The sequence below is a fragment of the Doryrhamphus excisus genome, chromosome 6 (genome assembly GCF_030265055.1).
Source record: "Doryrhamphus excisus isolate RoL2022-K1 chromosome 6, RoL_Dexc_1.0, whole genome shotgun sequence".
In the NCBI taxonomy this organism is placed as follows: Eukaryota; Metazoa; Chordata; class Actinopteri; order Syngnathiformes; family Syngnathidae; genus Doryrhamphus; species Doryrhamphus excisus.
The window spans coordinates 23,312,281-23,456,459 of NC_080471.1; the positions used below are offsets into that span (position 1 = coordinate 23,312,281).

General features: G+C 39.2%; 3 protein-coding genes across 6 annotated transcripts; 1 reads left to right on the forward strand and 2 right to left on the reverse strand.

Moving 5' to 3' along the window:
- Window positions 1–51,638: 51,638 nt before the first annotated feature.
- LOC131130758 (insulin-like growth factor II) lies at window positions 51,639–62,106 on the reverse strand. The gene is made up of 4 exons (XM_058074654.1): window positions 61,849–62,106; window positions 61,011–61,161; window positions 59,630–59,811; window positions 51,639–54,946 (listed from the first exon to the last, which is right to left on the reverse strand). The coding sequence occupies exons 1-4, from the start codon at window positions 61,936–61,938 to the stop codon at window positions 54,707–54,709; spliced, it is 663 nt and encodes a 220-aa protein (XP_057930637.1). The 5' UTR covers window positions 61,939–62,106; the 3' UTR covers window positions 51,639–54,706.
- Window positions 62,107–64,067: 1,961 nt separating this feature from the next.
- Window positions 64,068–82,461, reverse strand: LOC131130756 (tyrosine 3-monooxygenase-like). 2 transcript variants are annotated; one of them, XM_058074650.1, is made up of 13 exons: window positions 82,252–82,461; window positions 81,651–81,866; window positions 80,456–80,630; window positions 78,369–78,457; window positions 76,632–76,699; window positions 76,511–76,561; window positions 74,842–74,936; window positions 74,632–74,767; window positions 72,530–72,599; window positions 71,718–71,774; window positions 71,539–71,634; window positions 71,327–71,460; window positions 64,068–66,624 (listed from the first exon to the last, which is right to left on the reverse strand). In XM_058074650.1, exons 1-13 carry the CDS (start codon window positions 82,333–82,335, stop codon window positions 66,465–66,467), a joined length of 1,431 nt encoding a protein of 476 aa, XP_057930633.1. In that variant the 5' UTR covers window positions 82,336–82,461; the 3' UTR covers window positions 64,068–66,464. The 2 variants fall into 2 exon arrangements, with proteins under 2 accessions (XP_057930633.1, XP_057930632.1); XM_058074649.1 differs by having other exon boundaries at window positions 74,842–74,987; window positions 82,252–82,459.
- Window positions 82,462–100,787: 18,326 nt separating this feature from the next.
- On the forward strand, window positions 100,788–114,009 carry LOC131130757 (nucleosome assembly protein 1-like 4). 3 transcript variants are annotated; one of them, XM_058074653.1, is made up of 15 exons: window positions 100,788–100,885; window positions 101,698–101,731; window positions 101,876–101,948; window positions 103,157–103,301; window positions 104,352–104,438; window positions 104,583–104,717; window positions 104,805–104,876; window positions 104,955–105,094; window positions 106,392–106,537; window positions 107,597–107,616; window positions 107,721–107,840; window positions 107,912–107,941; window positions 108,395–108,460; window positions 112,349–112,383; window positions 112,740–114,009. In XM_058074653.1, the coding sequence occupies exons 2-14, from the start codon at window positions 101,716–101,718 to the stop codon at window positions 112,352–112,354; spliced, it is 1,056 nt and encodes a 351-aa protein (XP_057930636.1). In that variant the 5' UTR covers window positions 100,788–100,885; window positions 101,698–101,715; the 3' UTR covers window positions 112,355–112,383; window positions 112,740–114,009. The 3 variants fall into 3 exon arrangements, with proteins under 3 accessions (XP_057930636.1, XP_057930634.1, XP_057930635.1); XM_058074651.1 differs by lacking the exon at window positions 112,349–112,383; XM_058074652.1 differs by lacking the exons at window positions 100,788–100,885; window positions 112,349–112,383 and adding an exon at window positions 100,953–101,395.
- Window positions 114,010–144,179: the final 30,170 nt, after the last annotated feature.

The window sequence follows — 144,179 nt, forward strand, 5'->3', positions numbered from 1 at the left end:
AAATAATTTGCAGCAGTTGAACCGCTGCGTAACATTTTATGGGTTCCCTTCTCTGGTCTAATAAATCTGGCAACAACTGTAACAGCGGTAACATTAACAGCTCGGTGTAACCTACACATGACCTCTGTGGCAGCCAAGAAGGAGGCATGTGTGACCAACTCCTGGGTGTGTTTGTGCCATTTGTTCCGCGCCATGTCGGCATAACAGGCTTTGTGGTCTCTCTCAAGTCAGCAAAAAAGATTCTGAAAATATTTTGAGGAAAACTGGATCTGGGTTGAATTCATTTTATCCATTTCACCAGCGCGACGGCGGAGCTCGCTGTGAATCATTATGCTGACCTATTACAGAAGCGTTCCAAACTGCAGATGCTTGATGTGGCCTGAAGGCAGTCGAGCCAGACCACGGCTTCCTACTCAGCATCCACCGCTCGCCACCGACCGTCTTTCATGTAACTTCTCATTAGCAGAGAAACTGGGGAAAATGAGTCTCATGGTTTTACAGTTCTTAGGTCGTAAACTGGTGTTTGGGATGGGACCTTTAAATACATGATCTATAATATGACTGATATCCTAATATGGACGCTAGGCACATTAAATATATTATATGTATTATTATATATGGTAATGTAATGGTTTTATTTAATTTGAACATGCATCAGATTCCAATTGAGTGCATCCCATAATCAGTTCCCAGTTCCACATGTCCAAAAGGAGTAGGAAGAAGCAAAGCTTATTAAATCCTACCCCTACAATCAGTAACTGTTACATTTGTTCACTTCCTGCTTTCATAATATAGTTTAAGTTTTTTTTTTTTTTTAAATGTTGAAATATTTTAATTTTAATTTTAATTTTAATTTTAATTTTAATTTTAATTTTAATTTTAATTTTAATTTTAATTTTAATTTTAATTTTATTTTTATTTTTATTTTTATTTTATTTTTAATTTTTTGTCACGTACCAAAGTACGAGGTGATATGAGCATCCAATGACATAATGGGTACTTCAGTACGAGGTGAATTTTATTTTATTTTATTTTATTTTATTTTATTTTATTTTATTTTATTTTATTTTATTTTATTTTATTTTATTTTATTTTATTTTATTTTATTTTATTTTATTTTATTTTATTTTATTTTATTTTATTTTATTTTATTTTATTTTATTGTCACATACCAAACTAGGTGGTGATATGAGCATCCAATGACATAATGGGTACCATAGTAAGTATCATTATAGTGATATACATCGCACATCATTTTATTTTCGATTCATCGAGTAATCGGAAAAACATGTTTTGCTTAGTGAAATAGCAATAATAAATACACAACAGAAAATAAAACATTTCGTAAAACGTATGGATGTCAATGGTAAACATGCAGACTGAGCTCTTATACAATACGCTTCTGCCACCTTGTGGGAGTTTTTTTCCCCTTCAAACTGCACCAAATATGCTCTTCTTCTATTGTGTAGTTACATCATCACCTCTTTGTGCCTCTCCTGCAAAACAAAAAACAAAAAAAAAACGTAAAAGATGTCTAAATACATCTTTGGGAGCGAATTTGTTCAATTATGTTGATGGCCGTTCAAGGAAATAAGACAAATATTAAAAGTAATGTTAAAATCTTATTCCGTGAGTGGATGGAGACACTCACATTCTCCAAACCTGCTGACTAAAAACCCGACAAGGGAGTGCAAGAGGTGCATTGGTTTATTTTCTGCTGTGTAAAAAAAACGTATGAAAAGATAACTGTAAAATGTTTATAAAATTTTAAGTTCGTGAAAAATTGTCGTAAATAAAACATTCAACAGCATTCACATAGCATTCATGTCGTTGATAACAATCGTGATGATTTGACTTCACATGATTTTATAACTAATTTAATTTGGCACCCATTAAAATTCAATATTTGTGTTTTTTTTTATCATCCTTAATTCATAATCCATCCATAATCATTGATTTGACATTTAATTGTCATAAATTGATATGAAAGTACATTTTGTCTTAATTGCAGCTGCGACTCCATCAGTCTCCATCTCCATGAAGACAACAGCATCCACCACAAAATGAGGATTTGAGAGAAAGGGAGCTGTGACAACTGCAGATGGCAGCAAACCACAAAGTGACACAAGCATATTCCCCGGCATCAACGGGAATGTTGTGGTTAATTAATTTCTAATCTTTCGCTCGTGCGTATAAATGAGTCTCACGGAGAACTACTGCTTGTTCTACCACTGCTGCTTATACCACCGCCATGGGACTCTGGGTTACGGTGACCCAGACACAGTCCTCCCAAGGGAGCCAAAGGAGAAGACACAGTCTGCATGGAAATCCTTTTGTTGGCTTGTTGAAACATCCTCTTCAGAATTCCACTGGTGCTTGGAAATTCTGTCACGTTTCATCGCGTGATTAAAATAAAAGTCCGACATAGTTTTGAGAAGAACTTAGTGTGTTTTTTTTTTTGATTGAACGCTCATCATCATTGCCTAAGTGACTTTGAGAATGTGAGGGACTCGCACCGGCGACAACATTTATGTCAGTCGAGCTATTTCAGGCCATTTCCTGTATGACATCATGCTATGATGATACTTTCCCTGAGCAAATATTCTCCAGTATTATTGAAAGAGGGGCTGAATGTAATTGTAATTGTAATACACTCTGTCAAAGAATGAGGGCATCGAAGGTCTGCAAATACCAAAAAACAAAAAGTGAACTTTTTTTTTGCAAATGGCTCTTCTGTGTTTATAACTCAGTGAATTGTTTTTCATTGTTGTTGTTAATTGTTATTCATTCACTCATTCATTTTCTACCGCTTTTCCTCACGAGGGTCGCGGGGGTCCTGGAGCCTATCCCAGCTGTCTTCGGCCGAGAGGCGGGGTACACCCTGGACTGGTCGCCAGCCAACCACAGGGCACATATAGACAAACAACCATTCACACTCACATTCATACCTATGGACAATTTGGAGTCGCTAATTAACCTAGCATGTTTTTGGAATGTGGGAGGAAACCGGAGTACCCGGAGAAAACCCACGCATGCACGGGGAGAACATGCAAACTCCACACAGAGATGGCCGAGGGTGGAATTGAACCCGGGTCTCCTAGCTGTGAGGTCTGCGCGCTAACCACTCAATGATAAAGATTACCAATGAATTTAAAAACAAAAAAGTCAAGAAATGACTGCTTCAACAGAGGTACGATAGACTACTCTAATACACCACAAGGATGCAGAACACCATGTGCGTTCATACGCTCTGGTGAGGGAACGCTACTGTCATTTTCTTGTGTTATTACCAGCCATTCATTCATTCATTTTCTACCGCTTATCCTCACGAGGGTCGCAGGGGGTGCTGGAGCCTATCCCAGCTGTCTTTGGGCGAGAGGCGGGGTACACCCTGGACTGGTCGCCAGCCAACCACAGGGCACATATAGACAAACAACCATTCACACTCACATTCATTCCGATGGACAATTTGGAGTCGCTAATTAACCTAGCATGTTTTTGGAATGTGGGAGGAAACCGGAGTACCCGGAGAACATGCAAACTCCACACAGAGATGTCCGAGGGTGGAATTAAACTCAGGTCTCCTAGCTGTGAGGTCTGTGCGCTAACCACTCAATGATAAAGATTACCAAGGAATTTACTAATAAAAAAAGTCAAGAAATGACTGCTTCAACAGAGCTACGATAGACTACTCTAATACACCACAAGGATGCAGAACACCATGTGTGTTCATACGCTTTGGTGAGGGAACGCTACTGCCATTTTCTTGTGTTATTACCAGCCATTCATTCATTCATTTTCTACGGCTTATCCTCACGAGGGTCGCAGGGGGGTGCTGGAGCCTATCCCAGCTGTCTTTGGGCCAGAGGCGAGGTACACCCTGGACTGGTCGCCAGCCAACCACAGGGCACATATAGACAAACAACCATTCACACTCACATTCATACCTATGGACAATTTGGAGTCGCTAATTAACCTAGCATGTTTTTGGAATGTGGGAGGAAACCGGAGTACCCGGAGAACATGCAAACTCCACACAGAGATGTCCGAGGGTGGAATTGAACCCGGGTCTCCTAGCTGTGAGGTCTGCGCGCTAACCACTCAATGATAAAGATTACCAATGAATTTACTAACAAAAAAGTCAAGAAATGACTGCTTCAACAGAGCTACGATAGACCACTCTAATACACCACAAGGATGCAGAACACCATGTGTGTTCATACGCTTTGGTGAGGGAACGCTACTGACATTTTCTTGTGCTATTACCAGCCATTCATTCAGTCAGTCATTTTCTACCGCTTATCCTCACGAGGGTCGCAGGGGGTGCTGGAGCCTATCCCAGCTGTCTTCGGGCGAGAGGCGTTGTACACCCTGGACTGGTGGCCAGCCAATCACAGGGCACATACTATAGACAAACAACCATTCACACTCACATTCATACCTATGGACAATTTGGAGTCGCTAATTAACCTAGCATGTTTTTGGAATGTGTGAGGAAACCGGAGTACCCGGAGAACATGCAAACTCCACACAGAGATGTCCGAGGGTGGAATTGAACTCAGGTCTCCTCGCTGTGAGGTCTGCGCGCTAACCACTCAATGATAAAGATTACCAATGAATTTACTGACAAAAAAGTCAAGAAATGACTGCTTCAACAGAGCTACGATATACCACTCTAATACACCACAAGGATGCAGAACACCATGTGTGTTCATACGCTCTGGTGAGGGAACGCTACTGACATTTTCTTGTGCTATTACCAGCCATTCATTCAGTCATTGTCTACCGCTTATCCTCACGAGGGTAGCAGGGCGTGCTGGAGCCTATCCCAGCTGTCTTTGGGCGAGAGGCGGGGTACACCGTGGACTGGTGGCCAGCCAATCACAGGGCACATATAGACAAACAACCATTCACACTCACATTCATACCTATGGACAATTTGGAGTCGCTAATTAACCTAGCATGTTTTTGGAATGTGGGAGGAAACCGGAGTACCCGGAGAATATGCAAACTCCACACAGAGGGTGGAATCGAACTCGGGTGTCATAGCTGTGTGGCCAGTGCGCTAACCACTCAACCACCGTGCAGCCTGCAAAATAATCTTCTATCGTTTTACTTGCTTTTATTCAACTCCATTCTTCTGTAATGTGTCTTTGAGTATTTTGAAAAGCGCTATACAAATAAAATGTATTATTATTATTATTATTATTATTATTATTATTATTCATTGATCACCTCGAACCTCGCTCTATGATGCCGAGCCGCCACTACATCGTGGATACGACTATACTCCAGGTGAAGAAAATGTCTCCTACCATTTGTTTCTGTAAAATCACTTCTTTTTTTAAAGATTCCGCACTCAAAATAACAACAGTATGTATGCCTTACTCGTTTACCGCGATCCCTACCGCTACCGCTGATTAGTGGTTCAAATCACCATACTTAACATAATCACTCTGTTTTACTGGAAAAACAAAAAAACCTCGCATCGCTCTCTTAACATAACAAAATAGCAAACATGGAGGCCTGGAAGCACCGCATTTTTTTTACTACTTTTTGGCAACTCAACTACAATACCTGTTTTTTTTTTTGGATTGAGAAAACAATAGCACAAAAAAACATGGATACATTTAGACCAGACTCAATCTGCCGTCATTTTACCCCAATCAATCCAAACCTTGAATCGTTTTATCCATCCAAAGATCTTTTATTTTGAGTGCACTCACTTTGTTATTGTTTTGACTACATTTTGTTCTCGTAACTCCTCTGGACAATTAGCTATATTATTAGTTATTAGCTATATTAGCTATATTAGCTATTAGCTACTAGCTATTAGCTATTAGCTATTAGCTATTAGCTATTAGCTATTAGCTATTAGCTATTAGCTATTCGCTATTCGCTATTAGCTATTAGCTATTACCAATGGGATCTTACCATTGGCTGGACAGTGTTCATTGTGTTCTATGTTGTTACCGCTTATGTTGCCCTGTCATTAACAGAGTTAGCATTTAGCTATTAGCTATTAGCTATTCACTTTTCGCTTTTTGCTATTTGCTATTTGCTATTTGCTATTTGCTATTTGCTATTCGCTATTAACTATTAGCCATTAGCTATTAGCTATTAGCATTAGCTATGAGCTATTACCACTGGGATCTTACCATTGGCAGGCCAGTGTTCATTGTGTTCTATGTTGTTTCCGCTTGTGTTGCCCTGTCACCCTTAGAGTTAGCGTTTAGCTATTAGCTATTAGCTATGAGCTATTCACTATTTGCTAGTTGCTATTCGCTATTCGCTATTTGCTATTTGCTATTTGCTATTTGCTATTCGCTATTAGCTATTAACTATTAGCCATTAGCTATTAGCTATTAGCCATTAGCGATTAGCTATTACCAATGGGCGCTTACCATTGGCTGGACAGTGTTCATTGAGTTCTATGTTGTCACCGCTTATGTTGCCCTGTCACTAACAGAGTTAGCGTTTAGCTATTAACTATGAGCTATTCACTATTCGCTAGTTGCTAGTTGCTATTCGCTATTCGCTATTAGCCATTAGCTATTAGCCATTAGCGATTAGCTATTACCAATGGGCGCTTACCATTGGCTGGACAGTGTTCATTGTGTTCTATGTTGTCACCGCTTATGTTGCCCTGTCACTAACAGAGTTAGCGTTTAGCTATTAGCTATTCGCTATTCGCTATTCGCTATTCGCTTTTCACTATTTGCTATTTGCTATTAGCAATTAGCTATTACCAATGGGATTTTACCATTGGCAGGACAGTGTTCATTGTGTTCTATGTTGTTACCACTTATGTTGCCCTGTCACTAACAGAGTTAGCGTTTAGCTATTAACTATGAGCTATTCACTATTCGCTAGTTGCTAGTTGCTATTCGCTATTCGCTATTAGCCATTAGCTATTAGCCATTAGCGATTAGCTATTACCAATGGGCGCTTACCATTGGCTGGACAGTGTTCATTGTGTTCTATGTTGTCACCGCTTATGTTGCCCTGTCACTAACAGAGTTAGCGTTTAGCTATTAGCTATTCGCTATTCGCTATTCGCTATTCGCTTTTCACTATTTGCTATTTGCTATTAGCAATTAGCTATTACCAATGGGATTTTACCATTGGCAGGACAGTGTTCATTGTGTTCTATGTTGTTACCGCTTGTGTTGCCCTGTCACTAACAGAGTTAGCGTTTAGCTATTAACTATGAGCTATTCACTATTCGCTAGTTGCTAGTTGCTAGTTGCTATTCGCTATTCGCTATTCGCTATTAGCTATTAGCTATTAGCTAATAGCTATTAGCCATTAGCTATTTGCTATTACCAATGGGATCTTCCCATTGGCTGGACAGTGTTCATTGTGTTCTATGTTGTTACCGCTTATATTGCCCTATCACTAACAGAGTTAGCGCAGTATAGAATAAATGATGTGTCTATTTTATTTACAGTTCAGGTTGTTTTTTGTTTTCCGCGGTGCATAGATTTACCGTGTGCGATTGCGCACCTCGGAGGGAACCCTGGCGTTGAGGGAATTGAGGGAAAGACTCAGCCCTTCATGAGGCTAATCGATGTTCAGCAGCAATCTCCGCCTCTCCTGCTTCCTCCTCCATCTTGGACGTGAATGCAATAAGTGCCTGTGCTGATTTCCACATCATGTTAAAATATTTATTTCCCAGACCATCCTTGCATCTAAAGTCCAAAATGTAGCAAATCAAACATGCTTATCTGTTCAAGGGCAGCCTTTGTGTTAAGCAAAGTTTTTTGCTCCCTCCCTGGAAGTAAAGTTCATATGAAAACGAGCGTTTGCAAAGGAAATGTGTGCGCAAAGCTCTCAGCGTGTGCAAACATACCGATGTGCCACGTACATGTGTGCACGTGTTGCATGCATGTACAGTATGGCGAGGATTGAAAAATTGGCGGTCATAACTTTATTGAACGATCATTTGTGGTCAAGTGGGATTTTTTTTAAAAAAGGGGGCGGGTCTGAATCTCAATAAGAATGTTGCTGTTGATTTTATCAATGAACTTACTTTCATTTTATGAATGAAGGCTTCTGAAGTGGTCCCCTGTGGGAGGGACCACTGTGGCTGAAAAGTGGGGAGGGCCTGGATTATGACACAAATTGGCACCCAACCCCTGGGAGCTGATGTTCTAGAATTAAGTGATGTAAAAAATATATATAGTATATATGTGTGTTTGTTTTTATAGAAAAAGGCTCTTATGACCAAATTACTTTATAAAAGTATTGATTTATAGGTACTGATTACTTTCCCAAAAAATTAATTTAATATGTAACAGAATGACTGCCTCATACATTTAATTATTAACCAATGAAAGTAATTATTACCTGATTTTAAAAAACAACAATTAGCATTTAGCTGTTTCATGAGATTAGAGTCGAGTTCGAATATGGACATAAACAAACATTTTGCTCAAAACAGTTATATTTTGGAGCAGCCTTTTATTGTGGCCAGCCTGATGTAAACTGATGAAATAATAATGCATTCTAATCAGTATTGGCTGGACAGTGTTCATTGTGTTCTATGTCGTTACCGCTTATGTTGCCCTATCACTAACAGAGTTAGCGTTTAGCTATTAGCTATTAGCCATGAGCTATTTGCTATTTGCTATTTGCTATTTGCTATTAGCTATTAACTATTAACTATTAGCTATAAACAAACACTTTGCTCAAAACAGTTATATTTTGGTGCAGCCTTTTATTGTGGCCAGTCTGAGGTAAACTGATGAAATAATCATGCATTCTAATCAGTATCTTGACATCCCACACCTGTGAAGTGGATGAATGCTCACCATTGGCTGGACAGTGTTCATTGTGTTCTATGTCGTTACCGCTTATATTGCCCTGTCACTAACAGAGTTAGCATTTAGCTATTAGCTATTAGCCATGAGCTATGAGCTATTCACTGTTTGCTATTTGCTATTCGCTATTAGTTATTAACTATTAGCTATAAACAAACACTTTGCTCAAAACAGTTAGATTTTGGAGCAGCCTTTTATTGTGGCCAGTCTGAGGTAAACTGATGAAATAATCATGCATTCTAATCAGTATCTTGACATCCCACACCTGTGAAGTGGATGAATGATCATCATTGGCTGGACAGTGTTCATTGTGTTCTATGTTGTTACCGCTTATGTTGCCCTGTCACTAACAGAGTTAGCGTTTAGCTATTAGCTATTAGCTATTAGCTATTAGCTATTAGCCATGAGCTATGAGCTATTCACTGTTCGCTATTCGCTATTAGTTATTAACTATTAGCTATAAACAAAACTTTGCTCAAAACAGTTTTTGGAGCAGCCTTTTATTGTGGCCAGCCTGAGGTAAACTGATTAAATAATCATGCATTCAAATCAGTATCCTGTCATCCCACACCTGTGAAGTGGATGAATACTTTCAGTCCTTCAGTCATGAGGGATGCCACTGCAGCATCTCCACATAACCATCTGCCGTTTGACGCCCCTGCACAACCAGAAGCAGCATTGTTCCATTGAAGGAAAAACCACCCCAAAAAATGATGGTGACCCCTCTACTGTGCCGTGTGCAAAACATTTCAGGTGGGATCTTCTTGTCATGCCAACACCATCAGGACCGTCAAGGTCATTTTTTTCCCCCAGAGAATAAACCTTTCAATGTACCATGTTTGGTGCTCTATTGTGTTTATCACTATTTGGTTAAAACGAGGCACAAGAATAATTGGGCTGGGTTCAGGAAATGCTTTAAAGGTTTACTAGAAAGCCACCACTTCCTCATTAGAAGCTTTGTCACCATGGTTCCGGCAGAAATGGGAAATTTCTATTTCCGGACCTGGCTTGGAAAAAACTGGAAACCTCCCCCAAGCATGCTCTCTCTCACCAACTATCCATGACCGTAACTGAGTTAGCCTTTCACTCCTTTCATGATGATGTTTGCTGATACCGAATAATATTTCAAGGAAATGTTGGACCTCCATCTACATGGACTTTCTCTCGGCATGCACGTGCAGTGCAAAGTTAGTCGAATTTTCACATGCCAAGGTACAAGCGGTGCTCTGGTTAGAATTTAAAGCGGTGGACGGGGGGGGGGGGGACCAATGGTCATGTCACAAATCCCAAGCACACACACACAGAGAGAACACAGTCGATCAATCAACCTTTCTCTTCTGTGAATTGATAGATTGCTGCAGAAGCAAGGAGGTTTCATAATGCCGGCTGGCCAAGTGTCAATGATCTCTGCTTGGGCTGCACGAGGGGAGGTCTTATCAGCGCAGCCAACAGATCTTATCGCCGCTCTGGTGAATGAGTGACCAGGCCGAGCTAACTGGACATTGCGATACTGGAAGGGTCAATGCTGAGTGCTTATATAGCCCATGTGACAAGGACCTTTACCAAGGACCTTGAAATCCGGATGAATCTGAAGGATAAGATGTCGTGAATATTAGACCGTACCATAAACCTTACACACATACAACTTATTACATCAATAGGGACCTATGTTTTGGACATCGTTATTTACTTATTTCACATTAAAGGTCATGCATGCGTTTATCTAGCCATTCATTGTACATTGTTGGGTTTTGTTGTCATTGTTAAGTCATGGAGGGAATTGAAAGGTTTATAGTCTTGTTGACTGTAGGGCTAGTGCAAGATTTGTTGCTAGCAATTCTATTACTATGGTAATGGTAATGGTAATGGTAATGGTTTTATTTCATTTGAACATGCATCAGATTACAATTGAGTGCATCCCATAATCAGTTCCCAGTTCCACATGTCCAAAAGGAGTAGGAAGAAGCAAAGCTTATTAAATCCTACCCCTCCATCTGGTACTTTTATAATCAGTAACTGTTACATTTGTTCACTTCCTGCTTTCCTAATATATGTATTTTTTTAATTTAATTTAATTTAATTTAATTTAATTTAATTTTATTTTATTTTATTTAATTTTATTTTATTTTATTTTATTTTATTTTATTTTATTTTATTTTATTTTATTTTATTTTATTTTATTTTATTTTATTTTATTTTATTTTATTTTATTTTATTTTATTTTATTTTCATTCATTCATTCATGGATGAGTAGTTTTACTTTATTTTAGTTTTATTAGAGGAGAACAATTTTGCTTTACATGTGTCTCAAACAAATTTACACGTCTCAAAATATTAAAACGATAAACTTTATAAAGATTTGGGTGTCGGATAAACATTATAGTATCAATATCAGCAATTTTCAATACTCTCACTGACTTGTTTCACCACGGTATTAACCCTTTAAACATGAACTAGAAGTATTAATAAATTAGTTACCGCCTTAAGCGCGTTATTTTTGACAGCCCCACTTTAAACATCTTCAATGGATGAGTAGTTTTACTTTATTTTAGTTTTATTGGAGAGAAAAAATTTGCTTTACATGTGTCTCAAACAAATATACACGTCTCAAAATATTAAAACGATAAACTTTATAAAGAATTAGGTGTCGGATAAACGTTATAGTATCAATATAAGCAATTTTTGATACGCTCACTCACTTGCTTCACCACAGTATTAACCCTTTAAACATGAACTAGAAATATTAATGAATTAGTTACCACCTTAAGTGCGTTATTTTTGACAGCCCCACTTTAAACATCTTCAATGGATGAGTACTTTTACTTTATTTTAGTTTTATTAGAGGAGAACAATTTTGCTTTACACGTGTCTCAAACAAATATACACGTCTCAAAATATTAAAACGATAAACGTTATAAAGATTTAGGTGTCATATAAACGTTATAGTATCAATATCAGCAATTTTTAATACGCTCACTCACTTGCTTCACCACGGTATTAACCCTTTGAACATGAACTAGAAGTATTAATAAATTAGTTACCGCCTTAAGCGCGTTATTTTTGACAGCCCCACTTTAAACATCTTCAATGGATGAGTAGTTTTACTTTATTTTAGTTTTATTGGAGGAGAACAATTTTGCTTTACATGTGTCTCAAATAAACAAACGTTATAGTATCAATATCAGCAATTTTTAATACGCTCACTGACTTGTTTCACCAAGATATTAACCCTTTAAACATGAACTAGAAGTACTACATATTGTGTTTACGGGCTTGCTTTACCACTGCATAAACATGATGGATTCACCAAGGACAAACTTTCGTCACTCTATTTCCCAAAATCATCGTCCACTTAGTTTTTGACGGGTGTGCTTGTGTTAGATGTGGACTTTGAGTGAACAGGACATTATTAGGGTTGAAGGTCAGGAGCTCTCAGCAGGTTCTCCCTGGGTTTTATGGTTATTGGCTGGGGCTGAGTAAGACACATACGCACATCCGCAACGAGTCACAGGCGCCCCGGTTCGCACCACCGCTGCGAAGATGTGAAGCATTTGTCTAATTAACAGATTGAGTCCAAACTCTTAGTGGCAAGCTGTGTGTAGCACTGTTATGGGAAGGTTAGCTCCTATTAGCATGACTCACATGCACACGCATGCACTCAAATGCACACCAGGAAACTGTCTGCAGAGAATTTATTTACAGCCGCCTCATTTAGCTTTCAGGAGGCAGGATGTTGCATGGAGTCGATCACTTCCTGTTGTCGTATTTACTGAAGACATCTCCTCGTGTATTTGTGAGTGGATTATATTTGAGGTGAGTGCTCTCCTCTTCCCAGCACACTTACTGCGTTAACATCACAAGAGAGAGTGGGATGATTTAAAAACACCGGTATGGCATTCCCAGAATGATAAGAAAGTTAGCTCATATTCATTTTTCAATGTATATATGAATCGTAGACTTGGCGGTTTTTAAAATAATGTCCACCAGCAGAACTGGACCAACTAATGCAGTACATTCATTCATTCATTCATTTTCTAGTGGTTATCCTCACGAGGGTCGCATGAGGTGCTGGAGCCTATCCCAGCTGTCTTCCCGGCAAGAGGCGGGGTACACCCTGGACTAGTCGCCACATAAAGACAAACAACCATTCACACTCACATTCATACCTATGGACAATTTGGATTCGCCAATTAACCTAGCATGTTTTTGGAATGTGACAAAACCGGAGTACGGAAGTATGGCAACTCCACATAGAGATGCCCGAGGGGGGTACACCCTGGACTGGTGGCCAGCCAATCACAGGGCACATATAGACAAACAACCATTCACACTCACATTCATACCTATGGACAATTTGGAGTCGCCAATTAACCTAGCATGTTTTTGGAATGTGGGAGGAAACCGGAGTACGGAAGTATGGAAACTCCACATAGAGATGCCCGAGGGGGGGAATCAAACCCGAGTCTCCTAGCCGAGTTGTAGTGGTAAATGGTCGTCCACCATCCAGGCGCTGCACAGACCATTCATTCATTGTCTACGAGGGTCGCGGGGGTGCTGGAGCCTATCCCAGTTATCTTCGGTTGAGAGTTCTCCTCCCCACCCCCCCATTCCCAGTTACATGGGGGGATATCTAAATTCAATCCTCCCAGTGATTATTTCCAAGAATAAAAATGAGCCAAATGAGCCAGTTTTTTGAACGACTCTTTGAAAGGAACCACTCACCTCAAAGACCCAAAAATCCCATCTCTAATATTCATTCATTCATTCATTTTCTACTGCGGGGTGGGGGGGTGCTGGAGCCTATCCCAGCTGTCTTCGGGGCGAGAGGCGGGGTACACCCTGGACTGGTGGCTAATCAACCAATCACAGGGCACATATAGACAAACAACCATTCACACTCACATTCATACCTATGGACAATTTGGAGTGGCTAATTAACCTAGCATGTTTTTGGAATGTGGGAGGAAACCGGAGTACCCGGAGAAAACCCACGCATGCACGGGGAGAACATGCAAACTCCTCACAGCGATGGCCGAGGGTGGAATCGAACTCGGGTCTCCTCGCTGTGAGCCCTGCGTGCTAACCACTAGGTTAACACTTGCAGCATAATACAGAACATACGTATTTCTTTAATTGATGGTTTCAGTAGTAGTACCTTATTAGTACATGTGTGTTGTCATGTAATTGCAGCTGTACATTGAATATACATGTATGTTGTCATATACAGTCAAATATTGCAGAAGAACACAAAATAAGTCAATGTTTTCTGAACTGTAATAAGGCCTTTTGAGGGAAATATTATTTTTTTTTGCACTGTACATGTGTTTTAACCAAGTTGCTAAGAAAATGTCAGTCTTTTCTATGTTCTTTTCTATGTTGTTGCCTCTTCAGGACCATGGACAGAGACACAGACCAATGCAGTGGGTTAGTGGATGTTCCCTGCTGCAGCTCGGGCACTGCCAGGAATGTCATTATGTGTGATTGCATCACCATGAAAGGAAAACTGCACTTTTTTTTTTTTTACCATTAATCACAATTCTTAAGTAAGACCCAGAAACAAGTATTTCCCTTTTTTGTGTGTTTTAAAGCGGTAAAAAAAAAAAAAAAGCTAGCACAAGGCAGCTAACAATGCACTTAATGGGATTCACCGATTTGAACACTCCTGTCTTGTTTTTGTGTCGGTACTTTCTGGTCATTTCTGGTCTACTAACACTTTGTCAGTATAGTTTGTGTTTGACTTATTACAGCAGCTTTTTTTGTTGCTAGCAGCAGAATTAGCTCTGCCTTCCTGGTGTTTGCTTGTATTGCTTGTATTATTTTAGTATTGTTGCACTTGCTAGTGTTTTTATTAAACTATTTTTATATTTCACTTTTTATCTTTTACTTAGATAAATAGAAAATCAAATTTTTTTCAGTGTGTCAGTGTGAACAGCACGATTTCTAATTTTTCAGATATGACTCAGGCTTTATTCGTACATATATGGACGCAAATCTGATATGTATGCGATGCAACTGCAGTATGAAAAGTCTAACCTATACATCATCAAAAGATGTGCAATGCCGTGTTTAGGCCTAAACCGAGCCTTGGTAAAGTTACTAACCAATGGAGGCAAAAACTGTTTTTGTTATCCGAAAATGTATTTTAAAATAGATATCTATTATGCTTTTTCCACTTTTTTGACTTATGAATGGAGTCAGAATATTGTATTCCTGTGTTAAACCATGCCAAGGTTTCAGATAATGACGTTTTTGTATTTGGAAGTGAGCCTTGAAAGAAGTTTTGGGATGGCTCAAAACGTTTGGTTTCAAAAGGCGTGGTAAAACTGTCCCTTTGTGATGTCACAGAGGGGTGGACGTCCTTATATGGCAGAAAGCACAAATCAAAGGAAATACAGCTGGAATGGGTGCAGATTCTGGACAATCTAAAATGTTTTCTGTTCCCTTTAAGAAACTACTAACTCCTGTTGTACAAAAACTTAAATTGCAATAAATGCATCGAGTACATAAATGTGTGTGATGTTGTGTTTTTGATTATTCATGTCACTTTGCGGAGGCTTTGCGTTCATATTGACAAATCGAATAAATTTTTGTAATACAAGTGCCAATGTAAAAAATCGAATGTTAACAAAAAAATTGTAAATTGGGCATCATACCTTGTGTGAGCGTAGCACTTTTTAATACTTTTTTATTTTTTAAGTGCACTTTTATTACTACACACAATTAAACTGAATAATTTTATCTTCCTAGTTTTACTTTCATGTGTGCTAATATTGCTTTTTTAAAAGTTTTTGTTTTATATTTATTTTCAGTTGCAAAGTTCATTTGATTTTGTCTTCTAAAAGCAAATATGAATAAAATGAATCGTTATTAAGACCGAAGTTTATCCTCATGTCCTCATTCGTAACCCCCCAGAATTAATAGATTATATACGTAAATCATCATTAAAAATATGTTCATGTCTTAAGAGTATTTTTTTAATGATTCCATTTGTCGAACAGCAAAAGTAAAAACTGCTCAATGTCAGCCTCTCACATGACAAACGACTGGATGACACGGGCTATTTTTAACCCTAGAGACTGCATTGACTTTTTGGCCTACGAGGAAGTGAAAACACTTTCAAATGTCAACTCATTAGTTACTCAATAGCTCGACTTGCCGAAGGAAATTCTGCAAGATCTTAGCTTTGCTGAGCTTGCCCGTAAAAAGTGCAGTTGCACAGGAAAAAAAAGAGGATATCCTCAAATTGCAGGAAAGAAAACATCTCATGTGCAGTCATAACCTTCAGTCCTTGGGCAAAAAAAAGTATAATTTATTGGAGTATGACATTCATTTTGACCATGTTTGTATTTAAGTATGATTTGAGTTGAACAAGCCCATAGTTGTAATGGCCAGGTGCCTTAACCCTTCGATGCACGAGTGACTGGACCCTACACTCTTCCATAAGTGGGTCAAAAATGACCCATACTAGAATCAATGCCTTTTTATGACAATTTTGCCATTTTGAATGATTGAATTGAGTGATTTCATGATTGTTAGAAACATCTTCATTTTTCACTTTTTTACATCTTTGAAAAAGAAAATGACCCCATACAACAATAGAAAATGGGAGGATCCATTGTGAGTTTCCACTTGTCTCAGTTCAGACAAACTACCCGTTTCTGGCTGTGATCATTGCACACGGGTACATTGCATTTCCCACACCTATGGCTGACTTTGTGATCTTTGTTATTTGGCCAGATCTGACACCCGTTTCTCTTTACTACACAACTGCTGGACAATGTTTTCCCCAAAGTCTTCTCAACTGCTCCCCGTGGTTGTCTCCCAGTGTAAACTATACCATCTATTGCATAGGGCAGGGGTGGGCAAACTTTTTGACTCGCGGGCCGCATTGATTTAACAAAATTGACGGGGGGGGGGGGGGTGCTAGACTCTATAGTATTTTACACGTAACAGTCCATTTTTACAAGTAAAAGTATCATACAATCTGCTATATGTGCACTTTGAGATAATTTATTTGATGTAAAGTGCGTTATAAATTACATTTATTATTATTATTAGGTTAGGGCGCAGACCTCACAGCGAGGCGACCAGGGTTCAATTCACCCTCGGCCATCTCTGTGTGGAGTTTGCATGTTCTCCCCGTGCATGCGTGGGTTTTCTCCGGGTACTCCGGTCATTTTCAACGGATCATTTTTGACCCACTTATGGAAGGTTGGGTTTGTAACACAAAAACAAAAATGTCTTAAAATGTATAAAAGGTAAAAAAAAAAAAAATGGAAAAAAAATGAAATTAAATTTAAAAAAAGTTAAAAATGTGAATGGCATGATATAAAAAACATGTTTTTGAGGAATACCTGGAATATGAAATTATACAAAATTTTAATTACAAAGATAATTAAAAAATAAAATAAAATAAAATAAAATAAAATAAAATAAAAATGTGAATGGCATGATATCAAAAATGTGTTATTTGAGGAATACCTGGAATATGAAATGCAAAAAAATTTAATAATAATAATAATAATAATAGTATTTTTTTAATAATTACAGATATTTCAAGAAAACAACCTGACCGGGTCATTTTTGACCCACTTATGCATTTAAGTGTTAATATTAGTCCATATAATACATCCAATGTATGTTAGCATGATGTGCTGATATGAGGTTAATTTGTCGGTGACCTTTGAACCAGACGGGTTGGTAGCAGGTGTACGAATCCCGTCAGTATTGAATGGACAAAAAAAATTCCATAAAGGATGCGTTTATTCGTTTCCCGCACACATACGTACAGTACATATCAGGTGGGATGAATAAAACAGGTATACGTAGTATCGTGGAATTAGTTCCACAGGTGAGTCTTACAGGTGATAACTTTTGCACCTGGAAAAAAAACAAGACTCATCTCATGCACTTTCTCTCTTCTTCTACGTCCAGGCACAGCGCAGCTCTGTGTTCATCACCGCGTCGTCAGCGCCAGAGCCGCTGCTCATTACAGGCCAACATCTGCACCCAATAAAGGGCCACGCTGTGCATGAATAACCGCAGTGTTGCAGACATGAGCGAAATGTCAGTGAAAGTCTTTATTACCGGCGGCCCGAGCACGTGCACGTGAGTGTGCACGTACGTATGTCAGGGAGCGTGCTCGTATCTGCCAGGCATCTCTCTCTCTCTATTCGCCGCCGTAGTGCAAAAAGCTCGGGGTAACCTAGCTTAACCTCTGACCCCGCTTTTCCCCCTGCGTGACCCTGCCCCTTGGCCCCGCCTGAACCCCCTTTTACCCCCTCCTTCTGCCCCTTGGGCTTCTGGCAGAGATGGATGAGAAGGAGGCCGACAAGAGATCACACACATTCTGCACCCCTCCTCAATGAAAACAAAGCATTTGGCATTTAAGGACGACGGGGAGAGCCGGGGCTTTAATCTGACAGCCTGACAGGCTACAGACAGACCTGGGGAAGAGCGGAACAACACGGGGGTACCACACACGGTGGTGAAAGAGGAAAGAGAGGGGGGGGGGGGGGTTATTAACCACTGATAGAGACGTTCCCTTACATTCCTTCTGTTGTCCAAGTGAGTTGTAAATATTTGTCAACGGTACACAACATGACTTTACTTTTTCTTACCGTTTCTGTAGAATGGGGCACATATGTGTGTGTGTGTGTGGGGGGGGGGGGGGGGGGGTATCTAAGCATCCCGCGCTTCTTTATGCAATGTTTGGTTTCCCAAACAGCACCTCCGGCTGTTTGTTTGCCCTCAAGTACAGAAGTAAAACATGGCCTTTCACTTTTACAACATGATATTGTGGGAATAATGGTACGGATCTGGAGGAGGATGTACAAGTGTGACCCGTCGGTCAGTATAGCTAAACAAAGCGGGAATGGAGAGGGGGGGGACGCGACCTGATAAGCCCGGGTCCAGGTCTCCACCAGCCGCTGTTTACTCTGCCAACATACCACGCACTCGTGGTCACTTCCCTGCGAGCCCATGTCAGGGATGCCCCGGGAAGGTATTTTACCGATTACCAATATCAGGACCGGAATAATGTCAAATAGTTCATTCATTCATTCATTTTCTACCGCTTTTCCTCACAAGGGTCGCGGGGGGTGCTGGAGCCTATCCCAGCTGTCTTCGGGCGTAAGGCGGGGTACACCCTAGACTGGTGGCCAGCCAATCCCAGGGCACATATAGACAAACAACCATTCACACTCACATTCATACCTATGGACAATTTGGAGTGGCTAATTAACCTAGCATGTTTTTGGAATGTGGGAGGAAACCGGAGTACCCGGAGAAAACCCACGCATGCACGGGGAGAACATGCTAACTCCACACAGAGATGCCCGAGGGTGGGACCGAACCCTGGTCTCCTAGCTGTGAGGTGTCAAATAGTTTATTTTTAAAATAAGTCTTAGGCTTGAAGTGCAATATATGAAGTTCTAAGTGAAGTATTTCTATAATGCCTCATATTGACTCACTAGCAAAATCTCATATTGTATCGACTGGTCATATATTTCATCTCATTTCATATTATCTGCAAAGTATTTGTATATAACTATGGGTAAAATTTAACATTTGTTAATACAGTAAACCTCGGATATATCGGACTCGGATATATCGGAAATTCACTCACAACGGACAGATAAAAAAGAACCGATTTTTCTGTAATGCATTTCCGATAAAAATTCATTGCATATATCGGATTTTTTAGAACGGATTTCGCCCATTTCGGACAAAATCTCCAGTCCCGTTCCAATGCATTTCCATGAAATTTCCCTCGCATATATCGGATGGCCGCATCGTGGCGCTCCGATTCGCCGAATCGTGACAGGCCGCTATACGACGTCATTTGCAGCGTTGCCTGCGCGTCCAGGTACATTGGAAACATAGTCAAGGAAGTGCCTTTTTATAACGGATAAAATCCCATTTACGCATATACCGGATATAAATCCGATATATGCGTAAAACGGACATTTTCCGGTATACGCATATAACGGATTTCGCTTATATCGGACAAAACCAGTGGGAAAAATTGAATCCGATATATCCGAGGTTTACTGTATTTTTAAATGTTTTTAATGTCTAACTTTTTATTTTTTATTATTATTATTTTTTTTTAAATATCTGACTGCTGTGCCCCGCCCCGCTTTTACCCATGTTTTAACTGTGTATTAACCAATGAATGTTGTATTTTGGTGTGTCTTGTATTCTTTTTACTTGCTTTATTCAACTTCACTCTTCTGTAAAGTGTCTTTGAGTATTTTGGAGAGCGCTAAAAAAATTAAAATGTATTATTATTATTATTATTATTTTACCAATTATCAATATCAGTACCGGAATAATGTAAAATAGTTTATTTTTAAAATAAGTCTTAGGCTCTAAATGCAATATATTAAGTTCTAAGTGACGTATTTCTATATACAGCTGTGAAACAAATAAGTCGCTCCAGAGTATAAGTGGCAGGACCAGCCAAACCATGAAACAAGTATGACTTCCAGTCCCAGCTATCTTTGAGGGAGAGGCGGATTCACGCATTCATACCTACGGACAATTTAGAGTCGCCAATTAACCTAACATGCATGTTTTTGGAATGTCCCCCCCTGGGGAGGGTCCCACCCGGGGGGACCCCACCCCACTATTTAACCTGCTTTTGGAGTTTGGTGTGTCTGTGAAAAGTGTTTTTGTGTTGGACAAAACGATGTGTTTGCTAGTTGGAAATACACTCCTGATCCAAAACCAGTTGAAAAATTGCAAGAATGTACATTTTGCACTGTTGGGTCTTCAAAGTAGATTCAAAGTAGATCTTCCAAATGCAAAAAGAAGAAATGGGAGTGAGAGGGAAAAAAATTGGAGAAAGCAGTTTATTGCAAAGAACCATTTGACTGACATCAACTTTTAAACCAAGGTTTAAAACCATGGCTTAAAAAAAACGTAAAAAATTGTGTCGTATATATCACTATATTGACGGTTACTATGGTACCCATTATGTCATTATATGGTCATATCACCTAGTACTTTGGTATGTGTAAAAAAAAAAAAATTAAATAATAAATAATAAATAATAAATAATAAATAATAAATAATAAATAATAAATAATAAATAATAAATAATAAATAATAAATAATAAATAATAAAGACAATTTAATAAAATTAAAAAATTTAAAGATTTTTAAAAAAAATTAAAATTTAAAAATTTTAAAAAATTTCAAAAAATTTAAAAATTTTAAAAAATTTCAAAAAATTTAAACATTTTAAAAATGTTAAAAATTTTAAAAATTTTAAAATAAATTAAAAAAAATTAAAATTAGATGAGAAAGTCAGGAAGCGAACAAATGTAACAGTTACTGATTGTAAAAGTACCAGATGGGGGGGGGGGGGGGGTAGGATTTAATAATCTTTGCTTCTTCCTACTCCTTTTCGACATACACTCGATTGTAACCTGATGCATATTCAAATTAAAATTAAACCATTATCGTTACCATAAATAGGAGTTAAAAATGACATGCTAACCACTTGACAACCGTGCAACCAAGTAAAGCTTGGTGCTACAGTGTCCAACCTCAATAGCGATGTGGCGAGTCCTTGCCGGATTCAAACGTAGATAAATTCCAAAAAAGTGCTGTTTCTTACTGTTCTTATATATATATATATATATACATATATGGTATTGGAATTAAGCACTGATGTGAATGTGTTTTTTTAGAAAAGAGAGTCTGGAACGGATCTCATGAAGCAGCAAGTTAATAACAAGTTAATAACAATGTATCGACTAATTGCGAAGAAGAGGAGACAAAAAAAAAAACAAAACACCAAAGGTGAATCCAGCAGCAGCTGAATGCCGGGTTTGATTGCTGGGATCTGGAAATGTGATGTAATTAAGAGAGAATGGTTGTGGTTGCTGTTGCGGGGAGAGCTTTACTGGCCCCGGGCTGGCCGAGGAGAGGACACACACACACACACACACACACACACATCACACACACATCACTGTGCAGACACTCAAACACAGGGCTGTAAAACCAAACAAGCTCATGTGTCTCCACACATGAGTTTGTTTGGTTTCACCTAATAAATTAGTCCGAGCTGCTACGAAATAACACCCAAAACTTCCATATCAGATCATTTTTTTATATATCTTCATAATTATTTTAAATAGTCTCTTGCAAGAACCTCCAACATCTTTCCTGGGTTGGTTCCAATCCCACACATGAAGAAGATATATCACTTAAAAGGTATTTCCTTATTCATATTTTCTTCTGTCATTGTTTTTTTAATTTTTTTTTTTTTTTTTGGAGGGGGGGGGGGGGTGGAGATCCTTTATCGTGCCTGATAAAGCATTATCTAGTGGCTTAAGATGTTGACAGGAAACAAATTCCCAGGGACGACAAAAGCCTGGAATGCACTACAAGGAGGTTGTCTCCCACACTAACCACCAAAGACGCCCCCCCCCCCCCACCCTCGTCCTCCTCCTCCTTCCCAGCCCCTTTACTCCCCCCATCCCCTTTCCCTCTGAAGGATGTTTTTGTAGGGTAATAGATGCAAAGGTGCTATTGATAAGAAAGAAAGAAACATCAAACCGGTTGAATCAAACGCTTTGAGAGCGCCGCCACAAGGGAGGATTTATCCTTCTTTCTCCCCCATTTCTATTCTCACATTTTCTGTTTTTCTTCTCTATAACCCCTCCTCCATCAGCGTCTGCTTTATCCCTGCTTGTGTGTGTGTGTGTGTGTGAGTGTGTGCAAAATTGTATATGTGTGTGTGTGTGCATTCAGATGCCCATAAACTTTTGGAAAATGAGCGTAAAGCCTGAAATGCAAATGACATGTTATTATTATTATTATTATTTTTCTTTGTTATTATTTGACAATAGCACATTTGACATCCTTGCGTCCCTTGAATGGATGTTTGGGGGTCAAGGTTAATGTGAGGTTTAGGTCCGTTCAACTTTGGTTAATGTTAAGAAATGTTTTGTTCTCAATCAGAAATCCAATCCACACTCTTTATTGCTCTCTGGTTCTACCATATCTTACTTATTGTGTGGAAATATGGGCTAATAACTATAAAAGCAATCTTCACTGGCTAAATGTACTGCAAAAAAAGGTCAGTAAGGATAATTCATAATGGCGCCTACAGAGAACATACTAAGTCCTTATTTCTAAAATCACAAATACTTCAACTTGCTGATATAGTTCATCTTAAAAACAGCTAAAATAATGCATAAGGCTAAAAATAAGCTAAAAAAATGTCATCCAATACTTAAATATGATCTCGGGGAAGAAGTACATTTGAAACACTTCTATGCTAGGACTATGTTAAAAAGCCATAGCATTTCAGTATGTGAAAATTAAAATTAAAATAAAATTAAAATTAAAATTAAAATTAAAATTAAAATTAAAATTAAAATTAAAATTAAAATTAAAATTAAAATTAAAATTAAAATTAAAATTAAAATTAAAATTAAAATTAAAATTAAAATTGAATTTGAAATTGAATTTAAAATTAAAATTAAAATTAAAATTAAAATTAAAATTAAAATTAAAATTAAAATTAAAATTAAAATTAAAATTGAATTTGAATTTGAATTTGAAATTAAAATTAAAATTAAAATTAAAATTAAAATTAAAATTAAAATTAAAATTAAAATTAAAATTAAAATTAAAATTAAAATTAAAATTAAAATTAAAATTAAAATTAAAATTAAAATTTGAAATTGAATTTGAATTTGAATTAAAATTAAAATTAAAATTTTTAAACTTGAAAAAAAACTTAAACTATATTATGAAAGCAGGAAGTGAACAAATGTAACAGTTACTGATTGTAAAAGTCCCAGATGGAGGGGTAGGATTTAATAAGCTTTGCTTCTTCCTACTCCTTTTGGACATGTGGAACTGGGAACTGATTATGGGATGCACTCAATTGTAATCTGATGCATGTTCAAATGAAATAAAACCATTACCATTACCAAGAAAATCAAATATGGTTGTGGTCGGAGGAGGTTTTATTCCTGGTATTTCTGTATCCATCTTGTGTCTGTTTGTTTGTTTTTTAATAATATAATGTCTGACTTTAATGCTCGTTTAGTAACATCGCAGGATATGTTTAATGTCTCTGCACGTGCTAATGAATCAGAGAGAAGGTGATGGGAAATTCAAAGCAGCCAAAAATCTTTAAGCCATTCCACCTGGACTTTATAGGGCCTACGTCGGACAGACTTTGGCCTCTTTGCCGCAGACTGATGTCATAGGTCAAATTCCTATGCAGAAGTAGGCCAGGGACTTGTATGATAGCAGATTGCTGACTAATCATAGACAGCAAGCCAGGGAGGAGACAATGCTCAAGCTCAAAGGAGCTTTGTATTGACATGCAGTACCCTGATACCGCCGGGGCCTCGGACTTGCTTGTTCCAAACCCGGGATGACTTTTTTTTTTTTTTTTACCAAGAATTAAGTATTTTTACACTGATGCCTACGTCCTTTATCTCGCCCTTGTAGTAACGACTGTTGGCTGACTAAAGTCCAACGCGAGCAAGAGTGCCGCCAGTATAGATTGTCTTTTCAAGAGCGGAGATGCCTTTCCAATGTGAGAGGGGGAGAAGAGAAAACAACAACAAAAGGAAGGGGGTAGGGGACTGTCTGCTTATTGTTGTGTGTGTGTGTGTGCTGTATGTGTGTCTATGTGTGTGTGTGTATTGCAGACGTGTTGTATAAGTCTGAAGAAACCCAGAGGGGGGTTTGGGCTTGCCTGCTCTTAAGGCTGGGCATGTTCCTCGAATGCCGATTCTGAAATTCCACGGCCCGGGGTCAGTACTTTTATTTGTGATCCCACCGTGATCCGTTCCCCAGAAAAGACATACGCATCATCGGTTCTCACCGGGCAGGGGAGGGAAATAACGTCTGCAAGCGAAGTGCTTACTCATGCTGTTTGGTTAAGCAGGTTAGAAGGAATTCCCTGCTGGCCATCGTACGTTGCAGTGTAGCTCTATCAGATAAAACGGCAAGTTCTTTCATGCCGCTTTGGGAATTTGGTATTTCCAAAACCATTCCGGATATGGGAGCATTTAATTGGCCGATTCAGTTTCCACCGTGCAACACAATAAATGCAAAATGTAAATATAAGGAATTTTAAAATGAATCAAATTAAATATAAAGCTTTACTTGGTTGCACAGTGATCTAGTGGTTAGCATGTTGGCCACACAGTCAAGAGATCTGCCCAATCTGGGTGCGAATCTCCACCGGGCCTCTCCGTGTGGAGTTTGCATGCACCCCCCCCCCTCCTTGTCCAGGGTGTATCAGACAGCTGGGATAGGCTCCAGCACCCCCGCAACCCTTGTGAGGGTAAGCAGTAGAAAATTAATGAATGAATGTACATATAGGGAATTTAAAAATGAATCAAATTAAATATAAAGCTTTACTTGGTTGCACGGTTGTCTAGTGGTTAGCATGTTGGCCACACAGTCAGGAGATCTGGGTGCGAATCTCCGCCGGGCCTCTTCCTCCCACATTCCAAAAACACACATTGTGGTAGGAATGGTTGTATGGTTGTTTATATGTGCCCTGTGATTGGCTGGCCACCAGTCCAGGGTGTACCCCGCCTCTTGCCCGAAGACAGCTGGGATAGGCTCCAGCACCCCCCGTGACCCTTGTGAGGATAAGCGGTAGAAAATGAATGAATGAATGAATGAATGTACATAAAGGGAATTTAAAAATGAATCAAATCAAATATAAAGTTTTACTTGGTTGCACGGTTGTCTAGTGGTTAGCATGTTGGCCACACAGTCAGGAGATCTGGGTGCGAATCTCCACCGGGCCTCTCCGTGTGGAGTTTGCATGTTCTCCCCGTGTGTGCATGGATTTTCTCAGGGAACGCCGGATTCCTCCCACATTCCAAAAACACACATTGTGGTGTGAATGGTTGTATGGTTGTCTATATGTTACCTGTGATTGGCTGGCCACCAGTCCAGGGTGTACCCCGCCTCTTGTCTGAAGACAGCTGGGATAGGCTCCAGCACCCTCCGTGACCCTTGTGAGGGTAAGCGGTAGAAAATGAATGAATGAATGAATGTACATATAGGGAATTTAAAAATGAATCAAATCAAATATAAAGCTTTACTTGGTTGCACGGTTGTCTAGTGGTTAGCATGTTGTTCACACAGTCAGGAGATCTGGGTGCAAGTCTCTGTCGGGCCTCTCCGTGTGGAGTTTGCATGTTTTCCCCGTGTGTGCGTGGGTTTTCTCAGGGAACGCCGGATTCCTCCCACATTCCAAAAACACACATTGTGATGTGAATGGTTGTATGGTTGTATATGTGCTCCGTGATTGGCTGGCGACCAGGCAAGGATGTACCCCACCTCTCGTCCAAAGTCAGCTGGGATAGGTTCCAGCATTTCTCTGTGACTCTAGTACAGAATGCGTTCTGCTTGCCAAATTTACATAAATGCTCAATCGCTGGCAGTGTGACTCCGAGGTGGTAGAGTTGTCGTCTCTGAACCTGAAGGTTGCTGGTTCGATCCTCTGTGCTCCCGTGATCATGTATCCTTGGGCATGATTCCAAAGCTTAAATTGCTTGGTGCGTCTTTTGTAGGTAAATACACTAACAGTGTCAAAGCGCTTTGCGTGCCTTGGAGGTGGAAAAGTGCTATACAAGCGGATAAAACATTCTGTACCATCAAAGGCACATGCGATCCCCACCCAAAAGGCGGAGGAGGAATGAGAAGTTACGGCTGTAGGGCGCCCATACGGAAGGAGGACAAAAATATATCGACATATATGGGAAAATGACGACAGGAGCAATATGTTTTAACAAGGATATAAAAATGCTTCAGGACAACAAAGATCAGAGGAGAAAAAAACAAATTTGTCAGTTAATAATTACTTATGCCCAACCTCGTAGATTAATCATAACATTGAAACAAAGGATTCAACTTTTATCAGTGTTTAAAGACGAGAGAAATGCCCTTACGGAAGAAGGACAAAAATATATCGACATATATGGGGAAAAAACAACAGGAGCAATATGTTTTAACAAGGATAGAAAAATGCTTCAGGACAACAAAGATTAGCGGAGAAAAAAAACAAATTATTCAGTTAATAATTACTTATGACCAACCTCGTAGATTAATCATAACATTGAAACAAAGGATTCAACTTTTATCAGTGTTTAAAGACGAGAGAAATGCCGTTACGGAAGAAGGACAAAAATATATCAACATATATGGGAAAAAAACAACAGGAGCAATATGTTTTAACAAGGATAGAAAAACGCTTCAGGACAACAAAGATCAGGGGAGAAAAAAAACAAATTATTAATAATTACTTATGCCCAACCTCGTAGATTAATCGTAACATTGAAACAAAGGATTCAACTTTTGTCAGTGTTTAAAGACGAAAGAAATGCGAGAACTTCTTAATTTTAAGTTTTTAAGTTTTCCAAAATATATCGACATATATGGGAAAATGACGACAGGAGCAATATGCTTTAACAAGGATAGAAAAACGCTTCAGGACAACAAAGATCAGAGGAGAAAAAAAACAAATTAATCAGTTAATAATTACTTATGCCCAACCTCGTAGATTAATCATAACATTGAAACAAAGGATTCAACTTTTGTCAGTGTTTAAAGACGAAAGAAATGCAAGAACTTCTTAATTTTAAGTTTTTAAGTTTTCCAAAATATATCGACATATATGGGAAAATGACGACAGGAGCAATATGTTTTAACAAGGATAGAAAAACGCTTCAGGAAAACAAAGATCAGAGGAGAAAAAAAACAAATTAGTCAGTTAATAATTACTTATGCCCAACCTCGTAGATTAATCATAACATTGAAATAAAGGTTTCAAATTTTGTCAGTGTTTAAAGACGAGAGAAATGCGACAACTTCTAAATTTTAAGTTTTTAAGTTTTCTTTATCTATTGTACTGTTTGCTATCTTTTATTGTTATTTGTGTTTATTATGACATTTTTGCAGAGCTGCTATGTTTAAATCAACGTTTAAATCTTCCCTCGCAGCCGACAGCACCTGCAACCGATCCAGTTGCAAAACATTACCCAGCCAGCACTTTTGTCCAGCGGGGCTTTTCTAAACTCCGTGAGGTCGAAAGATGTACTCTGTTCTGCCAAAAAGGTGCCGAATGGCAGGCGAGCCGCTTCAGGATCGAAACCACCTTTCCCTGCTATTAATGACACCACCAGGGACTTCTGCAACAGGTTGCGTCAGGACAGCATGTTCATCTCTTTTACAAAGGAATTCGATCCCCTTTGTGACCTCCTTTTTTAAAAACGTCCATGAACCACCTCGGTCACTTTTCAAGGCAGCATGACTCAGCGTGACATATTTCATCTTTCATGTCTTGGTCATTTATATACCATATGTAATGTGATATAATGTTTTTGTAAATGTCACGTATCGGGCAGCAGGCTGTACTGCTGTCTGTAGTCCGAAACTCTCGGGAGCCGAGGCAGCTGAGGACAGCCAAGGCTATAATGAGAACTGCACGACCTCATACAACGGAAAACAACGGGGAAATAATGGCTTCGCTAACAAAGACCATACATTTAATAACATTAGGACAACCTGGCTTTGAGGCAATAAAATGTGTTTATTATATGATCTGGCACAAATGATCAGTGTTCTTTTTTGTCAACATATTCTATAGAAGTTATATGAAATGCTAAATGTACCGAAAGTCCTGCCAAAAGTGTCACAACTAATTAGGATCTCGTTTGTGTTCGCTAAATCCTATGTGGGGGGAATGGTCTCTGTTTGGAATTAAAGTGTGTTTTATACATTGTTTTGCCATGAGATTTCCATGCTTCTTTAAACTATTTTGTGCGTATTGGCACTGCATCTGAGTTAGCTCCGTCTCCTAGAGAAAACCCAATTACAGCCTGATTACGTGTGAATGAAAAAGGAATAGGATGGGAGTGAGGTGATATATGAGGTAGAGACGTAAAGGTTTATGCCAACATAGTCTGGATCCAAAAAGCTGTAATTACTTTCTCCGGTTACAAGTTATGACACAGGCCGAAGGAATACACCTCAGGTGAGAAGAAAATCCAGCGCAGCGTGGCGCACCCACACCTCCATCCCTTCCACCATCATTGTCCTGGACCTCATTTTCAATATCACCCGATTTTGCCTCAAACTAATATCAGGTCACATCTCGTGTACTGAATTATTATAGTGTTGTAAGTCCGGCGCAGCGTGGCGCACCCAAACCTCCATCGCTTCGACCATCATTGTCCTGGACCTCATTTTCAATACCACCCGATTTTGCCTCAAACTAAAAGCAGGTCATATCTCTTGTACTGAATTATTTTAGTGTTGTAAGTCCGGCGCAGAGTGGCGCACCCACACCTCCATCCCTTCTACCATCATTGTCCTGGACATCATTTTCAATATCACATGATTTTGCCTCAAACTAATATCAGGTCACATCTCGTGAACTGGAATTAATTATTTTAGTATTGTAAGTCCGGTGCAGAGTGGCGCACCCACACCTCCATCACTTCCACCATCATTGTCCTGGACCTCATTTTCAATATCACCCGATTTTGCCTCAAACTAATATCAGGTCACATCTCGTGTACTGAATTATTTTAGTGTTGTAAGTCCGGCGCAGCGTGGCGCACCCACACTTCCATCGCTTCCACCATCATTGTCCTGGACCTCATTTTCAATATCACCTGATTTTGCCTCAAACTAATATCAGGTCACATCTCGTGTACTGAATTATTTTAATGTTGTAAGTCCGGCGCAGAGTGGTGCACCCACACCTCCATCCCTTCCACCATCATTGTCGTGGACCTCATTTTCAATTTCACCCAATTTTGCCTCACACTAATATCAGGTCACATATTGTGTACTGGAATGAATTATTTTATTGTTTTAAGTCCGGCGCAGAGTGGCGCACCCACACCTCCATCCCTTCCACCATCATTGTCCTGGACCTAATTTTCAATATCACCCGATTTTGCCTCAAACTAATATCAGGTCACATCTTGTGTACTGGAATGAATTATTTTATTGTTGTAAGTCCGGCGCAGCGTGGCGCACCCACACCTCCATCCCTTCCACCATCATTGTCCTGGACCTCATTTTCAATATCACCCAATTTTGCCTCAAACTAATATCAGGTCACATCTCGTGTACTGAATTATTTTAGTGTTGTAAGTCCGGCGCAGTGTGGCGCACCCACACCTCCATCCCTTCCACCATCATTGTCCTGGACCTCATTTTCAATATCACATGATTTTGCCTCAAACTAATATCAGGTCACATCTCGTGAACTGGAATGAATTATTTTAGTATTGTAAGTCCGGTGCAGAGTGGCGCACCCGCACCTCCATCCCTTCCACCATCATTGTCCTGGACCTCATTTTCAATATCACCCAATTTTGCCTCAAACTAATATCAGGTCACATCTCGTGTACTGAAATGAATTATTTTATTGTTGTAAGTCCGGTGCAGAGTGGCGCACCCACACCTCCATCCCTTCCACCATCATTGTCCTGGACCTCATTTTCAATATCACCCAATTTTGCCTCCAACTAATATTAGGTCACATCTCGTGAACTGGAATGAATTATTTTAGTATTGTAAGTCTGGCGCAGAGTGGCGCCCCCACACCTCCATCCCTTCCACCATAATTGTCCTGGACCTCATTTTCAATATCACTCGATTTTGCCTCAAACTAATATCAGGTCACATCTCGTGTACTGAAATGAATTATTTTATTGTTGTAAGTCCGGTGCAGAGTGGCGCACCCACACCTCCATCCCTTCCACCATCATTGTCCTGGACCTCATTTTCAATATCACCCAATTTTGCCTCCAACTAATATTAGGTCACATCTCGTGAACTGGAATGAATTATTTTAGTATTGTAAGTCTGGCGCAGAGTGGCGCACCCACACCTCCATCCCTTCCACCATAATTGTCCTGGACCTCATTTTCAATATCACTCGATTTTGCCTCAAACTAATATCAGGTCACATCTCGTGTACTGAAATGAATTATTTTATTGTTGTAAGTCCGGTGCAGAGTGGCGCACCCACACCTCCATCCCTTCCACCATCATTGTCCTAGACCTCATTTTCAATATCACCGGATTTTGCCTCAAACTAATATCAGGTCACATCTCGTGTACTGAATTATTTTAGTGTTGTAAGTCCGGCGCAGAGTGGCGCACCCACACCTCCATCCCTTCCACTATCATTGTCCTGGACCTCAATTTCAATATCACCTGATTTTGCCTCAAACTAATATCAGGTCACATCTCGTGTACTGGAATTAATTATTTTATTGTTGTAAGTCCGGCGCAGTGTGGTGCACCCACACCTCCATCCCTTCCACCATCATTGTCCTGGACCTCATTTTCAATATCACCCAATTTTGCCTCAAAATAATATCAGGTCACATCTCGTGTACTGAATTATTTTAGTATTGTAAGTCCGGCGCAGAGTGGCGCACCCACACCTCCATCCCTTCCACCATCATTGTCCTGGACCTCATTTTCAATATCACCTGATTTTGCCTCAAACTAATATCAGGTCACATCTCGTGTACTGAATTATTTTAGTGTTGTAAGTCCGGTGCAGTGTGGCGCACCCACACCTCCATCCCTTCCACCATCATTGTCCTGGACCTCATTTTCAATATCACCAGATTTTGCCTCAAACTAATATCAGGTCACATCTCGTGTAATGGAATGAATAATTTTATTGTTGTAAGTCCGGCGCAGCGTGGCGCACCTACACCTCCATCCCTTCCACCATCATTGTCCTGGACCTCATTTTCAATATCACCCGATTTTGCCTCAAACTAATATCAGCTCACATCTCGTGTACTGAATTATTTTAGTGTTGTAAGTCCGGTGCAGTGTGGCGCACACACACCTCCATCCCTTCCACCATCATTGTCCTGGACCTCATTTTCAATATCACCAGATTTTCAAACTAATATCAGGTCACATCTCGTGAACTGGAATGAATTATTTTATTGTTGTAAGTCCGGCGCAGTGTGGCGCACCCACACCTCCATCCCTTCCAGCATCAAAAAGGGAGCAGAGAAGGTGTGAGGGGATTTAACACAGCCGAGTGTAATCTTAACCAATCAAATGAACGCCTCTCATTGCCATTAAATACACAGGGCCCGCAGGACTGCTCATCAGAGGCCACCACGTGTCACCACAAGGACCACCTTGCAGGACACATGTAATCTATTCCTGTGGTCATGAATAGGAGTACAACATTAAGTGACAATTACCTTAAAAACAGCAGCAGGCTAATCCAGGCATCGTGCTTGTGATGGGCCTGCATTCCTGCTCTGTCATCGCCATCATCGTCATCGTTGGCTGAGAGGTTGAGTGCCCATGCGTGACGTCTTTGATTTGATGTGATGGGACAAGTCATAGAAAATATCCATGCTGCTTCAGACGGTTACATTAAATAGAAGTTGCTGTGATTGTTTATTGCATTGAAATGTGCCTGACACTCCTGCTAAAACCTGCCTGTGAGGTTTTAGTAATGTGAGAGCACTCTGCACCTGTCAGCCAATTTACCAATGTGGCGGGTGTGCTTCGCCTGCGCCGAGAATAGACCATGCCGGAGCTGGCGAGCGCACCTTTGGCGCACTGTTTCGCCACAACATTTTCTCTGCGCCAAGCTGAAAATGTGGTCACTCCTCACTTCCCCACAGCCCATTCTACCAGATTACCAAATTGGCTGCGCACAGTGATGCGCTGGATAAAAATGACCATTGTACGAGGTGCGCCACGCTTCACCACCCAGTGAAAATAAAGCCCCTCATCTGAATCATCAGAAAAAACATATATACCAATATGATCTGATATCATTTTTATGCCAATCTGGCCAACAGGAGCGTCATGGGCCCTTGGAATTGTCCCCTGCTGGCCAATAAATAAAACCTGACCCCAATGCCCCCCCACCCTGTGACGAAAACAATATTGCTCAGTAATGTTTGACACTGTCAGAGGAAGACATTCATTAGCAATATATTTATTATTGCGGTTGCAGCCATCGTGTCAAACTGCACAGCGTCCTGCTGAGAGGTGCGCCTCTTGTTATGTGGCGCAGTTCTTACACCAACAACAATTAAAAGTATATATTTTTTCAAAACGTGCATTATAGTGCACCACGATGAAAGCGAACATAACATTTCCACCACAAAAATACAAGGTCCAAGATATATATCATCTCAAGGGGGAGCAAAGAAAGGAATAGTGTGATCCAGCTGTCAATCGGGCCAAGTGAATGTAGGCTAATCCACTGCTGTGCCAGCATCGCTCATGTGTTCCTGTCAATGATGGCACACCGACAACACAATGTTGACAATCAAAGATCCAAAACGGCGCAGGGAACACTTTCCATACCACCTACTGTTTCCTAGGAATTTGTGTTTAAGCAAAACAGGCCCACTCAGACAGATACACACACTTACACACACACTGCGGAATAATGACCATAACAGAGCAGCAAGGCATCGCACATGCCGTATTCATTTCCTCGGACTGTTTTCACACATTGCACACATCCAGCTGCAGACACAAAAAAAAAAAAGTGCATCCTTTGCGCACAAGCACCTTCGTATTCTACAGACACGCTCGAATCTACACAGTCCCGTTTTTGTTTGCGACACAGTGTTAGCGGGAAGTCCGGCTCTTTGCTAACCCCACCATGTTTTTCTCATCTCTTCTGTTTTGTTTGGCACCTGTTGTGCGCTCAAACCTTTTACACATCTCTCCTGCAAAGTCTCACTTCTCTGCCTTTGCTATTAATAAATTTGCAAAAATTGCACAAATTCCCTATTTTTTTTCATAATATGAGTTGTATTTCACAGCATCTTTATTTTCTTGCATCTTGCATCTTCACTACAAGCGAGAAGAATAAAGTGACCTGAGTGTTATTGTCCTCCAATGTGTTGTTTTTGTCAGTCCCGGGCCTTTTCCTTTCATCCTGTGGAAGAAAGACGAGTGCCGAGTGGACATGTAAATGATGCAAAAAAAAGTGTTATTGTGTTCCTTAATCTCCCTGTTTTTCTGCTTTTGTCCCCCCCTCACCCTTCCCCCCGCTTGACAAAACGTGCCTCTGATATGTGGGAGCCAAGCTGTGCTGTGAGCCACGTCATCTCTCCATAGGCTGTCAGGCTCCTGGACGGGACAGAAACCCCTGGATGATCTAGATTCCCCCTGCAAGGGACACGTATGAGCAGCTGATGTGGATTGAGGCCTTGTCCACATCGGAATGTTCTTTTGGGGGGGGTGTGAAAAGTGTTGCGTCCACACCGTACCAGATTAGTAAATATCAGTGACACCGATGTAACACACGATGAACCAAACCATAGAAGAAGAAATAATGCATGCACATAAATCGTCATCTTCCAGTTTCCGTGGCTCATTTAAACTTATAATGAATTATGTTGTGGCATTCACAAACGAAACGGTTCTTTTGAACGGCTCATTAACATGAACGATGGGAATCGAGTCGCAGCTGAGAACCGTTCTTCTCCCCACCCCCCAGTTACATGGGGGGATATCTAAATTCATTCCTCCCAGTGATTATTTCCAAGGTAAGACAAGTTAAGGTTCTTAAAAGCCAATTGAGCCAGTTTTTTGAACGGCTCTTTGAAAGGAACGGCTCACCAAGATCCGGCTCCCCTCAAAGGGCCAAAAATCCCATGTCTAATATTCATTCATTCATTCATTTTCTACCGCTTTTCCTCACAAGGGTCACAGGGCACATATAGACAAACAACCATTCACACTCACATTCATACCGATGGACAATTTGGAGTACCCGGAGAAAACCCACGCATGCACGGGAAACCGGCGTACCCGGAGAAAACCCACGCATGCACAGGGAGAACACGCTAACCACACAGAGATGCGCATGTTTTTGGAATGTGGGAGGAAACCGGAGTACCCGGAGAAAACCCACGCATGCACAGGAAACCGGCGTACCCGGAGAAAACCCACGCATGCACAGGGAGAACACGCTAACCACACAGAGATGTGCATGTTTTTGGAATGTGGGAGGAAACCGGAGTACCCGGAGAAAACCCACGCATGCACGGGAAACCGGAGTACCTGGAGAAAACCCACACATGCACGGGAAACCAGAGTACCCGGAGAAAACCCACGCATTCACGGGAAACCAGAGTACCCGGAGAAAACCCACACATGCACGGGAAACCAGAGTACCCGGAGAAAACCCACGCATTCACGGGAAACCAGAGTACCCGGAGAAAACCCACGCATGCACGGGAAACCGGAGTACCCGGAGAAAACCCACGCATGCATGGGAAACTGGAGTACCCGGAGAAAAACCACGCATGCATGGGAAACCAGAGTACCCGGAGAAAACCCACGCATGCACAGGGAGAACACGCTAACCACACAGAGATGCGCATGTTTTTGGAATGTGGGAGGAAACCGGAGTACCCGGAGAAAACCCACGCATGCACGGGAAACCGGAGTACCTGGAGAAAACCCACACATGCACGGGAAACCAGAGTACCCGGAGAAAACCCACGCATGCACGGGAAACCGGAGTACCCGGAGAAAACCCACGCATGCATGGGAAACTGGAGTACCCGGAGAAAAACCACGCATGCATGGGAAACCAGAGTACCCGGAGAAAACCTAGGCATTCACAGGGAGAACACATTAACCACACAGACATGTGCAGGTTTTTGGAATGTGGGAGGAAACCGGAGTACCCGGAGAAAACCCACGCATGCACAGGAAACCGGAGTACCCGGAGAAAACCCACGCATGCACAGGGAGAACACACTAACCACACAGAGATGTGCATGTTTTTGGAATGTGGGAGGAAACCGGAGTACCCGGAGAAAACCGGAATACCCGGAGAAAACCCACGCATGCACGGGGAACCGGAGTACGCGGAGAAAACCCATGCATGCACGGGAAACCCGAGTACCCGGAAAAAACTCACGCATGCACAGGGAGAACACGCTAACCACACAGAGATGCCCAAGGGTGGAATTGAATCCTGGTCTCCTAGCTGTGAGGTCTGCGCGCTAACCACTCAACCACCGTGCAGCCCCATCTCTAATAATGAAGTTGAATTACTTTTACGAGTCATTTTGGAGAATAAGACAAGAAATTATCAGGAGAATATCAACCTCGGTCTAAATCTAAATATTGGAATATTATCTGGGCTTGTCGTCAAAGCTCACTTCCGAAGAGAACAGTTCGGCCATCAACGTGGAAACGACTTCCCGCTCTGGAATCCTATTCCAAAAAAATCCCATTCCTGCTCACCTCACCAGGACGGCATTTCCGTGTGAATGAAAGGCTGAAATGATCAAATAATTTTTGTCGTTTTGCTTTAAAAATGTTTCCGTGTGGATCGACCCCGAGACAGGTGGAGGGGGACATTTGGGAGGAGGGGGGTTTTAGTCCCTCTGGTGCCGTCTCTGTTGAAATTCCAACCGACATCGTTTGCTGCCAAACGTCCAACAACAACTCTGGAATATTTGATTTGGCTAAAGTTTTCGTAGAAAAACATCTTTATTAATAAACTTTGACAACTGTTTGGGGATGTTTTAGTAGCCGTCTTTGTTTGCTTTGAGAACCAATTGTGAGAACTTTGTCTCTCTTTCTCCTGGGTTGTAAAACTTTATTTTCCAAAAAGGCCATCATTTCCCTGAGCATAAGAAAGCGGCATTTGCACTTTTTAAATCATGTACCCTGACCTATTTTTAGGCTATTCGTCATTCTTATTCTTATTTTATTTTGGTTGGAGAATATATGGCCTGTTTAAAAATGACCCTTTGGCCCCCAAACAAGTTCCCACTTCCCTGTCATTCTCCTAGCGTACAGCAGATGCTCCCACGGTGTGAGCAGATGTCTGTGCACTTAAAGGTGTTCAAGGAGTCCAAAGTTCATGGACAGGCAAAGACACTCAAAAAGGTGACAGCTGAGAAACTGTCATTGGTTATCATTCTAAAGCAGGGGTCTCAAACATGCGGGACACTAGTTTGAGGCCCCCCGCCTTGATATGAAAGTTAGTGCGGCCCGCGCAAGTTTGATATGGATGCTGTATGGTATCATGTCCCCAGAAAAAATTATTACGTTTGATTCATGTTCATGTTAAAGGTTAAATAACTGTTAATAGTTATCTATTATTTTGACTTAAAATAATTAGTATTATTTCGGTCCTTAAATGGAATTTAACTTTAGCTTAGTGGACCGCTTTTCATCAATTCTCTGATGGCAACACCAGGTCCCATAGTTATTGTAAAAAAAAAAAAAAAAAAAAAAAAAAATCCTCCCTATCCGTGTGGAAGTGGTAAGTTTTTGACTATTTAAGTTTAAAGGAAATAACTTGAAGGCTACCGTTTAGGTCGCTAGCTCTCTAGTTTGCGAGTTAGCATGTGTCTCAAGACCCTGCAGTTGCGCAATATGTTGTAAATAAAAAGAGTATAAATGTGACTATAGTCGTGTTTTGTCATGTCTACAGGGCTCTAATAATGCTTTGTTCGTTTTAATCTGAAAAAAATCATTTGTCTACCCACCAACTATATGTGCTTTCTTAAGTTTTTTATTATTTGCCATTTTATTATTATTATTATATTAATTTATGACTGATTTATTGAATTTCTTTGTTCTTGATCTTATTTTGTGTAGAAAAATAAAAATGAAATATTTGAGAACAGTGGAATGTTTTATCAGAGGCATCTTGTAGAAAATTGGAGGAACCAAAGCAAATTTTATTCATTTTTCTGTTTTTAATAAATGCGGTTTTTGGTTTTTTTTGTTTTTTTTGGAAAACCTGATGCGGCCCAGCCTCGCCCAGACCCTAGCTCCAGTGGCCCTGTTCTAAAGGCTCCAGGTAGCCAAAAAACCTTCAGGGCTGACGTCTTTCATCCTCATAGGGTGAGAGATTGCTGCAGCTATTTTGGGTTGGGTTCATTTCTAACCATTTTGAGTAAGGAAATCAAACAATGCACAACGATGAGCCAATTCAAGAAACAATACAAGCAGTTGATGTTTGCTAAATCCAAGGATGAAGAGTCTTGAACCAGTCATGATGTGCTATATATATCACTATATTGACACGCACTATGGTACACATTATGTCATTGGATGCTCATATCACCTTGTCAAATAAAACTAAAAAAATTAAAATTAAAAAAACTAAAAAAAAAAATTAATTATATTTTGAAAGCAGGAAGTGAACAAATGTAACAGTTACTGATTGTAAAAGTACCAGATGGAGGGGTAGGATTTAATAAGCTTTGCTTCTTCCTACTCCTTTTGGACATGTGGAACTGGGAACTGATTATGGGATGCACTCAATTGGAATCTGATTTTAGGAATGTGAGTGTGAATGGTTGTTTGTCTATATGTGCCCTGTGATTGGCTGGCGACCAGTCCAGGGTGTACAGCTGGGATAGACTCCAGCATACGTGTGACCCTAGTGAGGATAAGCCAGGGGTGGGCAAACTACGGCCCGGGGGCCACATCCGGCCCGCCAAGTGTTTCAATATGGCCCGCCTGTTCTTTGCAAAGTATTTCATTTAAACTCAACATACAACCTGGCATCGTGGCTTGGGCCAACTTTTTGATGGTTGAGGTAGCTGCTTTATCAATTTCGTTATTTGATGTGGTCTGTTGTTTACAAAATGCTCCTGGAAAAAGGAACACAAGCACAATAGTAAAAATAATAATAATAACAATAATAATGTTGTTGTTAATAATAATATTACTATTATTATATTAATATTGTTGTTAATAATATTAATATAATAATAGTAATAATATTATTATTATTAAAAATAATAATAAACATTATTATTATTATTATTATTATTATATAATAATATATTATATAATAATATAAATAATAATTATAATATATTATATTATATATTATAATGATAATAACATTACTATAACTAATAATAATAACAATAGTAATTCTAATAAAAATAATAACAATAATAATAATACATTTAATTTCTAATACACTTCACATCAAATAAATGATTTCAAAGTTCACATATAGCAGATTGCATGACACTTTTACATGTCAAATATGTGTAAAAATATAGACTGTTACGTGTAAAATACTATATACCACCCCGAACCCCCCCCCCTTCCCGGCAATTTTGTTAAATCAATGCGGCCCGCGAGTCAAAAAGTTTGCCCACCCCTGGGATAAGCGGTATAGAAATGGGTGACACAGTGAGGGAGTGTCATTCAAACAGCAATATGCTAATGAGGGACGCCAATCATATAAGGAATAACGGACGGAAGCGGTGTAAAACCACGACTACTTCCTGCTGCTGATTTGGTTGGAACGGCGTTGCCAGGCCTCCATCGTCGTTTCCCGTTTAAAGAGCGTTGGCAAGCGGATGAATACTTGCCTGCAATGGCTGACTTGCCCTTTAAATTATTTAAAAAAAAAAAAACACTCCATCATAGTCAACTGACAGTTTTTGTTGGTCCCCAAAAAGCTTACATAGTCGAGATAAATGATTTGTGGATAGCGATGGCGTGGGGGATTGATTTTGATTTAATTCTTTCTAAACATCGAGTCTTGCCAGAATATTCCATGTGCGGCTATGGACTCCTCTTGAAACTGTTACTGTCACAGAAACAGAGAAGGGAAATGAAGAAATCATTCCATGACAGGATTTTATTGCTCCGAGAGTGGTTGAAGTGAGAAACAATAGAGGACTGGGAAGCAGCTTTAAGCATCCGCATAAAAGTGTTTGCTACTTATCATAACGAGGAATAACAACATTATTCCACGCTAAAAATAAACATCCCCAAACTCATTCTTGTCGAGATACATAATATTTTAACTGTTTTATCTTTTGGTCTGGAAGAACCTGAGAGCAGTGACACCCAATAACATCAGACGCCATAGATTGGGTGAATTAGAACTGGACTAAAGTAGACTAACTGGGACTATCTGGGACCTCTGAACTCACAAATGGTCTTTATTCATTCATTAGCCACGTATACATGGACCCAAATATTCCAGTTGCATTCGGAAAAAATGTAACATTTGTATACACCTCATTCCGAAAGAAAAGTGCCAATCCGAATGAATATATAATCGGATTCCCAGGGGTGGAATATTCCTTTAACCAATCCGATTGAGGTATCTTGTACCCGCTCAAACCGAAAGTTGTCAGACTGTGTTCTTCTTGGTGTTTTTCTTCTTCTGTTGTTTATTGGCGGTTAGCAAGCAGATAAGACGTAACACGCAGCTGGAGACGTTAATCAGTTTTAAAAATGGAGGAATCGGCATTGGACTGCTGCGGAAAATTTGTTTTTGATCCAAACTCGAATGAAACTGTCAATACGGAGTTATTCCAACAAGTGAAAGAAAAACTTGGGGAAGCCGGTATCACGTGATGTTGATGTTTACGTTTTACTGGGCATGCCCTATTGACTATTCTGGTTGATTATAGCGGCGCATGTAGACAAGAGATTGGAATATTCCTTTCCATGGATACCATTGCTTTCGGAAAGGTCATTCGGTAAGTCGCTCTGGAGCGCGCAGACCTCACAGCTAGGAGACCAGGGTTCAATTCCACCCTCGGCCATCTCTGTGTGGAGTTTGCATGTTCTCCCCGTGCATGCGTGGGTTTTCTCCGGGTACTCCGGTTTCCTCCCACATTCCAAAAACATGCTAGGTTAATTAGCCACTCCAAATTGTCCATAGGTATGAATGTGAGTGTGAATGGTTGTTTGTCTATATGTGCCCTGTGATTGGCTGGCCACCAGTCCAGGGTGTACAAACAACCATTCACACTCACATTCATACCTATGGACAATTTGGAGTCACCAATTAATGCTAGCATGTTTTTGGAATGTGGGAGGAAACCGGAGTACCCGGAAAAAAACCCACGCATGCACGAGGAGAACATGCAAACTCCACACAGAGATGGCCGAGAGTGGAATTGAACTCTGGTCTCTTTGCTGTGAGATCTGCGCGCTAACCACTCGACCGCCGTGCCGCCAGCCAAATTGATATTATTAAATTTAAAATTTCTCATTCAAATTTGATGCACCGTGAATGGTTGTTTGTCTACGTATATGTGCCCTGTGATTGGCTGGCCACCAGTCCCGGGTGTACAAACAACCATTCACACTCACATTCATACCTATGGACAATTTGGAGTCGCTAATTAACCTAGCATGTTTTTTGGAATGTGGGAGGAAACCGGAGTACCCGGAAAAAAAACCCACGCATGCACGGTGAGAACATGCAAACTCCACACAGAGATGGCCGAGGGTGGAATTGAACCCTGGTCTCCTTGCTGTGAGGTCTGCGCGCTAACCACTCGACCGCCGTGCGGTCAAATTGATATTATGAATTTTAAATTTCCCATTCAAATTTGATGCACCGTGAATGGTTGTTTGTCTATATGTGCCCTGTGATTGGCCGGCGACCAGTCCAGGGTGTATCGAAGACAGCTGGGATAGGCTCCAGCACCCCTCGCGACCCTTGTGAGAAAAAAGCGGTAGAAAATGAATGAATGAATGAATTTGATGCACCCTAATATACGTATATCTAGGGGTGGATTGGCCACGCCCCTCCACAACACCCAACCCCCAGTACCCAATTCCTTTGTTTTTTTATTCTTGAATGGTAAGATTGAAAAATATTTAGGAATACCTGCAAATTATTAGTTTTTAATTTGATGTTGATAAACATCCTTTGAGTGTTACGCTCGCCATGGCGGCGCATATGTTTTCTACCGTGGGACACTTTACTGGTCTCCCATTATTTACTTGGCGCCACTGGAGAAAAAAAAAAATGGGAAAAAGGCAAACAAAGAAAAAGTTTTGTTAATAGCCTGCTGTTGGCTGCAGATTTGGTCCAAGTTGTAATGCCAATTCTTGTGGAACGCACACACACAAACATCATACTGCCACCCATCATTAGCGGAGGCGCGTGAACACAAAATCAGTGCATTTGTCTTCGTTTACATCAGCGTGTGCATTTTTTTTATCTGTTTATTTGTATACGTCCACCAACATGTGTTTTTCCGTGTTGAGCTTCCACGGTCAGATTGCCATCACACTTTCGGTTTGCCAGCCTGGGCAGCGCTCGGCCGCTATGTATAAAACGTGCACACACATTCATGCATAGGCTTTTTCAGTCGTGGCATTTCTGGATGCCGTCCCGTTCGCATTACTGAACCATGAGAATGAAATTGACAGTCTCGGGGCGAAAAGATGGCACCGAATACACAAAACAGCCGCTAGCGGCTTCCATGGCATGTCTCAACAGACAATGCTTTGGAGCAGCCAAATGGCACCGACGCTATGCCCTTCTTGAGCAAATATTTGCAGTCCTCGCTGGGTTTTTTTTTTTTTTTTTTTTTTGCCGCTGCATATGTCAGCTGATTCACTCTTTAACTGAATCTCACCTCAAATGCACACTCGGATCACCATCTCATTTTTTAAAAAATATTTGAATTTTCAATTTAGGTGATGTCTTTCAATATCACATACTCGATCCTAGAGGTTGCCAAAAGAGAAGAAAAACAAGGGGGAAATGAATCAAGGAGAGGAAGAGGAAGAACTCTGTAACCCCAAAGGCTGTGGTGACGGCCAACGAAATGGAGCTTATCTTGTTTATGTGGGGAAGAGAACCAGAACGCTCATCTGGCTACGGAGAGAAGAACCTTCACTTAGCTGTGTGCTGAAATTGTTCACCGGGGTGTGTGTGTGTGTGTGTGTTTGTGTGTGTGTGTGTGTGTGTGTGTGTTTGTGTGTGTGAGCATGACAGCTGCTTACACAGTCTGGCACTCAACACTAGTGTTGCACAAAGGTCCAAGTCAACACTTGTCATTCAAAAGCACATAATAACTTCCACAGGGATCTGGGCATGGCTTATTAAAATGGCAAAATATGCAGAACAGAAGTTGGCACTGATGGTTGCTCCCATGTGGGAATTTTACTCCTTAAAAAGACAAAAATACACATGCATATCTACAAAATATGAGATACGGAAGTATAGGAATATTTAAAAAAAAAAAGTTTTACATTTAACATTTGGAGTATTGTTTATCTTTAGGTTAATAATAATATTTAAATATGCTTTAATCGAGTTAAGTGAAGCAATAGCAATGGATCATAGACCGACTTGTAATTTAAAGATTGTTATTTTCCCCTCAGAATGGGCTCCTCGTTGGCAATTTCACTACTGTGTTTTTGTGCAATGACAATAAAGGGAGTCTATCTATTATGCTTTATTTTGTCAACACCTGCATGCAAACGTCACTAATTGCGTCACGTCCATTTCTCATCACTGTAAACCCGAATGTTCCAAGTACTAATAAAAGTTCTAATAACTTAATTATGTCAAGTTCATTTAACATGTTGTTCCATTTTTTTAGTACTTTTAACTAATATGTTTTGATTAAATTGAACTATGGCTATATTAAGTAAGATTAAAAATGTACTTTACATACGACTGTAGACACTGTAAATACGAATGCTCAAAATAGTTATTAAGTTATGTATAGTTAAATTAAAATTTTCTTAAAAGTTCTATTTATAAATGTTGATTGCCACTTGCATTATCTGTCTTTTCAGTTTATTTAACTTGTCATTTTTGATTAATATGAATTTTTTTGCAGATTTGCTGGAGCCTATCCCAGCTGTCTTTTGGGCGAGAGGCGGGGTACACCCTGGACTGGTGGCCAGCCAATCCCAGGGCACATATAGACAAACAACCATTCACACTCACATTCATACCTATGGACAATTTGGAGTGGCTAATTAACCTAGCATGTTTTTGGAATGTGGGAGGAAACCGGAGTACCCGGAGAAAACCCACACATGCACGGGAAACCGGAGTACCCAGAAAAATCCCACGCATGCACAGGGAAAACACGCTAACCACACAGAGATACGCATGTTTTTGGAATGTGGGAGGAAACCGGAGTACCCGGAGAAAACCCACACATGCACGGGAAACCGGAGTACCCGGTGAAATCCCACGCATGCACAGGGAGAACTGGTGGCCAGCCAATCACAGGGCACATATAGACAAACAACCATTCACACTCACATTCATACCTATGGACAATTTGGAGTGGCTAATTAACCTAGCATGTTTTTGGAATGTGGGAGGAAACCGGAATACCCGGAGAAAATCCACGCATGCACGGGGAGAACATGCAAACTCCACATAGAAATGGCCGAGGGTGGAATTGAACCCTGGTCTCCTACCTGTAAGGTCTGCGCGCTAACCACTTGTCCTTGAAAACTTGAAATTTTCTTAAAAGTTTTACTTATAAATGTTGATTGCCAGTTGCATTATCTGTCTTTATTTTTTAATAATATTAAAAAAAAATTAATAATAATTAAATAAATTATTATTTTTTTTATTTTTATTTAACTTGTAATTTTTCATTAATATGAACTTTTTGCAGATTTGTGTAACCTACTTAAAATAATTTGTAGTTAATTATTTTAAAAAGTATCTATTAAACATGAATAAATCAAACCAAGAATCAAATAATTTTTAACGAAAATTCAAGAATGGAGAATGCGTGGCAGAGAGAATGCGAAAAAAAAAAACATATGATTTTCTCAAATGAAATGCATCATGGGAAAAGTTTGTATTGATACATGTTTCAATATTTCTGAGGGATAACGTTTCAGTGTTAAGTTGCTGCGCGATGAGTTTAATGTTGTCTGTAAGAAGAAACGTAAGAAATCAAACCAAAAATCAAATAATTTTTAACAAAAATTCAAGAATGGAGAATGCATGGCAGAGAGAATGCGAAAAAAAAGCTATTTCTGTCACGAGCGGGCTTCACCCCCTCGTGACAGCTCTGTTAGTTTCCTTCTTTGCCTCTGTTCCTGTTTCCATGCCCTTATTTTGGTAACCACTTCCTTTGTCGTTCCCTTTGGTTTTCCTTTCTCCTGCTCGTTTCACGCACCTGCTTCTAGTTTCATCATCCCTATTTAGTTCAGGTGTGTGCTCTTTCTGTTGTGGCTTCATTGGGAATTGTCTTTGCTTTGTTGTGGCTGTTGCGTTTTCCTGCTACTGCCTTTTTTGCATTAAACTACCTTTTATTTGCACTTTTGGTCCTGCTCTCTGCACCCTGGGGTCACGTCGCAACACCGCCAAGCGTGATCGTGACAATTTCTCTTTTCAGCCCAAAATTTAAAAAAGTATATTTAATATCAACTCCAAATATTAAAGCTCAAGTATACTCAAATGTTTGAGTTTATGAAATGAAAAAAATGTGGCAACTGATTGCCTCACTTTTTTGGAGTTCTGCAAACTTATTCGGGTTTACAGTGCAAGATTTCTTGAAATATTAATATTAATATTAAAAATTTCACCACATCGCTTGACTTGCCTTACGTTTGGGATCCTGAAATGAGTTTGCAAGAGTGTGAGCAAGTGTGTCTGAGTCTGTGTGTACTTATTTGTATGTACCTACCTATTTATTTCTTATATTCATTCATTCATTTTCTACTGCTCATCCTCACGAGGGTCGCGGGAGCCTATCCCGGCGGGCTACACCCTGGACTGGTGGCCAGCCAATCACATGGTCCAACCATATGGTTTTCTCAAATGAAATGCATCATGGGAAAAGTTTGTGTTGATACATGTTTCTATATTTCTGAGGGATAACGTTTCAGTGTTAAGTTGCTGCGCGATGAGTTTAATGTTGTTTGTAAGATTCATTCATTCATTTTCTACCGCTTTTCCTCACAAGGGTCGCGGGGGATGCTGGAGCCTATCCCAGCTGTCTTCGGGCGTAAGGCGGGGTACACCCTAGACTGGTCGCCAGCCAATCACATCGTCCAACCATATGGTTTTCTCAAATGAAATGCATCATGGGAAAAGTTTGTGTTGATACATGTTTCTATATTTCTGAGGGATAACGTTTCAGTGTTAAGTTGCTGCGCGATGAGTTTAATGTTGTTTGTAAGATGAAACATAAAAAATCAAACCAAGAATCAAATAATTTTAACGAAAATTCAAGAATGGAGAATGCATTTCACCACATCGCTTGACTCGCCTTACGTTTGGGATCCTGAAATGAGTTTGCAAGAGTGTGAGCAAGTGTGTGTGAGTCTGTGTGTGTGTGTGTGTAGTCCAAGTCGTACCCCGGTGACCTCCACATAGTGACACTGACATGCAACAATGATGAATGCCCTGGGAGAATGAAATAAGGACCCACCTGCATAATGTTAACATTACAAAGTCAGAAACCTTAAACGTTGCAAGATGCTAACCTCCCTGTCTAATTAAGTGCAGCGTTTTGCGTTTAAAAGTACTCCGCCGACAATTTCACTCTTCCGGTCACACCTTTAATTCCCTATTTAACACCATGAATCGACTCCTTTTACCCCACCACACCTCCATTAATTCATTAAATCAATGAATCATTTAATTAAATCATGAAATGAAATATATTTATCAATTTTAAATCTGGGTGGTCAAAGGGCAGCGTTTGACCCCCCGGTGTGAAAACCTAAAGTGTAGGCGGCCATTGCCACACACAGCGTGAAGCCGTGACCCCTTGTTTTCCAGTGAGAGGAAATGATCATGCAATGACCCAGTGACCACACGGCAAACCACTTCCTCTACTGTTATGATTCCGTACGGCTAAAAAAACGCCTCGGTCCGCAATGCAGCCCCGCAAACACACGGTGTCAAATCCTTTTCACGGCTCCGACCATCCGATGGTGTTTTGACAGAGACGTGATAACCCTCAAAATTGCTATATTTCATCATTTCGGCATCCAAAACATGCTATGTTTAGTACAGTATGTGAGTGGGTGGTATGCGTGTTTTTTTTTTTACGCAGTCTGGCGTTGACTAAAAAAAGGACATGGAGTTGTTTTCCTGGACTTAAACCATCTGTTTTTGTCATTCATTCATTCATTTTGTACCACTTATCCTCACGAGGGTTGCAGGGGGTGCTGGAGCCTATCCCAGCTGTCTTCGGGCGAGGGGCGGGTTCACTTTGAACTGGTCGCCAGCCAATCACATGGGACTGTTTTTGTTATATCGAGTAATGACAACCTGGACACATGCGGCTGATACAAGAAAAAAATCTGTTTAAGTGTTAAGTTGCTGCGCGATGAGTTTAATATTGTTTGTAAGATGAAACATTGAAATGTATGAATGATGAAATGTAAGTAAGACTTATATCGAGTAATGACAACCTGGACACATGCGGCTGATACAAGAAAAAAATCTGTTTAAGTGTTAAGTTGCTGCGCGATGAGTTTAATGTTGTTTGTAAGATTCATTCATTCATTTTCCACCGCTTTTTCCTCACGAGGGTCGCGGGGGGTGCTGGAGCCTATCCCAGCTGTCTTCGGGCGAGAGGCGGGGTACACCCCGGACTGGTCGCCAGCCAATCACAGGGCACATATAGACATTGTTTGTAAGATGAAACATTGAAATGTATGAATGATGAAATGTAAGTAAGACTTATTATATCGAGTAATGACAACCTGGACACATGCGGCTGATACAAGAAAAAAAATCTGTTTAAGTGTTAAGTTGCTGCGCGATGAGTTTAATGTCGTTTGTAAGATGAAACATTGAAATGTATGAATGATGAAATGTAAGTAAGACTTATATCGAGTAATGACAACCTGGACACATGCGGCTGATACAAGAAAAAAAATCTGTTTAAGTGTTAAGTTGCTGCGCGATGAGTTTAATGTCGTTTGTAAGATGAAACATTGAAATGTATGAATGATGAAATGTAAGTAAGACTTATTATATCGAGTAATGACAACCTGGACACATGCGGCTGATACAAGAAAAAAATCTGTTTAAGTGTTAAGTTGCTGCGCGATGAGTTTAATGCCGTTTGTAAGATGAAAGTTCCACTTCATTTTGTGGATATATCAGAAGCAGCATTACATAATTAGGGAAGCCTCCTCGCGCTGACTGGTTGATTAGGAATCAACAATTAGATAGTTTTGTGGGGCGCTGAAGAAACACAATCCCCTCTTTATACTCATGAGCCCATGCGAGGGTTCAGACTGGGTTTTATTTTTTATTTGAGGAGTGCGTCCATTTTGGAGTTTTTTGGGGGTTTTTTTTTTTCAGTAAAGCCAAATCTTTTAGATACGTGCGTAATTAATAAAGAACGCAATGATTCATGGTGCGCCCGATGCGCACCGCACGCAGCCATGTGGACTCTTCCCATGTGGGCCGGCCGGTACAGTTTGTCCTGGCCATGAAGGTTCTGTGGTATGACCCCCTTTCTCCCTCTCTCTGTCGCTTTCTCTCAATCTCATTTCCCTCTCTCCATCCCTCCTTTCAGCCCAACGCAATTAGAGAGGCAAAGTGGGATAAGAGGAATGTGTTAGCATGCTTTGTGAACGTTGAGAGAAAGAGAGAGGGAGTGCAAGTGAGAGAGTGAGAGATGAAGAGAGGGGGAAGATGAGAGAGAGACAGCGCAGGGGAGGAGAAGAAAAGAGAGAAGGCCTGTCTTAATTGGCCTGTGTGGCCACACTGGGCCGAGCTGGGTCTGGGTTTGACGAACCCTGCGCCTCAATAGTTGGCCAAGCCTTCCATGCATCCCGTGCATCCGGCCAACCACAACTAACTCTAGTGTGCTCTTTGGCAGTTTCCAGTGTCGGGCCTGGGAGAGTTGTGCCACCCACATCAACACTCCACTCCGCCATTCAGGAGGCCTCTCCGATGGGATGAATGCGGCGGTTTGGGAGATTATTGCTTTGTTTAAGCTGAGGTGGCGTTTTGGATTTTGGCGTTTGGCGTAATGATATATTATTCGGTGGTGACGGCAAATTGATGGAAGTTTGACTTGCAGGTGTGAACGTCGTTTTTGTCATTTCGACACGCCGGAATCCGCTCCGACCTCGGAACACAAACTCCAAACAAAAATCAAGTGTGACCGCATGTAAACCTAAAACCCAAAATCATCCATGTCTTTGTCGTTGTTGGCGTAAAGGTGTTTTTTTTGACAAAAAATTAGTGTTTGAAATAATAAAATAATAATAAAATAATAACAAAATAATAATAAAATAATAATAAAATAATAATAGAATAATAATAAAATAATAATAAAATAATAATAAAATAATGAATAATTACAATAATGAAAAAAATTTGGCATTCTTTACCATTTTTAAAATTATTAATTCCCATGATCTTATTGGAATAATTTTTACGCCATTATATATAATATAGTAATAATAGCAAACATGTAAACCTAAAACCCAAAACCATCCATGTCCTTGTTGTTGTTGGCGTAAAGGTGTTTTTTTTAATTAAAAATTAGTGTATGAAATAATAAAATAATAATAAATAATAATAAATAATTACAATAATAAAAAATAATAGGCATTCTTTAACATTTTTAAAATTATTAATTCCCATGATCTTATTGGACAATTTTTTACGCCATTATATATAATATAGTAATAATAGCAATCATGTAAACCTAAAACCCAAAACCATCCATGTCTTTGTCATTGTTGGTGTAAAGGTGTTTTTTTATTAAAAATTAGTGTATGAAATAATAAATAATAATAAATAATAATAAATAATAATAAATAATAATAAATAATAATAAATAATAATAAATAATAATAAATAATTACAATAATAAAAAATAATAGGCATTCTTTAACATTTTTAAAATTATTAATTCCCATGATCTTATTGGACTAATTTTTACGCCATTATATATAATATAGTAATAATAGCAATCATGTCAACCTAAAACCCAAAATCATCCATGTCTTTGTTGCTGTTGGCTTAAAGGTGTTTTTTTTTTACAAAAAAATAGTGTATGAAATAATAGAATAATAATAAAATAATAATAATAAAATAATAATAAAATAATAAATAATTACAATAGTAAAAAATAATGGGCATTCTTTAACATTTTTAAAATTATTAATTCCCATGATCTTATTGGACTAATTTTTACGCCATTCTAAAGGAATGGTCAAACTGAATGCAATAATGTTATAATAATTGGGTTATACTAATTGGATTATAATAATGGTATATATAATATAGTAATAATAGCAATAATTTCTGCAGAACTTTTTAGTTGGAAGCTTGTTTTGTGACTCTCTCTATCACACAAACGCCAACCAACTGGAGCGGCCGTGACGTAATCCCTGTGATGATCCTAACGACGTCTATATTGCTAGAAAGCGTCTCACTCCAGAAACCTTTGCAACCATTTTAGTTAACAGGTTATTATTATGTCATGGAATTGAACTTGTTGATCGCCTCTTTGTGACTACTTTTTTGTGTTGTGTGGACACGCTACATAAATCAATGTGAATACTGCAAATATGCAGGTGAATAACCAGGAAAATTCATATAATTGTTAAAAATAGACGTTGTTTTTGTTAGTGTAGGTAACATATGGTAGCCATTGGTGGCGTTCTTTCATTGAATCAATGCCAATCACTCCTCAAAACTTGTTCAATTATTAGTGGAGCTTTTTCCCAGCTGACACCGAAGTGGTCACAAGTCAGTGAAAGGATACATAAACAAAGAAGCATTTCCAGTCTCTACATAACCTAACATGGGGGTACGGGATGTGGATTTGATCTTAGGAGTCAATGCCGCTGAATCCCTGATCCATGCATTCATCCCAACCAGAATGTACTACTGCAACAGTATTCCCTACGGTACACCTTCCAAAAAACCTCAAAAAACTGCAATATATTCACAACTCAGCTGCCCGCCTAGCATGTTTTTGGAATGTGGGAGGAAACCGGAGTACCCGGAGAAAACCCACGCATGCACGGGGAGAACATGCAAACTCCACACAGAGATGGCCGAGGATGGAATTGAACCCTGGTCTCCTAGCTGTGAGGTCTGCACGCTAACCACTAGACCGCCGTGCCGCCCTTTTCGGTAAATATTTTTATAAAAAATTAAAGTAAAATTAAAAATTGAGACCTCACAGGCCTCACTGTGATTGGCTAGTCCAGGGTGTACCCCGCCTCTCGCCCAAAGACAGCTGGGATAGGCTCCAGCACCCCCCATGACCCTCGTGAGGAAAAGCGTTAGAAAATGAATGAATGAATGAATAAAATTAAAAATTAAGTAAAATTAAATTAAAGTAAAATTATGTTGTTGGGGTTTTTTGTTTGTTTGTTTTTCAAGTGGTTTACGTGCAGGCCTCACAGGCCTCACTGTGATTGGCTTGAGACCAGTCCGGGGTGTACCCAAAGACAGCTGGGATAGGCTCCACCACCCCCGCAATCCTCATGAGGAAAAGCGGTAGAAAATGAATGAATGAATAAAGTTAAAAATTAAGTAAAATTAAATTAAAGTAAAATTGTGTTTTGGGGGTTTTTTGTTTGTTTTTATGTTTTTTGTTTGTTTGTTTTTCAAGTGTTTTTTGTGTGCTGGCCTCACAGGCCTCACCGTGATTGGCTGGAGACCAGTCCGGGGTGTACCCAAAGACAGCTGGGATAGGCTCCAGCACCCCTGCGACCCTTGTGAGGAAAAGCGGTAGAAAATGAATGAATGAATAAAATAGAAAATAAAATTAAATTAAAGTAAAATTATGTTGTTTGGGTTTTTTTTGTTTGTTTTTATGTTTTTTGTTTGTTTGTTTTTCAAGTGTTTTTTGTGTGCAGGCCTCACAGGCTTCACTGTGATTGGCTGGAGACCAGTCCAGGGTGTACCCAAAGACAGCTGGGATAGGCTCCAGCACACCCCCGCGAGGAAAATCGTTAGAAAATGAATAAATGAATATCTAAAAGTCCCTCCAACCGTAACACAAAATACAGTCGAGTAACTATTCTACACATCGGATGTTTGATAAAATGTTTTTTTTTATTGATATTAAAAATGAAAGTACATGAATTGTGCATTTCGGACGTTCTAGCGTGCGGAGGTTAAATCAATAAAATACACACAGGCTGAGTGAGCGACTGACAAAGAAAAAAGGTTCGCCGTTGCTCGGCAGGATATCTCTTCATATTTACCAAAAAAGTGGTTGTCTTTCATTTTTTTCAGCGACACTAAAGTAGCCTGTTTGAGCATTACAATAGTGGATGTATGCAGTCCCAGCATATAATAATAATAATTATCATCATCATCATAATAATTGCACTGTCTGCCTTGTTGCACGATAGAAGAATATAATCGAGGAAAGATATGGAAGATCTCTGACAGGAAATGCATAAATATCGTCGATAAGTCCTCGGTACTAGTGATACCGTTTTGAGTGACACGTGACTCATTTTTAGGAGGAAGTGGTAATGTGTCATTAACGAAATGATGTCTTATTAGGAACAACCACACTCCTCCCTGCAGAGCGTTTGTTTCTTTACCTGAATCCTATGACTGCATTAAAAATGGTTCGACCCAATAGCCCTTTATAAAAAAAAAGAAAAATAATAATAATAACAATAATAATCATGGTAGGACGGCAGGAAGTGAAGGTAGTGCTTGGTATGATCGAGATCAATGTCGGATATCTAGAAGGATGATGTTATTGTCATAGTGAGTTTGTTGGGGTGGGGGTGGAATGGGTGGGAGGGGGGGTAAAGGCGTATTGTGCGAGTTAAGACCCTGTAGTGACATTTGATCCAATCAACCCACACAGACAAAAAAAAAAAAATACTTAAAAGCTTGTAGGATATTGTGCACAATTAATGAATACATATTTGATATCGAGGACTCGACATTCCCGCGCCATCAATACTAAAATTGGCTTGAAAACAAAGTGGATTGAATAAAACTAAATTCATAAAAAGTCACTCTGCTGCTGTAATCCCGATTTTCCCTGTTATTATTCCGAATATGTATGTACCTATTTCTGTGACATAACATGCCTACAAAATTCCGACTACATGCTCCTGTTAAAGTATTCATTTAAAATAACTGTACGGGTGGGTGCGTGGATTTGGGTATGGCGGGGTAGGACATTATTTTTGGTACAAAGCATCTACAAAAAAAAAAAAAAAGCCTTACAGCTCCAATTGGAAAAAACAGAGATCATACAAAATAAATCCGTCAGTTGAGCATCAGTGCTGCGCATATTATTTGGACCAATTTTTCAAATATATTTTATAACAAAATAAATAATGCCTTTATACAGTGCCCTTATTTGTATTTCAACAAATAAACAAACAAAAAAAAAAAAGCTTGGCGGCTCATTACGCAAGATACAGCTCAGACTAAAGGAAATAACACAACGTCCCTGGAAACTAATTATATATCTATATATATATTTATACATATACATATATATATCTATATTCATATATATATATATAGATAGATATATTCAAGTATCTGTTTCAGGCAAAAAGCATGTGAATACTACTGATATACAATAAAAATAAATGTTAGTTGACATTATTGCTGTTTTTTTTTTCCCTTTGAATCGGAATTTCTGTGCCTTTCTTTCGAACGGAAAAGTAAAATAACACAACAGAACATTACCATGAAAAAATGCCTAACATGGAAAAACAGGAATGTCATGGTACCAGAAACAGACAGGGTTTTCCTTTTTTTTTTTCTTCTTTTTTCTTTGAAATATCGATATGAAAAGAAAACAAAAACCAAAAAAAAAAACTAAAATATGTAGAATCCTCATCAATTATCCCACTCGTCCATGCCATGTTACTTCCTGTCCAAGCAGTCCGCAAAGCCACAGTAAACAGGAAGTACTTTCCCAGAAGCGTTGTACTGTCCCAATCCGGGCGGTCCACAAGTGTCCCGTATTTATGTTCCCTGTGTCCAGTCTGTCTGCCTTTGCAGGGGTGGGGGGGGGGGTGTTGGGGTACACACAGACAGGCAGGACCGGCGGGACAGGGTCTGGTGTCCCCGGTAGTCGCTTGTATTTCCTGTGAGCCGCCTTGATGCCGTCCTCGCCCCCAAAAGTTTCTCAGTGACACTTATTACCCCTTGACGTCGCCACCGCCAGGAGCGCCCCCCCGCCCCATATACTTTACCTCCTTTTTTTTTTTTTTTTTTTTTTTTTTAGAGTCTCACTTTCCTTAAAACGGAAAGCTGTAATAAATTCATTCAAAGGAAAAAAAAAAAAAAAAACGTGCTTTTCAACCTCTTCTTTAAGTCCTTTCCTGAAGCTAGCACCATGACATTTTTTTTTTTAAGCTACACGTTCATTGTTCATAAAAAAATAGTGCCATTTATTTTTTCTTTACTTTGACGTAATCCGTGGCAATGTGCAATTCTGCAGACTCTTTTCTGCGTTTTGTTTGTGATCAAAAGGTGCTGGAACAGGAATCTAATTTTACAAAATAATTCCTTACAGTGTGGAAGTCCCTTTATAGGTAGAGGTGCAAAAAAAAAAAAAAACAGGTTCTTTTTCGCCTCAGGAAAAAAAAACAAAAAAAAGTGGAACGGATTCTGTCATGCGAGCTTCTCGTCGCTTTGAGTTGTTTTCCACAAGGACAAAAAAACATTCCGTCGGGTGTCCTCTTGACACTTCCAAACCACAGATGTTCTTTCATGTTCTCTTCTCCCTTTTTCCATTGACTCTTTTTTGCTTACGTCTCCACCTGAATGGCGTTCGGCGGAATTGTTCATCATTTGTGTTTGTGCCTTTTGTGTGTCGGTGACTGAAAGAGCTAGCGAAAAAGTTCAGACAGGAAGAATGTGAAGGCATGTTTGTGTTCCGGAGGAGGGTGATGGGGTTCGAGGAGTATTAGAAAAAAAAAAGGGGGCCAGGGGGTCAAGAAGTAGTGGAGGGGCGTTGGAGAGAGGGGGGGTATTGGCTGGCTCGGACAGGGCAGGGCAGGGGAGGTCAAAGAGAACTGCCACAGAAATGACGTCAGAGACAAAGCTATAATCCCCTAGGCTTTTTTTTTGTTGTTTTTTTGCCCAAACTCTTGTCTGGCAGGTTGGGCTCTCATTTGTGGTTGACGTAGTTGTTCGTGGTGAGCAAGACGGGCGGCAGTTTGCTGGGCAAGCTGATCAGGGGCCTGTGGAAGGTCGCTTCCTCCTGGGCTTTCATCTTTTCCGCTTGCTTCCGAAACTTTTTGGCTCTCAGGATTGCCGGGACGCCTCTCCGGAGTCGCTGCGCTGCTTTCTTCTGCCACAGCTCGTATTTGGAATACTTCACGGGCGCATGCGGCTTCCTCGGGACTTCCTATTGTGGCGTAAAAATAAAAAGAAAAAAAATGAATAAGATGTGAGTTTGTTTTCTTCGGTTATTGTCTCGCTAATCAAACGGGAATCTAACATCGCTCTCATTGCGGCGAGAGTCATAACAGCGTCGGTTCTTGTTTTGGTTAAGCTGTCAACAAGCGCTTAGTTCTGCCTCTTTAACATTCAGTGAAAAGGAAGGGGCGGGCGCCGGCATCGTATACGCCCACTCAACGACCCGCTAGAGCAGGGGTGGGCAAACTTTTTTTTTTTTTGGGGGGGGGCAGACTATATATTTTACACGTAACAGTCCACCTGGTATTATTGTATCTGTAAAATTGTCATGCAATCTGCTATTATTATTTATTATTTTATATTTATATTTAAATATTTTTTAAAAATAATAAAATATTATAATAATTAAAATAAAATTTAAATAATAATTATTATATTATTATTATATAAAATATGCAAATATAACAATATTATTATATATAATTAATATAATAATTAGCATTAATATAATAAATATAATAATCCTAATAGTTATAATAATAGGGCGGCACGGTGGTCTAGGGGTTAGCGCACAGACCTCACAGACCGAGGGTTCAATTCCACCCTCGGCCATCTCTGTGTGGAGTTTGCATGTTCTCCCCGTGCATGCGTGGGTTTTCTCCGGGTACTCCGGTTTCCTCCCACATTCCAAAAACATGCTAGGTTAATTGGCCACTCCAAATTGTCCATAGGTATGAATGTGAGTGTGAATGGTTGTTTGTCTATATGTGCCCTGTGATTGGCTGGCCACCAGTCTAGGTTGTACCCCGCCTTACACCCGAAGACAGCTGGGATAGGCTCCAGCACCCCCCGCGACCCTCGTGAGGAAAAGCGGTAGAAAATGAATGAATGAATGAGTTATAATAATAATATAATAATTATTATTTTTATTATTATTATGTGCTTGTGTCCCTTTTTTCAGGAGCACTTTGTAAACAACAGACCATGTCAAACAACGAAATTGATACAACCATCAAAAGGTTGGCTCAGGCCATGATGCCAGGTTGTATGTTGAGTTTAAATGAAATACTTTTGAAAGATTGGGCGGGCCGTATTCAAACACTTGGCGGGCCGGATGTGGCCCCCGGGCCGTAGTTTGCCCACCCCTGCGCTAAAGCAATGTTTTTCAACCTTTTTTGAGTTTTTTTTTTTTACATTTTTTTACAAAAAATGTTGTGGCACACCAAGAACCAAAAATGTTCCAAAATGTCACCACGACCTCACACGTGCATCAATAAGTCTATGGGAGGAACAAGGTAGGTGTTGCCACACGGACCAATATTCCATTGCTCTGCCAGTCTTTACACCACAGACACTCCACAGTAGCCACGTTTTTACATCAACACTTTTTCTCTTTCCCAATCACCTTTCTCGGGAAACAATGGTATCCATGGAAAGGAATATTCCAATCTCTTGTCTACATGCGCCGTGAAAATCAAACCAGAATAGATATCAATAGGGCATGCCCAGTAAAACGTAAACACCAACATCACGTGATATCAGCTTCCTTGAGTTTTTCTTTCACTTGTTGGAATAACTCCGTATTGTCAGTTTTTCGTCTCTCCAGTCTTGGAATTTTAGTTTGAATCAAAAACAAACTTTACTTAGTCCAGTGCCGATTGCTGGCCTCCATTTTTAAAAGTGAAGAACGTGTGGATCTGCGTGTTACGTCATATCTGAGCATGCGCTGAAAGAACGCACCCGGGATCAATTTAAACAGGAAAAGATCAAATTCAATCTTGCTAAGGACATGTTTTATATAGATATATATTTTCTTTTTTTTAATAAAACTGCACTTGTGAATAAAGTATAGAAGGGTTTAGATTCTGTTTCACAGATGGCGCTAATGCACACGAAAGCTGCTTGCCAACCGCCAATAAACAACAGAAGAAGAAAAACACCACGAAGAAGAACGCAGTCTGACAGCTTCCCGTTTTGGTTAAAGCAGGGGTCTCAAACACGTGGCCCGCGGGCCAAATGTGGCCCGCAGGACACTAGTTTCAGGCCCCCCGCCTTGATATGAAAGTTTAATGTTAGTGCGGCCCCGCGCAAGTTTGATATGGATGCTGTATGGTATCATGTACCCAGAAAAAATGATTACGTTTGATTCATGTTCATGTTAAAGGTTAAATAACTGTTAATAGTTATCCTCTCTATCCGTGTGGAAGTGGTAAGTTTTTGGCTATTTAAGTTGAAAAGAAATAACTCGAAGGCTACAGTTTAGGTCGCTAGCTCTCTAGTTTGCGAGTTAGCATGTGTCTCAAGACCCTGCAGTTGCGCAATATGTTGTAAATAAAAAGAGTATAAATGTGACTATAGTCGTGTTTTGTCATGTCTACAGGGCTCTAATAATGCTTTGTTCATTTTAATATGAAAAAAATCATTTGTCTACCCACCAACTATATGTGCTTTCTTATTTTTTATTATTTGCTGTTTTATTATTATTATTATTATATTTATTTATTACTGATTGATTTTCTTTATTCTTGATTTATTTATTTTTCATCTTATTTTGTGTATAGAAAAATAAAAATGAAGATATTTGAGAACAGTGGAATGTTTTAGCAGAGCTTTTCTTGTGGAAAATCGGAACCAAAGCACTGAAAAAGTTTGTATATTTTTCTGTTTTTAATAAATGCGTTGTTGTTTTTTTTTTTTAAACGTGATGCGACCCCGCCTTGCCCGGACCCTAGCTCCAGTGGCCCTCAGGTAAATGGAGTTTGAGACCCCTGGGTTAAAGGAATATTCCATCCCTGTTCAATTCTTTCCGTTTGAGCAAATAACCCATGTAAACTATTGACATAATGGCTATTAACATAATATTTGCAAATGATGATTAATAAATATTAATTACAAAAAGTGATATTGAATAATTCCGCGGCACAGTGGTTGAAAATCACTGCGCTAAACTAGTAAACCACAACCGACTGAATAACAACATAAATCCCGCTAAATGAGGGAAAAGTAGAAACGGTAGCAAAGAGGGGAGCTGAAAATTTATGCGGCTGTAGGCAGCGCTCCGTGTGAATGGCTTGTTTTGGTGCCGCCACTTGAAGAGTGTTTATCCCCCCCCACCCCCCTTCATTCACTTCAGGCTGGCTCAATAGCTTAAGAACAGCTGGCCCTCAGTGCAGAATCTACCCGTCAACTTTCCCCGCCCGGACAAACCAGGGACATGTCCGGACTAAGTCCCTACTGGAGTCACCTTTGGGGGGGTTTTTTTGGACCCCCGGACTCGGGTCTCCGGTTACGTTAGGTTTGTGTCCTGGTCATTTGAATATGGATTTAGTATTTAGCATAGCAGCATGACCAGGCATAAAAGGCTGGCAGGGATTGGGTAAGGTTGGGAAGGGAGCCATGGCTGCGTCATGTGACCTCAGTCCAACACTTAGACAAACACCCGCATGTGTGAGGAGACTCTTGAGTGTTTTTCCTTTTTTTTTTTGACCACACGGATTGGGAATACTCGGAACATTGGGAGAGTTGACAGATCCATGACTAATAAACTTGACATTATTATTCTTTATTCTGAATTATTGAAATGATTTATGCTAATTACTATTTATGCTGTACATTCTTCTTCATAGAATATTCACATTATTATTATTATTATTATTATTATTATTATTATTATTATTATTATTATTATTATTATTATTATTATTATTATTATTATTATTATTATTATTATTATTATTATTATTATTATTATTATTATTATACTATCTTCTCTCTCTCTGTCTCTCTATCTATCTATCTATCTATCTATCTATCCATCCATCCATCCATCTATCTTCTCTCTCTCTCCTTCTCTCTCTCTCTCTCTCTCTCTCTCTCTATCTATCTATCTATCTCTCTTCTCTCTCTGTCTCTCTGTCTCTCTATCTCTCTAGCTCTCTCTCTCTTTCTATCTAACTATCTATCTATCTATCTATCTATCCATCTATCCATCTATTCATCTATTCATCTATCCATCTAGCCATCTATCTATCTATCTCTCTCTCTTTCTCATCTCTCTCTCTCTCTTTCTCTCCATCTATCCATCTAGCCATCTATCTATCTCTCTTTCTCATCTCTCTCTCTCTCTCTCTCGCTGTCTATCTATCTAGCTCTCTCTCTCTCTTCTCTGTCTCTCTATCTATCTAGCTCTCTCTCTCTCTTTCTCTCTATCTATCTATCTGTCTATCTATCTATCTGTCTATCTATCTATCTATCTATCTATCTATCTATCCATCCATCCACCCATCTATCTATCTATCTATCTATCTATCTATCTATCTATCTATCTATCTATCTATCTATCTATCTATCTATCTATCTATCTATCTATCTAGCTCTCTCTCTCTCTTTCTCTCTATCCATCCATCCATCCATCCATCTAATAATGGAATATCTTAGTCTCTGATCGTAGTGTTTTTGTGTGTGCCATTTTCCCGTCTGGATGATTTCCATGCCAGTCAGCACTTTGCTTATCTTTCCATCATCTACCCTGATAGAGCAGTCTGCGTACATTTGGGTCCGTACCACGTCAGGGACATAGGGGTGGGGCACAGGTACAACATGATCCCAGGCCAGATAGGGACCAGGATCCCACCGGTTCCCATACTGGCGTGTTGCTGCGGGTGAGGCCTACCTGCTTTAGCGGCGTCATCACTGGAATGACCTGCAGCGACGTGGCCGACACGTCTCTTTCCGACTTGGCCGGTTTGGCGCAGTACTGCTCCAGAAGCTTCAGGTCGCAGCTACGGAAACAACACTCCTCTACTATCCCGCGGTTTTGGGTGCGCCTGTTGTTTCCCCGACTGGTGGGCCTACCTGGGGAAGGGGACGGGAAGAAGAAGAAGAAGAAGAAGACGGTGAGACAAAGAAGGTCGAACATAACAGTCTCATCCCGAATGAAACTAGGTTGTTTTGGCGGGATTACAATCCAAAGAGGATAAAAGGAAATCTATGAGCAACGGTAACAAATATTTTGCTTTGGAGGAGATAATCTTTGGAGTCCGTTAATGAGCGACGTGTAAACACGGAGGTGAGCAAATACGTCGTATTTGACCTTGTCCTTCGTCAAGTCAGCAGAGATTACCAAGATGAGGAGGGGCATGGAGAGGTAGAGAAAATAGCCGGCGAGGGAGGGAGGGTTGAAACACGGGAGGTGAATGCAAATCAAAAGAGGAAGAGAGTAATGACGGGAAAAAAGAAAAACACGGAATAAGGTGAAAGGTGGTTTTGATGGTGGTGGGGGAGCGTTTGAATTATTCCACACGGGAACGCCATTCATGATCAATAAAGAGCTCGTTTGAAGTTCCAGCACACCCCCCCTCCCCCCCACACATACAATGTTGGGGGAAATCTCACGAGACGAGGAGCTAGATTTGCGGGAAGAGAACCACGGGAGAAAGAAGAGAAGGATCTAAATTGGATAATGATCTGCAGGAAAAACGCGGCGTACAAAGAAATTGCTTGTCTCGCTTGTCAAAGGTGAATTTTTTTTTTTTTTGTGCGTATTCCAATATCTACGGATGTGTGTCACAGCAGCTAATCCACTTGGGGATTAACAAGCCAACACAATACAAACACACAATGCCTTATTTATAGGCTTTCCCATCATTGGGTCACATAAGTTGCAAGAATTTATTTTTTTTTTAAATAAACAAACAAAAAAAAAAAACATCCATGGAAACATCCCTGGTGGTCTCCTGGTCGGCTATTACTTTACTGGTAAACAAGTACCCTATTGTGCTGTACTATGGCTTCACGGCTGGACTGCCTTTCATATGCAATGAGAGGTACAGTGAAGCGCGCAGGCTCAGTTGCATCCATTCTACACTTAAAGACACAACTCCTTCTCAGTCATTGTGTGTGTGCGTGTGTTGTTGTGACCCCCCCACTTACACCCCCACCACCCCCCTCAGTAAATAGTATCACCTATACAAACAAATCCCTTGTTTTTTTTTTTTTTAGTTTTTACGCAAAAACACAATTACGCAGCGCTTTTACGCGCACAATAAACGTACTGAAATAGAAGCCTCTGTCTTCGCAGACGAACTGCAGCGCGTCTACAAGCTCTCCCCCACACAGCGTCTCAGCCGAGGTCATCTCCACCACATAGAGGCTGAGTGCCAGTGCAAAGAGTAGCGCACGACTGAATGAAGACATCATCTTGACCTGTAAACACACACACACAGGCGCGCATACACACATAAACATAAATATATACATAAATATATATATATACAACCATTACATTACAAATAACATGGAAAAATAATTTAAAAAAAATACTATGACAGCTAGCTTTTTGTTTTTATACGCCGCACAATTGCCGGGAACTCAAAAACAACCTTTGTTTTTATGCGCATTTGTGCACTTTTTTTCACCCAATCGTCACAATCCGGCACCTTGAGTGGGAATAAATGATTCTACTAAACGGAATAAGTAAAACTGTGTCCTTTTTTAACGTCTTACACAACATGCCAGAATTTGCAAGTGTGGCTGTTCGATAGTTAACGATCAGAAAAGCAAGACTCAGCACTTATCCACCCCCCCCCCTCCTCTTTGCTGACTCTTTATTGAGCTCAATGACCCTCGCCTACCGCCCCCTATCTTCTGCCGGCGAATAAGACCAGCTGTTTTTGCTCCAAGTCCGGCATCAAACAGCACACGGAATAAATTCCTATACTGTGATCCTTTTTTTCTCATTAAAAACACCACAAATGTTCAGTTCATGCACCCCACGTGACATATATGTACCATTACTTTTGCACAATATATTCATATATATTCTATAAGGAAGTTAAAGTGTCAATTAAAGCTTCATAAAGTGCGTAAAAGTATTCCTTAAATATTGCTTACCTCCATTCTGCTGTGCTGCGTTTTTCTGCAGGTGAGGCAAAGTGACTTGTGGATGAGTGGGTGTCCGTGTCTGGATCGCAGGGTCTCCATGTCAGTCGGGCAGTAGTAGTAGTAAGTAACAAAATGTCCACAAAAGAAAACCAAACCCAAAAAAAAAAAAAAAAAATCAGGCCTTACTTTGTTGCTTGGGTGTGTTTTCAGGTGAGTTAGTTTCCCGGTCTGTTAGTTAGATGATGTGGTGAGAGGCTGTCCCAGAGACCGAGGCGACAGGCAAAAGTTCTCAGGGAGAAGTATTATATACCAAAACACGCCCACTTACACACACACACACACTCCACCCCCTCGCTCCTCCTTTCTCCTCACCGCATAGTTTCAAAAAAAAACATGTATATGTCTTACACGAAAGTGTATAAATAAGAAAAAAAAACACTCATTATAACATCCATCATTGTTTACGCACCGATGTGAATCTTACGCACGGTATCCGACTCTTTGTATCGAATCAATTCTTTACGATCCATTGTCGAAACATTGTGGTGACGTCATAAAAATGTCAAGGAGAAGTGATGCGCAGTCTCCAGCAGGAGGATAGTGATGCAGTGACTGCTCAGGGAGTCCGGGAGTGGGGGGGTCATTGAAGGTGCAGCCCCCCCCCTCCCCCCCTGCGTTGCATGGAAAAACGGGGAGAGGTAAGAAAAATAAAAAAAAACACCCACCGTGACCTTAGAAGGATGTCTAATTGAAATGAAATGACATCACTCGCTAAGCCATTGACTCCTTACACCGTCAACAAACTGAAGTGAGTGACTCATAAATAAGAAGGCAAACTTTTTTTTTAATAATGAAGTATCTCCATTATATAAGCAGATGAGGATGAAGGGGATACTGTCATCCTCACACTGACATCTAGAGGTGCATAATAAGGGTTCAACAGCAGGTCTTTCCGTTCCTGTGGGGCCAGACGCGTTAATATTGTTTTACAGCACCATCTTGTGGCTGAGAGATGTATTGCATGGAGCAGTGACTAGTCACAGGTGTGGACATACTGTATTCTCTCGCTTTTCTCTTTGGTGTGTCATCATGAAATATACTAAATTTATACTATTTATGCTATTTATACTATTTTTGATGTATACTATTTTTATTTTTATTTTTATTTTTATTTGTTTGTGTTTATTATTATTTATATATATTTGTATTATTTATACTATTTATGCTATTTATACTATTTATGCTATTTATACTATTTTTGATTTATACTATTTTTATTTTTATTTTTACACAGAGCAAATCTGTTAAGCATGTAAGGGCATTTAGATCAACAATACTCTCTGCCTCAATGGCTGGACGGGACAAAAAAACAACAAAAAATATATATATATTATATAATTTTTTTTTTAAGTATTGAAATAAATCAGTGACAAAGAGCAGTCCTCACTGGAAATGAATTTGACTTTTTGCCAGGAACTTGGACCAATCTCTGACACCCGTCACACAGGGAGCGGACCACCTGAATTACATTGCCAATTAACCCATATTCCCAGAGAACTCCTTGAGCAACACGATCAAATCCCTTCTCCAACTGCTGGGTTATGTAGTAAGTACTAACCCAGCGTTGGGTCATATGATCAACCCAATGATCAACCCAATTGTTGGGTTAAGAGAACCAACCCAACATGGGCTTGGTCCAATATTTAACCAGGAAACATTTGGGAAACAGAATTTTTAAGAGTGCAACACATGTGGACTGGCGGGGGCAAACTCCCTCAAGGAGACCCAAGGAAAGTGTCGTGCTGGCCCCCAGTTTCACGACCAGGCTGGAAAACCACACTGATCCACCTGAATCTGAGATTCAACCATGCGGTGGATCTTCTGGTGGAGTGTGATCCCACCATATATGGAATAGGCCTCCTTCTTCAGCGTATCGGCATTCCTCACCACTGATGTACAACATGGGGTTCTGGGATTATCGCCAGGACAGCCATTGACCAACTTGAGGACACAGCTCCCATTGTGGAGGCGATGGAGGTAGCTCCAGCAGACTCTCACAATACATTATATGTAGATGATCACAGATACATATACATATTATACGCATCAAATGTGTTTACATTTCAATGTGTAAAAGTTTTATGTGGAAAAAAAATAATTCCCATTAATTATAATTTATTGGTTGACGTTATGCTGCAGCAACAAACAACCGCTCATAGCGTGGAAGAAATGACTTTTTTTAATCGCATATTTAGACAGCAAGATGCATATATACATAATACATAAACCACTGTTTTCAATCCGTAACACATAATCCACAAGCTGTATTTATCATATATTTATTTTTGTTTTAGATGCACTGAAATTAGATTTTAGTATCTACAATAGCAACTACAATGGCCCCTCCTTGATGGGGGTTAATTGGTCGTTGGCGACATGAAATAACCCCCCCCCCCTATTGTCACCTTTACACGCCCGCTATTCTTTGTTTACACCACATCTCTGCTAACACGAGAGACAGCCACTGCTAGCATAGCAAGCTCTAAACTTAAGAATGGGTTTGAAACTGAGTGGCGAAAGAGAACAAAGAGTCCACTGGGCCGGCACCAGTTGGTGCCAGTTTGGCCAATGCAATTTGCTGTGGCGCCCAGTGTCACCAATAAGGTGCCTAGTGGCATGCAGTGGCTCCAACTGGCTCGTGGTGGCTTGTAACAGTGGAAAAAATTTGGAGGCAAGAAAATTTCAAAATGTTTAAAATCTTCGTGTCTACCAAGTAGAACCAAATGTCACAAACAATCCGCCTATTGGAATCCACTGGAATGTAATGGCACGAGCCAAGTTGCGCCAATGATGCTTGGAGTTTACTGGGCCGGCGTCAGTTGGTGCCAGTTCGCGCCAGTTTGCGCCAATGCAATTTGCTGTGGCGCCCAGTGTCACTAATAAGGTGCCTAGTGGCATGCAGTGGCTCCAACTGACTCGTGGTGGCCCGTAACGGTGGCAAAAATTGAGTTTGGAGGCAAGAAAATTTCAAAATGTTTAAAAAATTTTGTGTCTACCAAGTGGAACCAAATGTCACAAACAATCCGCCTATTGGAATCCACTGGAATGTAATGGCACGAGCCAAGTTGCGCCAATGATGCTTGGAGTTCACTGGGCCGGTGCCAGTTGGTGCCAGTTTGCGCTAATGCAATTTGCTGTGGCACCTAGTGTCACCAATAAGGTGCCTAGTGGCATGCAGTGGCTCCAACTGGCTCGTGGTGGCAAAAATTTGGAGGCAAGAAAATTTCAAAATGTTTAAAATCTTCGTGTCTACCAAGTAGAACCAAATGTCACAAACAATCCGCCTATTGGAATTCACTGGAATATAATGGCGCGAGCCAAGTTGCACCAATGATGCTTGGAGTTTACTGGGCCGGCGCCAGTTCGCACCAATGCAATTTGCTGTGGCACCTAGTGTCACCAATAAGGTGCCTAGTGGCAGGCAGTGGCTCCAACTGGCTCGTGGTGGCCCGTAACAGTGGCAAAAATTGAGTTTGGAGGCAAGAAAATTTCAAAATGTTTAAAAATGTTTGTGTCTACCAAATAGAACCAAATGTCACAAACAATCCGCCTATTGGAATCCACTGGAATGTAATGGCGCGAGCCAAGTTGCACCAATGATGCTTGGAGTCCACTGGGCCGGCGCCAGTTGGTGCCAGTTCGCGCCAGTTCGCGCCGGTTCGCGCCAGTTCGCGCCAATGCAATTTGCTGTGGCGCGCAGTGTCACCAATAAGGTGCCTAGTGGCATGCAGTGGCTCCAACTGGCTCGTGGTGGCTTATAACAGTGGCAAAAATTGAGTTTGGAGGCAAGAACATTTCAAAATGTTTAAAAATGTTTGTGTCTACCAAATAGAACCAAATGTCACAAACAATCCGCCTATTGGAATCCACTGGAATGTAATGGCGCGAGCCAAGTTGCACCAATGATGCTTGGAGTCCACTGGGCCGGCGCCAGTTGGTGCCAGTTCGCGCCAGTTCGCGCCGGTTCGCGCCAGTTCGCGCCAATGCAATTTGCTGTGGCGCGCAGTGTCACCAATAAGGTGCCTAGTGGCATGCAGTGGCTCCAACTGGCTCGTGGTGGCTTATAACAGTGGCAAAAATTGAGTTTGGAGGCAAGAACATTTCAAAATGTTTAAAAATGTTTGTGTCTACCAAGTGGAACCAAATGTCACAAACAATCTGCCTATTGGAATTCACTGGAATGTAATGGCACGAGCCAAGTTGCGCCAATGATGCTTGGAGTCCATATTTATGTTTAAATGTGATTATAATGTGATGTGATGTGATTAAAATAATAAAGAATAAAATAATATTTCCTAATTATCTACCGTTATGACACAATTTCTTTGACAGCCCGGATGAGCGCTATTGCCTCTAAACACCAAGACAGGCATTGAACATCTTTGGAAACATCATCTAGAACGCCGACATTGAGGTTTTAGCGGTTGTTGCCAGCCACGACGATAGCGATACCCAAACAGCACCAAAGCAGACGTACAAGAACCGATCATGACACATGTCAGGCAGAGAGGACGCAAACGGCAGCAGATGAAGACAGCGTCCCCGCACGTCGGGATGGTACGTTCTCAGGACAAAACACTGAGGGCATCTGTCAGCATCTTCAGCTCATCCTTCACTCCTTCCAAGCCTCCTTGGATCTTCAAGGGGTTGTCCAGGACCTCGATGCTGCTGGTGTATGGATCGAACTTCACCGAGAAGGGGCGGGGGATACCGGCAACGTATGTCCTGTTGAGAAAACGTTAACATAAATGTTTCATTTGGCTTCCTGGTACACTATGCATGCTACACACCTTGGAATGTACTATTGAGGTTTCAAATACACTCCTATACTATTCTGTTTGGAGACTATCGTTTTTTTCACATGGCGTGTGACTGAATACTGTCAAAACACTCGCCAAAGCTACTTGTTTTTCAGGGCGGCATTGATGTGTTTGCCAAATACAACGTCAGTATTTTGCTTAGGTAAGAAGGCCCACATTGGTAACAGCTGTCTTCTGGCCGACCTACGAAAGAATGGCTGTGGCCTCTGGGGTTCGCCGCTTGTTTTCTGCCCTCGTCCTCGCATAACCTCACATAACCCCGCTTGTCTTTTCCTTCTTCTTCTCCAAATGTAGTGTACATTTGTTGCATGTATAAGTGTAACAGGGTTAGAATGTTGTTGGAAATATTGTATATATGTCAATGTTATTGTCAAGTCAAAACATTGTCCAAAATAATTTAGATAAGACAAACATGAGAAAAAAAAATAAATAAAAATTAAAAATACTTTCCATAGCCCTCATTAAGGAAATAACGAATTTTCGTTGCAAATAATCTTTGGGCATCCAAGGAACGCGTTATGCTCATTCCTTTGCAGTGTGCTTATATTATTTGGAGCCTTTATAATAATAATTTTAGTTACTTGACAAGATAGGCGCAATGCAAATGGTTTAATAAGCAAATTCAATAAAATAACGTAATAATGAAGAAAGAAATTAAGTAAAGAATAGGGGATAAAAATATTGTCAAAAATGTATAATGGTTAATGTACTGCTGAACATGACTACATTTATATACCCTATATACGTACTTATATATATGTATATTATTATGTGTGTATATTCATTCATTCATTCATTCATTTTCTACCGCTTTTTCCTCACGAGGGTCGCGGGGGTGCTGGAGCCTATCCCAGCTGTCTTCGGGCGCAAGGCGGGGTACACCCTGGACTGGTGGCCATCCAATCACAGGGCACATATAGACAAACAACCATTCACACTCACATTCATACCTATGGACAATTTGGAGTGGCTAATTAACCTAGCATGTTTTTGGAATGTGGGAGGAAACCGGAGTACCCGGAGAAAACCCACGCATGCACGGGGAGAACATGCAAACTCCACACAGAGATGGCCGAGGGCGGGGACCGAACCCCGGTCTCCTAGCTGTGAGGTCTGCGCACTAACCCCTAGACCACCGTGCCGCCCATGTGTGTATATATTATATATATTTATAAATGGTATGTATATTGTATATACTTATACACTTTCCCTTTTTTATATGAAGGTTTTCACCTGTGCTGTGCTGTGCTGGACACTAGTTTGAGCCCCCCCCCCCCTTTATATGAAAGTTTAATGTTAGTGCGGCCCCGCGCAAGTTTGATATGGATGCTGTATGGTATCATGTACCCAGAAAAAATGATTACGTTTGATTCATGTTCATGTTAAAGGTTAAATAACTGTTAATAGTTATCCTCCCTATCCGTGTGGAAGTGGTACGTTTTTGGCTATTTAAGTTTAAAGGAAATAACTCGAAGGCTACCGTTTAGGTGGCTAGCTCTCTAGTTTGCGAGTTAGCATGTGTCTCAAGACCCTGCAGTTGCGCAATATGTTGTAAATAAAAAGAGTATAAATGTGACTATAGTCGTGTTTTGTCATGTCTACAGGGCTCTAATAATGCTTTGTTCATTTTAATATGAAAAAAATCATTTGTCTACCCACCAACTATATGTGCTTTCTTAAGTTTTTATTATTTGCAGTTTTATTATTATTATTATATTTATTTATTACTGATTGATTGATTTTCTTTATTCTTGATTTGTTTATTTATTTTTCTTATTTTGTGCAGAAAAATAAAAATTAAGATATTTGAGAACAGTGGAATGTTTTATCAGAGCTTTTATTGTAGAAAATCGGAACCAAAGCACTGAAAAAGTTTGTATATTTTTCTGTTTTTAATAAATGCGTTTTTTTGTTTTTTTTTGGAAAACCTGATGCGGCCCAATCTCACCCAGACCCTAGCTCCAGTGGCCCCCAAGTAAATTGAGTTTGAGACCCCTGCTTTAACCAATCCGATTGAGGCTCAAACGGAAAGTTGTCAGACTGCGTTCTTCTTCCTGGTGTTTTTCTTCTTCTGTTGTTTATTGGCGGTTGGCAAGCAGCTTTCGTGTGCATTAGCGCCATCTGTGAAACAGAATCTAAACCAGGGGTGGGCAAACTACGGCCCGGGGACCACATCCGGCCCGCCAAGTGTTTGAATACGGCCCGCCCAATCTTTCCAAAGTATTTAATTTAAAGTCAACATACAACCTGGCATCATGGCCTGAGCCAACCTTTTGATGGTTGTATCAATTTCGTTGTTTGACATGGTCTGTTGTTTACAAAGTGCTCCTGAAAAAAGAGACACAAGCACATAATAATAATAAAAATTAAAATAATAATTATTATATTATTATTATAACTATTATATTATATGTCAAGTCAAACCCTTGTCCAAAATAATTTAGATAAGGCAGACAGGAAAAAAATAAATAAAAAGATAAATAAAAATAAAAAATACTTTTCATAGCCCTCATTAAGGGAATAATGAATTTTCGTTGCAATTAGCACCTTATTTTACTAAATTAAACACGGGAGATCAGGTGGGGAAAATCTAAACCGGAAGTGGGAATCAGTTTTAAGCGCACCTGGGCGTCTGCATTAGGGCACTTCCTTTCTCAGCAGGTAAGGCTGCAGACAAGTGGTATCGAGAAGGTAGTCAGAACTGCACCCCAAACCTTGCGCAAACTGGAGCTATACAACACTGAAGAGGCAGCCGGTAAGAAAGTCCTTTTAATATTAGCGCTGTGGTTTGACGCGCCCGTGCCACGTAAGGCATGAGACAGCCGCCGGTGACGCGCGCCTCATTTTAGTTATCGTTACTGGATTAAAAGTTAACACGGTACAATTAGTTAGAAAGTGGGATCTGGAACACCGTCGATCGCCTGTGTCGCGTAGGTGCACACGGCGGCTCGCGGTGGTTCATTTAATTGGCACCAATTGAGCTGATCAGCGAGCTTTGGGCATCGAAGGAACGCGTTATGCTCATTTCTTTACAGTGTGCTTATATTATTTGAAGCCTTTATAGTAATAATTTTAGTTGGTTGACAAGAGAGGCGCAATGCAAATGGTTTAATAAATAGATCAAATAAAATAACGAAATAATGAAGAAAGAAATGAAGTAAAGAATAAGTTAATAAATGCAGGTTAAGGGGACAAAATTATTTCCAACCGTTGTTAAAATGTTTAACGGTTAATATACTGCTGAACAACGTGATTTATATCTTATATAAATACTTGCATATGTATATTATTGTGCATATTATATATATTTAGAAATGTGTATATTGTGTATACTTATACTTTCCCCCTTTTTTTTTATTTGAAGGTTTTCACCTATGCGTGCTATGTGCTGTGCTACGCTGTGCTGTACTGTGCTGTACATTGTCACAACAAGACTTGTGCCTCACTAAATAAAACCCAAAACAGCAAAAGCATCGAGTGGATCCAGTCTTTCCTCAGTGTGGCTACTCGGACCCCCTTTTTCAAGTTCAGGGGATGCGCAAGGCTAGAAGGAACTTGACATTATATTTATTATATTAATGCGAATTATTATATTATATATATTAATATTGTTATATTTGCATATTTTACATAATAATATCATAATTATTATTTTAATTTTATTTTAATTATTATAACATTTTATTATTTTTTTAATATTTAAATATAAATATAAAATAATAAATAATAATAGCAGATTGCATGACAATTTTACAGATACAATAATACCATGTGGACTGTTACGTGTAAAATATATAGTCTGCCCCCCCGGGAAATTTTGTTATATCAATGCGGCCCGCGAGTCAAAAAGTTTTCCCACCCCTGATCTAAACCCTTCTATACTTTATTCACGTCCAGTTTTATTAAAAAAGAAAATATATATCTATATAAAACATGTCCTGAGTTTAATTATAAAATATTAGCAAGATTGAATTTGATCTTTTCCTGTTTAAATTGATCCCGGGTGCGTTCTTTCAGCGCATGCTCAGATATGACGTAACACGCAGATCCACACGTTCTTCACTTTTAAAAATGGAGGCCAGCAATCGGCACTGGACTAAGCAAAGTTTGTTTTTGATTCAAACTAAAATTCCAAGACTGGACAGACGAAAAAAACTGGCAATACGGAGTTATTCCAACAAGTGAAAGAAAAACTCGGGGAAGCCGGTATCACGTGATGTTGATGTTTACGTTTTACTGGGCATGCCCTATTGATATCTATTCTGGTTTGATTTTCACGGCGCATGTAGACAAGAGATTGGAATATTCCTTTCCATGGATACCATTGTTTCCCGAGAAAGGTGATTGGGAAAGAGAAAAAGTGTTGATGTAAAAACGTGGCTACTGTGGAGTGTCTGTGGTGTAAAGACTGGCAGAGCAATGTAATATTGGTCCGTGTGGCAACACCTACCTTGTTCCTCCCATAGACTTATTGATGCACGTGTGAGGTCGTGGTGACATTTTGGAACATTTTTGGTTAGTGGTGTGCAACAAGATTTTTACAATGTAAAAAAAAAAAACGTGCCGTGATCTCAAAAAAAGGTTGAAAAACACTAGGAATTGAGTACCTGAATTTCTCCTTTGCGTCAGAAAAACTCTCGGATACAAAGTAGACCGGTTGGTATGTTTGGTCTTGGTAGGGCTGCACTGCTGCAACTTCCGGACAGAACTCTCTGGTCTCCGGTTCATCGGAAAGAGAGTGCTGCACACAGGGAATTGAATCAAAGACGTGCTCGATTGCTACATTCATACACACACACAGAGAACATACTGTACGTACCACAAGCTCTCCATAAGAAGAAAGTAGTCCAGCACCGTAAGCCCTCACTTCTCCATTCTGTTTGCACAAGCCGTACTCCACAGTGAACCAGTAGAGCTGAGTAGAGGACAGGAACACAAGGATCGTGTCTGAGAAAACTAAATGCACCAGAGTGGACTCTGGACTGTTCTTGGTCTTACTGTGGATAGTTTCTCAATGTCTTCATCTGAAGCGCCAAGAGATGCCAGGCCGAGATTCTGCACAAAATAATACAATTCATGTGTTTTTTGTGCCCACAAATTTATGTACTCACATGCACAAGCTGCACAAACGAGCTGTTACAAATTCTTGCATTTTAGTTCACAGTATATTGCAATATCTTATATGCTAGGACGACGTTATGCTAGCCATAGCATTTCAGTATGTGGAATCAAACTATGGAATGGATTGAGTAAGGACCTCAAACAATGCACAACGATGAGCAATGATGAGATGAATTCAAGTAAATAAAATAAAAAAAATAAAATAAAATAAAATAAAATAAAAACTACAAGCAGTTGATGTTTGCAAGGATGAAGAGTCATGATGTGCTTTATATATCACTATATTGACGGTTACTATGGTAACCATGATGTCATTGGATGCTCATATCACCTCCTATTTCGGTACGTGACAAAAAATTTAAAATTTAAAATTTTTTAAATTTAAAATTTAAAATTTTTAAAATTTAAAAAAATTTAAAAAAATTAAAAAATTTAAAAAATTTTAAAATAAAAAAAAAAACTTAAACTATATTAGGAAAGCAGGAAGTGAACAAATGTAACAGTTAGTGATTGTAAAAGTACCAGATGGAGGGGTAGGATTTAATAAGCTTTGCTTCTTCCTACTCCTTTTGGACATGTGGAACTGGGAACTGATTATGGGATGCACTCAATTGTAATCTGATGCATGTTCAAATGAAATAAAACCATTACCATTACCATTACCATTACCAATTTGATCACAGTTTTACCTGGGAAAATTGGGCAAACGTGCGGTCGGCCAACATGGGGACGTGGCCGAGAAGTTCATGGACGCAGTCGCTTGATGGAGAAAGAGTTAATGGGTTAATGTACTTCATAACATTTCATATTTGCCCTGCATATTTCTGAATGTGGCTGCAGATAAAATAACCATCCATTGATACATCCATTTTATGTACCGCTTGTCCACATTAGGGCTGCGCGGTGATCGAGTGGTTAGCACGCAGACCTCACAGCTAGGAGACCCGAGTTCAATTCCACCCTCGGCCATCTCTGTGTGGAGTTTGCATGTTCTCCCCGTGCATGCGTGGGTTTTCTCCGGGTACTCCGGTTTCCTCCCACATTCCAAAAACATGCTAGGTTAATTAGCCACTCCAAATTGTCCATAGGTATGAATGTGAGTGTGAATGGTTGTTTGTCTATATGTGCCCTGTGATTGGCTGGCGTCACCGATGATCTGGAATCAAAATTTCTAAATGTTAAAACTGTTGTTGCCCAGCGTGGTTGGAGAACGACCGTTGCACATAATAATAGGTGGTTCGTGTAAAGGGTGGCAAATGGCTCCTTAGTGGCCACTCGTCCCATTCAATGAGACAATCTTTGGGGGAGAGATGTTAGGACATCGTTGTAAGCTCTCTGTTTAGAATCCAACCTTTCTAATTCAACACAAAGTACATTCATTCATTCATTTTCTTGGGGCGAGAGGCGGGGTACACCCTGGACTGGTGGCCAGCCAATCCCAGGGCACATATAGACAAACAACCATTCACACTCACATTCATACCTATGGACAATTTGGAGTGGCTAATTAACCTAGCATGTTTTTGGAATGTGGGAGGAAACCGGAGTACCCGGAGAGGCACGTTCGATTCCCAGTCAATGCAGCAATTTTTAGTTTCAGTTAGGCTTCACCTAATCAGGGTTAGGGGTTAGGGTTTAGGGAATAGGGTTAGGAGTTGGGGTTAGGAGTTGGGATTAGGGGTTAGAGTTAGCGGGTTGGGGTTGGGGTTAGGGTTAGGGTTTAGGTTTAGGTTTGGGTTTAGGGGTTAGGGGTTAGGGGTTAGGGTTAGGGGCTAGGGTTTAGGGGTTAGGGTTTAGCGGTTAGGGGTTTTGGTTTAGGGTTTGGGGGCTTGTGTTTGGGGGTTAGGGTTTGGGGGTTAGGGTTTAGCGGTTAGGGTTTAGGGGTTAGGGGTTAGGGTTTAGGGTTTAGGGGCTAGGGTTTAGCGGTTAGGGTTTAGGGGCTAGGGTTTAGGGGCTAGGGTTTAGCGGTTAGGGGTTACGGGTTATGGGTTAGGGTTTAGGGTTTAGGGGTTAGGGTTTAGGGGTTAGGGCTTAGCGGCTCGGGGTTAGGGCCTTATTGGCCATATGCCATGTGCATCCCATAACGCTCCTTTCAGCCCATTTGGTTTTTCCGGTTGCCCTTTTACGTCATACATAAACAAAGCATCCCGACCCAAGTTGCCAGTTGCCATGATAAACAACTTCTGGGTTGGTTTTTTCTAAAGTTTCCTGATGTTATGGCCTTTTCAGAGACATAGTCGCTGATTCCTTTCACTTCGACGTCTTCTCTAAAGTGACCAACGACAAATTTAACTACTTTTTCTGGCGTTGTTGAGAGTTTTCTGATATTTGGGAACGCAAAAAACAAAAGTACATATTGCGTATTGTGTGGCCTCACAGAGCAACAGCAGGTGTTGTTGACAGGTCAGCTCTAATGTGAGGTTAATAGGTTATTACGCATATGCAAATGATTGGGTGTGACAAAAGCCATCTCAGGTGACAAGAGTCGCCACTCATGAGCCCTTTTGCCACAAGGAAGGTGAACAACTTACACCCACTCAGTCCACCCACCTGAGACAAATTTAGAAACGAGCCTTTTGGATTCAACAAAGAAGAAGCGTTGACTGTGGTAGAGAGCCACGAGTGCCCAGAGAAAACCCACGCATGCACGGGAAGAACTATGTCTCCTGGCATACATCGTGGTAGTCTACAGTCATACATTTATAATTGTCATTCATTTATAATTAGTCTCTTCCTTGAGGATTTTATTAGACAAAGTATAGACACTTTGTTGTTGCGTTGGTGTACTCACGGCTCCGGGGAATGCATCGGAGAGGAACCGTGTCGAATGTACTGGGTGCACTGGAATACCCGGAATGCCAAGCTGGCGAGGAAATCTCTCGCTGAGAGCAAACCTGCCACCGGACGCAGCTGAAAGCCGGTACGCTCTGTTGGTTCATGCCATTAGAGAAAAAGTGAGCTTTGCATATTTTTTTTAAATTCTATGATTCTGTGTTTTTACCTTTCAGGAAGCGGGACACGTCTTCCAGCTGAGGAATGTTGTTTGGACTGTACCCACAATGCTTTTCCAGCAGACAGAAGGCCTCGAGGTACTCACTGCACGCATGGGTGGAGTACAAGTCCCTCAGAGTGGAGAAGACTTCCCGCCTGATAGCAGATTTTTAACATGGGATACATACGGACAATATTTGGGGAAGTTCTTGTGACGGAACGTTGCACAGAAACAGAAAACAGAAAAATTAAGTTCTCCAGTCATGCTTGATAGCGCGGTTCATCTGTAAATAACGTGCCAAAAGAGCCATGAAAGACACGTCGCATGACCTGCTGTCACTGCGTCACTCTCTGTGGACACCGAGTGAATGCAATGAAACAGGACCGAGGACTAAGCGCGTAACTTGTGACGTGTTTGCATTACAGTTTTTCTCGATTGTTTAAACACATTTTCTGAAAAGGATGCCTCATATTCTCAGAACTAAAAAAATCCAAAAATCACTCACACATTTCTGAAAACCACTCAATTCTCCTGCAAAATGAAACTTTACATCCAAAACATCTTCATTCTTGTCAAAATGGTGTTTTGTCTCCAAATGACGCACACAAGCCACAATATGAACAAACATTTACAGTAAACCTCGGATATATCGGACTCGGATATATCGGAAATTCGCTCACAACGGACAGATAAAAAAGAACCGATTTTTCTGTAATGCATTTCCAATAAAAATTCATTGCATATATCGGATTTTTTATAACGGATTTCGCCTATTTCGGACAAAATCTCCAGTCCCGTTCCGATGCATTTCCATTAAATTTCCCTGGCATATATCGGATGGCCGCATCGTGGCGCTCCGATTCGCCGAATCGTGACAGGCCGCTATACGACATCATTTGCAGCGTTTGCAGCGTTGCCTGCGCGTCCAGGTACATTGGAAACATAGTCAAGGAAGTGACTTTTCATAACATATAAAATCCGATAAAATCCGATTTACGCATATACCGGATATAAATCCGATATATGTGTAAAACGGACATTTTCCGGTATACGCATATAACGGATTTCGCTTATATCGGACAAAACGATCCGATATATCCAAGGTTTACTGTATATGAACCAGTTGAACACTGATGTGCTCAGTGTAAAACACTGTGATTACATCATATTCATCATGAATCGGGCCTTTTTGTGTTCAGTGTGACACTTCTTGTAAAATATTTTAGAATTGTTTTTTTGTATTTTTTTGACTCAGAACACAAAATTACACAGGAATATATATTTTTTATTTTTCAAAGAAAAACAATCTACGAAGTGTTCATCACAGCCAACGCAAAGTTCCACATACAGTGGTCTGCATCTAAATGTATACAGCTTTAGTTAAAGAAATTAACAGTAAAGTCTCGTTATATCGATATTCTCGGGAGTCGGAAAAAATATCGATATAACCGGACTATCGATATATATCCGATCCTGCGCCGAACTGCATTAAAAGTGGGCGATAAATGGGGGATCTTTGATATGGCATGTCATTTTCTCCTTGAGTTCATGGATTGCGTATCTAGCATGCTTTTGTACTAAATAAAAATAAATAAAAAATAAACTTATGCATTAAATAGATAGAAAAACTTTAGTAGGACGATTTCAAATCAAAATATACAACAGCAAATATACTCACCATGTGCCGATTTCGTCTTCTGTGTAATCCACTCTTGGAATCGGCTCGCCACTGCGAACAAACAGTAGCGACATTATTTTATTCTGGAATACACAGACGTCTGTGAGTAGATATCGCTTACTGTCTGTATCCGAAGGCGATGTCGCCGATCATTTTTCTCCTCTGTCTGTAGACTGGGTCCGTGAAACCCTGTTCAAATCAAATATGATAAGAACTGATCTCATTTTTCCTTTCTTATGACATCAAAAACTATAAATTGGTAGAGGTACCTAGGCTAATCATACATAAATATAGAGGTAATAATTATCATTATTATTATCATTAATTAGGGCGGCACGGTGGTCTAGGGGTTAGCGCACAGACCTCACAGCTAGGAGACCAGGGTTCAATTCCACCCTCGGGCATCTCTGTGTGGAGTTTGCATGTTCTCCTGGTACTCCGGTTTCCTCCCACATTCCAAAAACATGCTAGGTTAATTAGCCACTCCAAATTGTCCATAGGTATGAATGTGAGTGTGAATGGTTGTTTGTCTATATGTGCCCTGTGATTGGCTGGCCACCAGTCCAGGGTGTACCCCGCCTTACGCCCGAAGACAGCTGGGATAGGCTCCAGCACCCCCCCGCGACCCTCGTGAGGAAAAGCGGTAGAAAATGAATGAATGAATTATCATTAATTATTATTACTTTACAAAAAAATTGTAATAATGGACAGCAAAACATCATTGCTTCAAAAGTGGTTGTTGATGATAAAACAACATTTAAAAACATTAATACTCATTTAAAAACATTATCTACATACCTCAAAATACAACAACCGTTACAATAAAATACAATAAAATACAATGCAAACAAACAACCCAGATTAGGCACAGCAAGTGAAGACTGGGGCTGGAGCTGGTCATCGGTAAAAAACCTTGCTTTTTAATGCACAAGACTAGTCACACAGAAACTAATAAACACGTCTAAAAACCTCAGGTAGGGCAGGGCTCGACAATAACGGTGTACCGATGGCCCGGGGCAAGTTAAAACAAAATTTGGGCAAGTAAATCCAATCATTAATATTCCCGTCGGGCAAGTGTACTTTAGCATGCCGTACTGCCAAGAGTTTTTTTTAAAACGGTTCTTGTTGGGTGTTGGTAAAAAACACGGACTGCGTAATTCCGGGTTTAAATTAAATTTTATTTTATTTTATTTTATTTTATTTTATTTTATTCATTTTCTACCGCTTTTTCCTCACAAGGGTCGCGGGGGTGCTGGAGCCTATCCCAGCTGTCTTTGGGCGAGAGGCGGGGGTACACCCTGGACTGGTGGCCAGCCAATCACAGGGCACATATAGACAAACAACCATTCACACTCACATTCATACCTATGGACAATTTGGAGTGGCTAATTAACCTAGCATGTTTTTGGAATGTGGGAGGAAACCGGAGTACCCGGAGAAAACCCACGCATGCATGGGGAGAACATGCAAACTCCACACAGAGATGGCCGAGGGTGGAATTGAACCCTGGTCTCCTAGCTGTGAGGTCACGCCTCGACCGCCGTGCCGCCTAATGATGATTATAATAATGATAATAATGATAATGACAATACCATTAACAAATATTACAATGATAATAATAACGAGGGAAAACAAGACAGTGGCATGAACATGATTATATCTTGCAAAAAGGGGTAGGCATTTATTAGCTTTTGCTTCAGCCTACTCCTTTTGGGCTTGGGATCAGATAGCTGAATACAAATGTAAATAATGGAAAGTTATATTTTCATTGGTGTGGGAGATCCAATGTGGTGTTTCGTGTATTTGCCCAAATAAATATAATAATAATAAAAACAATCGTCATGCGAGGACAACTTACAGGATGATCATGATCCAAGTCTGGATCAAATTTGGTGACCAGATGGTGACATTTATCCAAATCTGCTATTTTCTTTGGAAACCAGTGAACTGGAAAAAAAAAAAATTACGTTCAAGTCAGGTATTACAATATTGTAAAAACAAGGTAACTATGCAAACATCTAAATCATTCATGGAAATAGGAGTAAATATTTGTAATCACTGAGTACACACGCCCGGGGGCTCATCACTGCACTACTGTACATATACTATCTGTTGATTCATTGATCACACTGTTTATAATTTATATAATCTGCAATAACCATATTCTACTCTAGTCACTTCACTGCAATACTGTACATATTACTACTATTATATACTGTCATATCCATACTGTTTATAATCTGTATAATCTACAATAGCCATATTATAGTCATTTCCATACCCTAGTCACTCCATTGCAATACTGTATATATTACTGTTATTATATATTGTCATACCCATACTGTTTATAATCTGTATAATCTACAATAGCCATATTATAGTCATTTATATCCCTGTACATATCCTCACTGTATTATAGTCATAGCCTGTATAGTTTTATTTACATAGATCTGTCCATACTAATGTACTTATAAAAATTGCACTTCTGGTTGGATGCTAACTGCATTTTGTTGCCCTGTACAAGTGACATGAGCAATAACAATAAAGTTGAATCTAATCTAATCTAATCTAATCACACTGAGGTTTTGAGAGGAGAATTACAGCAGAAGAGTTCATATTATAAGTCTGTATATTGATACTTATGTTTAAATCTCACCTGTACGCTGTAAAATATTACGTATAAGAATCAGAACACAGTACATGATTTAACATGCAGTACTAGGTCACAAATTTATCAGTATCTCAATAAATATTACAATAAAAACAATGTTGCATACCTTATTTAGGTACGCTATTTAGGTCCATTCACGATATGGAGATATAAAGACGGGATAGGATTAGCTCTGCTTCTTCCTACTGCTTTTCAGACATGAATTGTGCCAATGTAACCGGGTGATGTTCCTTAATGTAACTTAAGCATGTCCGGTTCGGTTAGATGATGGGGCAATAATAATATACTGTAAATTAGAGGGTAGAAACCCTCTTTTTATTTAAAAGAAAACTTCTTTAAAAATTTCTTTTTATAAGCAGCATGATCAAAGACCGCCGCCATGCTAAAAAAATGCCTTGAGATAAAATTTGCTGTGACTTAACGCTATAAAATTCTATTTAATCATCATTTTATTATAAGTGGTTGCACAACATAATTTAAATCTGAAAGTAGATATGTTGATTATGTTGACTAAACTAATCATTTGGCGTACAGTCAAATAAATTATACTATAAAATTCGACCTCAAGCCGATTAGTAACATGAACCAGTAGTTCACAATCCTCAACCGTTGAACTCGGTGGCGTCATGAGGCCTAAAATGTTCTTAAGCCCCCCTAAATAATTATAAATAATTTTATATTTTTTATTGATTTTTTTTTTATTGATTTTTTTTTTTATTGATTTTTTTTTTTAGTGATTTTTTTAATATATTTTTTTAAACAAAAAATCTCTGACAAAGTTCATAGAATAGGGCAAAAGCAGGCTAAAAAGCAAGCCAATAAGTAGGCTAATGCTAGCCTACTACTACTACTACTACTACTACTAGTAGTAGTAATAATCAGAAAAATAATAATGATGATAGTAATAATAATAGGCTAATTAATAATATAATAATGATTATTATATAATTGATGACTGTCCACTGGTTTTGCAGTGTAGATTGTGTGTCCCGGTTCTTGTTCCTTATTTGTTTTTTGGATATTTTGATTTTTTTTTTTATTAATTCATTCATAACCTGTGCCTCCCCAGGGGGCTAAGCCCCCCTGTTGTCACAACCGAGTGACACCCCTGTTTTTTTTCTTTTGTTTTTTTCAAATTTATGAGATGATTTCTGAATTGAACTACTGAACTTTATTATATGATATGCTAATTTATTGAGATGCACCTGTATATAATTATACTGCATAACATTCTAAAATATATATTATGTAAGGGTAAGAATGAAAAGTTTTACATTTGACTTCTTTGGTGGTCTTGACATCTTCTGCGTTTCTTCTGATGGAGCTGATGAGGGTGCTGACGTCTGAGAGGTGAACCTCACAGCGGACAAAGTACTCCAAGCGGTGAAGGCTGTCTTTCGGCTTGCGGCACGGCCGCGTCTCCAAGTGATGGATCTTTGCTTCAAATGTCTGAAACCCAGCAACACGATGGCTCGAATTAACGGCAACAATTAACGGTGTTTATGGTAATGGTTTTATTTCATTTGAACATGCATCAGATTACAATTGAGTGCATCCCATAATCAGTTCCCAGTTCCACATGTCCAAAAGGAGTAGGAAGAAGCAAAGCTTAGTAAATCCTACCCCTCCATCTGGTACTTTTACAATCAGTAACTGTTAAATTTGGTCACTTCCTGCTTTCATAATATAGGTAAAGTTTTTTTTAATAAAATAAAATTAATTAAAAAAATATTATACAAATTATAATAAATTAATAAATTAATAAATAAATTTTATTAGAATTTTTTTCTAATAATTTTTTCAATTACATTTTATTTTATTTTATTTGCATAAAATAACATTTTTAATTTTTATTTTATTTTATTTTTATATTATTTACTTGAATTGGCTCATCGTTGTGCATTGTTTGAGGTCCTTACTCAATCCATTCCATAGTTTGATTCCACATACTGAAATGCTATGGCTAGCATAACGTAGTCCTAGCATAGAAGTGTTTCAAATGTACATTTTTAGCTAATTGCTTATTTTTAGCCTTATGCATTATTTTAGCTGTTTGAAGATGAACTATATCAGCAAGTTGAAGTATTTGTGATTTTAGAAATAAGGAGTTAGTATTTACTCTGTAGGCGGCATTATGAATTATCCTTACTGGCCTTTTTTGCAGTACATTTAGCGAGTGAAAATTGCTTTTATAGTTATTAGCCCATATTTCCACACAATAAGTAAGATATGGTATGGTTCATGTCTAAACCAAAACATTTAAAGGAGCCCTTATCTTACATTTCAGACGTATGTACAGTATATATGTAAAATTGTCATCAACTGCTTATATTGTATATAATTGTGTACAATGTATTATATTGTTTCTTGAATTGGTTTGAGGTCCTTACTCAATCCATTCCATAGTTTGATCCCACATACTGAAATGCTATGGCTTTTATAATGGGGTAAGGTGGTGCGTTCGCGTACCTCAAAAACTTTCAGCGTCCTCGACAGGACGGACGTCTTGTTGCTGACTAAAGTGAAGAAGAGGTTGAGGAGGGCTTTTCCGTCGTCCTCCTCGAAGACAATCTGCTCGCTGGCCTCCGCGACCTCGGCGGCGGCGGCGGCGGCGGCGGCGGCGGCTTCCCGCTCCTTCCGAGCGTCATCGATCAAGCTCTGCCGTCTTCCCAGGTACCTTTGGGACTGTTTTAAGGGGACTTGGATTGGTTATGGAGGTATCTATTTGGTAGCTTTGAAAAAACAATCATCGGTAAAGAGTGGGGTCGTCACCAAATTTTGATTATTTTGTATTTCTATTACATTACCGAATGCGTATTAGAACCTAAAATATAAGTTTTAATTCGTTTCGCTTTCAGTTACAGTACATTTAAGCCAGAAACGTCGTCGGGGCAAAAATACTCGGCTTTATAATTGTATTTAAACAACATTTTCACATCAATTATTGCTTCTTTTCCTTTTTTACTTCATGTATTACACACACAAATACTACCAGAACAATTTCGCTACACATAATTGAATTCTGGACGTTATCCACAAGTGCCAAAAGGTTTAAAAAGCTTTTTCTTACCGTGACAGAGTCCGACCTCTCCAGCTCGGATGCCGCCCTGCGGAGGCTCTTGGAGGAGGACGTGGAGCTGCTTGAAAGTGGCATCTTGCGTCCTTGGAGGCTTCTTACAAATCCAAGATAAGGTGAGGTGCAAACGAAGGTCCTGTGCTTCCAGAGGGTTGGTTGGTTTTTGTTTTTTTCAGACAGAAAGAGTCCGTCTTTTTATACGCTCATTTGTTTCCTGTTAGTGACGTCAGGCACTCGAACTGCCTTCTAATCAATCAACACACATGACAGTGTGGACTGTATGAACGTTTTTAAACAACACGGGAAGTGTATTTGAAAGGCTTTCAAAATGCAAGTGGGTTTTTAATAGGAAATATGTATTTTTGTATGTGTTTTTTTGTCTAAATGTAAAATATTACCTTACCTTACATTACATTACATTACATTACTTAACATAACATATAACATGACATTACATTACATTACATTACATTACATTACATTACATTAACACTGCATGGAAAAGCTGTCCTCCCATTACATGTGGAAGTGGTAAGTAAAGAAGAAATAAATACCCACTTAGCCATTACCCAACTGGTTAGCTCGCTGGCTTATTAGCTTGTTAGCTTGCTAGGTAGCAGCTGTCTCGAGTAGTGGTGGGCAAAGTGAAGTTCAGTGAACTGGATCATTCCGATTCATTCAGTAAAAAGATCCGTTCATTTTGTTCATTTTGTTCATTTTGTTCATTTTGTTCATTTTGTTCATTTTGTTCATTTTGTTCATTTTGTTCATTTTGTTCATAACACAACACAACATAACATAACATAACATAACATAACATTACATTACATTACATTACATTAACACTGCATGAAAAAGCTGTCCTCCCATTACATGTGGAAGTGGTAAGTAAAGTAATAATAAATACCCACTTACCCAATACCCAACTGGTTAGCTTGCTGGCTTATTAGCTTGTTAGCTTGCTAGATAGCAGCTGTCTCGAGTAGTGGTGGGCAAAGCCGTTCATTTCAGTGAACCGGATGATTCCGATTCATTCAGTAAAAAGATGCATTCATTTTGTTCATTTTGTTCATTTTGTTCATTTTGTTCATTTTGTTCATTTTGTTCATTTTGTTCATTTTGTTCATTTTGTTCATTTTGTTCATTTTGTTCATTTTGTTCATTTTGTTCATTTCGGTAATTCGGTCGTGTCGAGTCAGTGTGTTCACTCATGTTCATTTCAGTGAACCGGATCATTCAGATTCATTCAGTAACAAGATCCGTTCATTTTGTTCATTTTGTTCATTTTGTTCATTTTGTTCATTTTGTTCATTTTGTTTCATTTCAGTGAACCGGATCATTCCGATTCATTCAGTAAAAAGATCCGTTCATTTTGTTCATTTTGTTCATTTTGTTCATTTTGTTCATTTTGTTCATTTTGTTCATTTTGTTCATTTTGTTCATTTTGTTCATTTTGTTCATTTTCAGGTCTTTGCATAAATATTCCTATACAGTAAAAAAGTCAACTGGAAAATGTAGTCACTTTATCAAGTCAATCCAATCTGTACAGCTCTGCAAAATTAGATTTAATTGAGGGGTGGACACACAAGCACATCGGGCACTGTCCCTTTCCCTGCCAGGTCTGTCTCTTACCTCAGCAACAAGCGCATCACATAAATTTGCAGCCCTAACGTGATTGTGAAGTGATGTAGCCAGGTAAAAAGATTAGCCGTGGACCTCTGATCAAATGCAACCTTGCCAGGGTGCAGAGGAGGCAAGTGAGGCTGAGTGTGACACTTCGTTTTCCAACCCCGAATCAACAGGCTGGACCGCGCTGTTGCCTCAGGCTCACCGCTTACTCTGCTACACTTACTGTAGTGTCTCACCACTGTAACATCACTGAGTACTACATATGATGTGTATTTTTTATCTCATAATAGGCCATTGTCAAACATAAAACAGCAATAATTTATTAATGAATCAATCAAAAATCCCTGTTAGGGAGCGAGGGAGCGATGTTCGAACCACAATGACCAACCAAAAAAAGATGGTTTGATGATAATAGATTGTCCTTGAACCTAAATAAAACTAAAATCATGTTGTTTCATAACAGCAGAAAGGACACGCACCAGCAAATACAAATAAACGCTGTAGACATTGAAAGGGTGAACGAAAATACATTTCTGGGGATCACAATAGATGAAAATATGAGCTGGAAACCTCATATTACAAATATACAACATAAGGTGGACAGAAATATTTCAATATTGAACAAAGCAAAATTTGTTTCTCAATCAGAAATCACTCCACACTCTTTATTGCTCTCTGGTTCTACCATATCTTACTTATTGTGTGGAAATATGGGCTAATAACTATAAAAGCAATCTTCACTCGCTAAATGTACTGCAAAAAAAGGTCAGTAAGGATAATTCATAATGCCGCCTACAGAGAACATACTAACTCCTTATTTCTAAAATCACAAATACTTCAACTTGCAGATATAGTTCATCTTCAAACAGCTAAATAATGCATAAGGCTAAAAATATTACCTAATTAGCTAAAAATGTCATCCAATACTTCTCTACAAGAGAGGAGAAATATGATCTCAGGGAAGAAGTACATTTGAAACACTTCTATGCTAGGACTACGTTATGCTAGCCATAGCATTTCAGTATGTGGAATCAAACTATGGAATGGATTGAGTAAGGACCTCAAACAATGCACAACAATAAGCCAATAAAATAAAATAAAATAAAATAAAATAAAATAAAATAAAATAAACAGTCATGATGTGCTATATATATCACTGTATTGACAGTTATTACAAAAAAATAAAAAATAAAAAATAAAAAATAAAAAAAATAAATAAAAAATAAAAAATAAAAAATAAAAAATAAAAAATAAAAAATAAAAAATAAAAAATAATAAATGAATAAATAAATAAATAAATAAATAAATAAATAAATAAATAAATAAATAAATAAATAAATAAATTAAAAAATAAAAATTAAAAAAATAACTTAAACTATATTATGAAAGCAGGAAGTGAACAAATGTAACAGTTACTGATTGTAAAAGTACCAGATGGAGGGGTAGGATTTAATAAGCTTTGCTTCTTCCTACTCCTTTTGGACATGTGGAACTGGGAACTGATTATGGGATGCACTCAATTGTAATCTGATGCATGTTCAAATGAAATAAAACCATTACCATTACCATTACAATGTAGTGAGGGATGACTGTACAGTGAATGTGAAGGTTGAAAGATACAACAAAACAACAAATAGACAACCCATACATGTATTAACATGCACAGTAAAAGAATATTAAGATTTGTAATGAGTCTTTCATTCCAAAACAACAATCATGAGATGAGAAAGGAATGCATGTAGTTATGTAAATACGATATTTGTGACTAGGAGTCAATCAAGGTAAGCGCCAACAGAGGACCTCGGGGAATCATCAACAGAACTTTGCATGAACATACCGTATAAAGAGACAATAAACAACCCGGGAACAGGTCACATGACAAGATGGATGGAAGAGTCCAAACAGGTCCAAACAGAATTAGAGTAAAAAATGGATGGTGCCTGTTTACGGGGACGCTGAAAGTAGACTGGCTTATCGTCCGAATATACCTGTGCACGGTGGTCGAGTGGTTAGCGCGCAGACCTCACAACTAGGAGACCAGGGTTCAATTCCACGCTCGGCCATCTCTGTGTGGAGTTTGCATGTTCTCCCCGTGTACGCATGGGTTTTTTCCGGGTACTCCGGTTTCCTCCCACATTCCAAAAACATGCTAGGTTAATTAGCCACTCCAAATTGTCCATAGGTATGAATGAGAGTGTGAATGGTTGTTTGTCTATATGTGCCCTGTGATTGGCTGGCCACCAGTCCAGGGTGTACGCCGCCTCTTGCCCGAAGACAGCTGGGATAGGCTCCAGCACCCCCCGCAACCCTCGTGAGGAAAAGCGGTAGAAAATGAATGAATGTCGATAAACAACACAAAAAATAATTTTGTTCATCAATAAAAATAATAATAATATAATATTAGAACAATAAAAAGCCCAAAAATTACCACTTCCGCATGGAATGGGAGGAGATTTTTTTTTCCATATTTCACAATTACAAATTAATTTACATAAAAATTGGTGTAAATTATTCTTTGACCCAAATAAGATGATTGGTCAGTCACGAATATCGTGAGGAAAAGCGGTAGAAAATAAATTAATGAATGAAATATTTGTTTTCATTCTGCTGAGAATTTATTCATATTAGTTTGTTTTTTTTACATTTCTACCTCGTCCGTCCATTTTCTATAGAGCTTGTACTCATTAGGGTCATTAGGGTATGCTGGAGCCTATCCCAGCTGACTTTGGGTACACCCTAGACCAGGGGTCGGCAACCTTTACTATGAAAAGAGCCATTTCACCCACTTGCCCACTAAAGAAAAATAGCCTGGAGCCGCAAAACATTGTATGTTTAAAACAACATTGGAGGGAAAAAAAAGACGAGTTGGAGTACTCTTGCTAGTACTGGAGATAAACTTTTGTTTTTAAATGAGCTCTAATTTATTTTTTAGAATCGTCAAATAACTCATTAATAATAATTAATAACTCAAATAACTCAAAGTATTACTCATTTCCCTTTATGTTAACCTGTCAGAGAGAACTGGATAGCATCCTGTCTGCTCATTCAGTCACCAGTCAGAACTCAGTCAGGATGCATTCATGGTCTCACACAAAGTTGGATTTTTGTAAACTCATAACAAAGACGTGCATTTTCACCACACGGGTGCTAAAAAAATATTCAAGCATTGCAAAGGGAGCCGCAACAAAGAGGCTGGAGAGCCACATGCGGCTCTGGAGCCGCGGGTTGCTGACCCCTGCCCTAGACTGATGGCCAGCCAATCACAGGGCACATATAGACAAACAACCATTCACACTCATATTCATACCTATGGACAATTTGGAGTGGCTAATTAACCTAGCATGTTTTTGGAATGTGGGAGGAAACCGGAGTACCCGGAGAAAACCCGATCCCCTGACTAGGTGGCCTGCACGGTAACCACTCATCCACCGTGCGGCTAGGCTAAAGGTCCCAGTCAAGGGACAGTCAAATGTGTTTTTTGGAAGAAATGGAAAGCATGAAGGTAATATATGTATGAAGGATTGCCATCAATCAATGTAAGAGGGCATCAACAGAGGATCTTGGGGAATAATCAACAGAACTTTGGATAAACATACTGTAGAAACAGACAATAAACAACCTGGAAGCAGAAAGACATTGAAGGATCACATGACAAGATGGAAGGAGGCGGCCAAACAGGGCCAAATGGGGTCAAACAGAATCAGAGCAAAGACCGGGAGATGTCAAAAAAGAGACTTCCTTATATGGTTCGTAGTTAGGAAGCACTTTGGATGTGGGGCCAATCACAGTGTAGTGGGCATGCCCAGAGTGGTATTAAAACAGACAGTTTTGGCGGGAAGCACAAATGGTAATGGTAATGGTAATGGTAATGGTAATGGTAATGGTTTTATTTCATTTGAACATGCATCCCATAATCAGTTCCCAGTCTCACATGTCCAAAAGGAGTAGGAAGAAGCAAAGCTTATTAAATCCTACCCCTCCATCTGGTACTTTTACAATCAGTAACTGTTACATTTGTTCACTTCCTGCTTTCATAATATAGTTTAAGTTAATTTTTAAATTTTAATGTTTAATTTTTTATTTTTTATTTTTTATTTTTTGTATTTTTGGGGGGATTATTTATTTATTTATAATATTTTATAATATTTTTTAATTTTTTTGTAGTAAGTGTCAATATAGTGATATATATATATAGCACATCATGACTGGTTCAAGACTCTTCATCCTTGTATTTAGCAAACATCAACTGCTTGTATTATTTCTTGTATTGTATTGTATTGTAAATCCAAGGAAGTCCAGCTGGAATAGGTGCAGATTCTGCCAAATCTAAAAAGCGTTCTGTGCGGGTTATTGTGTGAAGCTGCTCTATAGGAGCCCACAACTCAATATAAAGGGACAAAAAAATACCATAATAGGTCCTAACATCATGAGACATTAGGAATGGACTGATGACCATTTATCATTTCCATCTGACTCTGCATTGGAATCCATATTAACATCCAAATTCCGCATGATCTTCTTCGGCATATCGACTACCCCCCCCCCCCCAACACATATTTTCATGCCATTTTTTTCTATTGACATTATGTTACTAAAATAAGACTTTGAGTCACGGCCAGGCTGAGTTATTACAGCCCCCACCATTGCTCATCCAGGTACGACATTTGGGCAGAATTGTCCTTGAAGAAGCGACGTCTCTCCACCGATCATCCCTCTGTGTTTATCCAATTCTGTCTTTCTTTCTGAAAGTTTCGGACATGCCCGCAAATGACACCAGGATGCTAATTATTACAATTATGTATTGATTCAGTGGTCGCATTGTGGTATTGTGAGTGTCAGCTTTTTCCGGTATAATTGTTGGACCTCAGACAGGCTAATTGCACCTAACGAGACCAGCTGGGCTATTATTCATCATCCCCCATGTTTCTTTCTCTTTGGAGCAGAACAACGTCACCTTTGCAGGGGTCACCAGGACGCCTCCTATTGGTGACAGGAAGCGGAAACACAAAATATATTACTATGATGTTAAGTAAACAGTTACAAACAAGCATATCAGCTTATTACTCCAACCGTTATTCACCAATGGGGAAAAACATGGAACGGTGAGGAACCTTCCCAGGAGTTGCCGGCCAACCAAAATTACCCCAAGAGCGCAGCAACGACTCACCCAAGAGGCTCAAATAAGGCTTGGTAAAACTGTTCCTTTTTGATGTCACAGAGGGGTGGACTTCCTTATATGGTTCGTAGTGAGGAAGCACTGTGGATGTGGGACCAATCACAGTGTAGTGGGCATGCCCAGAGTGGTATTAAAACAGACAGTTTTGGCGTGAAGCACAAATGGTAATGGTAATGGGAATGGGAATGGGAATGGGAATGGGAATGGGAATGGTGCATCCCATAATCAGTTCCCAGTTCCACATGTCCAAAAGGAGTAGGAAGAAGCAAAGCTTATTAAATCCTGCCCCTCCATCTGGTACTTTTACAATCAGTAACTGTTACATTTGTTCACTTCCTGCTTTCATAATATAGTTTAAGTTGTTTTTTTATTTTTATTTTTATTTTTATTTTTATTTTTATTTTTATTTTTATTTTTATTTTTATTTTTATTTTTATTTTTATTTTTATTTTTATTTTTATTTTTATTTTTATTTTTATTTTTATTTTTATTTTTATTTTTATTTTTAATGTATTCCACCCACCGCCCGAAAACCTGATGCGGCCCAGTCTCACCCAGACCCTAGCTCCAGTGGCCCCCCAGGTAAATTGAGTTTGAGACCCCTGTGTTAGACGATAAAATAAAACCATGCATTGATAAGTAAAACTTATCCACTCTTTTAGACACACTGTCCTTCGCCGTGAAAGAACATCTGTGACTGGCGGCGGAAGACTGGTTTTTTGTGCATGTGTCAAAATACAGCTGCCAAGCAGCATGACAAATCACACAGAGTGCTCTTCCACTGCTTCTTCCTGCATGTGTAATTTGACAGAGGTGCCACAAAGTATCCGAGGTGGGCGACTGGATGCTCAGTGGTGCATTTCAGCTGCCATAATCGGGTGCCTGCAAATATGGCCGTCACGTACATATCAGACACTTCTTGATGCATTACCTAGTTAACGATGTCATTTGTTGGAATGACATTTGTTACTTTGGAAACTCAACAAAAATATAAATGCAACGCATTTATGAAGCGATTTATGAACGATCTATAATGAGTACATGCTACAAGGTCAGAGAAGAAATGCTCACGCTAAAAAACATCGTTATCTGAAACTTTGCCATCAAGTATACAACATTCTAACTACATTTAGCTGACAGGAAGCAATACAGTACAATAGTACTGCTAGGAGAATACACATCTGCAAGAGTTCCCCAGGGGTCAATACTGGGGCCAAAACTGTTCAACGTGTACATCAGAGTCTTGAACCAGTCATGATGTGCTATATAATATCACTATATTGACACTTACTACAAAAAAATTTAAAATTTAAAATTTAAAATTTCATTCATTCATTTTCTACCGCTTTTTCCTCACGAGAGTCGCGGGGGGTGCTGGAGCCTATCCCAGCTGTCTTCGGGCGAGAGGCGGGGTACACCCTGGACTGGTCGCCAGCCAATCACAGGGCAAATTTAAATTTTTAATTTTTAATTTTTAATTTTTAATTTTTAATTTTTAATTTTTAATTTTTAATTTTTAATTTTTAATTTTTAATTTTTAATTTTTAATTTTTAATTTTTAATTTTTAATTTTTAATTTTTAATTTTTAATTTTTAATTTTTAATTTTTAATTTTAACTATATTATGAAAGCAGGAAGTGAACAAATGTAACAATTACTGATTGTAAAAGTACCAGTCGGAGGGGTAGGATTTAATAAGCTTTGCTTCTTCCTACTCCTTTTGGACATGTGGAACTGTGAACTGATTATGGGATGCACTCAATTGTAATCTGATGCATGTTCAAATGAAATAAAACCATTACCATTACCATTTTTGTAAAATACACTCAGGCTTTGTTGAGCTGCATCTTGAGCACAAAGCCTGACTTTTACAGTATAACCTTGTTGCCTGTTTGTTGTTTAATTTGCAGTTTGTGTGTATTTGGATGTATTGACCTGTACTCAACATTTTCTAAAACATTCTTTTTAGTGGGATTGTGGTGCCTGATTACTCACATTGGAGACTGAGTCTGAAGTCTGCGAGCCTCCCTTTTGCAGTTTTTGTATAACTTGGTTGCCAATGAATGCGTGTTTTGCATGGCCAGTCCAGTCTCCTTTGTTTTTTTTACGGTTGTCGTTGCCTTAGAGCCAAGCCAGCTTGTGACATTTATAGCATACAAAGGTCATCCAAAACAAGAATGAAATAATTATCAAGCTAAACATGCGTGTAAAATGCGATACAACTGCTGTTCTTGATCAGTTCAAGAGAAGCTCTGACATTACAAGTGATGTGCCGATTCTCTCCGTCGTACGTTATCAGCGCCTCGGGCAACATTAGCAGTGCCTCTCTCTTGCTTTGTTTCACAAGCCAGTAAAATGTCACATCCGATAAGCCTGACCGTGGTCCTGATGTGGAGATATACAGTACAATATCTACTAAGTCTATCGTGTTATATAAATTAGCAGGAATGAACCTTTGACAAAAAGTCTTTGATCGGTCAAAGGAAAAAATTACATCAGTTCACTGACTAATCTTTATTCATTCATTTTCTTCTGCTTATCCTCACAATATTTATAAAGTGTTTTGTGTAGTTGTTAAGAGTGCAGAGAAACTGAAGGATGTGTGTTTTTTGCTACAAAGACACACACACATATAAACCGTATTTTTTGGACTATAAGTCGCTCCGGAGTATAAGTCGCACAAGGCCAAAAATACATCATTAGGTAGAAAAAAACATACATAAGTCGCACTTTTTATTTTACAAACTACTTAACCAAAACAGACATTACGTCAGCTACACAAAAAATAAACATGAACAGAAAAGGTGTCTTTACTTTTTTCATTTATAAGTCGCTCTGGAGTATAAGTCGCAGGAACAGCCAACCTATGATAAAAAGTGCCACTTATAGTCCGGAAAATACGGTATATATCGTATTTTCTGGACTACAAGCCGCTCCGGAGTATAAGTCGCACAAGGCCAAAAATACATAATTAGGTATAAAAAAACATACATAAGTCGTACTGAAGTATAAGTCGCATTTTTTGCGGGTAATTTATTTTCCAAACTACTTGACCAAAACAGACATTACGTCCTCTTGGAAGGCAAGTTCTAACATGAATAAAAGAATAGAGAACAGGCTGAATAGGTGTAAGATATGCTAACACAATGCTTATTCAGATACACAAAAAATAAACATGAACAGAAAAGGTGTCTTTTTTCATTTATAAGTCGCTCTGGAGTATAAGTCGCAGGAACAGCCAACCTATGAAAAAAAGTTTGACTTATTTATAATAAGGAAAATACGGTAAATTAGTAAATATGTTAAATATATGTATATATACATACATATATATATATATATATATATATATATATATATATATATATATATATATATATATATATATATATATTTATACAGTTAGCAATGTTAGCATTTTAGCTAATTTACTCATATAGAAAGGCAAATACACACATGGTATGATGCGGGGACACTATCGGACTGCCTGGACACTTTTTGGACTTGAGGCTGTTTTGCTAGGTGTTAGCATGGTGACTGTTAGCATTTTAGCATTTTAGCTAATTTACTCATGTCTAAAGGCAAATACACACATGGCATGATGCGGGGACACTGTGAGACTGCCCCAAACTTTTCGGAACCTGAGGCTGTCTTGCAAGGTGCTAGCATGGTAGCCGTTAGCATGTTAGCATTTAAGCTAATTTACTCATGTCTAAATGCAAATAGACACATGGCAAGATGTGGGGACACTATGGGACTGCATCAACCTTTTCTGTACTTGAGGCTTTCTTGCTAGGTGCTAGCATGATGACTGTTAGCATGTTAGCATTTTAGCTAATTTACTCATATATAAAGGCAAATACACACATGGTATGATGCGAGGACACTATCGGACTGCCTGGACACTTTTTGGACTTGAGGCTGTTTTGCTAGGTGTTAGCATGGTGACTGTTAGCATTTTAGCATTTTAGCTAATTTACTCATGTCTAAAGGCAAATACACACATGGCATGATACGGGGACACTGTGAGACTGCCCGAAACTTTTCGGTACCTGAGGCTGTCTTGCAAGGTGCTAGCATGGTAGCCGTTAGCATGTTAGCATTTAAGCTAATTTACTCATGTCTAAATGCAAATAGACACATGGGAAGATGTGGGGACACTATGGGACTGCATCAACCTTTTCAGTACTTGACGCTTTCTTGCTAGGTGCTAGCATGGTAGCCATTGGCACACCGGGCCCGAGGTTCACAGCACAGGTGGCAAGCCCATCACAAATTTCCGTGGGAATTTTCTAGTTGATGTTTTTATGCCCGCCATGACAACTCAACATATCTCACCACGGTATCACAACATATGAACTTGAGTCTTACCGAAGTAGACTAAGCACAAAATAAGTGTGCGCAGTTGTGGGGTCACAGCAGTTGCAGCGGTATAATGACGAGGTAATATTGGCCATCTCCCCTCTAGCAGTGACACACAAGCTCTGTGGATGGAGAGACTCCCAATTAGATTTACCTTTACCTAATGGGCCCCTGTCATCCAGCAGCCTGAAGCACCAAACTCCAGCGTGATGAAGATCAAGCTTACTGCTGTACAGCTGAAAGGGTCACTGACATCATTTATCAACTTTCATTAAGTATGTTTGTAATTATGTTCTGCATTGTATGGTAAATATATATTTTTTTTAATTAAAATTATTACATCAGGGAAAAAGCCAAAAGAAAACATTTAGATTTAATGGTGGAAGCCATGACACACCCGTTGTCGTAGCAACGCATCATTTCCGAAAGTGACGTCAGCAGGACCTCTATGCAACACAAACATAATTGAGGATGTTTAAAGTGATTATAGCGAAGATTTGAGCAATGCGTCAATAGTTTTGGAGGAGAAAAAAATACGAAAAAAAACATGAATTTAAGCTTTAAGACATGGAGGTTGCCTTCAAAACACAGGATGGTAATTGTAAATTACTGTATTTCACTGATGTTGACAGTTTAAATAGGGTGAAATACGAGAAAGTATAGTAAAATTGGAAAACACCAGGAAAGAAGAGAAAAATATGGTAGTTTCCCTATGAAAACGGGATGATTGACAGGTATGGTCAAGAGCAAAATTCTTTGATTAACCCTTAGATGCATAAGTGGGTCAAAAATGACCCGGTCAGGTTGTTTTCTTGAAATATCTTCGTAATGAAAATTTTTTATCATTTTATATTCCAGGTATTCCTCAAAAAACATATTTTTGATATCATGCCATTCACATTTTTAACTTATCTTTTATACATTTTAAGAAATTTTTGTTTTTGTGTTACTACCCCAACCTTCCATAAGTGGGTCTAAAACAGGGGTGGGCAAATATTTGGACTCGAGGGCCGCATTGAGTTAACAAAATTGTCTGGGGGGCCAGAACATATATTTAACACACACACACTATTTTATGCTTATCATTTTCCTTGAATTATTTGTCTAATTTTATCTGTAAAAGTGTTATCCTATATCAGTTGTATGTTCTCATGTCCCTTTTTTAGGAGCACTTTAAACATCACACCACATCAAACTATGTCATTTAATTTTACAGTTTTGTTGTTTATTTTTTACTAAATCAGACATCCGACTTGCAAGTCATGTTGCCAGTTTGTATGTTAAAAGTTGAAGTTACTTAGAAAGCAACTGGCGGGCCGGATTCAAACGCTTGGTGGGCCGCATGTGGCCCCCGGGCCGTAGTTTGCCCACCCCTGGTCTAAAATGACCCGGTCAGGTTGTTTTCTTGAAATATCTTCGTAACGAAAATTTTTTATCATTTCATATTCCAGGTATTCCTCAAAAAACATGTTTTTGATATCATACCATTCACATTTTTAACTTACCTTTTATACATTTTAAGAAATCTTTGTTTTAGTCTTACTACCTCAACCTTCCATAAGTGGGTCAAAAATGACCCGGTCGCGTTGGTTTTGTGAAATATCTTCATAATGATTTTTTTTTATCATTTTATATTCCAGGTATTCCTCAAAAAACAGGTTTTTGATATCATGCCATTCACATTTTTAACTTAAATTTTATACATTTTAAGAAATTTTAGTTTTTGTGTTACTACCCCAACCTTCCATAAGTGGGTCAAAAAGGGCCCAGTCGGATTGTTTTCTTGAAAAATCTTCGTAATAATTTTTTTTTTAATCATTTCATATTCCTGGTATTCCTCCAAAAACATGTTTTTGATATCATGCCATTCACATTTTTAAACTTACCTTTATGTAACACACAATGGATCCTCCCATTTTCTATTGTTGTACGGGGTCATTTTCTTTTTCAAAGATGTAAAAAAAGTGAAAAATGAAGATGTTTCTAACATGAAATCATTCTTGTGTGGTCCTAAATATAATACTAAATATCATACAAGTGATTATTCCTAACCAAAATGGCAAAATTGGCATTAAAAAAGGCATTGATTCTAGTATGGGTGATTTTTGACCCACTTATGGAAGAGTGGAGGGTCCAGTCACTCGTGCATCGAAGGGTTAATGCAGGGTTAATTAACCCATTTAATAATGAATCTCAACACTTCTTTGTTATGTGTGTTAGCAAACCATTAATATTGACAGTTATGCATCAATGTTAGCTTGGGCTGCACGGTAGTCTAGTGGTTAATGTGCAGACCTCACAGCTAGGAGACCCGGGTTCGATTCCACCCTCAGCCGTCTCTGTGTGGAGTTTGCATGTTCTCGTGTGGTTTTTCTCCGGGTACTCCGGTTTCCTCCCACATTCCAAAAACATGCTAGGTTAATTAGCCACTCCAAATTGTCCATAGGTATGAATGTGAGTGTGAATGGTTGTTTGTCTATATGTGTCCTGTGATTGGCTGGCCACCAGTCCAGGGTGTAGAAGACAGCTGGCTCCAGCACTGGGATAGGCTGGGATAGGCTCCAGCACCCCCCCCCCCCCCCCCCCCCCGTGACCCTCGTGAGCATAAGCGGTAGAAAATGAATGAATGAATGAAAAATTGACATTTCAATGAGTATCAATTACTCAAGGTTGCACGGTGGAGAAGTGGTTAACACGCAGGCCTCACAGGAGATCCGAGTTCAATTCCACCCTCAGCCATCTCTTTCTCCGGGTACTCCGGTTTCCTCCCACATTCCAAAAAACATGCTAGGTTAATTAGCCACTCCAAATTGTCCATAGGTATGAATGTGAGTGTGAATGGTTGTTTGTCTATATGTTCCCTGTGATTGGCTGGGCACCAGTCCAGGGTGTAGAAGACAGCTGGGATAGGCTCCAGGAACAGATTGAATGTTAGTTTGCCCTTCGCTGAAAATCCTTAACTGTCAAAATTGCAATAAAGTCCGTTTTTGCTGTCAAACGTGTGAGCTTTAAATTACAGGGAAAGATTCTCCTTGGTCTTTCATTTTGTCAACTGAGTCACTGATTGGCTAAAAGGTTTCGTTGTAAAAAATGTGAATGACAGAAGTTGCACAAAATAGCAAAATGAATATGTTATGATTTCATTTGCTTATTGGTGCGGATGAATGTAAATTGCAGTCAAATTTGCAGAAAAAATGAGCGGAGATCTCAGCCTGCCATAAGTCGGATCGATGATTACCTTTTTAATGAATTTGTGACACGGCCGCTGAACATCAGACGAGATCTAGTAGTTCCGTTTGCCATCATTCATTCTTCCAGCCTGGACCTCCTCTCGTGAATAATGACCGCAGCTGTGTCAATGTAGCCTGCTCAGCTGTGTGCGCGTTTGTTTGTGTGTCTTATTTTGATGGCTTTTTACGGTCATTGTGAACATATGTGTGTGTGTGTGTGTGTGATTACGGCGTACAAATAGACCATTACCCGTGTGTTTGGAGGAGAGAGGCTTAATGGACAAGAGAGGATGCAGAGGCAGGGCGGCCGGTAAACACCACGATATCCTTTGGCCATATCGATAACACCCATTCGTGCCATCCGGGAGTTTGGCCACTTCATTCACAAAAAACCAATACCCTAGTGGAATGAGGTGGGCCACGCCGCACGCTTCGTGATATGTGTTCAATCACCGGAAAAAGACAAGTGTTGCCACCACCGCGTTTGCTTTTCTCGACTTGGTCCTCGTGTTTGTGCACGATTACACATTACGTATGGCTCCTTCCTGACCTCCAAGATCAAGGCATCAAACCTTTCAACATTTTTTTTTAAGAAAAAATTGCAATTTTTTAATCCATATATACTTATCATTTCTTATGTTACCGGGTCGGTTTTGACCCGTGTATTAAATCAGATATAAAATACACTAAAAATAATAAATTTGGTTCTCATGTCTTGGTTACCTTCTTAGAAAATGTTGCTTTTAATACTTTTGGTCTGGGCATAGGCCTTTTTTTGTCACTATACCCCTCCATTTTAATTTCCAAAAATAGTCAAATGAACCGCTAAAGCAAGGGTCTCAAACATGCGTCCCGCGGGCCAAATGTGGCCCGCAGGTTACTAATTTGAGGCCCCCGCCTCGATATGAAAGTTTAATGTTAGTGCGGCCCGCGCAAGTTTGATATGGATGCTGTATGGCAGTGGTCCCCAAACTAAGGCTCGGGGGCCGGACACGGCCCACTTCCACATTTGTCCCGGCCCCCTGAACAATAAAGCATGGTCATTTTTCTGTCATAGAACTGGAAATGGTAACCTATTGTGAGCAACGTGACTACAACCACACTTTGCCCCAGTCATAGAACATAAACAAACATACGACCCTGACCCTGGCCCCCTTCAGAGGAGGGAAAAGTCATGTGGCCCTCACTGGAAAAAAGTTTGGGGACCCCTGCTGTATAGTATCATGTACCCAGAAAAAATTATTACGTTTGATTAATGTTCATGTTAAAGGTTAAATAACTGTTAATAGTTATCCTCCCTATCCGTGTGGAAGTGGTAAGTTTTTGGCTATTTCAGTTGTGGCTCAAAATATTGCTTTATAGTCATATTATTATTATAACCGGGTCGAAACCCACCCTAACAATACAGTGGTTATAATTTCAACCGGACCATTTTAAAATGTAGTAAAAAAAAATTTTTTGTTTTTATTTTGTTGAAATGGGCGGCACGGTGGTCTAGGGGTTAGCGCGCAGACCTCACAGCTATGAGACCAGGGTTCAATCCCACCCTCGGGCATCTCTGTGTGGAGTTTGCATGTTCTCCCCGTGCATGCGTGGGTTTTCTCCGGGTATTCCAGTTTCCTCCCACATTCCAAAAAAAACATACTAGGTTAATTAGCCACTCCAAATTGTCCATAGGTATGAATGTGAGTGTGAATGGTTGTTTGTCTATATGTGCCCTGTGATTGGCTGGCCACCAGTCCAGGGTGTACCCCGCCTTACGCCCGGCGACAGCTGGGATAGGCTCCAGCACCCCCCGCGACCCTCGTGAGGAAAAGCGGTAGAAAATGAATGAATGAATGAATGAATTTTGTTGAAATAGAGTTTCCTGACAAAGTCAAAAAGCCTTGATGCAATAAACAAATGTTATGTGATTCTTTTTATACATTAAAATGTAAAACGGGTCGATGCCAACTAATTAAGTGTTTTCACATAACCAGGGTTGGGAATCAGTATATGCAGAATCTAAATACCGAAGTGTATCCCTTGGCCTTTTGAGAAAGCAGGGTCGAAAGTGTGACGTGGGACCGAAAAACTGACGTCTTTGTGCAACATCTGCAGACGTTACTATTGCTATTCTCTCCACATTAAAGACTTTACGTCAAAAGAGGGTCACAAAGATGTAAAGTACTATCAGTCTGGAAAAAAAAGTCCACATCATAAAGACTTCATTATACGTTTAGACCGAGACCGTTTCCATTCATACGTGCACCAGCGTTCATCCTTGATTTCCAAAATTAGCCATTACTGTACATTTGTCCAGATCCCCGGCTACATCCAAAATGCTACACAATCACATTTGATTTCTTCTGTGAATACAGATCCGTTCTGGTAAATGTCACACTGTGACAGGCACAAAGCCTGGTCACCACAATCATACCCTGAGGGACCCCGGTACTGTCATTTCCTCTCAAGCGTGTGCATGTTGTAGCAGTTGATAGCAAGCAGAAAGAGCTTGATTTTTGTGACTTTATGCCTTTTACGGTGCTATTTCCACAAAGAGCACATTTCCAAGGCAGAAACAATCATCATAGGTTATTGGAACATTTATAAAGAGAGGAACGCTCTTCCAGTAGGGATTTACTGTTACATACATACATACATACATACATACATACATACATACATACATACATACATACATACATACATACATACGTACGTACGTACGTACGTACGTACGTACGTACGTACATACATACATACATACATACATACATACATACATACATACATACATACATACATACATACATACATACATACATACATCATACATACATACATACATACATACATACATACATACATACATACATACATACATACATACATACATACATACATACATACATACATACATACATACATACATACATACATACATACATACATACATACATACATACATACATACATACCTCTATCGCAATTGTTTTTGGGCGAGAGGCAGGGTACACCCTGGAGAGAGGGTGATTTTTAAAGTCATTGGATCATTGGACAGTCAGTCTAGCATTAATCTACCATACATGGGCGTACACTTTCACAAAACCGCTAGCTTTGTTTACAAATTTACACCACATTGCGTACCTCTTATGCACAAGCTACAGGATGCAATAACAATAGTAATCTACTGAGCAAAATAGTTAGCCTTCAATTTACCACTGCCACATGGAATGGGAGGAGAAAGTCAGCCTCTTCAGGCTTAATACAGGTAACATCTCATCGATGTACCATTACAGATGCCTAACTGAAACCAGAATACTACATCTGACTTGGCATTCATTATTTTTTTGAGTAATAAAAGATCACAGTCAACCACGAAACAGCGATCCTTCATTAGTTATTTTTTGCAACACCACGACAGAGCGAGGGAGAAATGTTCGAACTGTGATGAAGCGAGGGACAAGTGTATGTATAAAAAATGTATCTACTCAATAGTCCAAAAATTATAGTAATTGAATAAATGAACTGGACTACGATGTATTTCACGGCTTTGGTTAGAGTCTGTTCTGGTTTGAGTCGGACCTTGTGGAATGGATTAATGATGCTAACCAAGGCACCACTCTACTAACGGCATAAGACTGATTTGAATTAAAGTAGATTTATAATCACTAATGATGCATGTTAAGAATAATTTATATCAGAAGCAATCAATACTTTATTGGAATCACAATCATGACTCAATTATGCTAAGACAAAGGTTCAGCTGTGGTCAATATGGATGACCCTGTACAAAATAATTCACTTAGATAATTGGAATAAATGAAGAACAAATGCATGATATGCGATGTATGACTTGAAAAAAATATTTCAGTAATTTTCTTGTTGATGATTTATTGGTTGTGTAACGTTATGAGCAATTTTCAACATTGATGATTCTTCACCTTTTATGTATAATTTCTTACTTTCTGACGCGATATCATATAGCTACGGAACATGCACAAAGTGTCATTGGATCATGTCATCACGATGTGGATTCTAATAAAATCATTCAAATATAATATCATTTATTTGAATTGATACATAGAATAAATGTATAATAATACAGCTATATTTGTTTATTGACTAAATACATATCAAACAGTAGAGGGCAGTAGTACGGCGGTGTGATATCAAGTCTGAAAGCCCATGAAGAAGAATCGAAGCAGCGTGAAGGCAAGCGACTTGTCTTGATCGCCAAACGAAAGAGGTGAGATTCGCTCTTATCGGCGGTCAGTTACCGCAACGGTTATTTTACACCGTATTACGAGTCGCCGCGCTTATTTGAAAAATCGTAAATGAGCTGCCTTAGTTACTTTATCGCCACTTTAATGTTTTTTTTAACCCAAACTAGGAAGCTAACAGTAGCTAGCTGCTAGTAGCTTGTCAATGCTGCTAGCTTATAAGCAACAGCTGCATTACAATCGAGTTTTCGTCATGACAACAACAGGGCACTGTATTGTTGTTATTTTATACTTTTTTTTTTAATGCTGAGCGACTTTTGTGAATTGCTGTGTGGTGTTTTTTTTTTAAACTCGCTGGCAGCTTAGCGAATGTTGACAGCACGTTGTCTCGTACTTTGTTGTTCGTCGGCTAGCACTTTAGCAGCTGTCAAACGTGTGGCGCCGCTCCTATTGGCGTCTGTTCGTGTGTGCCGGCTGGAAAGTCGACAACGGCTACAAGACCGGCGTGTGCCAATGTCACCGTCTCGACTGTCAAGGTTGGCGATTGTGCGTTTTCTTTCGAGTACATGGCAACTTTATTCGTCGTAGCCGAGCCCAGCTGACATCAGCGTGTCGATGCGTCATCGGCCTACGCTTTTGCTCAACACCTTCTATCCGTCACACCTGCGCTCCTTGCGTGTACTTCTTTGTGCTAACGTTGTATCGTTTGTGAACGCTCACACCTAATGAGTCACATACGCGAGGGTTTGTTTAGTGACCGTTTCGGCTTGTCTGACAGGTCCCAACTTCTTCAACTGTCTGGATTCATAACATATTCATCTGTTTTTCTCAATCACAGAAAGGAGCTGCAACTCTAATGGAGGTCAATAAAGGTAAATACAACGTGATCTTTGACCTCTTTATTCTTATGTCATATTTTCTTTGTGTTGTTTTGTAAATGTATGCTTTGATGTGGCTGAATATGTTTGTTGGTGTTCGGGATGATTGTATTTCAACTACTATGTTTGTTTTAATAGGTAAAGGTGAGCCGGGGTTGCAAAATCCTGCCGGGCAGATGGACAAACCTGGTAACTTCCATTCTTTGGAAAGGTCAGTGGAGATAAATGACCGTATTGACACATATTTGACAGCTTTGCTTTTGAAAGGCTCTTTTTCAGAAAAATATCAGTGATGTAACAGCATAAAAGGATATCATATGTTGTATCTGCTTGACGCTTTATTGATTACTTTTTGTCATCGCACCAAAGGCTGCACAGTAAAAATGTAAATATAGTGTAATGCTACGTTCACACCGACGCCGAATCGATGGCGAATTAAATCGGCGAGCAAAGCGCCGGCAAAGCGTAACAAAGCTTAATGAAAGCGTAAAGACCGTAATACAACGTAAGAAAGGTTTGAGCAATTCGGGACATTCGGCAAGAGCGCCAAAAATTTTTAAACTGTTTAAAAATTTGAGGCAATCTGTCACGGATTGCGTAAAGCGGGGAGAGCGTATCAAAGCGTCACAAAGCTTATCAAAGTTTTGCTCAAAGCGTAGGAAAGCTTAACAGAGCTTGGTTCAAAGGATCAATGGATCTGCTGCATCTTTATATATTGTAGCGTCGTTGCCGACGCTATGGAAATTACACGACTGCGATCGCTGACAAGCTTTTTATTGCACAACAATAATACTGGCTACTGTCGGCCGTAACCACGCCGTTGCAACCACCGCCAGCAACACAACAGTACTTCCTCCACCAGACACGCCCCCACCCTCTGGTGCATTCACAGTCACCCGGAACAGTCGGGACACCCAAGAGCACAACGTCAACATGAAAACGTCAGGGTCGCTACAATATGCTCTGGATCAGAGGCGGGATGCAGTCGGGATCTCGAAATTTTCCATTGCGTAACAGAGCTTAGGAAATTGTGAGATTTTTTGAAAAATGACGTCGAATTCGTCGCCGATTCAAAGCGCGACATTCGGCGTCGGTGTGAACGTAGCATAAAGTGGGCTATGATTGCGCATCTCTGGTGACATATTACATGCTAAATACTACAAGCTCTGCCACATAGGTGTAGAGCACATTTTCTTATCCAGGAAAAAAAAATCTAAACTTTTTTATACTGTTTTTTGAAGGGAACAATCAATCTTGTACATGCATCTAGATTATGAATGTTTGACATATTAGTGTGACACATAAAACAGAATAGTTAGCTTTCCAAAGCAATAGTACTTAAAATTCATAATATTGTTTTGTCACCTTTTAAATATTAGGGTCTATACGCAAACAATGATTGTTTATTTTCTGCTACAGCATGCTTCCCAAAGCAGTGAAGAGGAGAGTGCATGCCTTGAAAAGGCTTCAGGTGCAGTATGCCAACATTGAAGCCAAATTTTATGAGGAGGTCCATGAACTGGAGAGGAAGTATGCTGCCCTTTATCTGCCACTTTATGACAAGGTACTCATCATGTGTCTGTGATGGATTTTTCTTCCGTAACATTTTTGTTTGTATTGTTCTTGTTTTCAAAGCCAGTGACTAGGGCTACGTTCACACTGCAGGGTACGATGCCCATTTCAGATTTTTATTTTGTTTTAATTTTTTAAACAAAATTAAATTAATTTAAATTAAATTATTATTTTTTTTGGGTGTGTAGTCGTTTTTACATACACCAAAATAACCTACTTGTCAATATGAACTCAAGCCTGCGGGAAGTGACACACATGCGCAAAAGGCAGGGTGTTTGATGCATTGCCATGTGTTTACAAAAGCAAACACTGTGGTCTGCACTGTGTGCTGTTTTGCACGTTAATTTCAAGGATGTTGTGCAACGCGAGTCAACATTTTTAACCAAATCATTGTGCGTCACATTAAGAAAGGGCAGTAATTTTGGCTATGGCAGTTAGTTTGGAGAGAGCTTGCAGTGACGCCTGAACCGTCAACCTTTATGTGGTCGATCAACATTGCCAAAAAAAAAGCCACTTGTCAAAGAATCCGGCAAGTGACACACAATAAGCACGTTTCTGTTGTGTGTTTACTCGATCACATTGCCAAAAAAAGCCACTTGTCAAAGAATCCGGCAAGTGATTTCATTCAACATTTTCTCCCACTGTACATTTTGAATTAATTTTCCGATAAACAAAATATAGCTTTTGCCTACATTGGTGGGTACCTTTTTATCCAAGTCTCGTTAAGCACAGCAAACCGCGCCTTTGCTGACCTTTTTAGGTCAGATATATGCGACTTCACTTCACTGACTGCAGTACCTTGGTTACAAATTAGATTTATATCCACATAGGAATGAGGCCTGAATCACATTTGAAAATATTGTTCACACTGACACAAAAAAACAGATCCATAATATGCAAATTGACATGCAGTGTAAACAAAGCCCTGGCGTCTCTAAATGGGTTTTCATCACTGTGCATGCTTAAAAAAAAAAAAAGTTTTAACCTATCTTTTTTTTTTTATATTGTCCGATTAAAATTGTGATTGTCGATGTTATCACAGCGACAAGATTTTGTCACTGGAAAAGTGGAACCCACAGATGAGGAGTGTGCTTGGCGCAGTGACAAAGACGAGGAGGAAGAGCTTTCTGTAAGTAAAACTTGCGTCTCGTCTCCTGACGTTTCCTGTCAGTTTCTTGAAGAAGTATATGTACTTTTATTTTCATCCTACTTAACATGCACAGCAAGCCCCATATTTCTGTTCAGCACTTGACAAGTTCTGTTTTTGATGTAGGAACAAATAAAGGAAAAAATAGCAATTGATGCCAGTAAGAAGGAGGATGCCGTGCCAGCGGAAGACCCGAAAGGCATCCCGGAATTCTGGCTCACCATATTCAAGAATGTAGATATGCTCAGCGACATGATCCAAGTATGTTTCATTGACTACTTGCTCCCAAAACTTTACACTGTATTTGTTAACATTGGTCTGTATACCTGACTCTTTATTTGTCGCCAGGAATACGACGAGCCCATCCTCAAGCATCTGAGAGATATTCAAGTCAAGTTTTCTGAACCAGGGCAGCCTATGGTTAATATAGTTTTTTTTTGTGTAATATTATCACAAATGAGAAGAATGAATAATCTTAATAATTTTGTACCTTTTCAGAGTTTCACATTAGAGTTCCACTTTGAGTCCAACGGCTACTTTAACAATGCAGTTCTCACTAAAGTCTACAAGATGAAGTCAGAGCCGGACACTTCAGATCCTTTCTCATTCGAGGGCCCAGAGATTATCGACTGTGAGGGGTAAGATCATGAACTCTCTTCTATTCCAATTTGTAACTTGTCCTACAAAACAAACCAAATATGAATGGCATCCGAGATGGCGACATTATTACTGTTTATAACATTGTTATCTTGCCATGAGGTTAGGGTTAGGGTTTTGCTACTATTATTACTGGCGTAGTGGCATCTCTCCACGCCCAGCCAGCTTCCACTCACACTCTGATGAATTTAAGACTATTTTTAGACTTGGTTTGAGGTGACGGCTTCAGCATATTATTAAGGAGTAGTGTTTGATATTTAGCAATGACAAATGACAACAATCTGCTGAGGAAATATTTCCCCATGCAAACCCGCCATGTCCTTACAATGATCGCATTTCATTCACATTATGTACATTTCCGTGATATTTAGCTTTTAACAGTAGATTAAGTTCTTCTTTATTTAATGTTTTACCGCCATTCACCAACAGGAAAACAACAGTTTTGCCAAATATGGAATCCTATAACCCAGGGGTCTCAAACTCAATTTACCCGGGGGCCACTGGAGCTAGGGTCTGGGCAAGGCTGGGCCGCATCAGGTTTTCCAAAAAAAAAAAAAAAAAAAACGCATTTATTAAAAACAGAAAAATATACAAACTTTTTCAGTGCTTTGGTTCCGATTTTCTACAATAAAAGCTCTGATAAAACATTCCACTCTTCTCAAATATCTTAATTTTTATTTTTCTATACACAAAATAAGATGAAAAATAATAAACAAATCAAGAATAAAAAAATCAATCAGTAATAAATATAATAATAATAATAATAATAATAATAAAACGGCAAATAATAAAAACTTAAGAAACCACATATAGTTGGTGGGTAGACAAATGATTTTTTTCAGATTAAAATGAACAAAGCATTATTAGAGCCCTGTAGACATGACAAAACACGACTATAGTCACATTTATACTCTTTTTATTTACAACATATTGCGCAACTGCAGGGTCTTGAGACACATGCTAACTCGCAAACTAGAGAGCTAGCGACCTAAACGGTAGCCTTCACGTTATTTCCTTTAAACTTAAATAGCCAAAAACTTACCACTTCCACACGGATAGGGAGGATAACTATTAAGTTATTTTACCTTTAACATGAACATGAATCAAACGTAATAATTTTTTCTGGGTACATGATACCATACAGCATCCATATCAAACTTGCGCGGGCCGCACTAACATTAAACTTTCATATCAAGGCGGGGGCCGCGTGTTTGAGACCCCTGCTATAACCAATAGCATAATTGTATCAACTTGATTTCTTCCTTTTGATCTTGCTAGATGTCAGATAGATTGGCACAAGGGGAAGGATGTGACGGTAAAAACTATAAAGAAGAAGCAGAAGCACAAAGGCCGTGGTACCGTCCGTACAGTCACAAAACAGGTTCCCAACGATTCCTTTTTCAACTTCTTCAACCCTGTCAAAGGTGAGTGCAGAGCAGACGTGGATGTATATCACTGAGCTATTGCATGCCTTTTTGAAACCGCTGTTTATTTAGGGCCCTAGCGGCCTATAATAATTACTATGATACAAAAGCAAGTTGTTGTTGCAATTGTTATAAGCACATGTACTAAAACACACAGGAAGCCGGCTATTTGGGGTGAGAGCTGGCCGCAAACCAGGGCTTTAATACTGAATCAGGGATAGGCTTCAGCTTACCGTGACCCTATAGACCAGGGGTCGGGAACCTTTTTGGCTAAGAGAGCCATGAAGACCAGATATTTGAAAATGTGTATCTGTGAGAGCCATATACATTTTTTTAAACATTGAATGCAATAAAATGTGTGCATTTTTATGTAAGACCAACAGTTTTAGATATAATGGGCTCTAATTACGTAGACCAGGCACACTACCCCACGCCAATGGGGTGTGGCCAGCACACTTTTGTGAGCAGCGCAGTGTCTAATAATAAATCAAATACTTGCTGCCATTAATACAACTTCTGCTGCTGCATGGTTTTGCACCATACTCCGTACATGTATTTCATTCTTTTGGCCATCTTCGTCAGAAGGCTTGGTTCTGCAGCTTTAGCTAGGTGACTATTTGACTAAAGGAGGAAAGTTTATATTTACATGTTGACATCTCAATGACCGAGGTAGACTACCGCATTACCCAGTAATAATCGAGTTTTGGTGTTTGACCTGGAAAATATCATCAAGAAAGATGGATATGGTCGGCCGTATTGCAGTAGAATATAGATGGACGGATTAAAATGCATAAGAAAGTTGTTGATTTTGAATATTATTTTTAACAGTCATTTCTGTGATGGTTTACTTTAAAATGTTAGCAAAAATGCATTTTTATTGTGGTAAGAAATGCTTGAGAGCCAGATACAGTCATCAAAAGAGCCCTACCTGGCTCCCGAGCCATAGGTTCCCTACCTCTGCTATAGACGTATAGAAAATGGGTGGAATTATTGCAGCATATGTAACCTCTTTTTATTGAACGACTTTTGACTTTAATGTTTTTTTTTTGTTCTTCACAGCTTCGCCCGATTGTGAACTGGTGAGTTCATGAGCTTCTTTTGAATTTTAGTTCTCTGAATAGCTGTATCGTCTTGTCTCAGACTGGTGGCTACCAAGGTTTTAATGGCCTTTCTGGTTTTCCAGGACGAAGACTCGGAGTTCACCCTAACCACCGACTTTGAAATTGGCCATTTCTTCCGTGAGAGAATAATTCCCAGAGCTGTGCTGTATTTCACCGGAGAGGCACTGGAAGATGACGAGAGTGTGAGTGAGAGATTCATGATGTGGTGTGTTTGTAATGTGAGCGTTATAATCATGTTGCTTTCTTCGTACAGTTTGATGAAGAACTGGAAGAAGGCGATGAGGTTGGTCCTTTTTTTTTTTTTTTTTTTTTTTTACTTCCACCTTTAAATCACAAGGCACAATGTTTGGCACATATACTAAATCTAATGAGTTAGAAGTGATGCATCAACAAAGTGTGTCTGCATGTTAAACACTGTTTGACATTGGGCTCTGCTTCTTTTTTAATACAATTTGGCAAAGTATGTTTGCCATTCCAATTTTCTGATTATTGTTCAGGGCCTCACTATATTGCGCAGGTATACCTCTTGGTTTTGTTTGTGGACTTGCTTAAATGGGAACTGCACTTTAGGGGGGAATTTTGCATCATTCACAATCCTTGTGTGCATTATAATGGCAGAAAATGAGTTAATATGAGCTTGCTAATAATGATGCACGTCATTGGGACACACCTATTTCGACTTCTAACCTTACACTAAGGTACATTAGTGATGTAACACGATTCATTTGTGTGTCAGGAGCATGATGACGAAGGCGATGAGGATGACGACGATGACGACGACGAGGGAGACTTTGACCCAAGGGTCTGTATGAATCTTTTACGTAATCCCCTCCATGTTCATTTTACGTGATTAGATGCCAAAGCTGTTGTCATGTTGTGCTGACTCACTTATATTTCACATATATTTTTTTTTTTTTACATATGCTACTTTTTGCCTAAAGTTAGCGGGGATAGGCTCCAGCTTTCCGATAATGATGCATGGATGGATGGAAATAGAGTTCAGAATTATGACTGATAAATGTTGAATATTATCGGAACATAATAACATAACATTTGGCAGCTGGTACTGCAATTTAAATTCTATACAACTTCTGTTGAGGGGCAGCCATCTTAAATACATATGCTACTTTTTGCCTAAAGTTAGCTGGGATAGGCTCCAGCTTTCCGATCATGATGCATGGATGGATGGAAATAGGGTTCAGAATTATGACTGATAAATGTTGAATATTATCGGAACATAATTACATAACATTTGGCAGCTGGTACTGCAATTTAAATTCTATATAACTTCTGTTGAGGGGCAGCCATCTTAAATACATATGCTACTTTTTGCCTAAAGTTAGCTGGGATAGGCTCCAGCTTTCCGATCATGATGCATGGATGGATGGAAATAGGGTTCAGAATTATGACTGATAAATGTTGAATATTATCGGAACATAATAACATAACATTTGGCAGCTGGTACTGCAATTTAAATTCTATATAACTTCTGTTGAGGGGCAGCCATCTTAAATACATATGCTACCTTCTGCCCAAAGTTAGCTGGGATAGGTTCCAGCTTTCTGATGATGATGCATGGATGGATGGAAATAGGGTTCAGAATTATGACTGATAAATGTTGAATATTATCAGAACATAACATTTGGCAGCTGGTACTGCAATTTAAATTCTATACAACTTCTGTTGAGGGGCAGCCATCTTAAATACACATGTTTTGAAATGGTTTTCAATCATTTAAAAAGTCAGGGATTTGTTTTTATCTATCATGGTATCAACAATCGTGATTTTCCAAGTATCTATATCGAGTACTGGAATTTTGGTATTTGTGACAACCCCTCATATCGCAATAGAAGTATAAAATTGCTCATTGCTAATTGCTATTCCCTTAAAACGCATGTCAAATTCATCTAGCCCGCACTGCAGTTTCATTCCACTGTGGAAGTGTTTGGGTAGAATAGCAATGCGGACCTCAAACTGCTTGCAGCAAGCAATTCTTCCTCATCAACTACTCTGCCGGCATCACGAGATTAAAGCATGAATTGCACAACCATTCTTACTTAGGGTGCCAAATTCAGCCGAGAAATAACAATACCAAATGAACTAATATCGTTTCTTGAAAAAGAAGAGTTGCGGGGAAATTTTGCCCGTCAGCCACAATCCTTGAGACGTGAAGACAGTTTTCTCTTTTTTATGCGTTTACAGATATAAAAAGGCAGCTAATAATTAATGTACTTAATGGGACACACCTATTCAAACGCCTTGGGAAACCAGCGTTTATTGTTTCAGATACATGCACAGAAAATAGATGTGTTCACGTCTCACATTGTGGATTATTGGCAAAACGGAATCTAAAGATTTTATTCTCTTATGTACAGTAAACCTCGGATATATCGGACTCGGATATATCGGAAATTCGCTCACAACGGACAAATAAAAAAGAACCGATTTTTCTGTAATGCATTTCCTATAAAAATTCATTGCATATATCGGATTTTTTATAACGGATTTCGCCTATTTCGGACAAAATCTCCAGTCCCGTTCCAATGCATTTCCATGAAATTTCCCTGGCATATATCGGATGGCCGCATCGTTATGCTAATCTTGTTGATGTCACTGGCTATTGTCTTTCTCCTGGCTCCAGATTTAGGACAAATATAAAAGTGAGTGACGTCAATAATACTAGCACAGCAGTGAATGAGATCTTAACCTCACTATTGGAAATAACGTAGGCCTGACGGGCGTAACAGGGCCTAGCTTAATTAACAATTTGTTATGCTCAGAGTCCAATAAAGTTCAATTCTCATGACCTTACGTCTCTTTTCATTGCCCAGTCCAGGTACATTGGAAACATAGTCAAGGAAGTGCCTTTTTATAACGGATAAAATCCCATTTACGCATATACCGGATATAAATCCGATATATGCGTAAAACAGACATTTTCCGGTATACGCATATAACGGATTTCGCTTAAATCGGACAAAACCAGTTGGAACAATTGAATCCGATATATCCGAGGTTTACTGTATTAACAATCAATTAAATCTGGAAATACTTTCCTCCAGCATTGCCATTCAATATCTTTGAATTCTCTCATTCCAAATAGTCGTTGCTACTAAAATAGAACCTGCCAGTCATCCATTGGGATTGTTCTGATGTCTGATGCGCATCGATCGTATTTAGGGATTTCTATGCTGATTCTCTGCCTACTCTGTTCTTATTCCTTGCAATCAAATTGCTTAGCAGATGGCCACCCGGACTCGACTGATTCTTATCAAGCCTTTCTCTTGTTAGTGTATCGTTTTTCCTTACCTCGACGTTTGCCGAAGTGCCTAAAGATAATTGTAGTTGTGAATTGGCTACAGCATTATAGACCTGAATTCATCAATTGATTTTGTTTTGAGGTACTTGTCATTTTCTTTGAGCACATCATTTCTATAGAAGGACAACATGTAGGGCCGGGGTGGGCAAACTTTTTGACTCGCGGGCCGCATTAATTTAACAAAATTGACGGGGGGGATTATGTAGTATTTTACACGTAACAGTCCATTTTTACACCTATATTTTTACACATATTTTACATGTAAAAGTGTCATGCAATCTGCTATATGTGCACTTTGAAATCATTTATTTGATGTAAAGTGTGTTATAAATGTATTATTATTATTATTTTTATTAGAATTATTATAGTTATAGTAATGTTATTATATTATTATTATTATTTTGTTAATAATAATAATATTACTACCATAATTATATTATTATTAACAACAATATTAATATAATAGTAGTATTATTATCATTATTGACAACAACATTATTATTGTGCTTGTGCTCCTTTTTCCAGGAGTATTTTGTAATATTACTACCATTATTATATTAATATTATTAACAACAATATTAATATAATAGTAGTATTATTAGCATTATTGACAACAACATTATTATTTGTATTACTATTATTGTGCTTGTGCTCCTTTTTCCAGGAGTATTTAGTAATATTACTACCATTATTATATTAATATTATTAACAACAATATTAATATAATAGTAGTATTATTAGCATTATTGACAACAACATTATTATTATTATTATTATTATTTGTATTACTATTATTGTGCTTGTGCTCCTTTTTCCAGGAGTATTTTGTAATATTACTACCATTATTATATTAATATTATTAACAACAATATTAATATAATAGTATTATTATTATCATTATTGACATTATTATTATTATTATTATTATTATTATTACTATTATTGTGCTTGTGCTCCTTTTACCAAGAGCATTTTGTAAACAACAGACCACATCAAATAACGAAATTGATAAAGCAGCTACCTCGACCATCAAAAAGTTGGCTCAAGCCACAATGCCAGGTTGCATGTTGAGTTTAAATGAAAAACAGGCGGGCCATATTGAAACACTTGGCGGGCCGGATGTGGCCCCCGGGCCGTAGTTTGCCCACCCCTGACAGGGAAAGGTTGTCGTACGACAATGATGTTCAAGTGACGTGGATCAAGGCGGTGTCCCGTAGCAAACGCGTTGAGCATCACGGAAATGCATGTCAAGTCACATCCTTCTTAAAGTTTTTACAAAAAATCTGAATTGGGAGTCAAACCCTGCAGTGTGAACACAGACTCAAGTTTCTAATTGTCAGTAACGTGTGCATGACGTTGTCTCTCCTACAGGCGTAACCAATCATTCTCAGCCCATGCATTTTTAGGTAAGGGAGAACTCGGGATAGCCACGCCCACACTACGTTCTAAATCCATTCTGTGCCGCCTTGATGATTCTGCCCCTCGCTCTCGCTCTTTCTTGGGCTCACACTTGGCTTCTCTTTTTTGTAGTCCAAGACGTTTCGGTGATCCTCAAACTCACATCCTGGATCCCCCCCCCCCCCCCCTATGACTGTTGTCCTAACGTTGCCTGCCTTGCCTATGCTGCACCAAACCAAGCTCGCCGCTTCTCACTTCAGCAGTCACCCAGTGGCCCCCCTCCCCCCTGAGCTGCCCGCTTGCCCCCCTGTCTGATTTTTTTTTTCTCTCTCTACCCCCCCCTCTCTCTCTCATACACACACAGAAAGGACAACCCATGCCTGCCGAATGCAAGCAGCAGTAACCACGGCGACCAGTGGACGTGGAGACCTGCTGTCCATCAATTCAGCCAATCAGTTACCCTCCCCCTCTCTTCTACAAACTCTCATTTGAACGCAATAGGATGCAAACCAAACTGCGTTTTCACTATGTGCATGACCTTTTTTTTTTTTTTTTTTTTCCTCCCCCCTGTCTTGCACCCTTGTTGCCCCTCCTTGAAGCTCCAAGTAGAGGCGACCAGGCCGGTGCCTTGCACACACACACACACACACACACACACACACAAACAATGGTGGAGTTAGTGCATTACTGCCAGGAACCTTGGCACATCATAAGAATAACAGAATCCAAACTTGAGTTGTCATGGAAATTAATCTGTTACTCAGGGGTTTTTTTAAACATCATCATGAGAATTGTTAGCTTACCAGGAGACTGCCGACTGGGTTGTTTTTTTGTTTTTTTTTTCTGTTACAATGTATCACTTTAATTTCCGTTATTAGCTTGCCATTGGATGATTTATTCTGGTGCCGTGTGTATGTGATGCATTTGGGGAAATCTCATGGCCCAGCTACTGTTTTTATTTAGTTTTTGTTTTGATTCAGCTCTCCTCACTGGAGGAACAAAAATACCTGCCATGATCTGGTTCTGAAGTGTTGAATGTGGAGATAATTGTCTCACGACAACTTTCCTGCATCCCCGTGCATCCTATGGCGCTTATACAAGTATTTAACAAGCACTTCAATGGACGGAAACTAACCTGAGCTCTTTCAGCCTCTGCCAACGTCCATATTGAATATTTTGCATTGATGACTGATGTAAACTTGACCGACCATTGACCTTTTTAGTGGCGATGACAACATGCAGGTTGTTAGAAATCACTAAGAAGCGGAATCGAATGCTCTCGGATCGTTTGCCAACATGTGTACACATTGTAATCAACATTTGAAGTTCAAATATATTTGTCTTACGCCAATGTATTTTGTACCACCCTTTTTAGATTTAGTTCTGGTGTGACGCCCGCAGGTCAGCAAAGTAGTGAACTAATTGACCTACCTTCTCGCTCTCTCGCTCGTCAATTGTACTCGTACTTCTACTTCTTTCTGGGTTGCAAGGATCTGAGCCATGCGTCCTCAAATGTACCACATGGGGTCCTGTGCTAGCAAAGGCCTTAACTGGTTCTTCACAATTTAACTTGGGTAATCTCTTCAGTTTGTACAGAGTTGAAATATTCTATTAAAGTTGTGCACCATTGAAAAGGTGTGTTTGTGTGAAATGATTCAGGCACAACTGTATTTTTATTAATGGGCATATTAATGGTTTCACTGCGTTTAGTGTCATATGTTGCTTTGACCTCACTCTCCCACCAGATGACGCTAATGTTGCTTTCACTGAAGCTCTGAATCTGTAACGCCACAATTTGAAGGAAAGCCTCAACTCTTCAAGAGGTTTGTCACCCATCTCTAGACTATATTAAAAAAAAACACACAATGTACGCAACGATTTGATTCCCGCAACAAAGTGCCTCTTTACAGCCAGATAGCAGGGTTTTTTTCAACAGCTTTGTTTATTGAATGGTAAAACAGCGGCCATCGCCATATTATACATTGTTTGGGGTGACGTTTTACGGGATTAGATTGTTAAAAAAAAAGTATGATTGATAATTTTAAGATTCAAGTACAATTGGTATTAAAATCCAATCTGGGAACACATGACGCCTGCCCTACCCAATATGGCGGCCGCTATCTACTTCCGGGTCGCGTTCCAGGTAGAGTGTCGTAGATTCCGGGGTGTAGAAGGTTTGCAAACATGGGGATGTAAACATCTGAACATGGCTACAGCTGACGTGAAGCCCCTTCAGACTGCCATGAAAATGGCGAAAACAGCAATACATCTGGACGGAGGAAACAGACATGAGGTAGTGGACGCCATTCATGAAAGTTTATGGTAAACGAGCTGTCATGGCTAGCTGTCATGGCTAGCTGCCACGGCTAGCTGTCACTTCAGTTTTTTCAACTTGCTCAAAATGCACTTTTCTGTTAAAATAAACACGGGAAACCTCACACACACTCAACAGGGGCCCCAGGAGCATCCAAAAATGGCATGAAATGCCCAAATTTTAGGGCGTCAATTTTTGAAAAAAAACGTAAGGGGTTAGTATGTCGTTTTTTTCAGTTTTTTCAACTTGCTCAAAATGCACTTTTCTGTTAAAATAAACACGGGAAACCTCACACACACTCAACAGGGGCCCCAGGAGCATCCAAAAATGGCATAAAATGCCCAAATTTTAGGGCGTCAATTTTTGAAAAAAAACGTAAGGGGTTAGTATGTCGTTTTTTTCAGTTTTTTCAACTTGCTCAAAATGCACTTTTCTGTTAAAATAAACACGGGAAACCTCACACACACTCAACAGAGGCCCCAGGAGCATCCAGAAATGGCATAAAATGCCCAAATTTTAGGGCGTCAATTTTTGAAAAAAAACGTAAGGGGTTAGTATGTCGTTTTTTTCAGTTTTTTCAACTTGCTCAAAATGCACTTTTCTGTTAAAATAAACACGGGAAACCTCACACACACTCAACAGGGGCCCCAGGAGCATCCAGAAATGGCATAAAATGCCCAAATTTTAGGGCGTCAATTTTTGAAAAAAAAAACGTAAGGGGTTAGTATGTCGTTTTTTTCTGTTTTTTCAACTTGCTCAAAATGCACTTTTCTGTTAAAATAAACACGGGAAACCTCACACACACTCAACAGGGGCCCCAGGAGCATCCAAAAATGGCATAAAATGCCCAAATTTTAGGGCGTCAATTTTTGAAAAAAAACGTAAGGGGTTAAGTATGTCGTTTTTTTCAGTTTTTTCAACTTGCTCAAAATGCTTTTTTTCTGTTAAAATAAACACGGGAAACCTCATACACACTCAACAGGGGCCCCAGGAGCATCCAAAAATGGCATAAAATGCCCAAATTTTAGGGCGTCAATTTTTGAAAAAAAACGTAAGGGGTTAGTATGTCGTTTTTTTCAGTTTTTTCAACTTGCTCAAAATGCACTTTTCTGTTAAAATAAACACGGGAAACCTCACACACACTCAACAGGGGCCCCAGGAGCATCCAAAAATGGCATGAAATGCCCAAATTTTAGGGCGTCAATTTTTGAAAAAAAACGTATGTCGTTTTTTTCAGTTTTTTCAACTTGCTCAAAATGCACTTTTCTGTTAAAATAAACACGGGAAACCTCATACACACTCAACAGGGGCCCCAGGAGCATCCAAAAATGGCATAAAATGCCCAAATTTTAGGGCGTCAATTTTTGAAAAAAAACGTAAGGGGTTAGTATGTCGTTTTTTTCAGTTTTTTCAACTTGCTCAAAATGCACTTTTCTGTTAAAATAAACACGGGAAACCTCACACACACTCAACAGGGGCCCCAGGAGCATCCAAAAATGGCATGAAATGCCCAAATTTTAGGGCGTCAATTTTTGAAAAAAAACGTAAAGGGTTAGTATGTCGTTTTTTCAGTTTTTTCAACTTGCTCAAAATGCACTTTTCTGTTAAAATAAACACGGGAAACCTCACACACACTCAACAGGGGCCCCAGGAGCATCCAAAAATGGCATGAAATGCCCAAATTTTAGGGCGTCAATTTTTGAAAAAAAACGTAAAGGGTTAGTATGTCGTTTTTTTCAGTTTTTTCAACTTGCTCAAAATGCACTTTTCTGTTAAAATAAACACGGGAAACCTCACACACACTCAACAGGGGCCCCAGGAGCATCCAAAAATGGCATAAAATGCCCAAATTTAGGGCGTCAATTTTTGAAAAAAAACGTAAGGGGTTAGTATGTCGTTTTTTTCAGTTTTTTCAACTTGCTCAAAATGCACTTTTCTGTTAAAATAAACACGGGAAACCTCACACACACTCAACGGGGGCCCCAGGAGCATCCAAAAATGGCATAAAATGCCCAAATTTTAGGGCGTCAATTTTTGAAAAAAAAAACGTAAGGGGTTAGTATGTCGTTTTTTTCAGTTTTTTCAACTTGCTCAAAATGCACTTTTCTGTTAAAATAAACACGGGAAACCTCACACACACTCAACAGGGGCCCCAGGAGCATCCAAAAATGGCATGAAATGCCCAAATTTTAGGGCGTCAATTTTTGAAAAAAAACGTAAGGGGTTAGTATGTCGTTTTTTTCAGTTTTTTCAACTTGCTCAAAATGCACTTTTCTGTTAAAATAAACACGGGAAACCTCACACACACTCAACAGGGGCCCCAGGAGCATCCAAAAATGCCATGAAATGCCAAAATTTTAGGGCGTCAATTTTTGAAAAAAACGTATGTCGTTTTTTTCAGTTTTTTCAACTTGCTCAAAATGCACTTTTCTGTTAAAATAAAGACGGGAAACCTCACACACACTCAACAGGGGCCCCAGGAGCATCCAAAAATGGCATAAAATGCCCAAATTTTAGGGCGTCAATTTTTGAAAAAAAACGTAAGGGGTTAGTATGTCGTTTTTTTCAGTTTTTTCAACTTGCTCAAAATGCACTTTTCTGTTAAAATAAACACGGGAAACCTCACACACACTCAACAGGGGCCCCAGGAGCATCCAGAAATGGCATAAAATGCCCAAATTTTAGGGCGTCAATTTTTGAAAAAAAACGTAAGGGGTTAGTATGTCGTTTTTTTCAGTTTTTTCAACTTGCTCAAAATGCACTTTTCTGTTAAAATAAACACGGGAAACCTCACACACACTCAACAGGGGCCCCAGGAGCATCCAGAAATGGCATAAAATGCCCAAATTTTAGGGCGTCAATTTTTGAAAAAAAACGTAAGGGGTTAGTATGTCGTTTTTTTCAGTTTTTTCAACTTGCTCAAAATGCACTTTTCTGTTAAAATAAACACGGGAAACCTCACACACACTCAACAGGGGCCCCAGGAGCATCCAGAAATGGCATAAAATGCCCAAATTTTAGGGCGTCAATTTTTGAAAAAAAACGTATGTCGTTTTTTTCAGTTTTTTCAACTTGCTCAAAATGCACTTTTCTGTTAAAATAAACACGGGAAACCTCACACACACTCAACAGGGGCCCCAGGAGCATCCAGAAATGGCATAAAATGCCCAAATTTTAGGGCGTCAATTTTTGAAAAAAAACGTAAGGGGTTAGTATGTCGTTTTTTTCAGTTTTTTCAACTTGCTCAAAATGCACTTTTCTGTTAAAATAAACACGGGAAACCTCACACGCACTCAACAGGGGCCCCAGGAGCATCCAGAAATGGCATAAAATGCCCAAATTTTAGGGCGTCAATTTTTGAAAAAAAAAACGTAAGGGGTTAGTATGTCGTTTTTTTCTGTTTTTTCAACTTGCTCAAAATGCACTTTTCTGTTAAAATAAACACGGGAAACCTCACACACACTCAACAGGGGCCCCAGGAGCATCCAAAAATGGCATAAAATGCCCAAATTTTAGGGCGTCAATTTTTGAAAAAAAACGTAAGGGGTTAAGTATGTCGTTTTTTTCAGTTTTTTCAACTTGCTCAAAATGCACTTTTCTGTTAAAATAAACACGGGAAACCTCATACACACTCAACAGGGGCCCCAGGAGCATCCAAAAATGGCATAAAATGCCCAAATTTTAGGGCGTCAATTTTTGAAAAAAAACGTAAGGGGTTAGTATGTCGTTTTTTTCAGTTTTTTCAACTTGCTCAAAATGCACTTTTCTGTTAAAATAAACACGGGAAACCTCACACACACTCAACAGGGGCCCCAGGAGCATCCAAAAATGGCATGAAATGCCCAAATTTTAGGGCGTCAATTTTTGAAAAAAAACGTATGTCGTTTTTTTCAGTTTTTTCAACTTGCTCAAAATGCACTTTTCTGTTAAAATAAACACGGGAAACCTCATACACACTCAACAGGGGCCCCAGGAGCATCCAAAAATGGCATAAAATGCCCAAATTTTAGGGCGTCAATTTTTGAAAAAAAACGTAAGGGGTTAGTATGTCGTTTTTTTCAGTTTTTTCAACTTGCTCAAAATGCACTTTTCTGTTAAAATAAACACGGGAAACCTCACACACACTCAACAGGGGCCCCAGGAGCATCCAAAAATGGCATGAAATGCCCAAATTTTAGGGCGTCAATTTTTGAAAAAAAACGTAAAGGGTTAGTATGTCGTTTTTTCAGTTTTTTCAACTTGCTCAAAATGCACTTTTCTGTTAAAATAAACACGGGAAACCTCACACACACTCAACAGGGGCCCCAGGAGCATCCAAAAATGGCATGAAATGCCCAAATTTTAGGGCGTCAATTTTTGAAAAAAAACGTAAAGGGTTAGTATGTCGTTTTTTTCAGTTTTTTCAACTTGCTCAAAATGCACTTTTCTGTTAAAATAAACACGGGAAACCTCACACACACTCAACAGGGGCCCCAGGAGCATCCAAAAATGGCATAAAATGCCCAAATTTAGGGCGTCAATTTTTGAAAAAAAAACTGAAGGGGTTAGTATGTCGTTTTTTTCAGTTTTTTCAACTTGCTCAAAATGCACTTTTCTGTTAAAATAAACACGGGAAACCTCACACACACTCAACAGGGGCCCCAGGAGCATCCAAAAATGGCATGAAATGCCCAAATTTTAGGGCGTCAATTTTTGAAAAAAAACGTAAGGGGTTAGTATGTCGTTTTTTTCAGTTTTTTCAACTTGCTCAAAATGCACTTTTCTGTTAAAATAAACACGGGAAACCTCATACACACTCAACAGGGGCCCCAGGAGCATCCAAAAATGGCATAAAATGCCCAAATTTTAGGGCGTCAATTTTTGAAAAAAAAACGTAAGGGGTTAGTATGTCGTTTTTTTCAGTTTTTTCAACTTGCTCAAAATGCACTTTTCTGTTAAAATAAAGACGGGAAACCTCACACACACTCAACAGGGGCCCCAGGAGCATCCAGAAATGGCATAAAATGCCCAAATTTTAGGGCGTCAATTTTTGAAAAAAAACGTAAGGGGTTAGTATGTCGTTTTTTTTCAGTTTTTTCAACTTGCTCAAAATGCACTTTTCTGTTAAAATAAACACGGGAAACCTCACACACACTCAACAGAGGCCCCAGGAGCATCCAGAAATGGCATAAAATGCCCAAATTTTAGGGCGTCAATTTTTGAAAAAAAACGTAAGGGGTTAGTATGTCGTTTTTTTCAGTTTTTTCAACTTGCTCAAAATGCACTTTTCTGTTAAAATAAACACGGGAAACCTCACACACACTCAACAGGGGCCCCAGGAGCATCCAGAAATGGCATAAAATGCCCAAATTTTAGGGCGTCAATTTTTGAAAAAAAACGTAAGGGGTTAGTATGTCGTTTTTTTCAGTTTTTTCAACTTGCTCAAAATGCACTATTCTGTTAAAATAAAGACGGGAAACCTCACACACACTCAACAGGGGCCCCAGGAGCATCCAGAAATGGCATAAAATGCCCAAATTTTAGGGCGTCAATTTTTGAAAAAAAACATAAGGGGTTAGTATGTCGTTTTTTTCAGTTTTTTCAACTTGCTCAAAATGCACTTTTCTGTTAAAATAAACACGGGAAACCTCACACACACTCAACCCCCCCCAGGAGCATCCAAAAATGCCATGAAATGCCAAAATTTTAGGGCGTCAATTTTTGAAAAAAACGTATGTCGTTTTTTTCAGTTTTTTCAACTTGCTCAAAATGCACTTTTCTGTTAAAATAAAGACGGGAAACCTCACACACACTCAACAGGGGCCCCAGGAGCATCCAGAAATGGCATAAAATGCCCAAATTTTAGGGCGTCAATTTTTGAAAAAAAACGTAAGGGGTTAGTATGTCGTTTTTTTCAGTTTTTTCAACTTGCTCAAAATGCACTTTTCTGTTAAAATAAACACGGGAAACCTCACACACACTCAACAGGGGCCCCAGGAGCATCCAAAAATGGCATGAAATGCCCAAATTTTAGGGCGTCAATTTTTGAAAAAAAACGTAAGGGGTTAGTATGTCGTTTTTTTCAGTTTTTTCAACTTGCTCAAAATGCACTTTTCTGTTAAAATAAACACGGGAAACCTCACACGCACTCAACAGGGGCCCCAGGAGCATCCAGAAATGGCATAAAATGCCCAAATTTTAGGGCGTCAATTTTTGAAAAAAAAAACGTAAGGGGTTAGTATGTCGTTTTTTTCTGTTTTTTCAACTTGCTCAAAATGCACTTTTCTGTTAAAATAAACACGGGAAACCTCACACACACTCAACAGGGGCCCCAGGAGCATCCAAAAATGGCATAAAATGCCCAAATTTTAGGGCGTCAATTTTTGAAAAAAAACGTATGTCGTTTTTTTCAGTTTTTTCAACTTGCTCAAAATGCACTTTTCTGTTAAAATAAACACGGGAAACCTCATACACACTCAACAGGGGCCCCAGGAGCATCCAAAAATGGCATAAAATGCCCAAATTTTAGGGCGTCAATTTCTGAAAAAAAACGTAAGGGGTTAAGTATGTCGTTTTTTTCAGTTTTTTCAACTTGCTCAAAATGCACTTTTCTGTTAAAATAAACACGGGAAACCTCATACACACTCAACAGGGGCCCCAGGAGCATCCAAAAATGGCATAAAATGCCCAAATTTTAGGGCGTCAATTTTTGAAAAAAAACGTAAGGGGTTAGTATGTCGTTTTTTTCAGTTTTTTCAACTTGCTCAAAATGCACTTTTCTGTTAAAATAAACACGGGAAACCTCACACACACTCAACAGGGGCCCCAGGAGCATCCAAAAATGGCATGAAATGCCCAAATTTTAGGGCGTCAATTTTTGAAAAAAAACGTATGTCGTTTTTTTCAGTTTTTTCAACTTGCTCAAAATGCACTTTTCTGTTAAAATAAACACGGGAAACCTCACACACACTCAACAGGGGCCCCAGGAGCATCCAGAAATGGCATAAAATGCCCAAATTTTAGGGCGTCAATTTTTGAAAAAAAACGTAAGGGGTTAGTATGTCGTTTTTTTCAGTTTTTTCAACTTGCTCAAAATGCACTTTTCTGTTAAAATAAACACGGGAAACCTCACACGCACTCAACAGGGGCCCCAGGAGCATCCAGAAATGGCATAAAATGCCCAAATTTTAGGGCGTCAATTTTTGAAAAAAAAAACGTAAGGGGTTAGTATGTCGTTTTTTTCTGTTTTTTCAACTTGCTCAAAATGCACTTTTCTGTTAAAATAAACACGGGAAACCTCACACACACTCAACAGGGGCCCCAGGAGCATCCAAAAATGGCATAAAATGCCCAAATTTTAGGGCGTCAATTTTTGAAAAAAAACGTAAGGGGTTAAGTATGTCGTTTTTTTCAGTTTTTTCAACTTGCTCAAAATGCACTTTTCTGTTAAAATAAACACGGGAAACCTCATACACACTCAACAGGGGCCCCAGGAGCATCCAAAAATGGCATAAAATGCCCAAATTTTAGGGCGTCAATTTTTGAAAAAAAACGTAAGGGGTTAGTATGTCGTTTTTTTCAGTTTTTTCAACTTGCTCAAAATGCACTTTTCTGTTAAAATAAACACGGGAAACCTCACACACACTCAACAGGGGCCCCAGGAGCATCCAAAAATGGCATGAAATGCCCAAATTTTAGGGCGTCAATTTTTGAAAAAAAACGTATGTCGTTTTTTTCAGTTTTTTCAACTTGCTCAAAATGCACTTTTCTGTTAAAATAAACACGGGAAACCTCATACACACTCAACAGGGGCCCCAGGAGCATCCAAAAATGGCATAAAATGCCCAAATTTTAGGGCGTCAATTTTTGAAAAAAAACGTAAGGGGTTAGTATGTCGTTTTTTTCAGTTTTTTCAACTTGCTCAAAATGCACTTTTCTGTTAAAATAAACACGGGAAACCTCACACACACTCAACAGGGGCCCCAGGAGCATCCAAAAATGGCATGAAATGCCCAAATTTTAGGGCGTCAATTTTTGAAAAAAAACGTGAAGGGTTAGTATGTCGTTTTTTCAGTTTTTTCAACTTGCTCAAAATGCACTTTTCTGTTAAAATAAACACGGGAAACCTCACACACACTCAACAGGGGCCCCAGGAGCATCCAAAAATGGCATGAAATGCCCAAATTTTAGGGCGTCAATTTTTGAAAAAAAACGTAAAGGGTTAGTATGTCGTTTTTTTCAGTTTTTTCAACTTGCTCAAAATGCACTTTTCTGTTAAAATAAACACGGGAAACCTCACACACACTCAACAGGGGCCCCAGGAGCATCCAAAAATGGCATAAAATGCCCAAATTTAGGGCGTCAATTTTTGAAAAAAAAACTGAAGGGGTTAGTATGTCGTTTTTTTCAGTTTTTTCAACTTGCTCAAAATGCACTTTTCTGTTAAAATAAACACGGGAAACCTCACACACACTCAACAGGGGCCCCAGGAGCATCCAAAAATGGCATGAAATGCCCAAATTTTAGGGCGTCAATTTTTGAAAAAAAACGTAAGGGGTTAGTATGTCGTTTTTTTCAGTTTTTTCAACTTGCTCAAAATGCACTTTTCTGTTAAAATAAACACGGGAAACCTCATACACACTCAACAGGGGCCCCAGGAGCATCCAAAAATGGCATAAAATGCCCAAATTTTAGGGCGTCAATTTTTGAAAAAAAAACGTAAGGGGTTAGTATGTCGTTTTTTTCAGTTTTTTCAACTTGCTCAAAATGCACTTTTCTGTTAAAATAAAGACGGGAAACCTCACACACACTCAACAGGGGCCCCAGGAGCATCCAGAAATGGCATAAAATGCCCAAATTTTAGGGCGTCAATTTTTGAAAAAAAACGTAAGGGGTTAGTATGTCGTTTTTTTTCAGTTTTTTCAACTTGCTCAAAATGCACTTTTCTGTTAAAATAAACACGGGAAACCTCACACACACTCAACAGAGGCCCCAGGAGCATCCAGAAATGGCATAAAATGCCCAAATTTTAGGGCGTCAATTTTTGAAAAAAAACGTAAGGGGTTAGTATGTCGTTTTTTTCAGTTTTTTCAACTTGCTCAAAATGCACTTTTCTGTTAAAATAAACACGGGAAACCTCACACACACTCAACAGGGGCCCCAGGAGCATCCAGAAATGGCATAAAATGCCCAAATTTTAGGGCGTCAATTTTTGAAAAAAAACGTAAGGGGTTAGTATGTCGTTTTTTTCAGTTTTTTCAACTTGCTCAAAATGCACTATTCTGTTAAAATAAAGACGGGAAACCTCACACACACTCAACAGGGGCCCCAGGAGCATCCAGAAATGGCATAAAATGCCCAAATTTTAGGGCGTCAATTTTTGAAAAAAAACATAAGGGGTTAGTATGTCGTTTTTTTCAGTTTTTTCAACTTGCTCAAAATGCACTTTTCTGTTAAAATAAACACGGGAAACCTCACACACACTCAACCCCCCCCAGGAGCATCCAAAAATGCCATGAAATGCCAAAATTTTAGGGCGTCAATTTTTGAAAAAAACGTATGTCGTTTTTTTCAGTTTTTTCAACTTGCTCAAAATGCACTTTTCTGTTAAAATAAAGACGGGAAACCTCACACACACTCAACAGGGGCCCCAGGAGCATCCAGAAATGGCATAAAATGCCCAAATTTTAGGGCGTCAATTTTTGAAAAAAAACGTAAGGGGTTAGTATGTCGTTTTTTTCAGTTTTTTCAACTTGCTCAAAATGCACTTTTCTGTTAAAATAAACACGGGAAACCTCACACACACTCAACAGGGGCCCCAGGAGCATCCAAAAATGGCATGAAATGCCCAAATTTTAGGGCGTCAATTTTTGAAAAAAAACGTAAGGGGTTAGTATGTCGTTTTTTTCAGTTTTTTCAACTTGCTCAAAATGCACTTTTCTGTTAAAATAAACACGGGAAACCTCACACGCACTCAACAGGGGCCCCAGGAGCATCCAGAAATGGCATAAAATGCCCAAATTTTAGGGCGTCAATTTTTGAAAAAAAAAACGTAAGGGGTTAGTATGTCGTTTTTTTCTGTTTTTTCAACTTGCTCAAAATGCACTTTTCTGTTAAAATAAACACGGGAAACCTCACACACACTCAACAGGGGCCCCAGGAGCATCCAAAAATGGCATAAAATGCCCAAATTTTAGGGCGTCAATTTTTGAAAAAAAACGTATGTCGTTTTTTTCAGTTTTTTCAACTTGCTCAAAATGCACTTTTCTGTTAAAATAAACACGGGAAACCTCATACACACTCAACAGGGGCCCCAGGAGCATCCAAAAATGGCATAAAATGCCCAAATTTTAGGGCGTCAATTTCTGAAAAAAAACGTAAGGGGTTAAGTATGTCGTTTTTTTCAGTTTTTTCAACTTGCTCAAAATGCACTTTTCTGTTAAAATAAACACGGGAAACCTCATACACACTCAACAGGGGCCCCAGGAGCATCCAAAAATGGCATAAAATGCCCAAATTTTAGGGCGTCAATTTTTGAAAAAAAACGTAAGGGGTTAGTATGTCGTTTTTTTCAGTTTTTTCAACTTGCTCAAAATGCACTTTTCTGTTAAAATAAACACGGGAAACCTCACACACACTCAACAGGGGCCCCAGGAGCATCCAAAAATGGCATGAAATGCCCAAATTTTAGGGCGTCAATTTTTGAAAAAAAACGTAAGGGGTTAGTATGTCGTTTTTTTCAGTTTTTTCAACTTGCTCAAAATGCACTTTTCTGTTAAAATAAACACGGGAAACCTCATACACACTCAACAGGGGCCCCAGGAGCATCCAAAAATGGCATAAAATGCCCAAATTTTAGGGCGTCAATTTTTGAAAAAAAACGTAAGGGGTTAGTATGTCGTTTTTTTCAGTTTTTTCAACTTGCTCAAAATGCACTTTTCTGTTAAAATAAAGACGGGAAACCTCACACACACTCAACAGGGGCCCCAGGAGCATCCAGAAATGGCATAAAATGCCCAAATTTTAGGGCGTCAATTTTTGAAAAAAAACGTAAGGGGTTAGTATGTCGTTTTTTTCAGTTTTTTCAACTTGCTCAAAATGCACTTTTCTGTTAAAATAAACACGGGAAACCTCACACACACTCAACAGGGGCCCCAGGAGCATCCAGAAATGGCATAAAATGCCCAAATTTTAGGGCGTCAATTTTTGAAAAAAAACGTAAGGGGTTAGTATGTCGTTTTTTTCAGTTTTTTCAACTTGCTCAAAATGCACTTTTCTGTTAAAATAAACACGGGAAACCTCACACACACTCAACAGGGGCCCCAGGAGCATCCAAAAATGGCATGAAATGCCAAAATTTTAGGGCGTCAATTTTTGAAAAAAACGTATGTCGTTTTTTTCAGTTTTTTCAACTTGCTCAAAATGCACTTTTCTGTTAAAATAAAGACGGGAAACCTCACACACACTCAACAGGGGCCCCAGGAGCATCCAGAAATGGCATAAAATGCCCAAATTTTAGGGCGTCAATTTTTGAAAAAAAACGTAAGGGGTTAGTATGTCGTTTTTTTCAGTTTTTTCAACTTGCTCAAAATGCACTATTCTGTTAAAATAAAGACGGGAAACCTCACACACACTCAACAGGGGCCCCAGGAGCATCCAGAAATGGCATAAAATGCCCAAATTTTAGGGCGTCAATTTTTGAAAAAAAACGTAAGGGGTTAGTATGTCGTTTTTTTCAGTTTTTTCAACTTGCTCAAAATGCACTTTTCTGTTAAAATAAACACGGGAAACCTCACACACACTCAACAGGGGCCCCAGGAGCATCCAAAAATGCCATGAAATGCCAAAATTTTAGGGCGTCAATTTTTTAAAAAAACGTATGTCGTTTTTTTCAGTTTTTTCAACTTGCTCAAAATGCACTTTTCTGTTAAAATAAAGACGGGAAACCTCACACACACTCAACAGGGGCCCCAGGAGCATCCAAAAATGGCATAAAATGCCCAAATTTTAGGGCGTCAATTTTTGAAAAAAAACGTAAGGGGTTAGTATGTCGTTTTTTTCAGTTTTTTCAACTTGCTCAAAATGCACTTTTCTGTTAAAATAAACACGGGAAACCTCACACACACTCAACAGGGGCCCCAGGAGCATCCAGAAATGGCATAAAATGCCCAAATTTTAGGGCGTCAATTTTTGAAAAAAAACGTAAGGGGTTAGTATGTCGTTTTTTTCAGTTTTTTCAACTTGCTCAAAATGCACTTTTCTGTTAAAATAAACACGGGAAACCTCACACACACTCAACAGGGGCCCCAGGAGCATCCAGAAATGGCATAAAATGCCCAAATTTTAGGGCGTCAATTTTTGAAAAAAAACGTAAGGGGTTAGTATGTCGTTTTTTTCAGTTTTTTCAACTTGCTCAAAATGCACTTTTCTGTTAAAATAAACACGGGAAACCTCACACACACTCAACAGGGGCCCCAGGAGCATCCAGAAATGGCATAAAATGCCCAAATTTTAGGGCGTCAATTTTTGAAAAAAAACGTATGTCGTTTTTTTCAGTTTTTTCAACTTGCTCAAAATGCACTTTTCTGTTAAAATAAACACGGGAAACCTCACACACACTCAACAGGGGCCCCAGGAGCATCCAGAAATGGCATAAAATGCCCAAATTTTAGGGCGTCAATTTTTGAAAAAAAACGTAAGGGGTTAGTATGTCGTTTTTTTCAGTTTTTTCAACTTGCTCAAAATGCACTTTTCTGTTAAAATAAACACGGGAAACCTCACACACACTCAACAGGGGCCCCAGGAGCATCCAAAAATGGCATGAAATGCCCAAATTTTAGGGCGTCAATTTTTGAAAAAAAACGTAAGGGGTTAGTATGTCGTTTTTTTCAGTTTTTTCAACTTGCTCAAAATGCACTTTTCTGTTAAAATAAACACGGGAAACCTCACACACACTCAACAGGGGCCCCAGGAGCATCCAGAAATGGCATAAAATGCCCAAATTTTAGGGCGTCAATTTTTGAAAAAAAACGTAAGGGGTTAGTATGTCGTTTTTTTCAGTTTTTTCAACTTGCTCAAAATGCACTTTTCTGTTAAAATAAACACGGGAAACCTCACACACACTCAACAGGGGCCCCAGGAGCATCCAAAAATGGCATGAAATGCCAAAATTTTAGGGCGTCAATTTTTGAAAAAAACGTATGTCGTTTTTTTCAGTTTTTTCAACTTGCTCAAAATGCACTTTTCTGTTAAAATAAAGACGGGAAACCTCACACACACTCAACAGGGGCCCCAGGAGCATCCAAAAATGGCATAAAATGCCCAAATTTTAGGGCGTCAATTTTTGAAAAAAAACGTAAGGGGTTAGTATGTCGTTTTTTTCAGTTTTTTCAACTTGCTCAAAATGCACTTTTCTGTTAAAATAAACACGGGAAACCTCACACACACTCAACAGGGGCCCCAGGAGCATCCAGAAATGGCATAAAATGCCCAAATTTTAGGGCGTCAATTTTTGAAAAAAAACGTAAGGGGTTAGTATGTCGTTTTTTTCAGTTTTTTCAACTTGCTCAAAATGCACTTTTCTGTTAAAATAAAGACGGGAAACCTCACACACACTCAACAGGGGCCCCAGGAGCATCCAGAAATGGCATAAAATGCCCAAATTTTAGGGCGTCAATTTTTGAAAAAAAACGTATGTCGTTTTTTTCAGTTTTTTCAACTTGCTCAAAATGCACTTTTCTGTTAAAATAAAGACGGGAAACCTCACACACACTCAACAGGGGCCCCAGGAGCATCCAGAAATGGCATAAAATGCCCAAATTTTAGGGCGTCAATTTTTGAAAAAAAACGTAAGGGGTTAGTATGTCGTTTTTTTTCAGTTTTTTCAACTTGCTCAAAATGCACTTTTCTGTTAAAATAAACACGGGAAACCTCACACACACTCAACAGAGGCCCCAGGAGCATCCAGAAATGGCATAAAATGCCCAAATTTTAGGGCGTCAATTTTTGAAAAAAAACGTATGTCGTTTTTTTCAGTTTTTTCAACTTGCTCAAAATGCACTTTTCTGTTAAAATAAACACGGGAAACCTCACACACACTCAACAGGGGCCCCAGGAGCATCCAGAAATGGCATAAAATGCCCAAATTTTAGGGCGTCAATTTTTGAAAAAAAACGTAAGGGGTTAGTATGTCGTTTTTTTCAGTTTTTTCAACTTGCTCAAAATGCACTTTTCTGTTAAAATAAACACGGGAAACCTCACACACACTCAACAGGGGCCCCAGGAGCATCCAAAAATGGCATGAAATGCCCAAATTTTAGGGCGTCAATTTTTGAAAAAAAACGTAAGGGGTTAGTATGTCGTTTTTTTCAGTTTTTTCAACTTGCTCAAAATGCACTTTTCTGTTAAAATAAACACGGGAAACCTCACACGCACTCAACAGGGGCCCCAGGAGCATCCAGAAATGGCATAAAATGCCCAAATTTTAGGGCGTCAATTTTTGAAAAAAAAAACGTAAGGGGTTAGTATGTCGTTTTTTTCTGTTTTTTCAACTTGCTCAAAATGCACTTTTCTGTTAAAATAAACACGGGAAACCTCACACACACTCAACAGGGGCCCCAGGAGCATCCAAAAATGGCATAAAATGCCCAAATTTTAGGGCGTCAATTTTTGAAAAAAAACGTATGTCGTTTTTTTCAGTTTTTTCAACTTGCTCAAAATGCACTTTTCTGTTAAAATAAACACGGGAAACCTCATACACACTCAACAGGGGCCCCAGGAGCATCCAAAAATGGCATAAAATGCCCAAATTTTAGGGCGTCAATTTCTGAAAAAAAACGTAAGGGGTTAAGTATGTCGTTTTTTTCAGTTTTTTCAACTTGCTCAAAATGCACTTTTCTGTTAAAATAAACACGGGAAACCTCACACACACTCAACAGGGGCCCCAGGAGCATCCAGAAATGGCATAAAATGCCCAAATTTTAGGGCGTCAATTTTTGAAAAAAAACGTAAGGGGTTAGTATGTCGTTTTTTTCAGTTTTTTCAACTTGCTCAAAATGCACTTTTCTGTTAAAATAAAGACGGGAAACCTCACACACACTCAACAGGGGCCCCAGGAGCATCCAGAAATGGCATAAAATGCCCAAATTTTAGGGCGTCAATTTTTGAAAAAAAACGTAAGGGGTTAGTATGTCGTTTTTTTCAGTTTTTTCAACTTGCTCAAAATGCACTTTTCTGTTAAAATAAACACGGGAAACCTCACACACACTCAACAGGGGCCCCAGGAGCATCCAGAAATGGCATAAAATGCCCAAATTTTAGGGCGTCAATTTTTGAAAAAAAACGTATGTCGTTTTTTTCAGTTTTTTCAACTTGCTCAAAATGCACTTTTCTGTTAAAATAAAGACGGGAAACCTCACACACACTCAACAGGGGCCCCAGGAGCATCCAGAAATGGCATAAAATGCCCAAATTTTAGGGCGTCAATTTTTGAAAAAAAACGTAAGGGGTTAGTATGTCGTTTTTTTTCAGTTTTTTCAACTTGCTCAAAATGCACTTTTCTGTTAAAATAAACACGGGAAACCTCACACACACTCAACAGAGGCCCCAGGAGCATCCAGAAATGGCATAAAATGCCCAAATTTTAGGGCGTCAATTTTTGAAAAAAAACGTATGTCGTTTTTTTCAGTTTTTTCAACTTGCTCAAAATGCACTTTTCTGTTAAAATAAACACAGGAAACCTCACACACACTCAACAGGGGCCCCAGGAGCATCCAGAAATGGCATAAAATGCCCAAATTTTAGGGCGTCAATTTTTGAAAAAAAACGTAAGGGTTAGTATGTCGTTTTTTTCAGTTTTTTCAACTTGCTCAAAATGCACTTTTCTGTTAAAATAAACACGGGAAACCTCACACACACTCAACAGGGGCCCCAGGAGCATCCAAAAATGGCATGAAATGCCCAAATTTTAGGGCGTCAATTTTTGAAAAAAAACGTAAGGGGTTAGTATGTCGTTTTTTTCAGTTTTTTCAACTTGCTCAAAATGCACTTTTCTGTTAAAATAAACACGGGAAACCTCACACACACTCAACAGGGGCCCCAGGAGCATCCAAAAATGGCATAAAATGCCCAAATTTTAGGGCGTCAATTTTTGAAAAAAAACGTATGTCGTTTTTTTCAGTTTTTTCAACTTGCTCAAAATGCACTTTTCTGTTAAAATAAACACGGGAAACCTCACACACACTCAACAGGGGCCCCAGGAGCATCCAGAAATGGCATAAAATGCCCAAATTTTAGGGCGTCAATTTTTGAAAAAAAACGTAAGGGGTTAGTATGTCGTTTTTTTCAGTTTTTTCAACTTGCTCAAAATGCACTTTTCTGTTAAAATAAAGACGGGAAACCTCACACACACTCAACAGGGGCCCCAGGAGCATCCAGAAATGGCATAAAATGCCCAAATTTTAGGGCGTCAATTTTTGAAAAAAAACGTAAGGGGTTAGTATGTCGTTTTTTTCAGTTTTTTCAACTTGCTCAAAATGCACTTTTCTGTTAAAATAAACACGGGAAACCTCACACACACTCAACAGGGGCCCCAGGAGCATCCAGAAATGGCATAAAATGCCCAAATTTTAGGGCGTCAATTTTTGAAAAAAAACGTATGTCGTTTTTTTCAGTTTTTTCAACTTGCTCAAAATGCACTTTTCTGTTAAAATAAAGACGGGAAACCTCACACACACTCAACAGGGGCCCCAGGAGCATCCAGAAATGGCATAAAATGCCCAAATTTTAGGGCGTCAATTTTTGAAAAAAAACGTAAGGGGTTAGTATGTCGTTTTTTTTCAGTTTTTTCAACTTGCTCAAAATGCACTTTTCTGTTAAAATAAACACGGGAAACCTCACACACACTCAACAGAGGCCCCAGGAGCATCCAGAAATGGCATAAAATGCCCAAATTTTAGGGCGTCAATTTTTGAAAAAAAACGTATGTCGTTTTTTTCAGTTTTTTCAACTTGCTCAAAATGCACTTTTCTGTTAAAATAAACACGGGAAACCTCACACACACTCAACAGGGGCCCCAGGAGCATCCAGAAATGGCATAAAATGCCCAAATTTTAGGGCGTCAATTTTTGAAAAAAAACGTAAGGGGTTAGTATGTCGTTTTTTTCAGTTTTTTCAACTTGCTCAAAATGCACTTTTCTGTTAAAATAAACACGGGAAACCTCACACACACTCAACAGGGGCCCCAGGAGCATCCAAAAATGGCATGAAATGCCCAAATTTTAGGGCGTCAATTTTTGAAAAAAAACGTAAGGGGTTAGTATGTCGCTTTTTCAGTTTTTTCAACTTGCTCAAAATGCACTTTTCTGTTAAAATAAACACGGGAAACCTCACACGCACTCAACAGGGGCCCCAGGAGCATCCAGAAATGGCATAAAATGCCCAAATTTTAGGGCGTCAATTTTTGAAAAAAAACGTAAGGGGTTAGTATGTCGTTTTTTTCAGTTTTTTCAACTTGCTCAAAATGCACTTTTCTGTTAAAATAAACACGGGAAACCTCACACACACTCAACGGGGGCCCCAGGAGCATCCAAAAATGGCATAAAATGCCCAAATTTTAGGGCGTCAATTTTTGAAAAAAAAACGTAAGGGGTTAGTATGTCGTTTTTTTCAGTTTTTTCAACTTGCTCAAAATGCACTTTTCTGTTAAAATAAAGACGGGAAACCTCACACACACTCAACAGGGGCCCCAGGAGCATCCAGAAATGGCATAAAATGCCCAAATTTTAGGGCGTCAATTTTTGAAAAAAAACGTAAGGGGTTAGTATGTCGTTTTTTTTCAGTTTTTTCAACTTGCTCAAAATGCACTTTTCTGTTAAAATAAACACGGGAAACCTCACACACACTCAACAGAGGCCCCAGGAGCATCCAGAAATGGCATAAAATGCCCAAATTTTAGGGCGTCAATTTTTGAAAAAAAACGTAAGGGGTTAGTATGTCGTTTTTTTCAGTTTTTTCAACTTGCTCAAAATGCACTTTTCTGTTAAAATAAACACGGGAAACCTCATACACACTCAACAGGGGCCCCAGGAGCATCCAAAAATGGCATAAAATGCCCAAATTTTAGGGCGTCAATTTTTGAAAAAAAACGTAAGGGGTTAGTATGTCGTTTTTTTCAGTTTTTTCAACTTGCTCAAAATGCACTTTTCTGTTAAAATAAACACGGGAAACCTCACACACACTCAACAGGGGCCCCAGGAGCATCCAAAAATGGCATGAAATGCCCAACTTTTAGGGCGTCAATTTTTGAAAAAAAACGTATGTCGTTTTTTTCAGTTTTTTCAACTTGCTCAAAATGCACTTTTCTGTTAAAATAAACACGGGAAACCTCATACACACTCAACAGGGGCCCCAGGAGCATCCAAAAATGGCATAAAATGCCCAAATTTTAGGGCGTCAATTTTTGAAAAAAAACGTAAGGGGTTAGTATGTCGTTTTTTTCAGTTTTTTCAACTTGCTCAAAATGCACTTTTCTGTTAAAATAAACACGGGAAACCTCACACACACTCAACAGGGGCCCCAGGAGCATCCAAAAATGGCATGAAATGCCCAAATTTTAGGGCGTCAATTTTTGAAAGAAAACGTAAAGGGTTAGTATGTCGTTTTTTCAGTTTTTTCAACTTGCTCAAAATGCACTTTTCTGTTAAAATAAACACGGGAAACCTCACACACACTCAACAGGGGCCCCAGGAGCATCCAAAAATGGCATGAAATGCCCAAATTTTAGGGCGTCAATTTTTGAAAAAAAACGTAAAGGGTTAGTATGTCGTTTTTTTCAGTTTTTTCAACTTGCTCAAAATGCACTTTTCTGTTAAAATAAACACGGGAAACCTCACACACACTCAACAGGGGCCCCAGGAGCATCCAAAAATGGCATAAAATGCCCAAATTTAGGGCGTCAATTTTTGAAAAAAAAACTGAAGGGGTTAGTATGTCGTTTTTTTCAGTTTTTTCAACTTGCTCAAAATGCACTTTTCTGTTAAAATAAACACGGGAAACCTCACACACACTCAACAGGGGCCCCAGGAGCATCCAAAAATGGCATGAAATGCCCAAATTTTAGGGCGTCAATTTTTGAAAAAAAACGTAAGGGGTTAGTATGTCGTTTTTTTCAGTTTTTTCAACTTGCTCAAAATGCACTTTTCTGTTAAAATAAACACGGGAAACCTCATACACACTCAACAGGGGCCCCAGGAGCATCCAAAAATGGCATAAAATGCCCAAATTTTAGGGCGTCAATTTTTGAAAAAAAACGTAAGGGGTTAGTATGTCGTTTTTTTCAGTTTTTTCAACTTGCTCAAAATGCACTTTTCTGTTAAAATAAACACGGGAAACCTCACACACACTCAACGGGGGCCCCAGGAGCATCCAAAAATGGCATAAAATGCCCAAATTTTAGGGCGTCAATTTTTGAAAAAAAAACGTAAGGGGTTAGTATGTCGTTTTTTTCAGTTTTTTCAACTTGCTCAAAATGCACTTTTCTGTTAAAATAAACACGGGAAACCTCACACACACTCAACAGGGGCCCCAGGAGCATCCAGAAATGGCATAAAATGCCCAAATTTTAGGGCGTCAATTTTTGAAAAAAAACGTAAGGGGTTAGTATGTCGTTTTTTTCAGTTTTTTCAACTTGCTCAAAATGCACTTTTCTGTTAAAATAAAGACGGGAAACCTCACACACACTCAACAGGGGCCCCAGGAGCATCCAGAAATGGCATAAAATGCCCAGATTTTAGGGCGTCAATTTTTGAAAAAAAAAAACGTAAGGGGTTAGTATGTCGTTTTTTTCAGTTTTTTCAACTTGCTCAAAATGCACTTTTCTGTTAAAATAAACACGGGAAACCTCACACACACTCAACAGGGGCCCCAGGAGCATCCAAAAATGGCATAAAATGCCCAAATTTTAGGGCGTCAATTTTTGAAAAAAAAAAACGTAAGGGGTTAGTATGTCGTTTTTTTCAGTTTTTTCAACTTGCTCAAAATGCACTTTTCTGTTAAAATAAACACGGGAAACCTCACACACACTCAACAGGGGCCCCAGGAGCATCCAGAAATGGCATAAAATGCCCAAATTTTAGGGCGTCAATTTTTGAAAAAAAACGTATGTCGTTTTTTTCAGTTTTTTCAACTTGCTCAAAATGCACTTTTCTGTTAAAATAAAGACGGGAAACCTCACACACACTCAACAGGGGCCCCAGGAGCATCCAGAAATGGCATAAAATGCCCAAATTTTAGGGCGTCAATTTTTGAAAAAAAACGTAAGGGGTTAGTATGTCGTTTTTTTTCAGTTTTTTCAACTTGCTCAAAATGCACTTTTCTGTTAAAATAAACACGGGAAACCTCACACACACTCAACAGAGGCCCCAGGAGCATCCAGAAATGGCATAAAATGCCCAAATTTTAGGGCGTCAATTTTTGAAAAAAAACGTAAGGGGTTAGTATGTCGTTTTTTTCAGTTTTTTCAACTTGCTCAAAATGCACTTTTCTGTTAAAATAAACACGGGAAACCTCACACACACTCAACAGGGGCCCCAGGAGCATCCAAAAATGGCATGAAATGCCCAAATTTTAGGGCGTCAATTTTTGAAAAAAAACGTAAGGGGTTAGTATGTCGTTTTTTTCAGTTTTTTCAACTTGCTCAAAATGCACTATTCTGTTAAAATAAAGACGGGAAACCTCACACACACTCAACAGGGGCCCCAGGACCATCCAGAAATGGCATAAAATGCCCAAATTTTAGGGCGTCAATTTTTGAAAAAAAACGTAAGGGGTTAGTATGTCGTTTTTTTCAGTTTTTTCAACTTGCTCAAAATGCACTTTTCTGTTAAAATAAACACGGGAAACCTCACACACACTCAACAGGGGCCCCAGGAGCATCCAAAAATGGCATGAAATGCCAAAATTTTAGGGCGTCAATTTTTGAAAAAAAACGTAAGGGGTTAGTATGTCGTTTTTTTCAGTTTTTTCAACTTGCTCAAAATGCACTTTTCTGTTAAAATAAACACGGGAAACCTCACACACACTCAACAGGGGCCCCAGGAGCATCCAAAAATGGCATAAAATGCCCAAATTTTAGGGCGTCAATTTTTGAAAAAAAACGTAAGGGGTTAGTATGTCGTTTTTTTCAGTTTTTTCAACTTGCTCAAAATGCACTTTTCTGTTAAAATAAAGACGGGAAACCTCACACACACTCAACAGGGGCCCCAGGAGCATCCAGAAATGGCATAAAATGCCCAAATTTTAGGGCGTCAATTTTTGAAAAAAAACGTAAGGGGTTAGTATGTCGTTTTTTTCAGTTTTTTCAACTTGCTCAAAATGCACTTTTCTGTTAAAATAAGCACGAGAAACCTCACACACACTCAACAGGGGCCCCAGGAGCATCCAAAAATGGCATGAAATGCCCAAATTTTAGGGCGTCAATTTTTGAAAAAAAACGTAAGGGGTTAGTATGTCGTTTTTTTCAGTTTTTTCAACTTGCTCAAAATGCACTTTTCTGTTAAAATAAAGACGGGAAACCTCACACACACTCAACAGGGGCCCCAGGAGCATCCAGAAATGGCATAAAATGCCCAAATTTTAGGGCGTCAATTTTTGAAAAAAAACGTAAGGGTTTAGTATGTCGCTTTTTTCAGTTTTTTCAACTTGCTCAAAATGCACTTTTCTGTTAAAATAAACACGGGAAACCTCACACACACTCAACAGGGGCCCCAGGAGCATCCAAAAATGGCATAAAATGCCCAAATTTTAGGGCGTCAATTTTTGAAAAAAAACGTAAGGGGTTAATATGTCGTTTTTTTTCAGTTTTTTCAACTTCCTCAAAATGCACTTTTCTGTTAAAATAAACACGGGAAACCTCACACACACTCAACAGGGGCCCCAGGAGCATCCAAAAATGGCATGAAATGCCCAAATTTTAGGGCGTCAATTTTTGAAAAAAAACGTAAGGGGTTAGTATGTCGTTTTTTTCAGTTTTTTCAACTTGCTCAAAATGCACTTTTCTGTTAAAATAAAGACGGGAAACCTCACACACACTCAACAGGGGCCCCAGGAGCATCCAGAAATGGCATAAAATGCCCAAATTTTAGGGCGTCAATTTTTGAAAAAAAACGTAAGGGGTTAGTATGTCGTTTTTTTTCAGTTTTTTCAACTTGCTCAAAATGCACTTTTCTGTTAAAATAAAGACGGGAAACCTCACACACACTCAACAGGGGCCCCAGGAGCATCCAAAAATGGCATAAAATGCCCAAATTTTAGGGCGTCAATTTTTGAAAAAAAACGTAAGGGGTTAGTATGTCGTTTTTTTCAGTTTTTTCAACTTGTTCAAAATGCACTTTTCTGTTAAAATAAACACGGGAAACCTCACACACACTCAACAGGGGCCCCAGGAGCATCCAGAAATGGCATAAAATGCCCAAATTTTAGGGCGTCAATTTTTGAAAAAAAAAACGTAAGGGGTTAGTATGTCGTTTTTTTCAGTTTTTTCAACTTGCTCAAAATGCACTTTTCTGTTAAAATAAACACGGGAAACCTCACACACACTCAACAGGGGCCCCAGGAGCATCCAGAAATGGCATAAAATGCCCAAATTTTAGGGCGTCAATTTTTGAAAAAAAACGTAAGGGGTTAGTATGTCGTTTTTTTTCAGTTTTTTCAACTTGCTCAAAATGCACTTTTCTGTTAAAATAAACACGGGAAACCTCACACACACTCAACAGGGGCCCCAGGAGCATCCAGAAATGGCATAAAATGCCCAAATTTTAGGGCGTCAATTTTTGAAAAAAAACGTAAGGGGTTAGTATGTCATTTTTTTCAGTTTTTTCAACTTGCTCAAAATGCACTTTTCTGTTAAAATAAACACGGGAAACCTTACACGCACTCAACAGGGGCCCCAGGAGCATCCAAAAATGGCATAAAATGCCCAAATTTTAGGGCGTCAATTTTTGAAAAAAAAACGTAAGGGTTTAGTATGTCGCTTTTTTCAGTTTTTTCAACTTGCTCAAAATGCACTTTTCTGTTAAAATAAACACGGGAAACCTCACACACACTCAACAGGGGCCCCAGGAGCATCCAGAAATGGCATAAAATGCCCAAATTTTAGGGCGTCAATTTTTGAAAAAAAACGTAAGGGGTTAATATGTCGTTTTTTTTCAGTTTTTTCAACTTGCTCAAAATGCACTTTTCTGTTAAAATAAACACGGGAAACCTCACACACACTCAACAGGGGCCCCAGGAGCATCCAGAAATGGCATAAAATGCCCAAATTTTAGGGCGTCAATTTTTGAAAAAAAACGTAAGGGGTTAGTATGTCGTTTTTTTCAGTTTTTTCAACTTGCTCAAAATGCACTTTTCTGTTCAAGTAAACACGGGAAACCTCACACACACTCAACAGGGGCCCCAGGAGCATCCAGAAATGGCATAAAATGCCCAAATTTTAGGGCGTCAATTTTTGAAAAAAAACGTAAGGGGTTAGTATGTCGTTTTTTCAGTTTTTTCAACTTGCTCAAAATGCACTTTTCTGTTAAAATAAACACGGGAAACCTCACACACACTCAACAGGGGCCCCAGGAGCATCCAGAAATGGCATAAAATGCCCAAATTTTAGGGCGTCAATTTTTGAAAAAAAACGTAAGGGGTTAGTATGTCGTTTTTTTCAGTTTTTTCAACTTGCTCAAAATGCACTTTTCTGTTAAAATAAACACGGGAAACCTCACACGCACTCAACAGGGGCCCCAGGAGCATCCAAAAATGGCATAAAATGCCCAAATTTTAGGGCGTCAATTTTTGAAAAAAAACGTAAGGGGTTAGTATGTCGCTTTTTTCAGTTTTTTCAACTTGCTCAAAATGCACTTTTCTGTTAAAATAAACACGGGAAACCTCACACACACTCAACAGGGGCCCCAGGAGCATCCAGAAATGGCATAAAATGCCCAAATTTTAGGGCGTCAATTTTTGAAAAAAAACGTAAGGGGTTAATATGTCGTTTTTTTTCAGTTTTTTCAACTTGCTCAAAATGCACTTTTCTGTTAAAATAAACACGGGAAACCTCACACACACTCAACAGGGGCCCCAGGAGCATCCAGAAATGGCATAAAATGCCCAAATTTTAGGGCGTCAATTTTTGAAAAAAAACGTAAGGGGTTAGTATGTCGTTTTTTTCAGTTTTTTCAACTTGCTCAAAATGCACTTTTCTGTTAAAATAAACACGGGAAACCTCACACACACTCAACAGGGGCCCCAGGAGCATCCAGAAATGGCATAAAATGCCCAAATTTTAGGGCGTCAATTTTTGAAAAAAACGTAAGGGGTTAGTATGTCGTTTTTTTCAGTTTTTTCAACTTGCTCAAAATGCACTTTTCTGTTAAAATAAACACGGGAAACCTCACACACACTCAACAGGGGCCCCAGGAGCATCCAGAAATGGCATAAAATGCCCAAATTTTAGGGCGTCAATTTTTGAAAAAAAACGTAAGGGGTTAGTATGTCGTTTTTTTCAGTTTTTTCAACTTGCTCAAAATGCACTTTTCTGTTAAAATAAACACGGGAAACCTCACACACACTCAACAGGGGCCCCAGGAGCATCCAGAAATGGCATAAAATGCCCAAATTTTAGGGTGTCAATTTTTGAAAAAAAACCTAAGGGGTTAGTATGTCGTTTTTTTCAGTTTTTTCAACTTGCTCAAAATGCACTTTTCTGTTCAAATAAACACGGGAAACCTCACACACACTCAACAGGGGCCCCAGGAGCATCCAGAAATGGCATAAAATGCCCAAATTTTAGGGCGTCAATTTTTGAAAAAAAACGTAAGGGGTTAGTATGTCGTTTTTTTCAGTTTTTTCAACTTGCTCAAAATAGACTTTTCTGTTAAAATAAACACGGGAAACCTCACACGCATTCAACAGGGGCCCCAGGAGCATCCAAAAATGGCATAAAATGCCCAAATTTTAGGGCGTCAATTTTTGAAAAAAAACGTAAGGGGTTAGTATGTCGTTTTTTTCAGTTTTTTCAACTTGCTCAAAATAGACTTTTCTGTTAAAATAAACACGGGAAACCTCACACGCATTCAACAGGGGCCCCAGGAGCATCCAAAAATGGCATAAAATGCCCAAATTTTAGGGCGTCAATTTTTGAAAAAAAACGTAAGGGGTTAGTATGTCGTTTTTTTCAGTTTTTTCAACTTGCTCAAAATGCACTTTTCTGTTAAAATAAACACGGGAAACCTCACACGCACTCAACAGGGGCCCCAGGAGCATCCAAAAATGGCATAAAATGCCCAAATTTTAGGGCGTCAATTTTTGAAAAAAAACGTAAGGGTTTAGTATGTCGCTTTTTTCAGTTTTTTCAACTTGCTCAAAATGCACTTTTCTGTTAAAATAAACACGGGAAACCTCACACACACTCAACAGGGGCCCCAGGAGCATCCAGAAATGGCATAAAATGCCCAAATTTTAGGGCGTCAATTTTTGAAAAAAAACGTAAGGGGTTAGTATGTCGTTTTTTTTCAGTTTTTTCAACTTGCTCAAAATGCACTTTTCTGTTAAAATAAACACGGGAAACCTCACACACACTCAACAGGGGCCCCAGGAGCATCCAGAAATGGCATAAAATGCCCAAATTTTAGGGCGTCAATTTTTGAAAAAAAAAACGTAAGGGGTTAGTATGTCGTTTTTTTCTGTTTTTTCAACTTGCTCAAAATGCACTTTTCTGTTAAAATAAACACGGGAAACCTCACACACACTCAACAGGGGCCCCAGGAGCATCCAAAAATGGCATAAAATGCCCAAATTTTAGGGCGTCAATTTTTGAAAAAAAACGTAAGGGGTTAAGTATGTCGTTTTTTTCAGTTTTTTCAACTTGCTCAAAATGCTTTTTTTCTGTTAAAATAAACACGGGAAACCTCATACACACTCAACAGGGGCCCCAGGAGCATCCAAAAATGGCATAAAATGCCCAAATTTTAGGGCGTCAATTTTTGAAAAAAAACGTAAGGGGTTAGTATGTCGTTTTTTTCAGTTTTTTCAACTTGCTCAAAATGCACTTTTCTGTTAAAATAAACACGGGAAACCTCACACACACTCAACAGGGGCCCCAGGAGCATCCAAAAATGGCATGAAATGCCCAAATTTTAGGGCGTCAATTTTTGAAAAAAAACGTATGTCGTTTTTTTCAGTTTTTTCAACTTGCTCAAAATGCACTTTTCTGTTAAAATAAACACGGGAAACCTCATACACACTCAACAGGGGCCCCAGGAGCATCCAAAAATGGCATAAAATGCCCAAATTTTAGGGCGTCAATTTTTGAAAAAAAACGTAAGGGGTTAGTATGTCGTTTTTTTCAGTTTTTTCAACTTGCTCAAAATGCACTTTTCTGTTAAAATAAACACGGGAAACCTCACACACACTCAACAGGGGCCCCAGGAGCATCCAAAAATGGCATGAAATGCCCAAATTTTAGGGCGTCAATTTTTGAAAAAAAACGTAAAGGGTTAGTATGTCGTTTTTTCAGTTTTTTCAACTTGCTCAAAATGCACTTTTCTGTTAAAATAAACACGGGAAACCTCACACACACTCAACAGGGGCCCCAGGAGCATCCAAAAATGGCATGAAATGCCCAAATTTTAGGGCGTCAATTTTTGAAAAAAAACGTAAAGGGTTAGTATGTCGTTTTTTTCAGTTTTTTCAACTTGCTCAAAATGCACTTTTCTGTTAAAATAAACACGGGAAACCTCACACACACTCAACAGGGGCCCCAGGAGCATCCAAAAATGGCATAAAATGCCCAAATTTAGGGCGTCAATTTTTGAAAAAAAACGTAAGGGGTTAGTATGTCGTTTTTTTCAGTTTTTTCAACTTGCTCAAAATGCACTTTTCTGTTAAAATAAACACGGGAAACCTCACACACACTCAACGGGGGCCCCAGGAGCATCCAAAAATGGCATAAAATGCCCAAATTTTAGGGCGTCAATTTTTGAAAAAAAAAACGTAAGGGGTTAGTATGTCGTTTTTTTCAGTTTTTTCAACTTGCTCAAAATGCACTTTTCTGTTAAAATAAACACGGGAAACCTCACACACACTCAACAGGGGCCCCAGGAGCATCCAAAAATGGCATGAAATGCCCAAATTTTAGGGCGTCAATTTTTGAAAAAAAACGTAAGGGGTTAGTATGTCGTTTTTTTCAGTTTTTTCAACTTGCTCAAAATGCACTTTTCTGTTAAAATAAACACGGGAAACCTCACACACACTCAACAGGGGCCCCAGGAGCATCCAAAAATGCCATGAAATGCCAAAATTTTAGGGCGTCAATTTTTGAAAAAAACGTATGTCGTTTTTTTCAGTTTTTTCAACTTGCTCAAAATGCACTTTTCTGTTAAAATAAAGACGGGAAACCTCACACACACTCAACAGGGGCCCCAGGAGCATCCAAAAATGGCATAAAATGCCCAAATTTTAGGGCGTCAATTTTTGAAAAAAAACGTAAGGGGTTAGTATGTCGTTTTTTTCAGTTTTTTCAACTTGCTCAAAATGCACTTTTCTGTTAAAATAAACACGGGAAACCTCACACACACTCAACAGGGGCCCCAGGAGCATCCAGAAATGGCATAAAATGCCCAAATTTTAGGGCGTCAATTTTTGAAAAAAAACGTAAGGGGTTAGTATGTCGTTTTTTTCAGTTTTTTCAACTTGCTCAAAATGCACTTTTCTGTTAAAATAAACACGGGAAACCTCACACACACTCAACAGGGGCCCCAGGAGCATCCAGAAATGGCATAAAATGCCCAAATTTTAGGGCGTCAATTTTTGAAAAAAAACGTAAGGGGTTAGTATGTCGTTTTTTTCAGTTTTTTCAACTTGCTCAAAATGCACTTTTCTGTTAAAATAAACACGGGAAACCTCACACACACTCAACAGGGGCCCCAGGAGCATCCAGAAATGGCATAAAATGCCCAAATTTTAGGGCGTCAATTTTTGAAAAAAAACGTATGTCGTTTTTTTCAGTTTTTTCAACTTGCTCAAAATGCACTTTTCTGTTAAAATAAACACGGGAAACCTCACACACACTCAACAGGGGCCCCAGGAGCATCCAGAAATGGCATAAAATGCCCAAATTTTAGGGCGTCAATTTTTGAAAAAAAACGTAAGGGGTTAGTATGTCGTTTTTTTCAGTTTTTTCAACTTGCTCAAAATGCACTTTTCTGTTAAAATAAACACGGGAAACCTCACACGCACTCAACAGGGGCCCCAGGAGCATCCAGAAATGGCATAAAATGCCCAAATTTTAGGGCGTCAATTTTTGAAAAAAAAAACGTAAGGGGTTAGTATGTCGTTTTTTTCTGTTTTTTCAACTTGCTCAAAATGCACTTTTCTGTTAAAATAAACACGGGAAACCTCACACACACTCAACAGGGGCCCCAGGAGCATCCAAAAATGGCATAAAATGCCCAAATTTTAGGGCGTCAATTTTTGAAAAAAAACGTAAGGGGTTAAGTATGTCGTTTTTTTCAGTTTTTTCAACTTGCTCAAAATGCACTTTTCTGTTAAAATAAACACGGGAAACCTCATACACACTCAACAGGGGCCCCAGGAGCATCCAAAAATGGCATAAAATGCCCAAATTTTAGGGCGTCAATTTTTGAAAAAAAACGTAAGGGGTTAGTATGTCGTTTTTTTCAGTTTTTTCAACTTGCTCAAAATGCACTTTTCTGTTAAAATAAACACGGGAAACCTCACACACACTCAACAGGGGCCCCAGGAGCATCCAAAAATGGCATGAAATGCCCAAATTTTAGGGCGTCAATTTTTGAAAAAAAACGTATGTCGTTTTTTTCAGTTTTTTCAACTTGCTCAAAATGCACTTTTCTGTTAAAATAAACACGGGAAACCTCATACACACTCAACAGGGGCCCCAGGAGCATCCAAAAATGGCATAAAATGCCCAAATTTTAGGGCGTCAATTTTTGAAAAAAAACGTAAGGGGTTAGTATGTCGTTTTTTTCAGTTTTTTCAACTTGCTCAAAATGCACTTTTCTGTTAAAATAAACACGGGAAACCTCACACACACTCAACAGGGGCCCCAGGAGCATCCAAAAATGGCATGAAATGCCCAAATTTTAGGGCGTCAATTTTTGAAAAAAAACGTAAAGGGTTAGTATGTCGTTTTTTCAGTTTTTTCAACTTGCTCAAAATGCACTTTTCTGTTAAAATAAACACGGGAAACCTCACACACACTCAACAGGGGCCCCAGGAGCATCCAAAAATGGCATGAAATGCCCAAATTTTAGGGCGTCAATTTTTGAAAAAAAACGTAAAGGGTTAGTATGTCGTTTTTTTCAGTTTTTTCAACTTGCTCAAAATGCACTTTTCTGTTAAAATAAACACGGGAAACCTCACACACACTCAACAGGGGCCCCAGGAGCATCCAAAAATGGCATAAAATGCCCAAATTTAGGGCGTCAATTTTTG

Excerpts from the sequence above, each read along its gene's own strand:
- LOC131130758 (XM_058074654.1), bottom strand. The coding sequence starts at position 61,938 with ATGGAGACCCTGCGATCCAGACACGGACACCCACTCATCCACAAGTCA. Across the intron at positions 61,162-61,848 it reads CGCAGCACAGCAGAATGGAG|GTCAAGATGATGTCTTCATT; the intron begins GTAAGCAATATT and ends GTGTGTTTACAG. Across the intron at positions 54,947-59,629 it reads TGATGACGCCGCTAAAGCAG|GAAGTCCCGAGGAAGCCGCA; the intron begins GTAGGCCTCACC and ends ACGCCACAATAG.
- LOC131130757 (XM_058074651.1), top strand. Across the intron at positions 103,302-104,351 it reads ATCTGCCACTTTATGACAAG|CGACAAGATTTTGTCACTGG; the intron begins GTACTCATCATG and ends ATGTTATCACAG. Across the intron at positions 104,877-104,954 it reads CTGAACCAGGGCAGCCTATG|AGTTTCACATTAGAGTTCCA; the intron begins GTTAATATAGTT and ends GTACCTTTTCAG.
- LOC131130756 (XM_058074649.1), bottom strand. The coding sequence starts at position 82,335 with ATGCCACTTTCAAGCAGCTCCACGTCCTCCTCCAAGAGCCTCCGCAGG. Across the intron at positions 74,768-74,841 it reads CGTGTCCCGCTTCCTGAAAG|AGCGTACCGGCTTTCAGCTG; the intron begins GTAAAAACACAG and ends ATGAACCAACAG. Across the intron at positions 66,625-71,326 it reads GACGCAAAGGAGAAATTCAG|GACATACGTTGCCGGTATCC; the intron begins GTACTCAATTCC and ends TTTTCTCAACAG.